The sequence below is a fragment of the Parus major genome, chromosome 4 (assembly GCF_001522545.3).
Source record: "Parus major isolate Abel chromosome 4, Parus_major1.1, whole genome shotgun sequence".
NCBI lineage: Eukaryota > Metazoa > Chordata > Aves > Passeriformes > Paridae > Parus > Parus major.
In genome coordinates this window covers 56,128,331-56,230,719 of record NC_031771.1, presented here as the reverse complement: position 1 = coordinate 56,230,719, position 102,389 = coordinate 56,128,331, and the positions used below count along the sequence as shown (strand labels likewise).

Here is a 102,389-nt window from a genome sequence, read left to right as displayed (position 1 = left end):
CTGCCCCATCCCCAGCCCTGTCCCAGCCCCAGCTCTGCCCCAGCCCCAGCCCCGCGCACTGGCCCCGGCCCCGGGAATCTGGAGAATCGAAGCTCCAAAACTGCAAAGCTTCCTGTGACCCCTAAACCGATCATTATTCACTTGAAAGGCAGGCTTGCACAAACAAATATTTTGTGTAGCTGTTATGATTATTGTCAGTATCTGTCCCCATTGTTCAGGCGCAGGAATTCCTTTGGTCTCATAAATACTGAGCCCGGCCCTCCCCTCCCCCCTTTAACTGTCAGATAATTACACAGTTGGCTTTAGAGTTTAACTTGTCAAAGGAGTTTCATTACTTTGTTCCTTTTGGGCAGCTTCCACTATTGTGCTTTCTGAACACTAAACAGAACCTATATTAACTGTCAGTTAATTACACACCGTTTTTCTTCAGTATTTACCAGTCAAAGGGGCAGGTAGGCTGCAATCCTATCATCTCAATCACTGTCTCTGCTCACAAAAGAATCAATAAAGATGAGTCACTTAGTGTCACCCAGTGTCTGATACTCAAAGCCACCCATTCCTAATTGCCTTTAGAGATGGATGATAATACAAACTTTGAAGTGATAATCAGCCTAATGAGTGGCCTTGCTGAGAGGGTAGATCATGTGTCAGAACAGTTTGCAGATGCTTACAGGCAAACAAAGCCAGCTTTCCTTTTAGACCTGAGAGGACCACGGCAAGTCTGGTACCCAGAGCCCCGCACAATGGCAGAGACTGGAGCGCAGCAGGACGCTGCAGCCTGCTGATCACAACTGACTCCATCCATCTTGCTCTTTGCCTTTAATCAGCACAGTCAGAACAAGTCCTCCAGATCTCTGCGTGTTTATGCTGGATGTTTAGGCAATAACTGTGTAAAAGATAAATTCTCTGATTCTGAGTCATTGGACTTAAATAATAGCTATTGGACTTGATAGGTAATGGCCGGGGATCCCGGCTAAAACTACTGAGTAAATGTAATTAAATACAATCGGGTGCAGTCAGCCAGGCAGAGTCAGAGACCATAAAAGGCTCATTCAGACAGCAATGAAAACAAACAACGTCAGCAACAAAAACAAAACCAGTGTTTGGTTTGCTAATAAGAGCATGATCTGAGGCCTGATCTACACTCAATTTTTGCACCCAACAATTTAACCAAATCAATAATTTGTAAAAAGACAGCAACAAACAAATAAACAAAAAGACAAATTAAACTGCTATAATCCCTTAATCTGCACGCAGTTATGTTATCACAAAAACATTTTCTTTTAAAAATAGTTAAGCTGTCATAAATTCAGTCAAGTGTGAACAAATAGTCTATGACCATGTTTGTGCTAATATGGCTGTCTCAATGTAAAAGGGTTGCGATGATTTGAAAATCCTTTACTAATTTAGCTAAATTTTGACAAGAGTTGACCATGGACATTGCTTCAAAATCAACTCACAAAGACTGGGAATCTGCAGGATTACACCAATTTGACCTCTAAATATAAATTAAATATATGTGAAAACATATGTATGAAATGTATGAAATGTAGCTAGCATGCTTAACAATTTGGATGTAACAATCTAAAATTGTTTTGGGGCAAATCTGAAGTCACTTTCGTGGTGAAAGGTGGTGAAAAGCTAAACAGTGTAAATTCTAAACAGTGTGTTCAGAATTTACACTGTTTTAATTAGAAGATTTCAAATGTTAATATTTTGTAGTCAACTATTTTGCTTGTAAAACCTGTCATGCAAATAAGGAAGTAATGCAATAAAGCAAATGAGAAACAGAAATTTTCATAAAAGTAAACCTACCCTTTGAAACTAAGAGCAAGATTATTGCTGCCATTTCAAAAACTACAGAACAAGGCCTTTTCAGATAAAACCAATCATATTTTCATATTTTACTAGCTTTATATCTGCCTGTGTCCTTTCTTCAAGTCAGTGAGAAAAGTGCAATCATTTGGATTTGAAAGTACAGAGAAAATAGCCTTTCCTTTTGTGTAGTTTGTGTATTAATATAACAGATGTACCTGTGGAAAGGCTTTAGAGTTTTCTGATTTGAGGTTTTGTTTTGAGACAGCATTCTCCAGTAAGTGATGTCTGGCAACACTTGCTTCATGCTGACATGAAAACCTATGCCTTCAATCTCTTTGCTATGACTAATATCAGCAATTAGCCCAACCTAACACTATTTGAAACTGGAAGCACCAGAAGAAGTTAATTTATTTTGCTAGAGAGTGTGAGAAAGAAAAGGCTTCACAGAATTAGTAATTAGGCTTTAGAGGCATGTGTCCATCAGCACTCATAAGCTGCCAGTGATCACACAGGTTATCTGAGGTTCCTGAATTCACAAAACTGGAAGCACACATGACTGTCTGCCAGTGCCGTGCTCTCACTCTTGTGGCAGTCAAACAAACTCAGCTCTGCTCAGCTCCCTCAGTGGCAGCTGTGAATAACACAAGAGTTTTCCATGCATTGTAGCTGTTCCCTACAGACCTAGAGCCTCTTCACCTCTGTGCACAAAGCACCCCAGAGAACCAGACTTCTCCAGCAATGCAACTTCAGAACTTTTGGAAAGTGGTTCTGAGCTGTGGAGGAACTTCATGTTCCTTCTACCTGGTGAATCAGCTGGGAAAGACCACCCTGCCCACACTAAAGTAATACCCTTCTCCAAGGAAAATTCTAATCCACAGTTACATTTCTCCTACAGGAAATATTCTTTAAAATTCTCTTAACTTACATATTTATAGTTCATATGTTTCAAGTTAATTGTTAAGCAATAAAGCTGCTAAACATGTTTTTTAAAATAGGCATATGCATTGGACTGTATACACACCATATATGGTTTCATAGCGATTTAGTTCTACACAAATGCATTCACAAGCATAGAAGTCTAAAAATACCCTTTCAAGCACAAAATGTTGCTGTCATTACATATCTTATCGCTTGTAATCACATTCAAAATCTCCATTTGGGCTCTAAAGTGTGTCGGACGAAGGGAAAACTTACCTGTAGTCAGACCTATAGAACTGAAGCTGATAATTTGTGATTAGTTAATGGAAATGTGCTGACAAATTAATTACAGTTGCAAGTTTAAGCATGTATGTTGCAAGCAATAATGAATTGGAAAGGAAAGGAGACAGTGAATTGAATAAAAGAGTTTGGTGATGCATGATGGCTGATATTCACTCAAGTAATCTTGATTCAAAGTTTGAACTATAGGCAGAGATACTAAAATTCACATGACATGAAACACTGCAAGGTGTATCTTTCTAAATTTTCTTTTCTAACTTTTCTTTTAAAACTTTCCTAACTTTTAGAAAAGTTTCTAATTTTTTTAAAAAACAAAACAAATGGGACTTTTAATGTATCTTTGAAATCCACTCATTTGATACTAACCTTAGAATATGAATTTAGTTTTATTTTGTTATATCATATTTGTATTATAGCATCTCATAAAGTAGAGGGTTTTGATACTCAGCTCCATACAGGTAACAACCAAATAATCCATGTCTGAAAGATTTCCCTAGAGATAAAGCCATAAGAAAAAAGAATTGTAGCCAAGATTTTCAGAAATTTTTTTTTGTGTGTGTGTGTGTGTGAGCTACATTTGAGAACCTTAAAGGTATCTGGTTATCAGAGGATTTTTATCTTCACATGTTCTAAAAATATCTTAAATTACATACCCAGAAACAAGGGCAGCCATAATCAGTAGTCTTTAAATTCCACAGGTATGGTTTCTCTCTCAGTTCACATCACCCTTGCACGGGGTCATTGCCGGAAAAGGGAATCCTAACCTCCCAGTCGCCTCTGCTTATGCACCCTCGCTGCACTAACCCTGCTGGCACTGGTGCTGGCGAGCAAGCCCATCTGATGGAAACACAAGCCTACAGAAAAGTCGAGGCGCTGCGCTTGGCTGGGCAGCCACACAAGCGGTAATGACAGCACAGGGGCACACGGGCTGCCAGGGCCAGCCGCAGGCAGGACGGGTCTGTCAGCACCCGCCCGAAGCTGCATCACCCCGGGAGAACGTGTAACTGCAGCCGGGCTGCGCGTCTGCTGCTCGCACTGCTGTCATCAACCTGCTGCTGCCTTGCCAGCGAGCAGACAAGGAAATAGCACAGTAAATATTCACCTTTAATAATATGGATACTTCTACTGCCGGGTAGAGTGGGGGGAAAAGTGGAAAAAGCAGCTGTGTTCTTGCTTTAATCTTTCGGTTTAGATATTGAGATTTCCAGTCATTACGAATTTAAACTAGCATCTCCAAGGTCTTTTTCAAGCAAGTAGTTCTAAGTGTTTCACAGATACCTATAAAATTCCATAAGTCCTTCCATAAGGCAGCGAAACATACCAGGAGCCAGTCACCTGTTAGTGGAAGGCAAGAACATTTTGAGGAAAATGCAGGAGAGGTAGTAAAATTTAGCACCACTATAAATAATGGAAACCACAGGAAGAAATGAAGGTAGTTAAATAGCTACTGGAGATGAAATTTAGCCAAGACATGATGGTCTAGAATCCTTTTCCCAGTCTCAATCCTGTTAAAAAGTCATGAAACTGGTAATGACAAAAAGGAATAGGAAACTCCTTTTGTCTCATCTGAGATGTATCTCTGGAGTAAGAAGCTTGCTTTTAAAATGGTTTGCTTTGTATTTATTCCCTCTGAGCCAGTGTAAACTTTACCCATTGTTTTAATTGGACCAGATCCTTAGTGTGTTACCGAATAAATTACCAAACCCACTTCCTACTTTTCTTGGAAATGTCTCCATACCCCATATTCATTCAGTTCAGCTCTTCCCTGAGCTGCAACTCTGTCCAATCTTAAAAACTACTAGGACAGGAAAGAACTGGAACTCTGGAACTCTGCAACACATTTTGAACATTTTTTTTTTTAACGCATGTTGTATGGCACTAGGATTTTGAGCAGATAAACTCTATAGCAAAAGTTATGCACAGAACACCAAATGTGGCTTTTGCAAAGTATTTTCTTATCTAAAAAAAAATAAATGAACACTATATGATAGCTATTATGCTAAAATGCAGTCTGATTCAGCACTGGGCTGTATTGCCTTCCCTCCCATTGACTTCAAAATGAATAAGCTCAGCCTGGGTATTTGAGAATTCATTGCTGCGAAGACATATTCTGGCAGGTCAACACAAGCATTATTCATAGGCCTCAATTCAGTCTGTCATCTGAAATGAAAGAGAGTCTTTCTTTAAAAAGCTAAAATCCATCTTTAATTTGTTATTCTAGTAACTGTATCAAAAACTGTTATAAAACAAATATTAAAAATGAGAGCAAGCTGATGAGCAATTGAAACACAGTAAAATAGATCTGGAAGTGCTACAGAGCCACCAAAACCTTGCTCCAGCTATTGCAGACAACCAGTTTATACACCCCTTTTCATGAATATATCAAGATCTCTCTGAAAAACGGCTAGTTTTATTTCTTCATTTACTGCTATTGCACCATTATTTGTAGTTCTTCCAGTTTGAGTTATAGATTCGTAGATTATATGCTGGAGTGGACCACTGTGATTGTCAATTTTGACCTCCATAATCTGCAGGATTGCCCTGACTTTATTTAAGAAGCCAGTGATTTTGTAACCAGGAGTCTATTAGGGAAAGGGCACAAGAGCCATGGTATCAGTGTTGACTGATGGGATTAATCAGCTCATGTTAACACACTGATTATCATATAGTAAAGGGAAATGTTTCGAAAGAATACTCCAGTCTGAAACATAAAGCAAAATCATTTGGACTTCCAGAGAGGTCATGGTTGAAATATCACAAAACTCTCTTTACTCAAAGCAGATGTTTATTAAGATTAATTTAGTGTGAAAAATGAGCCAGAATGCATATAAAAGACAATGCCTCCCCAATTATGTAATAGGACACCTCCTCATTATATTGTGTTCACTGAAGATGATGGTATTTTCCTAGGGGATGTATAACTACAGTTTGCCAAAGTCCCTCTCCCTCATTTTAGATTAAATATCAGACTGCAGAGCATGAAGCCAAGTGAACAGAAACAAGAGAACTCAAATAAACATAATTTAAATGAAAAAGAAAAGGCCTCTTAAGCATGTTTTCTGAGTAAACACGTTCAAAATAGAAAGTTACAATGATGCCAGGATACAAATACAGAGGAAAAATCACCAGAATTTAATATAAGGAAAAATACCTATTTCCTACATTTGTACATGTATTGAAATGAAATGCAATCTGTAAGTGTAAATATTCACATAACTTTTCACAGAACTGAAACAACTTCTCTTTCTTGCCACCTTTTCTCTTTTTTTCCTGTCTCTTTCTGTGAGCTCCCTCCAGTGTTCTCAAGGAAGTATTGAATCATTTCATTTTGGTATATGACATTTTTATCACGGGAATCGTCATGATAACAAAGATTATATTAAACTAATCCCCAAGGATTCCCAGACTGGGCTAAAGGTCTGATCTAAACCCATTTGTGAAAACAGGCACTGGAAGAATAAGATGCCCCTCATGCACCACAGATGTCCCTCAGAATGAAAGGCACGTATGCCAAAAGGGCTGCTGGCTGTAGAGGTGACTAGAGAATGAGCTGATACTGTGTGCCAACTTTGAGATTATTTAGAATATCTATTATTTCCTTCTTTTCCTCTAGGGACTAACAAGAAAGATTTCTACTCTAAACTGCAGGTTCATCAGTTGGAAAAGAGAAAATGACCAGGAAAACCAGGTCACTGACTCTCAGTCATCAACATGAAAAAAATGGGGTTGGCTCTAAGACCCTGTCGGGTAAGGTACATTCCATATTGCAATAATAATGCCTTTGTACAAGTCTAAGCTGAAAAGGGATATGATTACACTTTGGCAGAAACCAACAGGGCACTGAATCCAGTACGCTGTGGACATGCCAGTCTGCTTGGAGCCAGCTCAGGCATCTCTATACAGAGCTGCTATGCAGGCTACAAACCTGCCAAAAGTGCTCTAACACCTATTTACATCTAGTTCAACTCCTACTTTTACCAAGATAAACAAAAATAGAGTCAAACACTTTATTTCTATGATTCCTCCACTGGCTTTGTGGAGTTACCAAACAAATGAGGATAGAATTATTCTCTGTAAGGCTACTCTGCCTAGTTTGTTTCTGCTGGTTTGTGTTTTAGTGTTTGTTCACTGACAGAATAAACCAGCAGTACCTTCCTAGCCTTTCTTCCACAAGCTTTTTATTCCCATCCCTCCCCTTGTACCCACACTAGTGATTTGGGCAACTGACCCATGAAAAGGGTTGGGGAGCTTACTTGTAATAAAACCAAGCAAATATTGGGAGAATATACAGAAGCTTAAAGTCATAAGTAATAGAATTAAATAGAACTTAATTTTGAGTACTGTGAATGTGAATTAATTTGCTGTCTTTACTGATGCTCTTAGTTGCTGTAAAGGCAACTGTGACAAGGCACTCTCCTGCTAATCTGCATGATATCCAGCAGATAGAGAACCATTGCCCAACCTCAGAAATGTCCAAACGGAGCTATGGAATTAGTCCAGTCCTTTGTGGGTTTGGCAAAGACCTTGTAGGATTTCTAGTGACGTGTTCTGGGCCTGACTCAAATCCCAGCAATGGAAATTTCTTTGATTTGGCTTATTGTTATTTCTGACCCTATAAATGTGGGAAGCACTCAGGCATTAAGAAAGACATTGTTTCCCTGACATATCAGTTGGTCACTGCTGTTTACATCAACTGAAACATAATTAAAATTCCAATTTGATTTTTCCTCTTTTACTTTCAAAGCACTTAAAATAACAATTCAATGCCCGTCCAACCATCATGTTGGATGGTTTGTTATGTACACAGCAGGATTGGAGTTTCTTATGAGAAAATTGAAAAAAAATGGTCCAGATTTCATAACTCCCTTTCTCCTATCATTGTCTGTAAATAACTTCAGAAAAGCACTTTCCATTTTCTCCCCTCTTCTCCTTTACAATAATTCCTTAAGTAGGTTCTTTCTACATTTTAATTTTTCTACCCTTTTTGCATTTTTGTTTTACCCATCCTTTTGTAAGGGCCACCCTACCATCACTTTTGCATGTTGTCAACATGGAAATTGTTTTGCCTGTTAGCAATGGAAAATCACTCTCCTGCCAACTGAACTGGTTTCTAGCAGTCAATATTTGTGGCCATAGACAATACAAGCTGCAATTTATATCCATTCTTTCCACAAAACTTTGTTTCAATGAAGTGACCATACGTCCCTTGTTTTACTGTCTTCCAGCCCCACTTTTACACACTAAAGATTTCTCTGCACATCCACAAAGTCGTATTTACTTTGAGTGTAAGCCGGTAAGTATGCATGCTATTGGCTTAAAAGTTCAAACTGTCATCAAATGGAGTTGTCCCTTTTTGATTTGTCTTGGTTACAAACGTGCACTGTGAGAAAATTGCCTTCCTCTTGATATTCTCTTCAGTTTGCAACACTGTCATCACATAAACAGAGTTACTGAGTTTATGCCAGTAAAAAATGAAACATGTATAAAATGGACCACATGTAGTTTTCTATTGCCTGTGCCAAACTAGGACTTTTGTAACATTGGGAGGAAGCTCATGAACTTTATCCCTTTTGTTTGTCTTTCACACCAAAGGAAATCACAATTTGAGGAGTTATCTGTCTCTGAGACAACTGCACCAGCACCTCTTTAATGGGCACTTTAATGGGCAATTGATTGATAATCACAGGGAAATATGAACTTCTTTTCTCTGGCAGATTTTCCTAGGACTGCCTGTTAAGCATGTAGGTATACCGAGACCTGATGATCAACTTGCTGTCCTCACACTGCACACAGAACTGTTGTAATTTGCAATGTCCTAATTTCTTCTCTTCCAGACATGCTCCTGCTGGGGCACAACAGCGCACACAGTGCAAGCATCTCACCAATTCACCTGCATTGCTTGTGGTGGGACTGTAGCGCTTTGTGCATGTTCTTGGAATTTTACTCCAACCTTAAAATCTTAAATTTCAAGGTGAGTGTTTTTAGCAACTACAGGAAGCTCCAGCATGTACTACTGAAACCTATCTGCTCCAATGTAAGCTCTAAGCTTTTAAAAGGAGGTGGCTGTGGAAGTGCAAATGACTACTGAGGAGATGCAGTTACTGTATACAGGAAGCTTGGATCAAGTTCAAATGAAAGCTCTGGGCACCAGTTCTTAGCAACTGATTTTAAAGCAATTGTAATCTTCAAAGCTATCTCTACAGCAGAGACCCTGGGTATTATATACCTAATGAGTTAGACCATTTGAGCAACCTTCTTTCACATTAGAAAGGTACTTTAACTTTTTCTTTTGCCAGATAAACTGTTCAGTCTATTTCTGACAGATGAGACCAGCTATATGGAATTTTAATACTCTGTTTCTTCTAAAATGTGTCTCAATTTACTTCCTTGGGCTGAAATGGAAGTCTGAAGACTGCTGAGGTTCAAAATTGCTTGTGTAATATTACTGTTACTGTTTTGGGGTGTTTTTCAGTAACTATTGGTCACATGCATAAAACACAAATAAATAAGTTAAAGTAGAAATAAAGACATGATCTTGTTCCCAAAGAATTTCCAGCTAAGGTCCCAATATAGTAAAAGAGTTATATGCTTAACTGTGTGTGCCTTGTGAGGTTCCAATTGACCTCAGTGGGAGTATTCAAAGTAGTTTAATATGTGTATAAATCTTTGGAAAATTAGGAGGTAAACCTAGTACGTCTGTTAAAATTTACTCTGTTTTAATGACCTGTAGATTTCTTTTTTTGGTCAAAATATATATAGAGTATTCAAGTTATTCTAAAGAATCTAAATCTCATTAGAAAATAAACTATTATGTGACACAGGCACCAATGCATTGTTTTTTTTCTAAAAGCAGGAAGGAAAGGGGAAGTTCAAATTTTCAAAACAGCTTTCATATTTCTACAGTTTAAATGTAAAAATAGCAGCATCTAATAGGAAAAACTGTGCATTCTTATCCAACGGCCACTTAAATGAGAATAAGAGAGCGTAAAACTTTGCTTCATTCAATATTTGAACAGACCATGTAGTTGAATGTGCACAGAACCACAGGTTAATGCTATCACCTACACTTTCAGGAGCATACTACCATGGGCCAAGATGTGGCCTTCTTATTTCTACTGACAAAAACTAACCTGTGCAAGTGCCTGTGAAAGAATGTGTATGTCAAACGAGTTATTAGTTATGATAAGGATGGCAGAACCACAGCACGTGAGAATTACCTTAACAGGCAGCATTCATGAACATGTCTCAGAAGTGTCTTCAAGGAGTTTAAGACTGAGGAGGTCAGCATGATCAAGTCATTCCTGAAAGTTTTTTAATGTGACTGCTCAGGTTTTGGTAATGCAAGGAAAAGAAAATCCATCAATATTAGGAAGCATACCTGAAAGGATCTGATTTACTTTGTGCGTGCTTCATGTTTATTAAACGTGTCCTTTGCTGAAGTATCTATTCTATATGTCTATTCATATATCTATGCTATACCGAATTTCTTAACCTTAGGGGTTCAGTCAGGTACTGCTGGCATTCCTGGAATGACAACTTTAATCTCCTTCATTGATCATTTATTTAATACCTTAAATATATTCTCATGGTAAATCCAGCACCGAGGACAGAGACTTAAGACAGCTTATTCCTTTAATTTGAAATATGTGTCTGTACCACAATAAAAACACAATTTTAAATTGAACAATAATAACGAAGTATGAATGAATGCAAATTACAATATGAGGGAACCACTAATATCCAGTTGAGGCTGAATTGATAGGAATTAAACTGAAAGCAGAGTAGTAGTCAACATGAGAAGAAAGCCTGATACCCTGGAGTAGACAGGAAAAATAGCTCTGGTTGATTAAGTTTCAGTCCGCTAGGGTGAGGTAGGATTTTTAAATTGTGTTCTTTGGAGACTGTGTCAGGGAATTAATGTGTTTCTGGTCAGTGAAAGGACAGCTAAAAACTACATGGTGTCTGTTGGATGCCAGAGCATTGGATGGCACGTATATATGCACTGGCATATTTATATAAACACCACCACTAGTAACTTGATCAAAAGCTTTCCCCTCTGTGCCATGCAACCTCATGTAGGTTAGGCCACTGCACAGAATATGATAATAAAGTTGCCTCAATAACAAAGGTTATTTCACAAAGTTTATTCCGGAATCAGATTACAAACATTGTGAAACATCTTGCAGGTACTGATGTGACACTGTCCCAGCGCAGGATGGCAGCAGATCAGGGGACCTGGGAAGTCGGCTTTCTCTTCAGGAGAGAATATCATCCAGCTGTAACAAGGTTGCTCTGCCTACACAGGGGTATGGTCATGGGACATACACGGAAGCACAGAAATACAGAATATTCTGTGTTGGAAGGGACCCACAAGGATTATCGGGTCCAACTCCTGGTCCTGCACAGGACGTCCCTAAGAGTCACACCGTGTGCTGAGAGCAGTGTCCAAACTCTTCCTGAGCTCTGTCAGGCTTCATGTTGTGACTGCTTCTCTGGGGAGCCTGTGCCAGTATCCAACCACTCTGTGGGTGAAGAACCTTTTCCTAATATCCCACCTAAACCTCCCTGACACAACTTCAGGCCATTCCCTCGGGTTTGTCCCCATCATCACGGAGATCAGTGCCTGACCATACGGGAGGGCATTTCCTACGGCAGTCTCACACCAGCGCCCACCCCGGATCACAGTGCAGATCTGTTAATATGTATTAATCAACTCTAAATTAACCTGCCTTGCAACCAGCACCGCTTGGCGACACCTGGCAGCACTCCTTAGCGGGGGGTCGTTACACCATACACGTTTTATTTTCCATACAGCGTTTACACAGTGCAGGCTGCACCGGCTCCCGGCTCCCACTCTGTCCCACCCCATCCCACCCCACGGCTTCCCTCGCAGGGCTCTGTTATCCCGGGCTGGCCCCAGCCCGGCACAGCCGCTCCCGCGCCGCCGCGGCCTGCCCGCCCCTCCCCGCAGCCGGAACGTGCCGCGCGGGGCCGCGTTGCGCGGGGAAGGGCGCGCGGCGGCACCGGCGGCCGCCATGGCGGTGGACATCACCCTGCTCTTTAAGGCCAGCGTGAAAACCGTGAAGACCCGCAACAAGGCGCTGGGGGTGGCGACGACGGGGGACAGCGCAAGGGACGAGCTGCTCAAGCGGGGCACCGCCCGCTCCAAAAGCGACTTCACCAGCCGGGCGCGGGAGGTGGTGAGTGCGGCCCCGGGGGGAGGGCGAGGGGCAGCCGGGGCCGCCGGCAGCGGCTCCGCCCGGGCGGGCAGCCCGCCCCTCACCGCCGCCTCGGAGCGTCCCCGGGGGGAGCGAGCGGGCCCCGGAGTCGCCCGCAGAGAGCCCCGGGGCAGCGCTTTCCCACACGGGTGTGGGCTGGGAGCGCGGCGTGAGAGCCGGGGCCCGGCGCTGCCGCGGCGGCTGGGGCCGGCTCCGAGCCCGCCTGTCGCCCGCGTTCCCGCTTCTCCCGGGGGGCTCTGCCGGCCGCGGCCCCTCCTGCCGGGACTGCGGTTGTATCCATGCGGATCCGCCGCCGCTCCGGGCCGTGCCTGCGTGCGCACGGGGCTTTCCTCCTGCCGGCTGCCACGTAACAGAGCGCCGCCGTAGCACACGCGTTCGGCAGCGTTTGCAGTGCTGCTCCCTACGTGCTGCCTTTGGCTTGGCTGCTTCCCCTGTCACACGGTGTGGCTAACAGTTAAGTGCCAGCCCCAGGCAGATTACATGTACAAAGGTAATCGGAACGTTTTAAGAGTTGAAAAGACAAGCACTGAAAAGTTAAGGAATTACAGAGGTGAAAGCAGATCAGCATTAATAGCAGTCCTCAGCCCACAGTCGTTCTGTAAAAACAATTTTGTTGCATATTGTTTTCTTCCATGCTGAGTCAAAGACAGGTTTTGAATAACATATCTTTGATAAAGCACTGGACTGTGTTTTGAAAAACTAAGGAGTTCTGAGAAGACAGACTTACAGAATGGATATGCAAGTTTGGGACTAAATAATAATGCACAAGTGGTTTATAGTAGCAGAGGAAGCAGGAAGTCGGAGGTTTTTAGGTTCCATTCTAGATACTCATAGCCACAGATTTGTTTGCTCCCTCTGACCGAGCCTTTTGCCCCACTGCCATCAGTATTACCTCTATCTGCATTTTGATTCCTTCTTCTCAGTTTCTGTGTCTCTATTTCAAATAATTTACAGTCTCAAACTAGGTTCATACCAACCTCTTCCTCCCTTCTAGTCTTGGCTCCCCTTTACCTTCCTACTACCAGGGCTTCTTGGCTTTTGCCTCTTCCCAAGTTTGGTTTTCTTTTTTAAAGTTCTAGTCATACTCAAGCCTACCCTCACCTCCATCCTCTTCTTGCCCTGCTGTAGTCCTGTGCAGTGAGAGCATGCAATAGCCGTGTCCTTTTTTCCTGCCCTGGTTCTTTGGTTTCCCCCTGTTCACAGCTGCTGTTTCCTGGTGATCCCAGTTTTTTCTCTGGAGTCCTCACTGTTTCAGAGTTTCCTCTATGCACTGTCCAGACAACAGAAAGAAGGACAAAGGTGTGGAGAAAAGTCTCTTGTTTAATTTGTAAGAGCATCAGGTGAAGTAAACAGCTAATGCCAATGGGTATGAGCTGAACTGTCTGAGGGGGACAATGGTTTCAATTAATGGCACTTATATAAACAATGACTGTGGAGAAGAAGCAAAAGCTGAAATGGTGCGTGTTGACAGCTGGCCAGTGAGAAGGAGCAAGGTGGACTGGCCTTGCTTCATAACTCCTGCACCTTTGTGACAGCGAGCCAGCAGCCCACCAGACCACAGAACATCATTTTAGTGTGTGAATAAGACATTGAAACTGCAGCTAGAAGAATAAGCTGTATAAATAATGTAAAATAAATGATGATTATACCTGTTTGTTTCAGCTAAGTACAGTTCAGTTTGATTATGTATGTGTCAAACCCTCTTTCAAATACTTTGTTACAGCCTTGATTAAAAATTTAACTGCTTCAGCCAAGACTGTGCACCTTGGCTTGGAAATGTAATTTTTGACAGATGCATTAGTTCCTTAATGTGTTTCTTTTTTAAAAGCTCTCCAAAAGCTAGTGAATTCTTGTCACTGTACAGGTTTTTTATTTATTTTTTTAATCTGAGGAAGGTATCAAATGTTTACCTAGTGTTGTCTATAGAAGTTTTAATGAACAACACTGGTCAGAATCCGTATAGGCTAATAGTGATAATAAGCTACACTTAGTCACCACTTTCTTTATGCCTTACTTGGTTGTAGAATAGAATATTTCAGTTGGACAGGACCTACAACCATCATTTACTACAGCTGCCTGACCCCTTCAGGGCTGAGCAAAAGTTACAGCAAGTTATTAAGGGCATTGTCCAAATGCCCCTTGAACACTGATGGGCTTGGGGCACCAACTACTTCTCTGGGAAGCCTCTTCTGGTGTTTGACCACCTGCTCATTATAAAATACTTCCTAATGTCCAGTCTAAGCCTCCTCTGGCACAGCTTCGAACCATTCCCAGTCATCCTGGATACCAGAGGGAAAAGACTGGCACTTCCTTCTTCATGTCCTCTCCTCAAGAAAGTGTAGAGCAGTGAGGTTGCCCCTCAACTTCCTTTTCTCCAGACTAAAGAAGCCCAAAGTCCTTAGTGCAAGTTCTCAATCTGACATGCAAATATGGACATAGTAAAATAATAGAGTTTACACAGAGACCTACTCCTTTCACCATTATATTCTGTGTGGGTTTGCATAGCCTTGCAGGTAGAGCTGTGCTGATGCTGCCTGTGCTCCAAGCTCCAGGAATAGCAGCCAGCTGCTCACAGCTGCAGCACAGCTGGAGTGTGGGACTGGGTAGGTGTTCAGCTGTAAGATCAGAGATCTCTCTAGCCCATCCCAGAGAAGTTTTGTATCACACAGTTAATGTGCTTGAGCACTTTTCTGAAGTGTATTAAGCTATATAACTGTCATACATTGAATGTTTTCATTCTCCTTTCTGCCCCTGAAGGACTGTGAGTTTTGCTGTAGGATCCAAGGACTGTGGAGACTTTTTTGAGTTTTTACTTCTTTTTATACAGTCTCTAAGTGATGTTGAAGAGGGAAGATTGAAAGTGCTTAGTGTTTGGAGAAGAAGCTGACAAAATTGTAAGCAGTAATCCTACACAGCTTCTGTGTTTATAATAAAGGTTCATTGCACTTGGGAGATAAAGTTGTAAATTCCTATTTTACATTCTCAAACCTAACTTTTTTTTTAGGGGGATTGAAGGAGGCACAGAGAATGTAGAATGTAAGAGTTTTGACTTGAATCAATATTATTAGGGGAAGCTGGTTTAGAGATGTGTGCTCTTAGTGTTTTGTGTTAATTGCGGGAAAATACTTCAGCATTCTGTGTTAATTCGTATTTTTTGAATTGGTTATTGTATGCTCAGGTATACTGTGTTGCTGCAGTCTCTGGGGAGCTGATGAAGGTTTTTGTATTTGAGATTAAGCTCTTAACACAAGGATGTTATGAACTCATCTATATCCATGGTAATGTTAGTTGCAGAGACTGGTGTTGTTGGTGATGTTATTAAACTGTGATAAAACTGTTCCATCCATATAAATCGAAGATAAATGTTATGGCTCTGAGCTGTTGAAAGTATTTTCTTTGCCTTGGCATTGACCCACCACTGTTTATTTGGTTTGGGATTTTTTTGGTCTGTCAGCTGCCATTGTACAACCATTGGGCTCTCTGATATGTAATGTGACTTACGCTTTTTTATGGTGAACATTTTTGGCACCTCTCAATCTCTTTACCAGCTGCATATTGACTAGGACCAGGTAAGAAGTTATTGTTAAGGATCAACAGGATCCTGTAGCTACAGGAAAGCTACAGTTACAGTGACAGATTTTCCATTACTTACAATTTATAAAAGACTTATAATTCATTATGTGTATATTAATGCTTTTTAGGGAATGAAAACAAAACATTTTCTTTATCTTACACCTTACAGTGACATGGTTGTTTAAAATACAATATCCAGGAATATTAAAGTTTGCAATGCTTCATACTTTTATATAGGCTTATGTAGTTGTAGCAGTGTGATCCTGGACACCAGGTACCCACCAAAGCTGCTCTGTCACTCATCACTCTGCCCTCCTCATCTGGGCAGGGGAGAGGAAATAGAATGAAAGGCTCATGGTTCAAGGTAAGAACAGGGAGTGATCTCTCAGCAATTGGGTCATGGGCAAGACTGACTTGAATTGGGGAAAATGAGTTAAATATATTACTAATCAAATCAGAAGAGGATGATGATGAGAAATAAACCAAAGTTTTAAAAACATTTTTCCCCCACTCCTCCCATCTTCCTAGGCTGAACTTCACTCCCAGTTCTCTATTTCCTTCCCACCAGTGGAACAGGGGGACAGGGAGTGGAGGCTGCAGTCAGTTCCTCACGCGTTGTCTCCGCTGCTCATTCCCCAGCAAGGGAGGGCTGCTCACACTCTTCCTCTGATCCAGAGGGGTGTCCCTTCCACGGGAGGCAGTTCTCTGTGAACTGCTCCAGCGTGGATTGCTCGTGGGTTCCTGCCAGCAAAACTGGGCTAGTGTGGGCTTCTCTCTCCACAGGTTCTGCCAGGAGACTGTGCAAACTTCCCACAGGGTTACAGCTGCCTGTGGGCATCCACCTGCTCCACCATGGAGTCTTCATAGGCTGCAGGGGCACAGCTGCCTTGCCTGGTCTGCACCAGGAACTGCAGAGGAATCTTTGCTTCAGCACTTGGAGCACTGACCTTGGTGTCTGCAGAGCTGTTCCTCTCATTCCTCTCTCCTGCTGCAGTTACTGCTGTGCAGTAACACTTTTTCACCCCTTTCTTAACTCTGTTATCCCAGAGGCACAGCCCCTGTTGCTCTGGGCTCATCCTTGGCCAGTGGTGTGTCTGTCCTGGAGCCAGCTGGCATTGGCTCTACTGGACATGGGGGAGATTCTCACAGAAACCTCCTCTGTAGCCCCCCACTACCAAAATCTTGCCACACAAATCCAATACGTTTGTTCCTTGGTATGATGTCAGGTTTGGGATTAAGTTAAATGACTGAAGAATTTTAAAGATTAGAGCAAAAGTATTTAAGTAAAAAAATTGGGTTTGCAGTAAGTGCTCAGTGACAAACATAAGCAGTTCAGAGCCCCAGTTTATGTGGCACTGGTTCACAGCTTTACAGTGCCTTAAATCTGTTGTTTTGGATGTTTTAAAAGATTGTCTGTTTTGCAAAGTGTGTGGCGTTTGAGCTTCTGTTTTAGGACAGTTTTAGGAAATCTGACTCTTTAGGCCTTTTACTTTTTTTATGGCAAATATGAGCAATTGGGAATATCATCTGTCAAATATATTTTGTAGATATTTGAAAATACTGAAGGAACAAGAACTTTTTATGATTGCTGACTGTTCAATATGTGTTAGAAGAGTGGAATCAAGGCTGATACAGCCTATAAACAGAAATAAATATAAATTAATGGTCAAGCAGCATTTCATGGTGGATTTAATTGCAGTCATGAATAAAATCTGTTTTGCTTTGGGAAATTCTCTTTTTTAAGGCTTTGCAAAAAGCCAAAAACTGAAGAGTTGGAGCATGAATTATTCAGCAACAATATCAGGCATAGCTGAAGAAATATCCTTGAGAATGGAAAATTTGAAAAGTTAAATGCTTCTAAATCTTTAAATGAGAAATTTCAGAATGATCAAATGTCCATGTTTGAAGCTGTTGAACACATAAGGATGCCAGATTCATGAGGCTGCAACATCTGTTATTCATATAAGTTCTGTGTATGGATTCTGTAGGATGATTAAGTGATTCTTCAAAAAAAACCTGGTACAATAGGCCAATATTCACACAAAAAATATGTTCAGCTGCTCTGTACAAATGTGTAATGAGGAGGAAAAATCCCCACATAAAACTTGTCTCCAAAACTAGTTCTTGCAAGAGCCAGAACAAATGGCATTGAATATAAATTTTAAGCAAACCTTTTAATTACAAGGCCACTTGACTTTTGTAGTACATTGCTTTGGTTACCCATAGGTCACTGCTGACTTTCTAATTTTATTTTATTTTTTAATTTTACATACTCTGTGTAAAACAGCTTTTCATGTGTTCCTGTGAAAATACAACTTATTTCATTGTTGGGAATGCAGCCTTAGGGATAATTTCAAATAGCAGTGCTACTAGAAGAGATGGCGAGCTGGTGTTTTGTCTTTGGTACCAGATTTGAGATATTCCTGCACATCTTTGTATATCCTGTACAGATTGGTATTTAGAGCATTCCCCTAGGACAGAAAAATGAGTGTTTGTATATGGTGTTAACAGTTTATTCATTGCCACTGTCACTGCATTGAATAAAGCCTAAAAAAGGCACAGGTAATGTCCAAACCAGGAGCTGGTACCACAAACTGGCTATAGAGGACCACCTTGAATAGCATGATGTAATTGCTGACAAACTAAAAGGGAGTGTTTTTAAGCATATGTACTTTCTGAACCCTTTCAAAGTGTGCAGGATTGTTTGAAAAGGTACCAAGAATAAAGTTTAGCCCCTGAAATTGTGTAATGTAGACAGTGGTAATAGAGAAAGACAAGATCCTCACTGGAAAATTTCTAGGTGTTTACAAATAAAGTTTGAAAAATATTAGTAGATGAAATCTAGAGAACTAGATTTCAAACAGAAGATTCCTCATGTTTAATACAGTTCTAATATGATAAGAAAAAAGTTGATTTGCAGACTGGGAGGTCCACAGGCTTTTCCACTGCCTACTGGTTTTAGATAAAACTTCAGTGTTTGGCAGGTACCAATGTGCTGACGCAGGGAGTAACACCATCCTTGTTCTAAAAGTAAAAGGTATAGAAAAATAAAAATGCCAAATAGTAAATGTTTTACTGGCATATAGAGTAATTATTATAATGCTGGTTCTGAGTCAAATTCAGGTTGGTGACTTCAGAATGAGTCAGGTTATATATGAGCTTTTCAAAGGACTGGAAAATACCCAAAATAATGAAATAGTCAGTTTGCTGTATTATTTTTTATGGGATGGGACATGTATTCTCCAGGTCTAAAACAGAACTGAAAGAGACTTAATCCTTAAAACTTTCATATCCAAGAGTGGTACCATTGTGGTGAACACAGGCAGAGCACCAAAGACTGCATGGTCATGTAGTGAACTGCTTCTGTTGTAATTGAGTAGCTGATACTTACCAGTGCAATGAGGGGAATGGCCAAAAATGGTTTAACTTGTGTGCTTTAATGGTTTTGGTTTTATACTCAACTGAAAAATTATAACCTGATTTAATAAGGTTATTTAATACAATTTTTTGACTCTACTGATTACATAAGAATAACTCCCATGAGAGAATATTTGAATGCAGGGAAAATATATACGGTTTGTGGTGTAGCCAAATTTAGAGTCTTTATTAGAAATGAATGACTGTGCCAGATTTTGGACAGTGAGTGATATTTCAGTTCACTTAGGTTTTAATGAGAGATAAGTTCTCTTAAATTGGGCCCATTGCTGAGGTCATTAGGATTTAATTCTGACTTCTCCCATGAACAGTCATGAACAGTCACTCTTTACCTCACTGATGATGTTGCATTTTGTACTCATTTACACGTGCATGGGTTTCCCTCCCCCATGTTGTAGGCTGAAAATAAAATTTTAAATTGCACTTTTTCAAATAGGGGGCTACAACGTTCTGCTGTCTAATATCCCAGATTTATCTCTTCCCCTGTGCAAATTACAGTTAATGTTAGTTTTTTTATTATGAGCATTTATTGGTTTTACTTCTCATTTCCTTCATCCTTGTTAGAGAAGTTTAGTCTGAGAGATGGAAGGGAAAGATGATAATTTTAATTACTAGATGAGAAATGATGTAGTAGATGATTTAAAAAGCTGGTTAAGGAAATAGCAGAGGAAAGATTGGGGAAAAAAACCGAAAACAACTTGAAGAAGAATGAAATGCTATTTGGTACATTAGGACTAAATGCCAAATCACTAATGTTCCCCATGTGATGCTTCTGGTTTTAGCAAAAATCACTTCAGAAACAGTGAGGAGGGTATTGGTTGGCCTTGGGGAAAAATATGAACTCCTGCATTTTGGGAAATGTCTGTACAAATGTCATTGTTTCCTCTGCTTTGTTTGTTTGTTTTAAAGTACATTTTCAACTCCATGTGAGTTGTTTTCTGAATTTAGCAGAGCAGCAGGATTGAAAGTTGGCTTGAGAGACAACTTTCCTTAGTTGCCTGTTAATTTTGTTTTGACTAACTGGACTTCATGTGGTGCTGAGGAGTCCCAAAGTATCTAACACTGCAGTTCCCATTTTGAGGATGTTGTCTTCGTCCTCACCTCACCTCCTTCTAGGCTGGTTGTGGGAGTTTCGTTCCTGGCTTGGAGTTAGGGCAACTGTTACATCCTACAGCTGCTAACTGTGAACTCTTTCCTGGCTCTGGTATTCCCTTAAGATGACACCTTTTGCAAGTTCTTGCTTTTTCATCCTGCCACAAATAAGGGTAATGTTTGTGGAAGTTTGTTGAGCATGTGAAAGTGGAAGAAAGCTGAGATTTATCATAGGTAGCTTCCTTCTTTTCTTAAACATAGTTTACATTAGCATAACATCTGAAGGGAAAAATGGACTAGGGGGCAAGGTGGTGGGCTTTGAGGTGTCTGAAAAGCTGGAGAGACACAGTGGAAAAGATAGACAATAGAAAGTGTGCAGGCATAGCTGGAAGTAAGTGGAAGGATCGAGGTTGTAGAAGAGACAGTCTAACATTAGAGGTAGAAATATGAGTAAAAAGAATGAATATCTGGAAATTTGAGACTGTGATATAGTTCATCTAAACAGGGAAGAGAGGAAGTGGAAGAAGGGAGAAAGAAGATGGAATTTAATATTTTCAGGTTAGTGAATTTGAGTTAATGAATTGATACATTTTGCTGTTTCTCTGAGTTCTCTATCAAAGATTTTGAAGCAAGAACAGCTCATTGTTTTGAGTACTTGGTGCTCTGCCATTGCTACAAGCTTTGGGCTCCATATTTATGTATTTTGAAATACTATCTCTTGTTTGGGATGGAAATGAACATAAAAGTAAGCAAACTCAAAAGAATATCAGTGTGATTTGTTAAGAGATGTAGCTGTGGGATTTCTTTATCCAGCTATTAATACTGAGGCCAAAATAAAGCTGATTTCTCTGTAAGTTAGTAACTTTAAGGTGTCTGATTATTCTCCTCTGCTTTTATGAAAATAGAACAAGTTTGGTAGATAGCAGCCCAGAGAAGGTTTTAGCTGTGACTCTTCCCAGCATCCTGCAGTTCTTTCTGTGTGCATGGTGTATCCTGCTTCTTCATTTAGGTAGAGGGGGATGTTGGACTCACACTTGTGTTTTTGCTAATTGAGACTCATTTTGGTCATCAGGGTTAGTTACTGCTGTAATGTTGAGCTGATAACTTGTGAGTTTTTGGTAATGAGTCGTTTAAGTTTTTGTGTGTTTCACCATAGACAAAAGGATACAATTTTTCAGTGAAAGATTATGTAGTTATATGCTCTGTCTTTGAAATTTCAGTCCACTGTACTTGAAAATATTTCTCAGACTGGCAGATATTAAAACCTGGCATGATAGCTTTAGCAATGAGAGCAATTAAAGGGTGAAAATTTGAGGTATGAATCATTTCCAGTAATTCAAGGAAAATGTTCTTTAGTGTTGAAAATATTACACTGTGGTATAATTGCATAGAATGTTAAATGATGGATACTTTCTTGAAAATTAGAGTTTCCTGGCTTCAGGGTGGTGTGTCAAAACTTTGTCTGGCAAAAAAAGCACATTTTATAGTGATCAGGTGTTTGTTGTCCCTTTTTACCCTTTTTTTCTGACTCTGCCTTCTCTTTTGATGGAGGCTGGTGAGATCTGTGGAAAAGTGCATGTGCTGCATCGACTCAAATTTGCATCTATTCCATTTCTGCAGGTATTGTCCAGCATTTGAAAAGCAAAATGAAAACCAGATACAATTAAATGTGATCCAACTTCCTTTCAGTCTTTGATTTTCACTATTAATGGATTGCTTGCCATATCACACTGGATGTTTCCTTTTATTTGTAGACTTTTAAACAGTTTTGAATATGGATGTAATTTCAGCGGTTCTAAATGGAATATTTCGTTTCTGTGGAGAAATTTCCATAGATGCAACTGACTGGTGTTTCCCACCTCTTGAATTTTTCAGTTGAGTAGAAAGAGTGGATTTCAAGTGAATGTATGTGAAGGTTCTGTGGGGATGTCTATAAGTTCTCAAATGTTATATTGGTTAATGGTGGAAAATAAAGAGAAGGGATCTTGGTTTTACTCCTAAATTTATTGGACCTCTAGTATGAAGTATTACTCTAATGGCCTAACTAGAATAACTATAATTTTCATAAGGTCATTCTGTGATTTTTTAATTTTTTTTTATTTTTTATTTACGGTAAAAGAACATAAGAGTGTTTAGTCAAGGTGGAAGTTAAATCTCACTATATTTAGAAGACCAGAAATAATCTTGCTGCAGGACGGGGATTTCTGGAATAAAATACACACCTGAGGCATGTCAGGTAAAAGAGGAGGTGCAAAGGGAGCATCAGGTTGTACAGGAGCCCACCATGAGTGCGCTGGGAACTCCTCACTGGCTCTGTGGTGGCAGCGTGCCTGTGAGTGCAGAGCAGCCAGAGTCATCCACCTCCAGAAAAGGGGAGAGCTGATTAAAAGGGTAAGAAAACAGAGGAGTTTGTCAGTAATGAGTTGAAAACAAGGTGTTTTGGGGAGGAAAACAGACTTGGAGTTCTGAGTTGCTGTAAAAGTCTTATTTATCTGCTGGTTTTCAGACTGATGGGTAAAATCCAGGTGTTATTGCATGATGGATATTTTTTTCTTGACTATTTTCAGGTGATTTGGATGTTTTGAAAAACAAATTTGAATTTCCAGGGCTTCCAAAATTTCTCTCTCTTAAAAATAGCCTTCCTTTGAGAGTTTTTGGCTGAGCTATTGGTCTCACTTTTCCCCAATCTCCAATTTAACAAGTCTTTTTTCCTGCTTTCTTTCCTGAAAAAGGAAAACATTGCATGAGATGTAGAAGAATATACTGCTCTCAGGATGCTTTGTGCGTAACATACGGCATGTTATACATGGTATCTGCTTTTTGTATGACTAGTTCACTCATATTAAAATAAACACTGATAGCAAGCAGGCATGAAAGACAAACATGTAGTGGTGATGAAAACCGTTTAATGATTAGTAGAGAAATATATTTATTGAAAATAAAAACCATGTCTAATGGCTCTAATGGTGGCTTCTCGAAAAACTACCATGTTGTGGTATTTGCAGTGCTGTATGTCCTGTACAGTAGATATTGTTTAAAATTGCTTGGGAACTGGAGCTTGCAATTGTGAGCTTGGAATGTCCTGCAGATAATTAAGTTGTGGTCAGGCCTTACAAAAATAAAAAGTTCTCGAACTATGATTTTATAAACATGCTACAATAACATTTCTTTATATCTAACAGTTTCTTACAGAAAGCTGATACTCTCACAAGGAATTGACTAAAGGTAAAACATCAAGAAAGAAAAAATATTAAATTAAATCTTCACTTACAATGCTGACAGTTTGCTTGTAATATTAAACAGATGTGTGTGTTCATGGGATATTCTTCTTTCAGAACCTTGTTGCATACTAGTTTTCAAGTGACAGCTACAAATTTTTGATTAATTTAAAATTCTGCTTTCTTCAGTTGTCTTTGTTATATGTTATTTTCTTTGGGTCTATTCAGCTGGACAGTGTGATGCTGGCTTGCTGTGATATTTGAGGGAAAGTATTCCTTTGTGTAGGCTTAAATTAAATTTACTCATTCAACTATATAGAAAAATTATTACATGTATGCAACTGTACATATATGAAATATATATATGTATTTCTTGGGCATGATATTACTTTTGCATATCTAAGGGTGGCATTTACTAGTTCTGGTTGTGGGTGTGGTGGGGCATAATTTGGCCTTTTTATTTAGTAAATATTGCACATAGAAGTCAAGAACAAAAGAATGGTGCCTAATTTTTTTTTAAGATGTACATTTAAGGAATCATAGAGAGAATTATCAATTAAAAGGAAAGTGTATAGCACTATTAAAATGACAGAATGTTGTGTCCAGTTCTGATACCAACCTTTTCCAGAAGTGTGATAGTGGTGGGGTGTTGCTTTGTTGGGTTTTGGGTTTTTTTAAAATAGAAAGAGCTACAAAAATGATCTGAGGTCTGAAAAATCTACCTTGTAGTGAGAAATCCTTTAACCTTATTTTGTTACAACATATGATCATAAGTAAAAAAGTCTGATTTCTTCATGGATCCTATGAACAGCAAAATAAGATACAGTACTGGAAGTAGTACACATTATTTGAGGTGTGATTCAACTGATCCTTTGATTTAGTAAGTTCTGCATCACTTGAAATCTCTTAAGTCAAGTGCATGTATTTCAAAATACATACAGTGCTCAACAAGTAATGCAGCAGTTAATGCATAGAGATGGCTCTGGAATTCCTTTCTACATATGGGACACTGCTTCATACCAAAGCAAGGAATTGGATACTGGTTTTCCAGATGCCAGACTACTGCTCCAGTGGCCTGTGACTCTGATCAGTCTGACCTTGGACGGTGCAAATGTATGAATGTTCTCTCTTCATTTTTAATAATAAATGAACTTACAGGAAACAAATCTTGCTAGAGGATTTCTAAAATAAAATAGTTGTATTTGACTTCACAGAGTGCTTAATCTATCACAGACGTTTGTTGCTGTGAAGTAAGCAACCACTTTTTAATTTTTTTTTACAGTCATATTTCTTCTCCACAGATTTCAGTAAATGAGTGATATACAAAGATGGTTAAATTATATATATTTTTCTATAAGTTTTTTTTTAGGGCTGAAGGAATCAATATCAAGTGATTGTTGATTAAATAGTGCCACATTGCTGTAGTCTGCATACTGACTCCATTTAATATACACAAATAGGATATCTTTCTTTTTTTTTTTTTAACGATTGTGTAAAGACACAATGGTACAACATGAGTGAGACTAGCTTGTAAGAATACACTTTATTTTTCTTGATGATGTTGCTTTCACTTCCCAAATTTTTAGCTCATTGTGGAATCCATTGAAGTATAGGTGGGAAATACTTACAAGAGCCCTTGCAAGTTTCTTGTTTCTTATGGGCTTGACTATGATGTAAAGGAGTTTACAGCAAATACAGGAAAATACTTATTACAGACAGTGAAAATGTGAAGAAGAAAAAGGGAAAACTGTCAAAGAGTTTATAAGCTGTCCTAAGGTGTGGCCTAGTGTAATTTCTTATACTTATTTATTTGCTGCATACAGAATGTGTGGTGCTATGGCTTGCCTGTTTCACTAACTTGACCATTTCTTCACAATTTATTGTCTAAAAAATTAGAGTAGTTTCAAGAATAGTTTGTGGGTTCCCACAATACACTTGAAATACTTATAGTTTTATTTTTTAGGGAAAATAAAGCATGTGTATTTTTGTTGCTTACAATGAAGGAGAAGAAGCCTTGTCTATATAGCTTCTAAGTAAAGATTGGGACTTATTTTACTGAATTAAGCACATGCACCTCCTGCAAATCCTATACAAGAGTATTGTTTCAATTTTAAAGAAGTATATTTAAAAGTATCTATTAGAGATGTAGGGGAAGAAGATAATGCAAATATTGATGGATTTTATCTTTTGAGTAAAATTGCATGCTAGTTTCAAAGACAACTTTTATTTGCTTATACATGGTTGCTACTGATGCTCTTACATTTAAAAAAGAGCTACTATTGCAGAATCCCATAGTCTGCTTGCAGGCATTTTATGGATTGAACTGTCTTGAGCAAACTGATTTGTATCAATCATTTCTTAAAATGAAGCAGAAGTAGTTTTTTGTTTTGGTGAAAAAACTTGTGAGTTGTGGTGGGATTCTGTGCAGCCTGATGATCATGGACAGGATCTTGATCTTCTGTCTGAGCAGGCATACAAATAGTTTGGTCATTAGACTGTGTCTTTCTGCTGGGGTTTTGTGGTGGTTGGTTCTGCCTTCAGGTTTTGTCCCTCTTGTGGATGACTTTGAAATAATATGAATAAAATATTAATAATGGAAATTCCATGAGATAACATGCCCACTTGGAGACAGAGATTATATTAACATAGTTCAAATTATCCTTACTACCAGTGTTTAAATACTATGGCTTTGGCAGAAGAACTCTATAGATGTCTAGATTTGGATCCTACAAAAATAACTTGTTTGACTGATGCTGATACTGTTGCCAGTGAGATATTGTTGTTGATTAAACACATATGTGTTTTTAACAAAAAAATATTTTCTATTGGAATTTTATAAGTAAGACGATTGTTGTAATACAAAGAAACCGAAACTCTTGAATAGTAAGTTGTTTGGAATTAAGTTTCCTACCTCTTAAGGCTGTGAACTGAACTATTCTATTGCCTTTTGATTGCATGGTGTGTTTTCTGCTTTAAATTGCTATTACAGCAGCTGAGTCTCTAACTGAGAGCAGAGCTAGATTCCCTTTGCAGAGCGTTTGAACTGTTAACTAAGCAAGACATTGAATGATGCAAGATGAAATCGTGGTTGTACTGAAACAGAGTTATGGTTGATTTAATTGAAGAAAATGCTGTGCAAAAAATTCTTAGCTGAGTGAAAGTTTAATTCTTGCTCATTGTTGGCTCCACATTTTATCTTGACTGAGAGTGAGGATGAAGGCTCAAATTAGAGATTATGGAAAAAAAGTCTTCTCAAGTGTTCTTAAGGATTTTTTATTAAGGTATATTTCTTTCTCCCTTTTTTTTTTTTTTTTAGTTTTGTTTTGTTTTGCGAGAAATGAACGGATTTAGTTGAAACTATTCAAATATTGTTCACTTGGGTCCTAAGAGAGCATTCCCCAAATGGGAAGGCATTATGAGTAAAGACATTTCTAATTTGTGTCACTTATTTGTATTTCCAAAGATATGCTGTATCCTAAACCAAAATAATTCTGAGAATATTTATGCATAACAGTTGTTGGATAAAACTAGCAATTTTCTGAAAAAATGTAGTTTTTAAACTCTCTCTGAGTTGTAGCAATTAACCTACATGCACATTTATAATTCTAGAAAATGGACAGCATATTACATTCAAAGACTGGATCTGATAGACTCAAATTGCTTAAAACATCAGTTATTGAAGATGTCCCCCTGGGACTTTGAGAAACTATTTAACAGATGAAAGTACATTTTGAAAAGTCTGACCTTACAGGCAATCATAAAATGAATCAAAACAGTTCTTTCCTCCCCTGAAATGTACAGAGCCCATCTGTATCTAATCCAGTAATTATAGACTGAGTTCAATTACCTTTTCAAACTTGGAGCAGACTGGAGACTAGGCAGTGAACAAACATAGGGTTTTGTCTAGACCTCAATTGACCACAGTCTAAAACTTGAATTTATATGTAATTTTATTTTTAGCATCATTTGATAGTTTTTAAAGGATTTATTTTGCTACCTGGTTGCTGGAACATGAGGGTTTTTATTTGTTGACTTAGTGTTTATGGTGACATTTTTTATTCCCGTGAAGTTAATAAAATGGCACCAAGTCCTAAGAGTTTACTGTATAAATAATTTTTAAATTTTAAGAAAGTAGATTAAACAGCTCTTTTGAATTTTTAATATTGCCACAGTGAAATTATTAAATAATCTGAACAAAATTATGTCATTTAATGCTGTGCTTATATCCATATATTTAATATTCAGATTAAAACACCCGCCTTTGATGGCTTTGGCTCTTTTAGAAAAATGAACCCCGGCTACCTGACGGCAGTAGTAGCAGTAATTGACACAGATTAGAAACTGAGCTGAAAATAGATTTTCAATTATTTTATTAATTTATTTCAGTTAAAGCAAATAAACTATCTGTTCAGTCACACAGGCAATGTTAGAGAATACATACACAGCTACAAGTCATAGCAGTTGGTGTAAGTTACCACTCTGACCACCAAGGCATCTTTTGATATTATTCCACAAGCAGAACAAACCACATAATATATAATATAATAGACATCTTACTGAGAGGAATCTTGTGCTGCTTTCACTGTCTGACATAACTTTTCCAACATGGTGTTGTTATTCCTTATAGGACACCTCTGAGCAGCCTTCTCTTGGCAGACGCTCTGTGCAGCAAAGCTGTGTAGTTTCAGAACCCAGCGCTGGGGTTGTTACAGAAGAACATTTCCTATCTCTTGGGTAGCAGTGGAGGAACGATGATTAAGGACAGAATAAATGCTTTATTTTTAACTTTTAATTGTGCAGTGTGCTTTTGATAGATAGCATGGCATTTCTTGGCAAGTGAAGCCTATGATAATTAGTGCACTTAGTTGAACTTACTTATTCTTAATAATAATCAGTATTTTGTAGCAGTTGCTGTAATTAGTTAAGAATGTGGTTCATGATGACTTCCAAGTCAACACGTATTTGATGAATAAGGCACGCTGTTCCAGTAAGTAGTAAATTTGACATGACAAGCAGGAGTCTTTTGATGTTTAATTGGCTTTCCTTGTAACACTTGAGGAAAAAAATGATCTAATGCATGTTGCATTGACCATAAAGCTGAAGCCCAAGAGATTGCTTGGAATGTGTTTTGTCTCCATATTTTGTAATAATGGGAAAAGCTCTCTAATATTTCTCTTTTGGCATGTTTTTTTGGGTGGGAGGTATTTGGTTGGTTGGTTTGGTTTTTTAGTGTATAGTAGTTTGCTGGATGAATGATACTGAAGAGGTAATATGGAAATGTATAAAATTATATTAATAATCATAATTTTTAAGCAAAATTTGTAATAGTATTTTGTCAGGAAATGTAGTAGTATATAACATCAGTTGGTTTTGTTGTTTTGGTTTTTTTTCCCTCTGAAAAAAGAAGGACTGTCATGCACTCAAAAGTTAGAAAATCCAATTTGAAATTTCAGTCCTTCATCAAAATCCTATTTACATAAGCATTGGGAAGTTCTTTATTTCTCCCTGCTTTAACTCCACATCAGGAGCCAAGAAGACCTTTCAGCTGTTACTAATAGCAAATATCATTATCTGTTGCACAGTTGTATTTGTATTATTAGATTTATCATAGAAGATAAGATCATAATCTGCTTCCAGTAAGTCCCCTGGCCCTTTTTTTTTTCTTCCTCCTTACCATTATGACCATAAGAAATAAAATTCACCTAGAAATTCTATTAAAGTTTATGCTGCCATAGAATGTACCATCATACTGCAATGGAAAGTAGGGATGGTTGATGTAAGTTTTTGAATTTTTAATAGTTCTGTGTTTCAGCTTCATAGGAAAAATCTGCTATGACCAGGATGCAGAATCTGTTTCCTGTGCTCCATTTCGTTGTACACAGCTTCAGTATTGTACAGAACTTCAGAAATGAAAGCATTTAAGACCAAGAGCTGGAATGAGTATATTCTGAGAGTAAAGTAAGTCAGTACCTGTAGCCTGCAGGTTACCTGAAATGAGAAGTCTAGATTCAGCACTGTGTTTATTGGGATCTGGATAGTTTTAATTCTAAAGGGTAGTGACACTACTGACCCCAAATTCTAAGGGTACTAACAGTAACTTAAGAATTATGCTGGCTGCTATAGACAGAATTTGTGTTACAGGAAAAAAGACTATTTCGTAGTCTCAAGATTTTTCATGACCACATCAAGTGTTTTTCCCAAGTGAAGGTTGGTTGGTTCAGTTCAGTCTCTTTGCTCATTAGACAAAGGACTTTGTTTCATGGCTGTTGCAAGAAACTACTGTTAATTTTCAGTTGCATTCTGACACTGCCTGATAGATATTCTGCTGTGTGCGTTGCATATACTATATTTGTAGTGTAAGATAAAAGCGGTACTAAAAAACCAGCTGTGTTTTTAGTTTAATGGAAAGAGAAATGTTGAAAGTGAAAGCATTTATCCTTTGTGCTTCAGTGGATATTTGTGTGTCGGCTGTTTTCAAACCAGATCACTTGAGTCAGCTCCTGTAATTGTACATGTCCCCTGCCTCGGAGCAGGCGCTCCAAACCCAGCAGAGAGCATGCATCTTTTAGCTGCCTCCATTCAAGGAAATGCATTAAATTTCCCTCGTAATATAATTTTTAAAACTAAAGGGAATATTAACTTTATTATAATCCCTGGTATAAACTTTTGAAAAAAATTGTAGTTCTTTGGGAGTCACACTATTTTCTCCTGTTTCACTTATTTAAAAGAAGTACCTTTCTTTTGCCTTCATTTGTTCCTTCCAGCTCTTACATTTTTGACATGTGCTTTTCTCTCTGCTTCTGTGTATTTTTTGTCATAGGTTTCTGTTGAAATCTGTCACAGTTTTAGTGTCACTGATTTCTTGAATTTACACTCCATTTGACTCCTTTGTTACTATAGTTATTTCTTTATTTTTGGCAGGTTTTCTGTACATTACAGAATTAGTAGACATTTGTTCATTTAAGTGGGAAGAAACTGTTAAATACAAGAAGGATAATTTGGTTGCTCACAAATACCTAGTCAGTCATTTTACTTTCTGCAGTAGAAGGGAGGCTTTTTCCTCTTGTTGCTGATTTATTGTATAAGACAAAGGAATTCAAAGCTCCGCCTATGTGAAGCTTAATCTTTATAAACAATTTGTCTTTTTTTCTAGTCTTGTCCAGCTATTGCTTTATGGACCTTTTCCTTTTCTTGACTTAATTTGTGACATTAATTAGTATTAATAATGGCAACTAATCAAGCAATAAAACAATGTTTGCAGTCATTACAGTTACGCTTTTAAAAAACTTTCTAAAGTGCAAATTCTTGAAATAATTTTAAATAAAAGAAAAATCATGTTGAGTTACTTAAGCTATGTAAGGAGTCACAATACAGCTAATTTGATACAGTGCAACAAGATAGAACTGAACAAAATTATGTGAGTAAAACTTTCTATTTAGACACTGGGGTTTATTTTCCTTCTTTGTTTTTCTATCCTTACTCATTTTTGTCTCTTCCATGCTCATTGATGTTGTAGTCAGACAGACACTTGAGTTGCTTATGCAGGAACCACATCTGAGTTGCTCTGTAGGGGACTGAAGAACATTCAGGACAAAAAAGATTAAATATCTTCAAACTGGTTTAGCTATCCTGACTTTAAGGTTTCAGGCACCGCTGCATCCAACACCACTGTGTTCAACAGTATGCTTTTCCATTTGTATGACATTAGAGCTACAGGCATTTGAAATTGTTTTGTGTTTCTGTGGGGAAAATTGTAATTTTGGAATGCTCTGGTTCTAATGTTGATGTGCCAAGGAGTAGTACATGTTATTAAAACATGAGGTCAGGTTAACCCTCTCCTTGCTAGCTTATAGATAGCATTAAGTGTTTTGTTCAGGCTATTTTGAACACTTTCAAGGAGAATATTTTACATCCAAAGAGATTTAAAAATTGGTCTGGGAGTTTGTTTCTTTCCCCTTTAAGTGTGGGGTTTGGGTTTTTTTGCTTTTGTTTTGGTTTATTACCCTAAATAAGGGTCCTGTTCTTCCAATATGTGCTAGGCTCTTATGTCTCTGATATCCATCTCTCATTCGCACTGTAATTATAATTACTGTTTTAGCTCAGGTATACCTTACTTTTCATGTTTTTTCACTCTTTTCCTCAGACCATACCCTTCTGCTTCTATGACCCTTTCAATCTGCAGTTCTTCCCTTCCTGCACTTTTTAATGTTTCTCTTATTTTTCCACCCTTGTGCCACAAGGAGCTTTACCAGCTCCTGTTCCATTCATCCATACAGTCAGATATCTGCTTGACATTTGCTACTTAATCCCTACCAGTATGGTAAAGTCTCTTACTACTATTAAGTTTTCGTGTTCTAATTGTGATTCTTAGCCTTAGCATTTTCATATTAAAGTTGCTAATGAGATACATCCTCAGCAGGGAGGTACTTCATATTTATCTTTCTCTCTTCCTAAGCTCATGCCAGCGCATGAGCAGAATACTGAAATACTGATGAAATGTGTTTCAGTAATACTGAGTCATCTGGAGTGCAGAGCAGAGCTGTGGAGCAGTGGCGTGACATTTGTTAAATCAGGTGTTCATAACCCAAATAGAAACTGGAAAATGTACTATCACTTCTGTCCTTGACTTAAGAGTCTGTTCACTAATTCACCTAAGAGCTGTGAAACATTGTGGCAAATTGCAGTAGCATTTTAGTCTAACCTTGAGTGAAAATTGTACACAAACCAGTATCCATCTTAAAAGTGATACTCCAATTTCTCCCTGTGCTTGTCTGCTGAAACACAAGTATTTTTCATGCAGTTGTTCTGTTTTTGCCCAGACAATGCAATAGCATTTAGCTACTGCAACCCAACCTGGGCAATCTGGTTGTTATGGCAAAAGATGGAGGTAACATTGACTTTTTCACTGTATATGGATTGGTGAGATACAGTGAAACTGTTTGATAGACACAGAGTATTAACACAAAGCATTTTAGGAAGTTTTACAGCTTAATCTGTAAGCTCCTGGACAGTTTGTATGTGTCTACTTGTTGACATAGTGATGATTTAGTTGCTTGATAGTTCCTTCTTGCCTGACATTCTACAGCAATGGCCGTATGATATACGTATGGCAATGGCCATATGTATATCAGCAGAAAGTTGTGAAATGAAGGTCTCTATGAAAATGGTATCATCTATGAAATGTGTGTATCCCAAACTGTTGAAAGACTGTGATGTTGCCTATAAAATAAAAAGTTGGATGAAGGAAAGTAGTCAGTGTTTTATTCTCTCTACCAGAGCATATTTCAGGTAAGATAAGAACACAAATTCATTTTGCAAAGTAAGTATTCTAATAGATTTTTGTCTTCTGAAGTTCTTCTGATTCATCAGAAGATTCATCAGAGTTTGTAGAGTAAGCACAATCTTTTTATTGCACTGGTGGTTTCTGTGAACTTATCTCAGTGTACTTAAGGTGCTGGATAGCCCATTCAGCTCTTACTGCAAAGTCCTTATGAACAGGAATCTGTCAATAAATACATATCAGAGACTCTGCCACCATCTTGTTTCCTGAGATTGTCTCACAGCTGGCTGGGCACTTAGTAATTTCAGAACGGAGTCCGTGTTCCTTTCCCGAGTAGCTGTGAGGATAATGCTGTAGTTTACAGCCCTCTCTTCTTGGAAGCCCTTTGGAGTTAGTTGACTGCTGATTGGAGCCTCAGACTTAATGCAGCAGTATACAGTGGGGTTATGTCTCAGTATTGATGCTGTTTCATTTTATTACAGCCAAACATTTTACTTCCTTTTCTTGTGTGTTTTGGTTTTGCCTTAGTTGTTGTTTCTCTATCTCTCCCTATTTATGCATGGTGTGTTTTCTTTCCTGTGGACGTGTACCATCAAAAAGCCACCTATTATGCGAAGTTGTGGGTTCCTATGAATTTGAGACTTCCTAGAGATAGATAAAACACTCAGAAATTAGTAATCTGTTGCAGGCAATGGTAGCCAATTACAGGATACAGGTCAGTTAACTAGGAGACAGAAACAGATTGTTGTATTTTGAGGTGTCTTGCAAAGTTGACTTCAATGAGTGTCTTTTGGCATTTGTATTACAAGCCAGGCTTTGTTATGTCCATGTGAGCCTTGGTTTGGCTGAGTCTCCTGGATCACTCTCTCCTACAGACTTAGCTAAGAGAAGGAGACCAGAAGCTTATATCTTTTGAGGTTTTCAGAGTTTGTACTTTGGCTTGTGAACAGTTATTGTCTTACTAGAAACTTTTGGCTTTTTAGCAGCTTATTTTTTTTTTTTCTTTCTTGTTTGGTAATGTTTCTGTCATTGTATAATAGAATAATTGAGTTCACAGTTGTAAATAAAGCTCAACTTCATTATTTATTTTTATTATTTTCCTGATACAGTTTGATTATTTTGTATTGATATGGTCAAAGAAGGCTTACATGATGACTTATACAACCACCAAAAGTGTCACAGAAGTTTATTGTAAAACATACAGGAATTAGAGAAATCATCTGTTAAACTGTATTTTTGATAGTTTCCTTCTACTGTTACTTCAGTATTTTTCACAACTTTATGTAGCTATGACAGATGTTCACACAAAAAACTATTTCAGTCTATTGTGATGTGAAATTTTTTCTAGATTTTGGGCTGTGTTTTTTTTTTGATGTTACATTGTAAAGCACATCAGTGTTTCCTCATGTAAACTTTTCCTTGCTTTTTGAAACAAATGCTGTTGGTCTTTTAACTCTTACTTAACTGACCTGTAAATGCTTAATTAGTTTAACCTTGAATTTCTTTATGTAGCAAAATTTTTGCTGAGGGTCAGCATGCTGGAATGTTTCAGGCAAACTTGTAAATACTTGCACTATAGGAACCACTATTTATGAACATTTTTTTAGCTATGTTGACATATAAAATGCTTGCCAGTTTTTTCATTTTTATTCTTCTCTGTTATTCCCAAACTTTTTATATGAGAAACTCATAAAAATTTTTGTGCTGTGTTCCTGTTGGCTTTGCAATGTCAAAGAAGTTTCTCATGATTGCTCTTATCATTAAAAATGTTTCATATATTTATTGTAGCTTTTTAAATCTGAAAATCCTTAGCTTCTTTTTTTTTAGTGATTGGCATTTGTACCAAGTAAAATTAAAACTCAGATATCTGAATACTTTGTTAAAATTGGTTAAATGAGTATGATTAAGTTGTAAGAAGTAGCCCATCAAGTAAAATCTTACAATTGCATACAGAGCTGGCTGTTGAATTAAAAAAACAGAAACCCAACTTTCATTTGCAATAGCACTGTTCTGATTTTCATTAAATAAATTATGTTTTACTCTATTTTGTTTAAACTCTAGATTAATTTCTATGGTTACAGCGGATATAAATCTCTAGATTGCCTTTAAAAGGGATTGTTTATTCAAAACAGGACTGACAGTCTCTCTTCAAGAGAAGCTATTACTTAATTTTATTTTTCTAAGTTTAAATGCTTAAAAAATATTTGTAATGATACCCCAAAGGCATCATAAAAATGTAAAAATTATTATAGTCTAAAATTACCAAAATTACAGGAAGTGGACATTTAAAAAATCTTACTGAGATTCATGGCTGAGAAAAAGTAAGGAAGGAAAAGTGCCTTACTTCACAACTTGAAATCTTGTCAGGGATTTCTGCTTTCAGTGATTAAAAATAATACATTTGAATTGTCAGTATTACTCAGATGTGAGAGAATAGCATTGATTTCCCTTTTAATTACAGCTAAAACTTTCTCCTCACAAATTCTGTGAGCACTTTCTAGAGAGAAATTTTTATGTGACTATTTTTTCCAGGTAGAAATTATTCTTCCCATGGTGGAGGCATTTTTTCATAGGCAAAACAGCTGGCAAATACCCCTAGGCAGATGAAAACCAGCATGAAAAACTTTGTCATGAGCAAATCCTGGGGTTCAGAGATACTTTTTATGGACACTTCATTATGTTACCGTGGGAGTATAATGGTCATTTGGTCATGGTAGCTAATTTAATAGAAATATGGAAGGGCAGTGTGCTCTAGAGGAAGAGATTCTTCTCTTGGACTTTGGTAAGGTCAGAAGAGTCTCGAGTGGGAACAAGATAAGGTGTCACTGTTCTGGTGCTTTTAGTCCCACTTGTGCTCTGATAAATTTCTAGCCCTTTTTGTAGAGTTCAGAACCTGACATGGTTTGCCTTGATAACAATTTTTAAGACACACATTTCTCAAAAAGGGACAAGATGAGGTGAATTGGTTAATGTTTGGATTTCAGATTGACTGTTAGTATTCCTCTCTGGTCTAAGAGATATTAAAAGGATTATCCTTTTTTTTTTGTGACTATATTTTTCCTCACCTCAGTTTGCCGTTATAAGGACTAGTAGAGAAGAGTTATTTTCCCTGGGGATGGAGGAGGTATTTTTTTGTATGGTTCTATTTCCTAGGTGCTCTAACAAAGGAGTAGTGGCTTGCTCAGAAAAGGCAGTGAAGCAGAGCATTTGAAGTGGGGCAGAGGAGATGTGTGTGCCTGATGGGAAATCTCTGTCTGGGTTTCCTGAGGATTTGGGTGCCTCTCTCAATGAGTCACTCGGCATCAGGTGTAGAAGGATTTACGGGGCCCAGGAAGCTCCTACCATTTAGGGCAGAGGATCCAGCTCTTGGGATTTCTTGTTACATGAGAAGAGGGGGCAGAAGGGCCCTTTGTCTTAATTTTTATGTTGATACCATAAAGCCCTTGGATTAAAATTTTAATGTGTACAGAATTGGCTTATTTCCAGTATATTTATTTATTGCTTTTGTGCCTGATCTATACGTGTTCTTTACATAAGGATTCATAAGCATCTAATTTCTGCCTGGGTGTTGGTGCTTTAGAGGGGGAGAAACTTATTTGGTATAAATGCTAGAACAATCACTAAAGTAATATTCAGTCTATGTAATACAAATTAAGGTGATGAAACGTAATAGAAGTATTTTTGCATTATGAACATTATTGTACCAGTGATGAAAATCCAGGGAAATACTTGCCCCTCTGAATACTACTTTTGAAACAGAATAGGTGTTGTGTCGGTTCGTGCTCTACATCAGTGTGGGTGTATGAATGTAAATACATCGATAATACAGAGTTCTGAGTGGGAAGGGCCTGGCAGAGGGACTGTGGAGCCTGAGCGAGGCTCAGCTCTGCCCGCGGCTTCAGGGAGCTCGGCCGCGGCGGCGCCTCGGGCTCGGCCCCTGTCCCGGTGTCAACCCCGGCCCCAGGCTCGGCCCCTGCCCCAGGCTCGGGCTCGGCCCCGGCCCCAGCCCCAGCATCGGGCTCAGTCCCGGTCTCAGCCCGGGCCCCGGGCTCAGTCCCGGTCTCAGCCCGGGCCCCGGGCTCAGTCCCGGTCTCAAGCCCCTGCCCCAGGCTCGGCCCCGGCCCCAGGCTCAGTCCCGGTGTCCGCCCCAGCCCCAGGCTCGGCCCCTGCCCCGGGCCCAGCTCCTGCGGTGCTCTGCAATGGTTTACGCTGGAACAGATTCAGCTTGGTCCCGGAGTGAAGCACTTGTGCATGGAACTCTCTGAATTGCACCGCAAAAACCTTTCAGAAAATCAAAAGGTTTAATAATAATGGTTAGGAAGAGTAACCATTTATTATTGAGTATCTGTTAAATGAGACTGGACGTCTCTCTTTATATTATAGAACATTTTTCAGCCAAGAAAATGTACGACTAAAATGAGCTCAGACTGTGAGAACAAGGGACAAGGAAAATATCTCTTACAGAAAGACACAAGCAACGTTGAATGCATTTACTGAAAGGTTGTAAATGGAGCATTTTCAACAGCAGTGGTAAAGGCCAGTTATTGTAAATAAGTATTTTGACCAATTTCCTTGTATCTCTCAACCAAAACATCCCACACAATTGTTGTGGGGTATATATTTTAGTCAATGAGGTTTTGGATGATTGTGTAAAAATATAAATGTGAAAGAAAGTTATGATTAGAGTTTGACAATAAACAAGAAAAAGAGAAATAGTAAGTTTTATTAAAATCAGATGTTGTGCTCTTTCTTTTTTTTTAATTGCAGGTATTTGTTGCTGCTGACAGTAAATGAAAACTAATTACTAAAACCATTTAGCACGATGCTACATTGTAAGAAACCTACTGTTAACTTTTTCAGGTTAACTCATGTTTCTATTGACTGTCTACAGACCATTTTCAGAATATCTGGATGGGCTTCTGTATGTGACGGTGTCAAACCAGTGTGTTCCCACAAGAGCTAAGGAAACCATGACAACATTAATGCAGAGCTCTATCTTAGTCTATGTGTTTTGCTTTTTTCTGGTTCAGAGTTGAAATTGAGTATTTTTGAGTAATTACCCTAAAAATTACACTTTATTTCCCTTCTGTTTACAAATGCCAGAAGTACAAAGCATTAAAAACAGTTTTAAGCATATACAATATATTTGAGGATAATTTCCTAAAAAGAAAATAAAAATCAGTGTCTTCAAAGTATTTTTTCTGTACAGGTAGAGTTTGCTGTCAATATCATTACACATTTTTAAAACATTTATAAGCCCCAACTAACACTCCAGTGAAACCTAGTGATAATACTGGGTACTTTCAGTCTTTATTGTGGTCAGTGGGAAACTGGAGTTTTTGATCTCTTGGATTTTACTTTTGTTTGACTCTTATTAGAAGAGATTTGAATGACAAATGCTAGCAGTTGTGTCACAAAATTGCAAGAATAATTTTTTCTTGGTATATTTGACTGAATCTTACACTAATTCTGGATTATTTTTTGGAAAGCATAGTAAGATAGTATCAGCCTAAAAGCCTAACATTTTGAGATAGTGAGTTATTGACTACAAAATTTCCTATTGTGTGTAATTAACAATGAATAAAAAATAAAAATTACCGAATGCAGATCTAAGGTGCATGTTAGAGGCAAAGTATTTAAATGTAAACTGACAGTAACATAAATCAGTGAAATAATTTTTGAACCACAGACAGTATATATAAAAATATATTAAGTAAAGCAAGAACAAAAGAAAAATTTAAAAAAATTGTTTAGAGCCAACTGGTTTTGTTTTTTGTTTTTTTAAATATACAAAATAATGCTTTTTTACTTTTTCCTTTTTGAAAGTTTGATGTTAAGCAAAATAAAGTGTTCTCTACTCCAGACCAGGTGTCAGGAAATTGGCTTTGCTTCTTACTGCAGTTTAAAGATTTCTTAATGTGCGCCAAATGCTGCCTGTGGTATTCCACAGACAGGTTTTAACTTCCAGTATTCCACAACTGACAAATGAAATCTTCTGCAATGATTCCTTAAAATTTTGCTTTCATTTTATTTTTTAAAAAAGTGTTGTTTTAAATTAGAAAAATACTGATAATATTAAACATCTTCCAAAGAATATTTTTTAAATGTCCCATCTTTACCTTGAAGTTTCAAGTAGCCTCACTCTTCCTTTTCATGGCTTTTAATTCAATTAATTCAGTTTTGCACGTTCTTGTCCCATATACGGCACATTTTGGTAACATGAGGTCCCCCATTCTTGTTTAATTCCTTTGCATCAAATGCAAGACTTCTAATAAAATGCAATAAAAAATGTTTTTCTGCCCCTTGCTGTAACATATATGCTGATGTAAAACAGAAACTGAACAAAGTCACAATTTTCCTGAGATTAGAGGTAGCCAGGCTGGCTGTCTCCTCGCCTCCTGCTCCCCGCTTCCAGCTCCGGGCCACCCCCACGCTACAGTTTAGATATTATTTGCTCTTTTGGGTCTCAGGTTACGAGAGCAATTGATCTGCGTGACCTATTTTAGAAACTTTCACGTTTGCTGGGGAAACCTAAACCAAATGTATCCCCTCAAGAGACAAATCAGCTGCAAACTGGCCGGTTGATGTGTGGAGGCAGCCAGTGCGTCCCTCCCTCAATCCTGGGGACACAGCTCCACCTCATGGCCTGCTGCGAACTCGCCAGCAAATCCTTTAAAGAGCAGTCTTCACACGATTAAATTCAGACTTCCGGCTCCTTTAGTTTAACTTAATTTATTTAATCTGTGTTACATGTCACTGTACCAGCGAATTACATAATTTCATCTTTTGAAAGTTCCAGTTATGAAATGTAGGATCCTGGTAACAGTACTTTAAAAGCAAAAATTTTGTCAGTTCTTAGCAACATCCAGCAAGAGCCTGTGTTGATTCAATGGGCTGACAGTGTTTAAAATATAACCTAGGTAAAATATAACCAGTGTGGAACCTGGCCTGTCTTGTGTTGTATTTTTAAAAAGTTCATATATCTAGTCAAAGGTAGTTTGTACTGGAAATGGTCACTATAGGAGTGATTTCTGCATCAAAACATTTCTAACTAGGTTTTAACTGAAATAGTTCAGGTAAGAGGCAAAGCTCTTATTTTCAAATTTATTTAATATAAATTGTGCTTCCATTTATAGTATCTATACTGTTTGGGTTTTACTCCAGACTTCCGGAAGTCAAAACACTTATCTTCCTTACATGCACTAACCATGGAAAATTTCCCTTTTTCTTTTGTAATTTTTTTGTTGTAATTTTTTGTTAATATGATTTAGACACTGGAAAAACAAGTTTATGTTCTTGCACTAATTACAGTATTTCCTCCTAGGATTCCTACTTTTTTTTGGTAGAAATGTGCAGTTCCTGTTCATAAGCTGATGTCTTACTGAAACTGAGAAATTCTCTTGAAATTGGCAATGGGAATGTTCAGCTTGACTATATGTTTGGAATTGAAAACATAATTGGTGTCTAGATACTAATATTAAAACAATATTAAGTTTTCCACTTCTTGCAAAGGGGCTTGTAGAATATAGTCACCTTTTAATGAATCTGTAGATGGAATCTGTTTAGGTAAGACACTGGAGATAATGTTTTTCAAACATATTGGATAATTAAATGTAAAATTTTGTTTAGGGTTTTTTTCCCCCTTGTTTTTAGGGTTACTATGGCACTACAGTCAGCAGTGCTTGTTAGTGCTGCTGAATCAACAATAAATACCGTGTCTCTCACAACTTTTACAAAAGCCTTTCTGTTATGTTTTGGTTTTAAGTAATTCTTTTAACAAAGTACAACATTTTAAAAAATTCAGAGTGGCAATACAGCGCAAAGTGTAACAGTCAATTTTATATGGTAGAAAATAGTTGTGCATTGTTCTGATGGAAGAGTAAATTTGATTAAATGCTATATTTGTTCAATGAAAATGACTATTCAGCATGGTTGAATTCTGTCTACAATATGTCACGGGACCCTACTCCAATCATTTTAATCGTAAACAATGCTGCTGCTTCTTGCAGTGGGTTAAATGCATGCAAATTGGAACCTACTGTTTCATGAGTGATCAATTCTTTGTTGGGAGTGGAAAGAAGTGCTGTATGTATTGCCGAGAGACTGAAGGAAGTGTAGTCAGCATCTTCATTCTAAAGTCTCGGCATCTCATCAAGATGCTGCTTTGGAGGCAATGCTTTCCTGTTTCTCATCTTTTTAAACAACTTAGCCTGCTCTGAAATCATTAGAGAAATCTCTAAGCAGAGGAGCATCTACCATTTCTAGTGCAGGCCCCTAGTATAAATAGAGCTGTGCATGCCACCTGTGGTAGCAGATGGCAGCCATTCACGGCTTCCTTTTGTGTCAGACCTGCATTAGATGCAATAATTGCTTTTATGTTTTAATAAGAGTGGTTTAAAAAATCTATAGTGGCAATAAAACACAGATATATGTATTAAAGAGATAGTTTACAGTAAGGATCAAGTGCAAACTGGAACCTAAAGTAACTTAAAAAAAGTTATGTTACAGGCTTTTACGTGAATTTGTAGTGTTTTTCACTTGCATGATGTTGATGCTTTTGTTTGCCACATAGTGGCAAACTGGTGCTGCTTCACTGTAGAGAATCAGTTGGGTTTCCATCATCAGAACTACACTTGGGGGTATTTAAATAACACCTGGAGTCTCCAGATTCAGGACCTGAGCTTAGGTGGTTATCATGATTAATTTTTTAGGTTATAATTAAATATACCTTATCTATTCATGGCAGATGCATCTTGTAGGAAGTTCCCTACTGGTGCTGTTCAGCTCCTGCTCTCCCTTATGCTGATATAGGTATTTGTGAAGCTGAAATGAAAGAAACCAGTTGTTTACAGAAGAGTAATTAAAAAAAAAGTAATTTCGTTGTTTTGGGGTGTGGTATTGACCCTTAAGGGAGTGCCAGTACGAATGGGAAGAGAAGAGGGAGAGCTTGGAGTTTGCCGAGTGACCTTCATTGTTAGAAGGAACATAAGGCACCATATTCTGGTAGTGAACAGAAACCCAAGAAGATGCTGTTGCTGTAATGATATAACTCACAATATTGTGAGGAAAGCTATTTTATTCCCCTGATTCCCTTAGAAATGACAGTTACCTGGAAACTCAGGAGTGTTCTTCCCTGTAAGATAAGCTTAGTTGTGTAGTGCGAGAGTGCTACAACTACAAAGGGCTTTTCTGTAAGCTGTCCTAACTCTGGGGGGGTAAGGGGGAAGAAAGGAAACAATTTCTTTATTTCAGGGTTGAAGGAAAGGCTTATTTCTCTGCTCCAGGCTTTCAGAAAAAGTCAATTTTCAGATGCAAAGAGTGAGAACCATGACAAGAGGCAAATACTCAGATGTGTTTGTGCTTCTTCAAATTGCTCTCATCTATCCTTTTGACACCTGTGTGAACTGGTGGTATAAATGTTTTGAAAGCAGGCATGTAGAGCAAATTGGAAGTTGCAGTTATGATGGATGGGTAAATGGAGTGGAAAAATGGGTGTGCTGAAATGCAAGTAGGACTTAAAATTCCACTAGATCTACTTGAAAGATTAATTAGAGAAGATACAAAAACTTACCCTAGAGGCAGTGGAAAGCAGGATGAGAAAGATAGACTGGCCAAGAAAACTGGTGCAGAAGGGAAGACTTTTTTTACAGAGATAAAGTTAGATTTGGCCAAATTCACAATGGGTAGCTAATGGTGTTAAAACCCTCTTAAAGTTAAAACATTCTTTAGCTATCTTAATAAAAAGAAAACTAGCAAAAAGTGTGGATTTGTCATGTGATTATGTGATAGATGAGGAACGGTTTAGTCATGGACTCTAGACTAAATTAATAAGGAAAAAGCCATGGACCTGTGGCGTAAAAGCAATATATATGCTGGGATCTAGAAAAAATAGTACAAAAAAAGGTGTTTCCAGCAGAAATAGTTAAAAAGCAATCAATACCAGTAAATGCCTTTCTAGTCATTTGCATTGGAAGTGGATGCATACAAACTGGAACAAATGCAGAGGAAAGCAGTGGGTTCCACAAATTCAGAACTGCTTTGTGAGAAGGAAATAAAAGATTTGGGTTATTTTTCTGGGCTATGGTAGATAAATAGATAGATAGATAGATAGATAGATAGATAGATAGATAGATAGAATTACTAACATTAAAGTCAAACACACATGCAGGGAAGCAGGATTTTTAAGGGAAAGGACCATTCTGAAGCAAGAAGTGATGTACAGATGTTGGTAATCAGTAAAACCAGGAGTTAGACAATAACTTAACAATAATAAGAGCAATAGGATTCTAATAAAACCACTCAGTTGTAATAGGGAGAAGCCTTATTCCCTTTAGGCTGAAGCTTGATAACTTTGTAAAGAGTGTATGGTGGGTCTCTGATAACACCAGAATAATTGCATGTTGGTGACACTGAAGATACTGCTAAGAATTATGTTTGTATAATGAGGGATATTTTGTGTCTACAAAAAAGTCAAACATCATACAAAACACCAATCAATTTTTTAAAATAAAATGAAAATTTCCTCACTTTAATACTAGTGAGATCGTCTTTTTAATAACAAAAGTTAATTTTGCTCATGTGGTTATGACAAATTGAGTTCAAAGCTACGCCAGTAGTACATGGTAACAAAAGGCAAAAAAAATATCTGCAGTACAGGATTGCAGAAGATGCTGTTAGAATTTGAGGGAAACTTAAACAAGAAGTCTCACTTCTGATGCAAATCTTGGGAACTAAGAGCCTGATGTGAGTATGGGCATAACGGTGTCATTCTAAATTCATGAAAATAGCTTTACAAATGAAGGAGAGGCAAAGTGGGGTCAGTGCAATTCAAACACATGATGACAATTTTAGCCTAAATAGAATGCTCTTTGTGACTAGATGAATTAATTACTGTAAGGCAGTGCTCTTGCTTGTCATCCTGATTCTTTCTGCTTGTTAATCACTCCCAAATTGTAACTATTGCAGTAATATTAAGATTTATTGCTTACAAATCTATATTCTAGTTTAGTGTTTTCTTCTGCATTAATGTAAATGTTTTGAAATGTTTCTTATTTCACATTTGTTTTGTCCTCTGTAGTACTTTTCTGCATATTAATTATTGTTCCACTGGAACACTGTATAACTGTTTTAGATGTTTTGCTTTCATAGTCAAGCTTCATTTATCTATTCAGCAAATTTGATGACATACCAAATCTGAGTTGAGAAGGAGATTACTGTACAAATAATAAGTTAAGTGGCGATGAGAAGGAACATCTGTAGAATGGTTTAGCTTACCCTTTGTGCCTTGTTTGTCTTGTAGCAATTGCAGTATTTCCCTCCCTGTGTGTAATGGTGCTAACACATTTTGGGAAGCTCCTGAAGGTACTGACAGAACTCAGTTTGCTATGAGTGGGACGAGTTTTCCTGGGTTAACCACACAGAAAACTTCAAACGTGAAGACTGGGAAAATCCATATTCAATATGATGAATTAGAGTAAAACTGAAACAGACCAAATAATAATAATCTGGAAATGGAGGCTTATTTATTTGCACAAGGAAACACTTATCTTGAGTTGTACAATTTATTGTGGTCTTACTAAGTATGTTTTTTCCTTGCAGTTCTTCTCAAAGAGCTGCTTTTGAAAAAAAAAAAAAAAATTGGGGGAATTAATCTTCTATTTATCCAAACTATTCTATATTCTTTCTCTATAGTTTGTTTTTTGTTTGTTTGTTTGTTTGTTTAATTGCAAAGATCATTTGCATGAAAATGGGATTTTAAGACTTGAACAGTTTCTGATACTTTTTCCCAGATACATGGAGTAAACCGTATTTATTGTAAACAAAACCAACTTTTGTTTTTTGTAAAATTCCTTGCATGCTTTGCCTACACTGAATTATTAATTACTCTTTGAGAATATAGTTTTAAAAGTTGCATTGGAAAATATATACTGCTAATGTATAGAATTCTCTTCCCTTTTCCCTTTACTGATCATGTCTTCTCTTCATTTCTCTGGTGAATGAAGATACACTTCTGTAGTTCCTCCATTCTCTAAAATAAGCTGTGTCTTATGCTACACCAAATCTTTTAAATCAGACTGAAGTTTGCAGAAGTTGTTTCAGATTTTTTTTTTTTTGGCTTTCCAAAAGATCTTTGTAAATATTTCTTTAAAAAGAAAATAAAGTGATTTATAGAAAATGTTACCCAGAATGAGGTAGAAATTCAGAAGTGGAAATTTAATTGGGATGTATGATCTGACAAAGATTACTAATGATTATCAGCAGAGATACTACTTTAGTTTGGGCACAAAGTGGTCACTGTATTATGGAAAAAGTAGAAGGGAGAGGGTTAGTACCTTGCCATATGAGTTTTGATAGCTGAATTTAATGTGTATACCTGGTCAGTAAAGAATTAAAAAATTTCTTGTGTGGTCTTCCAAAATGAATTTATTTCCAAAATGTACATTAAATTCTGGATTGAGAATTTAGATAATGTTTTGTGTTACCGTATTTAATATTTTTAACATTTAGTATTGTAGTTATATTTACCATTTAGTTTATGCTTTTTGGGAAGAAGACATGTATTTTTACTGCTATTCTCCAAGATGGACTTCAATACAACAGATCTTTCTTAGATTATTTTTATGTATTGATTGCTTGGAAAATCTGAAAATTCTAGTAAAAAAGAGTAAATTTTATTATTCTATTTAATGATATATTAAGAAATTTATGAATTCATTTTGGAAGTAAAGAATACTAAACTTAAAACCTAAAATAAATCGTTATCTGAAATTTAATTATGATTTCTATTAATTTAGATTTCTCATATTGGAAAGCTGAAAGATTTTCTTCTACAACACAGAAAGGATTATATTAATGCTTACAGGTAAGTGTGCACTGTATTTAAATGGCTTTATCTATTTTTTATTTATTTATCTTAATGTTTATAAAGTGAACATCTTTAAAACCTAAAGGCATAATGACTGAAACCAAAACAGAGATTGTTATTAATTGGCTTACTGTAAACCACTATAAGATGAAAGAATAGTGCTGTCACAAGAAAACAGGGTGCCTGAATAAAATGAGACTCAGAATCTGAAGATGATTTCCGACTCTTAGGAGTGAGTTCTTAAAGAAAACAGCCTGACAGTCAAAGTCCCACACGTTTTAAGGACCTGCAGAGTAAGTTTCTGAAGGGGTTCCTGGGACAGCAGGGTGATCCAGGTTTTCCCTTTTACTCTCTGATACTAAACCTACCTGTCAGGCCAAAGTATAAAGTCCAGTAGCATCAGCAGGTCCTGGAGGACAATGATGCAAACTCTTCAGGCTCTAGAATGTGAATTCCAGATGAAGGAATTCAGTGAGAAGATGGTGCTAGAGGACAGCAGCATAAGATTAGTTTTTCTGTGGCAAAGACTGTGGTAGTTATTATTGTGTGAAAAAAGTTTTGATTCTCTTCAGCCACTAGGAAGCATTCAAAACTACTGTTATCTGTTTACCTGTAGGTAACTTTAGTAGTAGGACTTTTAGAAGATGAAAACATGAATTTACAGAATTCGTTTGTAAGAAAAAAATAGTATCTTCTGGTCTGCAGATACTAAGTCAAGTTATCATAAGATCTGAATGTTAGTGCAGCTTGTATTTTGGTGAACTGAGTACAAACCATTGTAGCATTTAAGAACTGTAAGATTTGTTCTGTAGTGAAACTTGGTTACATGCAAACTGGTGAATCAGCCCTGTCTGCATTCCAGTTCTGACACAACCCTGACTAAAGCTGAGCTGTTGCTTCAATCAGGGTAGATAAAATGCAGCCTAAAATCATTTTGTGTTAAAAGCTTCTTAGATACCAAATATAAGTGGTATCCAGATACTCTTTTCCCAGAAAAGAGAGATGAGCCATCTGCTATTCCTTAGGCTCAGTCCATATTGGAGGAGCAGTTTTTCTGAGAAACATCTCTGATCTTGAAAGGGTCTGTCACAGTGACAGCAATACTGCCTCATCAGTGGAATCAAAGTGTGTTCTGAGTAAGTTATCAGAAGACTTCTGGCTCCCTTTTTTGTCTCCACAAGAGTTAAGGAAGGTGGCTTCTTTTGGCTAAGTGAGAGGCCGTGGGAGCTCTTCAGTCAGTGCTGGTGAAAATGCTGCTCTGGGTGTGCACAGTTCTGTGAGGTGGATGAGGGATGTTTTTCCAAGGAGCAAGCAGTAGTGCACAGCTCTGTGTTATGCCTGGCTCTCTGCTTTTCAGTGCCTATTGGAATAGGGCATGAACAACACTAGGTGGAGCCAGCAATTTAATACTGGCAAAACTGGGTGTACAGTATGAAAACTTCGTGTGTGCAGAGGTTGTGAAACTGCAAATAATTCCAGTAAGAGCAGTCAGCAGCGATTAAATTTTGGGTAGTATTTGTATTTTATTAACACTACTGTGCATACAATGGAAGTGGTTAGAGTAAAAGTGTGTCTAGGTTATTTTGATTTCCATAAATTTTTAATGTTCTTTTTGTAAATAAGTTGCAACGAGTTATCATGGTAATTCCCAGTACTTTTCACCTTCCTCTCCCCCTACCCAAGTCTTAACTAAGGACAGCAAAGAAGTGTAATTTCCTTTATTAAACCATAAAATAATTCTGCATATCTCATCTATGATTGCAGTTGATTCTGTTCTTAATGGTCAAACTTAAATTGTTTGTTTAATTTGACATAAAAATGTCAAATTCCATATTGGATTATTTGTGCTGTTCTGCTTCATGGATGCAAAGAACATCACAGCATGTGTGCTGTCAGTCTTGCAGTCTTAGTAAATGTCTCACTCAAGACAGCAGTTTTAACAACTATTCAATACTTAAGTAATGGGGACAGCTTTTGAACAATTTAATACTAAAAGGCTGTGCTGAAATTTATATAGGAGATGTCAAATTTCATTAACAGAATTACTACTCTGTATTTTGTCAGTCCTGCTGTTTATTCTCCCAGCTATTGTATTGTATATTGTATATTGTATATCAACCAATGTATTGGTGAAATTGAGCTTTTGAGTTACCCAGTTGTTTTATTGTGTGCCTTTTGAAACTTCTTCATAATGTGTTACAACCAGGTTCTTGATTGCTTCTTTGACCTTACCTTTGAAGACTATGGATTCTTTAATAATGGAGTTTTTATTTTTGGCATACATGGAATATCCTTCTGCAGAGGAGATGTCTTTAATTCATTTTTAGAGGAAAATTTTTAGCAGTGAGAAAGTCAGTTGGAAGAGTGGGTATTTGAAACCAAGGCCCTGACCTATTTTATCAAACTTCAGCTACTTAATGAAAATACTTAAACTGACTTAGTAGTTGTTTATTCACCTTCTTCTTGATTTGACTATTACCTATAAAATACCTAAGTGGCAAAACACGTGAAATTCATGATGTAGTGATCTAAGCTTGCTGGTGTACAGGCCACTGCACCTTTATCCTCTCCTGTTTATTAGGATTTATTTCCTTTCTCTTACAGGTAGGGTTTTGCCTTCCGTGATAAGGAAGTTATTAGTGAGCGAGTGGCTCTGTAGACTTAATGCCCCTATAGTGGGATGGGGGAGAAAATCAGAAGAGTAAAAGTGAGAAAAATCATGGGTTGAGATAAAGGGAGTTTAATAAGGAAAGAAAAAGCCACATACCAAGCAAAGCAAGGAAATTATTCACCGTGGGCAGGCAGATGTTCAGCCATCCCCAGGAAAGCAGGGCTCCATCACATGTAACAGTGACTTGGGAAGGCAAATGCCATCATTCCAAATGCTCCCCTTTTCCTCTTTTCTTTCCCCAGCTGTATGTGCTGAGCATGAAGCCATATGATCTGGAATATCCATGTGGTCACTTGGGGTCAGCTGCCCTGGATGCGTCCCCTCTTAGTTCCTTCTGCACCTGCAGCCTCCTCACTGGTGGGGTGGGATGCAGAGCAGGAAAGGCCTTGGTTCTGTGTAAGCCCTGCCCAGCAATAACAAAAACATCCCTGAGTTATCAGCACTGTTTCTAACATGAATCCAAAACACAAACCCCATTCTCGCTGCTGGGAAGAAAATTAATTCTATCCCAAGCAAAACCAGTGCACATGAGTTAATCACTTTTCCTGGAAAGGAGAAGACAGGGACTCTTGAGTCCTGAAGTTGTTAACAAGATGTGGGTACTTTTTAATTTTTTCTTATTAAGCAATAACTCCTTTCAGATGAGGATTTCAGATGAGGTCCCATTCTTAATTATATTGTCTGCTACACATTCTGTATTCTTCTTCTCAGTCCATTTTCTGTAGTGCTTTCCTACACTGCCTTTCACAGTGTGTTAGGAGAAGATCCCATCTTCAGTCTTTGCTAACTTGTCTCATGTCTCATCTGTGAACAACTTGTGCCTTTGCTTTTCATCATCAACTTCTTCATGATTTTGATCACTGAATCACCAAGGTAATTCATATGTTTGTGTTAAATATACTTCAAGGAACTAGTTGTAGTACCCTAACACCTGGAAATTTGAAATGATCCTCTTGGGATTCCTTCACAGCCTTCAGTTTCTCTGAAGAAAGGTTTAGGTATTTTAATTCCAGTCATTATTCCTACTGTTCTAATGAGAATGTTTAATTGGAAAGGAATTGTGAGAATTCTAGATTTTTATCACAGAACACCTCATACTTAAAAGAAAAATACTTGAGAGAAGAGCTTTCCATCTGGAATTATTAGACATCCAATTAATTGTGTTTTGCAACTGCAGAGATACTTATGTAGTTGATCAGTGTAGTGTAGATGACTTGTGAATAGAAATGTCCCTTTTTCCACCAGAAAGGCTGCTTTTGTTGGGGGTGGCTTTTGATGTATCTTCATTACATGCTTCTGTGGTCCTCCTGTACAGTTAAGTGCTTGAACATTTGTTGTTAATTACAAATAACATACCTTGAAAAAATTATTAACAAATTATCTTTCAGTCTTGAAAAGTAATGTTAATGCCCAGTAATTATGCCTCTTGCCCTAGCATTTATCTATCTCTGTCTCAAGGCAATAAATCAGTTACAGCATTTGCCACTTAATAGAAAATAATGGAATGCATACACAGCGTTTTGTGGAGAGTGTTTCTTTGTATTTAACAATAAAAGAAGTAGCCATTAAAGGACTCTGAAAATAGTGTTTTACTGACTCCTGTACTCCAGGCTGCATTCTTTTTTGACTTAGTCACATTTTTACAAGAAGTAAGGCCTGCTTTGTTGTATTGAGATAGTAAAACATGTAGGTGATCTATAAAGACTTCATTCCTGGAGGAGTGTATTTTATCCAGGGAATTATTTTCGAATTATGTATGTATGTAATTATTTATTTATTTATTTTTAAATTACACTGAATTAGTATCTCATACTTCAAAAATAATATTTTTTTATAGTAGCACTCTGGAATAACTCACCAATATTTTACAAAACGGAAAATGCTAATTCGAGTTTGCCTGTATTGCCTATTCTAGTGGCTGAGGCTTTCACACCAAAGGTCTAAAATTAAAAAAATAAAAAAGCACGTAGAAGTTGTTATGGGATATTTTCTCATTTGAATTGAGGACCTTTTAGCTTGGATTTATGTCAGACAGCATTTGTATGGAAAAGACAGTAAATGAAAAGGCATAAAACTTAGTTAAGTAAGAAATTAAACAATTTAAAATATACTAGATGCTCAAAGGGAAAGATGTGACTGCTGTATTTGTGGCTAAGGTTATACATATTTGTATGTTCTCTTAACACATGGGAGCATTTCTGAATGGATTTGCAAGGCAGGATCTACAGGTGGTAAGTTGGGAAAATATTATTTTACAACTGATTTATTTCTGCTTATTGCTTCTAACTTTTTTTGTAATACATTGTTGGAGGAAAATCATTTTTTTCTTCTAGATTTGTTACCTTCATTGGATTAGTAAGCAGAAGATATTTTATGAAACAGCATAATTACTAATTCCAAAAGCTTGTGTAACACTGGCTTTGCTTCCTTGCGCTTTGCCAGCAAAATAGGATCATAGAAATGTTAGGCTGGAAGGACCATGGCTGCAACATCCAAAAAGAGAATCACTAGTGTTTTCCTTGCTTTTAAATACTTCTTTCTGTGAAGATTTCATATTCTCATTCTGCTTTTTCCTGTTCCCCTATCCATGTTACTAGAATAAAGTATCCCATTGTAATGATGATTTTTTATGCAACAACATGTTGTTGTTGTGTTTAGCTTATGATACAATATGATCCCAGATGACTTTCTGAAGAACTGTTCCCTAATCAGTTGTTCCCCAGTCTCTGTGGGTTCAGATAATTGTTCTTGCTGCAGCAAACAGCTTCTGACCATTCCCTATTGAAATTCTTTGTGTCATTTCTCCAAGCAATATTGTTTTGAATTGAAGTCTTGTTCTCTTGATATGGTTTTAATTTGCTTAACTTTATACATCTGAAAGCTTAGTAAGTATATAGTCCATTCTGCTGAATTATTAATGAAAATATTAAATAGCATCAGATTTGGGACAAAATCCTGTGAAACACAACTCAGTGTTTCCTTCTGTTTTGGTATATAATTACCCCTAAGTTCAACTTTGCAGTTTCACATTCATATGGTGCTTATTTCTTTTAACTCATTTATTCATTGGTAGCTTATGAAAATGTTGTGTAGGATGATAACAACAGCCATACCAAAACACAGGAGTGATTGCTTTTCATCTATCCAACAGTAAAGATCTGTTACTGCATCCCAGCAGTAAATTACGCTGCCCATGATGTACTGCTGATACATCTTGGGTACTGGTAATCTTTCTGTTCTTTCCCAAGTGCTTAAATATTGCTTATTTATTCCTGTATTTTTTCTAGAGTGAGTGGTCTACAAGTGTTCTGTGCTTTTTTTGTCCCTTTAACCCTATTTTGAAAGACAGTTGCTAACCTTTTTCTTTTTATCAATCTGTCATTTGCTTATTCTCTCCTTGTTCTTGGCAGTGAGGACATCTTGTCATTTGATGCATTTCCCATTTTATTCCAGGGCTTGGTCTGCTGTCTCTGCCCACTGTATGAATGTGCATACGCCTTGGGCTTTTTTGGAAGTCGGTTAGTTCCATTCAAGAGCACAGCTTTGTCACACAGATAGGAGGGATATGCACTTCACCAAGTTTACCTTCAGTGTTGTCCCAGGAGCCACTGCACCTTCAGGTACACTTGTGCTATGACCTGGTTCACGTAGCTCTCTCTCACACACTGTTCACTCAGCAGCCTGATGGTAATATCAACAAAGAATTACGATCTTTTTAAAATGACAGAGATATTCAATTTGGCCCAGGTGATTTAAAAGCAGTAAGCTAAAAGGAATAGTAACTGCAGTTTTCAAGTGACATTAATGATGAAAGTTAGTGCAATAAAGACTAAAACAAAGCAATAAACATCTAGAATTAATTCATACAATGCATATAATTTTACTTCTCTGTTTAGCAACAGGTCAAGACCACATTCTTAAGTGTTTCTTACAGTAATGTTTGCAGAGCAATCTCTTGCTATCACTGGCATCCCTTCCCAGTTGTGTCTTATCCTGTGCTTGATCCTTTTTTGTGTCCCTGCATGCTGTGTTCCTTTAGACTTTTCAATAGAAATCAGAACTAATTTGCACTTTGTATTTTGATCTTTCTGTTTGAGCTCAGCAAAGTTCAGTTCATCTCTCACTGTGTTGCCTATTCTTCCTTTTCATTAAGGGCAGAATTGCAGATTATCATAATGTAATTTCTATATGAAAACTATTAGTTCATCTGAATTCTTGTCTATTCCTTTTTAGGTTTACATTTTCTTTGCAATTTCACCTACTCATTTTTCTAGACTGGTGAAATCTTCCCACTTGATGGTCACTGTCTTCATTGTACTCTTCACCCACTGTTAAAAGTGACAAATAAACCAAGTTGCCTTCTAGCCCAAGCTTCTTATGAATTGCTCTCATATTGGCAAGGATGAAAGTTCAGAGTAATTTATTTTCTTCCTTTCTCCATTCTTTATCTGTGTATATCTTGGCTAATTATCCTGATTGCTTCTGAAAAACCTGATTTTCTTAGCCCTTCTTGATTTAGTGATGAACAGTCCACTGCTGTGATACTGCCACTGCACTTCTGAGCATGCATTTGTATCTCTGACATACAAGACACAGCTGGATTTTTTTTTTCTGTTGTGTTGGTTTTTGTTTGATGTTTTTATGTGGTTTTGGTTTTCTTTGGCCTGTTTTATTTTAATTAATGGTTTCTCTTCTGGTAGAGGATGATGATTAAATGGATTTTCAGTATAATCTTCATGAGCAGATTTACTGGGGAGTGCAGTGGGGACTTCAGTACCCTGTTAGTACTAGTGGATGCCATATGTGTTCTGACATAATGGGATGTGATTGTATGACTCCATTCTTGCCTTCCCAAGGAGGTTGGGTTTCAGGTATCCTTCCCTCTGAGTGGCTTGACCAGCTCAAGTTCAAAAGCACTGGTACCAGACACTATGTAAGCTGTAAGCAGTTATAAAAGGAAAAGTATTCTGTTTCTTGTTTACTGAATTAAGCTGCATTTTGCTAGCTTTGAAGCTGTGAAACTCCTATTTAAGAATTTGATCTACCCTGTTTTTCTATAAGCAACTAGGAAAAGTAACTTAACAACTTGGTTCCCAATGTTAAAAAGCTGTTGCAATTATCCTCAGTGTATCACTAGACTACCACTAGTTAAACTGTTAATGAAAAAATGAAGTGTTCCTGAGGCAAGTTTTTTCATATTTATTTCTAAGTCTGATTTCAAAGAATATTCTGGTTTGCGTTTTGTAATCTTTGTTTTGCCTTCTTATGTTTAAAAGTGCACAGAAAGTGTAGGGCTCTGCAAATACTGCAAAGCTGGGAAGGGTACAAGAAGCTAGACTTACAACTACAAGAACTTTATATCCTGTTCAGTAGCAGACCAGCCAGAATTTATTATCGTAATCTGAAATAGAAGAGTGGAATTTTTTTTGTCAAGGAGCCATCATACAGCTGTTACCCCATTCTTATTTCCCACCTAAATCTATGTGCCCCGAAATGCTGAAGTAACTCTCTAGGCTGAGCTCACTGTATGATGTTATGAATTACACCATACCAGATAGTCTTAATGGTCCCCTTCTGTCTTGGCCTGTGTGGAGATGGATGTAGGAATGGATTTCCTGGCTTTACATGTGCTTAGAACTTGCTTATCCAACAGACTAGCAACAAAAATACCTATACAAGCTGTGCAGAGGAACTAGGGGAGAGATCTGACCCAGTATATTTAACAATATGAGTTATCTTACCTTGGATTTGTGACTGTCATTGTGTCAGCCAAGTTGGGGAAATCCTCTCTTATCACCTATTTCTAAAATCAGGCAGTTTCATCATTCAGAAGCTGCTTTCTCACAAAGTGTGATTTAGAGTTACAGCTTAGAAAAACACTGATTATGGCTGTGATAGGGATTTTGCCACAAATTTATGAAACCTGTCTGTGCTGAACAAAGGAGAGCAATGCAGCTGCTAAAAGATAAATGGAAACACTACATATGGCTGATTTTCTGTAATGAATAAAGAATAACTTTATGACATTTGGAGTAGTTTTAACCAGAGTGGGGAAAAAGCTCTGATATTTAGATGTCAAATACATGGCAGTTTTAGAAACAAACATGTAAAATATAGAATATTACTTCTATTAAGAAAAATTAGTTTGTCTTACTGTTTGCTTGCTAATCTGTGCTTGTGTACTAACTGACCAATAAGCAGAAACTAATTTTCAAGTCACATGAACTATATGCTGTTTTTTTAATGTAAAACCAGTTATATGAGATGGGAATGCAGAGATTTTGGTATAATACTTGAAGACTTTAGAGTATGCTTAAAGCTTTGTGGAGATGTGGACCTGTGCTTGCAGTACATTGATGATGAAGGAAGGAGCTGCTGGGTTTGTGTAGGATGAATTGATGAGATGGGATTGTGGGCATTCCTGCATTGGGATTGCAGCAGACACAGGGGAGCTTTGGCATTATTGCAGTGAAGTGTGTAAGAGATCTCTAAGGGTATCAGGCTAAATATTGAAGATCCTCTCTTTTTACTTGTGTTACTACATTAATGTAGTTGCATTACACATGAGGAAATTCTCACATATGAAAGTGATAATTTCAAATGTAGGTATGAGTTAAGGTTTTCTTTCCTTTTTTAAAAAGCAGATATAATAGGCTGTGATCACTACATCATCAGGAAACCCAAGATGGACTTTTTTGCTGTAGCAGTTTTATCATCCTGTCACCTGTGCCTGTGGAAACATTGTTAAATAACTTTATACATTATGCTTTTCTGCTGGTTGCCTACAGTGAATTAATATTTTAAAGACAGGCCTCCATTTATATTAATTTAGCAAATAAATGATATATTAGCATTAGAAAATATTAAATGTGTAATGTATAATCTAAAATAGAAATAAACAGTGGGAACAGGTTTTGATAAATATTGCAATTAATTTGATACTAAAATTGTGCATTATTTTCCAGTATTCTTCCTCTAGTTTGAATTCACAGTTTAATAGTACAGTTACTTTAAAAATGAAGCACTGTTATTAGGATAATGAAAACATATTTAAGTAAAATAAGTTCCTTTTTTTGTACTTCTTTCAGTTTTGGAGCTATTCCATTGTCTTAATTGTTTTTGTGTTTTTAGGACTTTTTTGGAAGAAGTACCAAGGGAAATGATATATTTTCTAGTTGTATTTTCTCCTTATCTGCTCTGTGTTTGGTTATGTACAAGATGATAGGAGATACTGATTTTTCTACCTACTTTTCTAGTAAAAGTGTTCTAAAAAAAGCCTCCCAACTTTATAGGAGTGGCATTTTATCAGCGGTAGTTACTGTACTTCTTATTACTTTTTCTGTGAAAATCAGTGTTGCAGAAATGTTCTCACAAAGATGGTGAGTCGGCAGAAGATCTAAGGTGTGGATTTTATGTTGGGGATTTTTTAAGTAACAAGTTTGTCTTGTTTCTCAGCCATATTATGTCTGAATTTGTGAGAATGACGGATACAGAGCGTGACCAGATAGATCAAGATGCCCAGGTGTTTATGAGAACGTGTGCAGATGCCATTCATCAGCTCAGAACAGAAGGTAAACTGAGCAGCTCTTACATGATTTTTCTAGTTGTTGATAAAGGGTAAGGTAGTGCTGAATATTGGTAAATAATGGTGAATCTTAAATGCTTTAGGAAAAAGATTGGGGAAGTCTCGTTGCCTTTTTGTTTGCTTTGGTGTAATCCCATTGACTGATTAGTTCAGTAATTCCAGTACATTAATTCCATTTTCTTTAATGATAGTGGAAAGAGAAGCCAGAACACAGACTTTTGTTTATGTGTTCAAATGCACCAGTTAATAAGTGTAAAAAATAGTCGTAAATATTTGCTACTTGAGTGGTAATTCAGCACTGTGGCACAGAGACCTAAATCAAAGCCCTCTGTATTTGATGCTTGTCTTTTGCTAGCTTGTCTACCTTTAAGGTATTTACAGGTATAATACTTCCAAGTTTGAGATAATTAAATAACTTTAACATAGTCCTGGTAAGTGTTTTTGACAACTTGAATGTGGGATCATACCTTTACTATACTATCTTGTGAAAGTGGTGAGGGAGAATTTCTGTGTTGCTGTTTTCAAGCTGACTTGCTGCATCTCAATTTTATTGATATACAGAAGGTTTTCATCAGCTTTAAAATGCCATCTAAACATGGTTGTAGCGTTATTCAGTATCATTAAATGTCAGTCATGCATGGGAACTGCATAGTATAAAACTGAAAAATATCTATATATGTGAATTAAAAGGATGTTTGACACAATAAATCCCCAAAATTTCCACATAGTCTGTACACTGGAAAATTTGAACAAGTTCAGTAATTTAAGCATGTTAAATCTCTAGATCTGTTTGCTGTTCTTAGCTAGATGTTGCCATTCCTGTTTAGAGTTTAAATTACATAATAGAATTCTGGCATATATAAAAATACTATAGGACACTAGTTATTTTCAGTTTTTGGTTTGTTGTAATGACTTGCTGTTTATATATTTAAATATAGCTATGTTTAAAATAAATACTAATATATAACATATATAAAATGTAACCAGGCTTTTGAATATAACTTGCATATCAACTGAAAGTGCAAACTGTTGTGGAATTCAGTAAAAAAGTTAAAAGATGGTTTTATATTTTTCTTTTGTATTTCAGCACACAAGGGTGTCCAGTCTGCTCAGGTGAAGGAGCACAGAACAGCTGTCTTGGACTTCATTGAAGATTACTTAAAAAGTACTTAGTGTTTACTGAATAGTTACAAATGGATGGTTGCATTTTCCAAGAAAGGAATCTTGCTCTTTTAACCTGAAATTTTGTTTACTGCTGCCTTGAACAGGAGTGTGCAAGCTGTATTCTGAACAAAGAGCCATCCGAGTAAAGCAAGTGATAGACAAGAAGAGACTGTGAGTAGCTTAAAAAAATAGTTTAACTGTGCCTTTCACTTGTAGGACATTCAGCAAAACTATTGTTCATGTTTAGATTCTGAGGATATTGTTTTAATGGAAGTTTGTGGTTGGGTGAGCAACTTCTGCTGTCAACAGGTGCATTCCAGGGCTCTTTACTCTTCAGGCTTGTGAAGTCAAGCCTGAAAGTGGCAGAGTGCCATTATACTGTTGTAGTTCTCGTTTAGGTAAAGGATAAAAGCACCAAATCATTAAAATGTGGATTTAAAAACCTATTTGACTTCTACAAATTCACCAAAATATTTTTTTTTCTTTTTTTTAAAGGTTCTATCTTACTGCTAAACAAGTGACTGTGTTTTTAATAAATACTATTTGAGATGGCAGGTGTTCATGGCAAGCAGAAACATGATGAACGTAAAAAACTAGAATCTAATTCTGAACTGAAACAAGAGTTTCCACTTCCTGTAGTGGCACTTGTTAAGGCTGCTACTGTAGAGCTGAAAATGTCTAAGAGACATTAAAGATGATGTGCTTGCTGCCTTTTTGGTCTGATGGGATTTTTTTTTTTCAGTCAAGTTTCAAACTCTGTACTTCTTCTCTTTCTTTCTCTGCATACTCCCAGTTGTGAGAATGATAGGGAAAGTGAGCAGGTTTGCAATTTGTTTAATACCTGAGAGGCTTTCCATGTCTTCTCACTCTGCAGTATTTGAATAGGAACTTCAAGGTCCATTATCTATATTTTAATTTAAAAAAATATAGTTCTAGAATCTAGTATCATTGATTTGTAATTTTCCTGAGGATTTCAGCAGATGCTTTATGTGATAAGAACATGTACCCTCTATTAAAAGAACTAGGCATCCTTTAAACAGTGCATCACAGACACTTTGTTAATTTTAAATTGAAAGTTTCCTGTATGCCTATAAGGTGCACAGTAAGGACAATACAATTAAGGAATACATTTCTTTAGAAATAAATTAATCCTAGTGCAGCTCTTCTTTCCTGCAATTTAGTCAATTTAAAATATGTGGATATCACACAATACTGAAAACTTGGCCATAGAAATGTATTTCATCATGTTTCCTTTTATACTGATAATTACCCTAAGCTCTTCAACAAATTGCCTGAGTGTTACGATTTTCTTACAGAGGTTGCCTTTATGTATTCACTCACATTTTTTGATTAAAAGGTTCTGCTGGTTAGGACTAGTTTTGCAGGAAGAAAAGCTGAGAAATAGAAACACAAGCATTTTTTTCTGTAAAGGTACTTTGCTGTGATTTTCAATTTTAATGTTTATTGGTATTCAAGGTTATATTTAATTTCAATTTTAAACTTCTTTTTCCATGAGAAGATTTTGTGTGTTATGTATGCCATTATTCAAATCAAGCTGATATTTTTGTTACTTGGGGAATTGGTGTTTTATTAGTATTAATACTACCACTTGAACTATACAGATATGTAGATAAGTTTTGTTTTTTATTATTATTATTAGGCAAATTTGAGAGGGAGGAGATGAGAGAATTCTTCTCTGTAAAATTACCAAGAGCCCAGTACTTGGAGAGGGTTTTTAACTAGGAAATGTTCCCTGCTACTGTTTTTTCTTGTTAAATAGTGATCACTCAGTGATGACAATTGCATTATATTCTGTTTTTCACAGGATTTTCTAATTGTGGGTTAGAATTTAGACATAATGCAAAGAAGGTGTTACAAAAAGCAACACCTTCTGTTAGGCACAGGGGAGAATTGAAAATCATAATGAGATTAACTGTTGATTATATTTGAGAGGGTAGGAAGTGGTGATTTCAGAGGGTAGGGTGGTTTGGATTTTGGGTTCTTTACCATTGGGTTTTAGATTTTTGGTTCTTTACCTTCTCCAACAGCATTACTAAACATTTAACTGCTTGCTGTGTAACAGTTACAGAATTCATTGCAGACAACAATAAACCACAGAAATTTACTGGAAAAAAATACATTAGCAATAATTTTCAACCTGAAACATACTTGACAAGTACTTAATATATAATCATTGAATAAGCTTCTCACGTTTTGCATTGCCTTTGTATTAAAATTACCTAATAGGGACTTAGAAGTAATATAAGAAAGATAATTCTATTCTATTTCCTTTATGATAACTGAAAATATAAAGTAAAGCTATCATTATTATTTGAAAATAATAAAGAAATAGGCTTGGCCATTGCTACTAAAATTTTTTCAGTATGACCTAAATGATGGCTTTAAAAAAAAAAAAAATTAATACACTGGATTTTTGAAAGGAAATTTAAAGTATCAGTATTTTTATTCTGTAGCCTTCAATGTTCTCAACTCTGAGCATGTGGTGCAGGAATACTATTCATGCTTTCTTTGCCTTTGTAATAATATTTCAGTGACAGTTGCTAAGTACATTTTGTATCTTGCCTGGAAAATCTTTAATACTAAGTTTGCAAGAGTTAAAGTATTGAATTTAGTAATCCGTGGTTGTTTCTATTTTAGAGAAATACATCTGTGTAATATCAGTTACATCATAGGCTCTTGTACTTCTAGGTCCAAACTTGAACCTGAGCAGAGCAATGTGTCCAAAGCACCTCTTTCCACTGAAAAATTTTCACAGAGTCCTTTAGAGGATTCTGAAGAAAAACTTTCTGCTGAGGAAAGCAAAGGTAAGAATAAAATGTAGTTACGTTTTGCTTTTTTTGGCAAGGCCCATCTGGTTGATAGTACTTCCTTCACTTTAGAAGGGCAAATTTCTGTGACTGGTATGTTTTCCATTTTCATGTTCCTTGAGCTGATCAGGCTTCTGTGAAGGATATTGTGAGACTGAGGAAGCAGAATCTTAAACTTTTTGACATGCCAAGTAAACAAGTCATATGCTATGCTGAATTCTTCATCCTCTTAATAACCTCTTTATGAGCTTTTTTCATTTATTTTTATCAATATCATATCTTCTGAAATTTGTCTGATTTTTCCATATTCCTTCCACTGAATGCAAGGAATTAGAAAGTAGGTCAGCAATTCTCTGGGAACATTCTGTAGTTTTTAAGCAGAGACCTTGGTTGGACACTGCTACAGTAGGAACTCTAAGGTGGAACATGCTCACACAGAGGAGGTTATTGGCTGGTCAGATCCAGTAGTTTTGAGGCTTTCTTCTTGACAGCATTAAGTTGCCCTGCTGGGAGGGTTTCATCTCATCTTTCAGTGGGCAGGAGATAGCCAGAAGTCCAAAGCAGTATCTCTGACCTTGGGGTCGTTTCAGATGGTGCAGATCTTGATGGGATTTGTGGGCATTGGTTCTCATTCCTGGTTGCCTGCTTCTCAGGGTGAGGGATAGAGGCCAATTCAATTCTCTTAGCCATTTCAGCCTGTTCTGGGATGTGTATGCTGGCAGAGCTTTGGAGCAGAGTGCCTTTTGGAGTACCACCACTATGCAGATAATTTCAAGTTTCATGCATAAAGAGAAATCTTGTTTCGGTGATTCTGAGGTTGCTTTCTGTAGCTTAAGATCTCCCACTTGTGTTGTTTAAAGGAGACCAAGGTACCCTGTGATTTACAGCAGGATTTTTTTTCCTTCTAATTACATTACATTGGGATAATACTTCATCAGGATAGAACAAATGCAGTGGTTGGCCATATTATTCTAATGAAGTTGTTTCTTCAGTGATTTTTGCTAAGAGTATAGTGCCACTGTTAGGTGACTCCAGGGCCATACAGAGGGTGGATTCATGTGAAGTGGGTGCTCCACTTCTGGATGAATTCTCTAACACTGAATTACCTCACAATATGTGAATGACTTCATTTCCTGATAATGGCTTTGCATATCTTCCTAACCAGTTTGTACTTCTGCAGCCCTATCAGTCTGCCTCTTTTTTTCCCCTGACACTGAATTTATCGAAGTACAGGTTTTGATTATGTGCTGTTTCTAGTGCTTACCTCTTCTTAGTGTGGCATAAGTGATGCAGCACACAAGCACATAGATGAGCTTCACCTTAACCTGTTATCAGTGTTTCACAGCTGTGAGCTGGTGCCACTGGAGAAGCAGCAGCATAGTAGCATCTTCATTGCCCCGTGCTCTTCCCTTGTTACCAAATATCCCTGCAATCTCTGGAAGTGTACACTCCCACCACATAGTGTCATTACAATTTTTAGCTCCAAAAACCTGTGCCACAGCATGGAAAATACTGTTCCTTGGTTACCTTGGACACAGCAAACCACCGCAGTAAATAGAAATGCAGCTATTTTATTGCACATTAATTTTGATTACTCCAGTTCTCACTTTCATGAGTTTTTGCTTTAATTTTTATGAGAAAGTAGGGCTCCTGCCACACAAGTTGTGTTGCTGCAGTGCTTACAAGGGGTTGCTGACTAGACTTCAAGAAAACTATGGAACTTGTATATCAAAATAAATCTGTCTGGAACAGTATGCAAATTCACACAGCCTGTGATTTCTCACATAAGGATAAGTGCTGGTTGCTGCTGCTTGCAGAAATCAGCCTTGTGACTTTGCTGGTAGGTGGTTGTCAAAGTGTGAAAATAACATGAACAAGATGACTAGGAAACAAGAAACACAGTTTAAATCTTGCAGCCTTTGATTTATACTTTTTTTTTCCAAGTAACTTTCAAATTTTTAGGAAGCCAGAGAAGTCTTTGCATTTTGAAATAAGCTGTTTCATCCTCAGGATATCCATGGCTTAGAGAATGGTGATAATTTGTTTTAATGAATTAGCCATCAGCAGCATGCCTGGGTCTCTTGGGTTAAATCTCATCTATAAAGATACTTTTGAGGGCAGCTTGTGGTCATGTCCTTAATTTGAACACTGTGATGAACAGCTGAATGTTCTACTTAGTGTGCTGAAGCACAACTTGGGTTTTGTCTGTTTTTTTGGCAGAAACCAAAGCAAAATGTGTTTACCTTTGTTTTGAGGCAAAGCACCCGTTTACATTAGAATTGTAGTAGACATGCCTCATGGTAGGAAAATGGTCTCTCTGAAGAGTGCTTCTATATACTGGCAGTATTTATTTGCTTGTTACAAATTTGACATTTAGTTTATGGAAATAAATATAAAGAATGAGTAGCTTTTTAACCGGTCCACAAGCTTAGCAGCTGTCTCAGTGTGGAAAAAGGTTCAGAGGATTTGATCATTATTTTATATCTCTCTCATGAGTTAACTACTTCTTCTGAACTAGAAATGTAGTTTGGCTTTTGCTGGTTGAATTGCAGAAAAGCATTAATGTCAGCTCCGTGAAAGCTGCAGAAAGCCCAAAACATACCACAGTGACAGGAGGAACCCTGGGGAGATACATGTTTCTTGCTTACCTCTTACCATAAGTATATTTGCTTATTAGCCATCACATTGGATACAGATTTTGTATTTTAACAGTGCTGGTAGGGCTTGAAACTAATTGGTTCCTGTGGGATAAAATAGGGTTTTTCTTTTTTTTTTTTTTTTCTTTTCCTTAACTAGTTATTTTATTTGAATATAGTAAATAATTTATTGTAATTTTGATATAACGTAAATATATTGATTACCTAAACAAGTAAGTTTTGCATTTCCTTAAAGTAGATTTGAAATACTGATAATATCCCATGGAAAAAAATAGATGGATGCTTTCTAAACAATCTTTAAAGAGATTCTTTGGTTTATATTTTACGACTCATAGGAAAGAACTAATCTGTTTTTTGGTTTGGGTTTGGTTTTTTTAAAATTTATTGTATACCTAATCCACATCCCTCATTTTTAACATTGTCATTGTTTATGCATCCTGGTTAGGTTGTTGGGAGGCCAAAAAAAAGTTTATAAAGGATACACACAATACTCTTTTACAATATTAATGTTTTCAAGAGTTTGCACAAATACTATCATCAAAGATAAAAGGGAAGATTTCTCCTTCTATCTCTTTTCATGTATGTGTTTATAAATAGGACTACTCCTTTCAGAGGCTTCCCAAGACAAGTCGATTTCTGAATGATGATGCATCAGTGCTGCTAAAGCAATTGAAAAAAAATGATGTCTAGAAAGTTCTAACAAAACAAATTAAAATACATATGAATGCTTAAAAGATTGACTGGAATAAATAGGAAGCCTGAAATGTATGAAAAGGTAAAAACTAAATCTTTCTGTGTTTTAATTTGCAACCTGCATCTGATCAGAGCAGGGTTGATCCGCTGTGGGGTGGTACAGATCTCTCTTGGATTTTGTAAGATTGTTACAGCCAGTGGGGAGAAGAGGGGTTCTCTCAAGGCTGCACTCTTACAAGGTTTTTAAATGCTGATGCTAGAACAGCTTCAGAAACAGTAGATTCCTGTAGCATGTTTTTTTTCTCTCCCATTCTAACTTCCTCTATATTCAGAAGTATATAATTAAGCCTAAAATTAAATCTTCCAGAAGGGAATATCCCAGAAATAGCCCTTCAAGATCTTTTATGTCCGACTCATACAAAGATTTATGCAGATGAGTAGCTTTAATCAAAGGGGAAATACTACTGAAATGAATGAAGCAGCTTTGATGTGTTATGTGTTAATTTGTGGGGTTGGAGCTGATTCCTGTTATATGCAGGAAGACCTCTTGCACAGTGTGGTGTGGGATTTGCATTGTAATAAGAAGTTTAAACAGCATGACAAAATCGAGTTTGTCTGTGAGCTTTGCTCAAAACATCTTTGAGATTCTCTCTTAGTTCCTGGAAGGAGGAGCTGGTGGTTCTGTCAAGTCTCACCAGAAGATAATACTTTACATTTAGACTGTCATTTTGAAAATTGCATGTTCTTATCTGTTAAAAGACAACTGCTACAGTACTTTGTGCCCTAAAAATTCTTAGTGCATTATGAGTTGTTTTACATCCTTCTCTGTCAGTACGTTAATGCAACTCTCTTTAGTTCCCAAAATTAAACCTACAAGAAGACTTCTGGTCCAGTTTGGAAATTAAAGGTTATTGATGTAATTTTGTGCTGTAAATACAGGGTGAATCTCAGTAACTGACAAAGGAGATACCACAATTTCATCATCAGTCTAACATGGATGAAAAATTATTTTGACTGTACTATTCTGTGCCCTGTACTATTCAGTATCTCAAATGTTTGGTGGTTCTTTTACAGACAGGAATCTGCCCGATGCCCAAAGTAACCTTGGATTATGGGGGGATGGCAGAGGTGAAGATGAGCTGTCACCTGAAGAAATACAAATGGTATGTTTATCCTGTGTCTAATTGTCTATTTTATTGTATTTTCTGCTGTATTCTTGTGTGTGTGGCTAAAAAAAAAGTACAGATTCACCTAAATTAACTATTAACATTTTGTGAAGAATAATGCTGCAATAAGATACCCTTTTTGCTTGTTATGTCATGGTTCTTCTGGTAGCAGCTAATATTTAAAAATGCTACAAAATATTTACTTGGAGACATGAAATTAATAAAAACTATCTTTCAACAATTGAAATTAAAATTGTTTTCTACCATTACAGTTACTAATTGCTTTGCTTAGTCAGGAAACAACAGAAGTCAAGGCAACTTCAGAGGAATCATTATGAAACTTCTGAAAGAATAAATTGTTTACCGTTTTTTCTTGGACAGTTTCTAGAACACAAATAGTTGTACTATTTAACTATTACTGTGAAGTTATATTTAATTTTATTTCTTTTTATTTTTTTATCAAAATCAGATTGGTTTCCTGGAAGGAATAGTTACAAGGTATCTGTCACAACAGTATTTCATGAATTTTAACATTTTTGCATTTCCCTGCTATCAGCACGTTTATAGATTGATCCAATTCTGCTTACATTTGAATAGGAAATTTCTGACATAGGCGTGATTGCTGACAGCCTGTCAGATTTTTTGATATTCCTAAAATTTATCCTTTTGAACATAGCTCAAAATTCTTAAAAAACCTCTACATTAGCACATGCTGCCTTGGGTTTATATAAAGAAAGAAAAAGCGATTTCAATCAGTAGCTGTGCAGATATCAGAACAGTGAGCTTTGCAGGGCAAAGGGCAGCAGTGACTTTGTGAAGCTTCCTTGGCAGTGATTTTGAGGTGTTCCCAGACACAGTGCACATCATTCTTCCAGTCAGAGATGAGTAAGTTGCACATAATTCTGGTATGGCTTGTTAAAGAGAAAATGTTCTTCAGAGACTGTTTTGTATGTTCTCATATTGTTCTTGAGTGCCTTGGATTTTTAGTCATATATTAAGCAGTTTGTCACTTTATGCCATACTTTGCTAACAGAATATTTCACTGTCACAAAAGAGGCTCCTTCAATAAGCCATAAATCGCTGAGCTACACTGATTGCTAGAGCTTGGTTTTATGTTCCCATCATGTAAATCCCTTTGTGATGCACTGGTATATGATGTGTTCAGTGCTCAAACCCTTTGTTCAGTTGCCTGTTTTAGCATATTTTAACTGCTGTCTGTGCAAGCGCTTCATCAGCCATGATTTCAAGTTGCAAAGATCGTTTAGCAGTTTAAAAGGCAATCTGTGCCAATGGAAGGTTTTAAATATCATAGGGACTTCTTAAAGAATACTTTCTTAAGTGGATTTGTGCTACTTGTGAAGGATTAAAGTTATTCACTGTTTCTTCACTGAAAATTCATGTCAATTAGTTACCTTCTCAGTTTTTTAAGGCAGCAAAATAAGGAATTTCTAATGTTGAATATTTGTACAGATATCCTTGGAGAAATCAGAAAAAACAATTGAAGCATGGTGGCCCCAGTTAGTCACTCAAGGACCAACCAATAATCACAGCACTAAATCTCGTGGCTCTATTTCATTGCTCTGTGCCTTGGCTGTGTTGTGAGTTGACTCCACCAGAACCAGACATACAACAGTCATGAATGTAAAGCAGTGCAGTGATGAAGCACCTTTAGTCATCTGCTGCTGAGAAGTAAATATCACTGTATTTTAGGCGATTATATTTTCAAAAATGCTCTACTCTGTAGGTGGCGTCACTACAGACAGCAGTGACAATGACACTTGAACATATTGCAACACTGGTATTATTTTATTTGACTAAAGCATTGGATCTTTAGAGTGGAAATCAATGGGACTTCATGGAACTGTGCAGTATGTTGCTTTCTGTTCCTCTTCAATTCATGAAGCTGGACACCTTCCCTGAGACCTCTACCCCAAAGTGAAGGTGGCAGTGCCCAGTAACCTTCCTCTAACCCAAAGGAAGTAACCTTCCTTTAACCCAAGAGAAAATGCTGTTCTTACCAATGAAGTAGACAGTGAGCCTCTAGTACAAAATGAATCTCAATGTTAAAGGAAATCTGGATATTAAAAGAAAAAAACTTTTCTTCATTCTTTATAATAGAAATTGCCTATATCAGAAGACTAAACCTTTCTCTGTGAGATTTAATGGTAATCCTTCTTCAAACACATACATGTCATTTTAGGTAGACTGAAATCCCCAGACTCACTTCTGGGAAATTAAATCTATAAATTCTGTGTGCCATTTCCTTCTTTCCTTTTTCCAGTTTGAACAGGAGAATCAGAGACTTGTTGGTGAAATGAACAATCTCTTCGATGAAGTCAGGTACAATTTTCTGTTACTTGACAAACAATGGCCAGTGCTGGTCCCATGCCCCAGTCAGCCCCTTGTGCAGGGCATTGGCTGCAGGACACCTGCCTGCTCCTGCTCGTGGTGTGGGAGGAGCTGGGACAAAACACCAGTGCCCAGGAAAGGAACTATGTGCTGTCCCACAGTGTAAGAATGGTAGCACTTAGTTACATTTCTCCCTTATCCATGTTTTGAAATTTTCTATTTCTGTCGTGTTGTCTGCTGGATGTTCAGATAGCAGTAGGGGAAGTATCATTGCTGACCCCATGCAGAGACAGGAAGTGGTGCCATTCACTCTCCCCAGCTCTGCAGAACACCCAAACAGCTACTCAAGCTAGAAATCGACTTTTGGATATCAGTTCTAGGCAAGGTGAACTGCACACATCAGACTAGCATATGAAAAGGGTGTGTCAAAATCAACTGCTTAAGGCCCTGCTTGGATGTTACTATATGAAATGAAAGAAGGGAGACTGGTGAAACTTGGCAGTGAAAGCTGCTCACTGAGCACTTCTGGGGTGCCTTTCCCAGGGCTTCACTGTGTTCTAGTTGTCTTCCATTCAGGCACGGTCCAAGCCCTAGTCCCAGGCTATTGCTGCCTCACAGACAACTGACAGAGCAGGGGTCTCCTGAGCAGCCACTGACTGGGCTGGAGGGTCGGCATCTGCAGCAGCAAGACATGTTTGCACTAGTTTCTAATGGAGTATTTCTGTTCTTTGCCAAGACAAATTGAAGGAAAAGTGGTGGAAATCTCCAGATTACAAGAGATATTCACTGAGAAAGTCTTGCAACAGGTTAGTATAACTTAATACTACAGCAGCAAATACCACTTGAAGATTTTCTTGGGGGTATTTTAGTCTTGACAGCCAACTTGTGAACATAAAATTAACGAACCTTCAGTAGAAATGTGAACGAGAGTATTTTTGTTTGTTTTTCAAATTCAAAATCATGATATTTACTGTTGTTACTTACTAGTATGTACCAGGAATGGAAAATGAGAGATATGTGTTAGAATGATCCCTCTGCCTCAGAACTGGTGTCCTGTAAAATGCTGTTATTTAACAGCATCCTTTCTGGAAATGTTGGCACCTCTTCCAGAAGAGCTGGGAAAAATCACATAGGTTAGATTTGACTCTAGATAAATGGGAGACTTCTTACTGGTCTTGGTGGTTCCCATTCAGGTTTGTAAAATCACTTATAAAGAAATTACAACTTAAATGTCTTACTCTCTGCCTTTGCATCAATGAAACAAAGATGTTGATAATACCAGATTTTATTTTACTTTTGAGTTCTGCTTGTTCCCCACGTCCTTGGAAGTGTTTTTTCATAACATTCATTACTATTTCTCAATTTTATTTATTTTTTTAAACAGGAAACTGATATTGACAATATCCACCAATTAGTTGTGGGTGCAACAGAGAATATAAAAGAAGGCAATGAAGACATAAGAGAGGTAATATCTTGAAGTTGTGTTTTAGACTCATTTCTCTTAACTTTCGGTTTTTTCCAGGTGTTGCTTTAAACAGCACGTGCGAGCTCACCCACGGGACCGAGGCAGCAGGTGTTGGGTGTCAGGTTAGGGGTTTGGGGAAACTTCAAAGGTAGCTCAGCTTCTCAGCAGTTCACACTTGCTAAGCATGATCTGAATACCAACACAGGACTGCAGAAATCTACTTGGCCTCAGCAGATTTTTAAACATGAAGGTCACCTGGCTTGCATTTAAGCACCTGTGAAGTTTTCTGAAAAAAGGAAGGGAGGGGGTAGAAATCGCAGACTACCAATATAGGACAGTGCTGAAATGGTTGAAAGAGATTGCTGAGTGTTAGAAGAGACTTTACCTGAACACCTTTGCATGCTCCTAGTAGACAAATCTTTCCAGTCTTTTACTAATTAGAAGGAAAGAATATTTTCTTTTGGGAACTTAGATTTCAAAAAAAATTGAGTTCCTAAATTAGGCTACTAAGTCAGTGGCTCACTTCCTTCTCCCTCCTGAAAGCACACAGAAAAGTTATCTCAAGGATGAGTTATCCACTGCTCTGCTCTTCTGAAAAGTGCACCATACATGGCAAGAACCGAAGCTGTATTTTGCTTCACTTTTCACATTTTTAGGTAGAATTAAGTTTCCTAAACCATCCTGAGAAACAGTTGTGATAGGTGGTAAAATAAAACACTTTGTTACATTAATGTTTGTATCACGTAAAAAAAAATTTCCACGTGTAACTCTAAAAGATGAGAACAAAAAACAAGTGCCCTGCTGGTCTCAGTTTAGGAAAGGAGAAGCCAAGAAAAATACTTGCTCTGAGACTGAAATAAGTGACTGAGTTATCTCCACAGGTGTCGGGGATTTTTCTTATTTGTTTATTTGTTGTTTGATTTTACTGTTTTTTAATTTGTTTCAAGTCAGATCTTTATTAGAAAGAAGGCCTGATTACTTTTAATCAAGGAATTTCACTTTTGGAACTCACTTTGAAGCACGTACTTTCTGACATAGTTCCTAGTGTTTGACTGTATGAGATCTTGGGATTTCAATGTTTTTTACTTTTTTTTCCAAATGTGCAATTATAAGATTTTGATTGTGACTCAGTGTGATAAATCTAAAGAGGTACAGCCAACCTGACCTGTACTCACCTGAAATTAAGGGCAAATTCTGTTGTTTCTCTTGTGGGAGGGAAGGGTGATGCCATAGACATTTTGGGTTGCCACTGTTAAAACTGTATTTACTGTTATGGTAACAGGGATAACTTTTCCCTCACAGGCCATCAAAAACAATGCTGGATTTAGAGTATGGATCCTCTTCTTCCTTGTGATGTGTTCATTCTCCTTGCTTTTCCTGGACTGGTATGACAATTAATTAAACATATTATTGGCTCCATGCTCTGTTTGTAAATGTTCTGACTTTTTTTAGTGGAGGGAGGTACAACAGCATACCTACGCATTTTATGGATTTTTCTCATACCTCTATGATGGAAATATTTTCCAAAAAAGAAGTGTGTGCACATATTCATTAGTACATTCATTTTAAATCCCTGTATCAAACATAAAACTGTGCTTATCCTCTGAAGAACATAAAAAAGCCTGTGAAGAAAGCTACAAACTGGAGCAGAGCTAACAAAATTCAAAACAACAATACTGGTTTTGCCACAGCCACCAACCTGTCCTGTGGAAAGTCCAGCTCCCATCCCAGAGCAAGAGAAAACTGTTACTGTGCAAAAGCATCTACACTGTCTCAGGCGTTTATTTCATCACACCACTTCAGTACACACAGTGATCACTTTGCACATAAATGACCTTTACTTCTAATCCTGTGAAACTACTTAACTCAGAAATCAGCTTGATCTAATGGTAGTAATAATAATAATGAATCAACGAAAGAGCTTTACTTGTAAATGAAAAGAGAGAATACAACACAGATTGTGCAATGAAACAGATGTTCTGGGATGCTGGAACAAAGCCAAAGGATAGACAATTAAACTCTTCAAACTACCAAAACTGGGAGCAATTTGTTAACTAAAAAAAGTCTCAAAATCAAGTGTAAGTAAGACTCAATAAACTCCCTCCTGATAAATTAGAGGGAAAATGATTTTGACTTCAAGAAGCATAAACAATCTGTTTCTCCTAGATTGTAAGGCTTACTAATTTTATTGTTTATTGTTACGAGGAGAAAAAGAAGTTGTTTCTCATCAGTATTTACTTATGCATTAAAGTTTTTATTGTCCTAAATTCAAGGGGAGGATTTGTATCGTGAATCATTTCTATTTAGGACAGTCTTGGGAAACAGACCTTTCCATCTTGTAAAATCTGAATGTTCCCTACAAGTACATAGATATGAAATGCGTGTGTTTTCCCATCTCTCTTCTGAATGTATCCTTCTATACATTTTATGCAATAGGCATCATTCTTACTCTTTACTCTGCAGAGTGAAAATGTCAAAAGTTTCATGTGAATTAATTATATTCAATAAAGCAGATGCCTGTTAGGAAATGCAAACAAGGTATGGTTTAAAGATCTTAACATAAACTTGATATTTTTAAATGCAAAAAATTTGGCACATAGTTTATTGCTTCTTAGGCATTCCACATACCATGATGACTTAATAAAAAGCCTTTTACAGCTGCAATGTGTAATGCACATTTCCTATCGAATTTAGAGCATTGAGTCATAATGGTTATTTTTGCTGTACTGGGATGACAGGCTTCTGCTGGAGAAAAACAGACATAGAGCTGACCACATTTGTTCTATTACAAAGCTTGAGAAACAGCCTATAATGATGTTTTCCCTTAATTTTTGTACAGACTCTACCAAAAAAAAAGGAACTTTTGACATGTCCACTCTCCCTTGTCCTATTCAAGTTACATGAAAAAAAAGGCAACTTGCTCAGATGCTTCACACACTTTTGTATGTTAAATTAATAAGATGTCTTTATATAATGTATATTTAAGATTTATAATAAAAATGAAAACATGATTTCACACAAAGAATAGGTAAGTTTGTAATTACAATGGAACTTTAACGTGCACCCACAATACTATGTTCCTCTACGTCTTTTCCCCTCCCAAGCCATACACAAACAGTTCTACTCTGCACTCCCTTTCTCATGGAGCTCTAACAGCCAGTTGTGGTATCTAATAGGCTACTGTTTCACTTGCGATGCTCCATGTTTTAAAAAGTATCAACTGCAAGCCATACATAAACAGAAAGTTCTTTCCAACTAACAAAAAGGGGAAATGTGAATGTCAAAATACAGGAGGAAATTTAGACATTACTCCTTCAGCTGTGTCCAACAAATGACATAGTGGACTACATGTACTGTGAATACGCTTTCTGCCTCTTTAGTATGATCAAAAGATGTAATTTCTCATTAGAACATCCTGAACTGTGTATTTTTTACACTATCCTCAACACCCACCACTAAAACTGCCTGTGTTTTTCCATAATATCTAGTTTGTGTTTCAGTGCACATCCTTACCAAGATGCTAAAGCCACAGTGGAAATGCAGTTAAATCCTGTTGACAGCAATAAGAAAACATTGAGCATGCCTTGTTGCAGAGAACTTCATTATCACAAAAAACAGTAAAGGAAATGTAAGGAAAAATGTGACCTGACAGATTCTTTCTCCATACAAGTCATTACATTACATCCCAATGTCAGTGCTGACTATCATTCTTGCTCGAGCCCAACCTAAACATCACTTACAGCTTTCAGCTAAACAAGAGATCACTCTAGTTATGGCTGGGGTGTTTCGGTTTGCAAAATGACAAAGAATTCAAAAACTTAATAAATTCAGTATCTGTTCAGACAACAGAACACATGATTTATCTAAGGTCCAAGTCCTGAAAATCCAGTGACAAAATCTATCAGTATCCAATAAACTGCAAGAACATATCTAACACTGGATTTTTTTTTTAACATTGAAAATGGTGTCAAAGCTCTATAGCAATGCTGATATGCACCTGGGGTTATGCCCATGAATGTTCTGCAGCAAATTTTTGTTTTCAGTTTTTTTCTTTTTTTTTTTTTTGCAAAGCAGTATCAGCAAACAGAAGCAGTTACACCATAAACATGAGTAACCTCTAAATTATCCATAATTATATTTAATGAAAAGTTCCTTGAAGTCCCTTAGTTACCTTCAAATGACATAGTTTTAATAATTAGCTTATCATACTAAGCTGATTTCTCAGCAGCTTCAGTCTCCTGTTCAGACAGTTTCTCTTCTGACAGTACTGTCATCCATGGGGACACGGAGCGCGTGATGGTTTGTTTGGCCAGGTTGTAGTGGTTTATGACTGTGTAAAATTTCCCTCGAGCGCTGGAGTCTTGTTCAGAGTAGTAGTTTTCCAACCCAGCTGGAATGCACTGATTATTCTGAAAAGAAAATCCATTGCTTAGATTTCAGATACAGCACCCCCCACCCCACATGAAGCAGGTTAGGAGTTTTTTATCCTTTTCCGTTTAGTCAAAGCCAATAGTCACTTTGTGACTAAAGATGCAACGTACAGTAATTAACTACAGTATTGTCCTACTGTGTTCAAAATGTTCTTCCCTGCAATCCTTAAACTACTTGTGCATTTGCCAGGGAAGACCAATCTGGGTATATATGCCAGAATAATTAACATATGAGAAATGTGCTAGCCTAAAATTATTTTTAAAAGTATTCAATCTCCAGTTCCAGCCACAATTTGCTGTTTATTCCAGCCCACCAAATTCCAACTGTTTGGTTGACAATTACAGCTGTCCATATCCTACTGTTAGATTAACTTCAGGCAATTTACCCTGGCGTTTGCAGTCTGAGGGACAGGAATTAATACATATCTATTGGTGCCAAGGTATGAACAGTTTTACAGCCCAGCAGCTCACATTATAGGGAAAACTCCGTGGGTGGCCAAGCGTATGTGCAAGTGTGTATACACATACAAAATACTTCACTCCCAATTGTCAGAAAGATGTAGCCAACAGCAGGCTTTTAAAAAGCTGTCTGGAGCTGTGAGACTACATTATATCATTTCCGAGACTTCAAGAGCACTAAATAGAACCTACTAGATGCTCAGAGCTAAGTAAAGGGAACTAGATTATTTAGAGAATAAAATAAAAGTCGAATCCATTTTGCTGTCATCTTAAAAGCCAAAGTGAATGTGCCTGTGCAGTTGCAGGTACTGTTTGTTGCAGGTATAATCCAGGAATTCTTCCAGTCACAGTGCAGGAAGAGCCTACAGAGCAGCTCGTTGCACTGAAGAAAAAAGTTACTTAGACATACACTGTGACCTCCAGGGTTTGGCCCAGAAAGTCTTGGGGTCTCTCTTGCCACACTGGCCAGTCCAGGCAGTCTTGCATTATACTTCAACATTTTAGGGCAGTCACCTGAGAAACTGAATTGACTTGTAAGCTAGAAGTAGCTGCAGCTTGAGGAAAAAGTTGTTTACTCATTTCTACTCTGGCTGTTTTAAAAAGAAATAGAATATTCAGTCTTCTTGCCTTCAGAACCAGAGGACCAAAATTTGTAATACTACAGCACAGCAGCTTTGAACTGCTACTGTTCTCCTACTCAGCAAACAAAATTTTATACTGGGAATTTCTCAGCAGAAAAACACATGCAAAATTCCATGGGTTTTAGGACCAGATTCCGCCTTAAATGTGTTTACATTTAGTTCTGAGTTTACTTTTGTCCATGTCAAAAAAAAGAAGCATAAATAAGCACAAGTAACAAGAGTTTCAAATGGTTTTACATCATAAAGCGAAAGATGAGTCAAGACCCAGCAGACAGTCTTAGCTTAATACAAATTTTGCTTCCTAAAAGGGCTAGCATGAAAATATCATCAGAAGGTATTAAAGAATAAAGAAGTACTTGCCAAAACAAGAGGCCCACAGGTAGTCTTAGAACCTGCCTGCCCCTGATGAATTCAATCACTTGGCACATGTGATGGCTCAAAGATGCCTCGCTGTCACAAGACAACAGCCCTCCCACAGTCAGCACCTCAGAGGCTCGAACCACGGGTGTGACAGAAGCCTCAAAGTGTGTCAGACTCACAGGAGTGCCCAGAGTTTCCACAGCCACCCTGGTTCCATTTATCAGTAATTTTTTGTCAAGGCAACAGCCGGGGCAAGTGTCCCTCACAGTTTTGTTATAGTAGCACCACAAAGCAGATGGGATTCAGCCCTGGCTAAACAGCACCTGTGTCTGTTCCACACTCTAAGTCAACAGAGGCTTTCCCATGCTCACAGGCAGTGTGTTTGCCAGCTGCAAGACTGGGACCTAGATCATCAAAACATAATCCAGGAATATGGAATAGAGCTATTTGATATGCATATTCATATACATCAACCATGTTGTCTTCTGAAAGTATTATCCATGTTTTATCTGGGATAACTGATACTACTTTTGATGTGATAAAATGACTAAGAAGGACACAGACACAGACATATTTGTGGTGAGTATTTCAGTCATGGGGTGTAATCACAATTCTAAATATTTAAAGTGGGGAGAGGAACACAATCCATTGAACTAATGAAATCTGCCAAGGAAATTCAAGTAAATATAATTATTACAGCTGAAGACAAGCCAAGATTACTGACAGTCTGGAAAAAAGCTACAGAATCTTGTGTTGCCTTCAGAAGCCATTTGCTTTGTAGCAGGCAAAAATTACTCAGTAAGCGTCTTGGGTTTTTTGTGGGGGGGAGGGGAGAACTTGTAGTCATAAACATGCAAAAAACATCTGAAAGAAGAGACTAAAGAAACACATCAGTTTCCCTCTTGACTGCATTTTTGCTCCTGGGATTTCATGCTTCTAGAAGAGATGGGAAAACTTCTCATTTACTCACTGTCCCTTGTGTATTGCCTAAGGACAGCCCCTTGGCTTAGTTCCCAGTCAAGGCAAGCCATGCAGCACTCAGTGACTGAGTGATGGGAACTGCTGCTGATTCTTACCCTGCCACTTCCCTGAGACTTTTCAGCTATGTAGAACATTTATTTCCATCCTTTTTATTTGTTTCCATGGTTCCCAGGTGAGAGAAGAAGAAAGGCCATGAGGAGAAACTGGGATGCTCCAGAGTGACTTTGCCAGTCTTTTTTCAATAACCCTTCTATTTTGGAAATTAGTTACAGGCTATGGCCTTTGATGCCAGAGAAAGCCCTGGTTTCCAGTCTGTTTCTGGTTGAATTAAGATGATTCCTTTTGTTCCTTTGACATGAAGACCCCAGCGGTATTCACTTATAAATAGTATCTTCTGTCACGTTAACTTTGCTGGGTCAGTAATTCGCAATTTAACAGATGATGGTGTGGTCTTCAATGCACTGAAATGACTTTGTTGTTCTGTCCACAAGTTTGTCAGAATGCAGGTGCTTTGGCAACAAAAGCTAAAGGGTAACAGATACGGTACAGAAAATACTGAAACCCTGGGGAAATTCTTCAGGATCTAAGTGCACTCAGGTTTTCTGTGGTGAGTCTCACCAGTAGGTTCTGATGAGTGCTCCAGAGAAGCAATCTGCACAGCAGCAGTACTGAGGCTGTCTCAGAAAGCTTGAGCAAGCACAGAAATAACACTGCTGTACAAAGGAAAAGGAGCACCTTTTTAAGCACACCTTCATGCCCTGGAGGCGTAGTACAGCAGAAACCTTTGGAACTGTTCCATGTATGAGAGCATCAAAGCAGAGAAGAGTGAGTCTGACTCAGAGTTGTGGTTAGCTCAGCCTTTATGCAGAGATTCCTGCAGAACCAGGCTTCCTGAGGCAGGCACACCTTTGCCCTTAACCAAGAAGTCACATCAGCATCTAAAACCTGGGAACATCCAGGCCAGAGAATGTTGCTGAGTCCACCTGAAACAAGAAGCTAGTCCACAGAGACAGAGGTCACAAGGTGACAGACTTCATGTTCCCTAGGACATCTGTGCCAAGTTATGCCATCACGTATCGTGGACTCTCCCAAAAAACGACTCAAATAAATACGAAGTCACCTTAACAGTGGGAGTTTTCAGGCCTTGTGTCATTTGCCAACATCCTGATCCTGTTGAACTCTTTCTTGAAAGAGTTACATGAGCAAAGATGCTGTGTCTCCTGGCATTATGCCATCAAGCAGCTGGAAACAAAACACCACCTCCAAGAAAACCATGAGGAGAGTAACCATGATGCAGCCTGTGTGTGTCCTGCACCTTATAAACAGAGCAGGAGCTATGGGACATTCTGCCTAACTTCTGTCCCAAAAACACAGGACACAAAAGGGAGAAACACAACCAGACTCAGGTCACAGGGCAACTGAAATATAGCTGAGAAAGTGTTCTTTCCTTAAGTATTTGTGACACTGGCAGGAAAAGCCACAAGAAGCCAGAAAACTGCAAAGGAGCTCAAAGGAGAGGACAGCTTGGTGAGAAAGGAGGCAGAAGCAGGAGGCTGTCACTAGACTCACACAGGAACATGTAACTGGATGTTCCTGTCAAGTCAGGATCACATCAAGACAGACAGTCCATATTCCAAACTGCTCAATGCAAAGAGAAAGCTTAGGGGGAAAAAAAAGGCCTGTTGTCCCCCGCCACATGAACACAGAGGGGTTTCAGTGCCTGTCTGAGACAACACAAAAAGCCAACAGCAGAATCAAAAGCTGCATCTCCTGAGTTACAGCCAAATATTCTAGCCACAGTATATTTCGCCCATGAACAAAGGGGAAGCAGTAACCAACGGAACGCTCAAACCTAAATTAATCCAGAAGGGCATCATTGATTATATTTTGGACTAGATTCTTCTAAGATATTTACATGTTTCAAGTGACAGATAAAATCCTGAACAGGATTGTTGAGGAGTGCTGAGGCAACCATCCCCTCTTAAATCCTTTTGAAATTCATACTGGGTACCCATTTGATTTATTACATGACTAAATATTAAAAAAACTAAAGGGAAGAATGCCATTATCATTTCCTACTTTTCTTACCTAATTACACCAAGTTCAACTCTGCTAAATTTACAACTTGGAAGTCAATGTTAATTTTCTGACTTTCAGCCCAGGTCATAGCAAAGGAGCCAGCACCACCATCTCACACAAATAAAAGTGAGCCCAGCCTCCCTTTTGGTTAGAATCAGTATTTTTTACAATAAATGTGTTTTCCCTTTTTTGGCATCACTTTTGGCAGTAGGGCTCGAAGGTCACTGTTCTAGAACAAGAAGTTCTACCTACAAAAATAACCCTGAAGTAACTCTACCACTCTTAATGAGAACATCACTCTGCTTTTTCTTTGACACGTATTCCAGATTTTTTCCTCCACATTTTATCATTTTCTTATTTCCTAAGACACAGTAATTTGGAGGAATGTGCAACATTAAACCATATGACCCATAAATAAGGGGTTTGTCTAGATAACTGCAGATGAAGCAAGTCTGAAAGACACCAGTGTTTAGACTTTTGCTATATTTTCAATGTTTAAAGCATTAGTAAAATAACACTATTAATACTGTGCCATAGTACAACTTCAATTATAAATTACAAAGCAAAAGCATAGCAGGAAGTACACTAACCTACCTATGTAAAGAAAAACTAAATCTGTGCAATACAGCATGCCTTAATCAAGGTTATACCTGAAACAACACAGATTATTACATACTCTACTGTTTTTCCAGAACAGATATACAATTTACCTTGAAAACAAATCCTTCTGGACAGGTATGATCATACTTGTAAACCTTGTAGACTACCAGAAATACAACACACGTTAAGAATGCGAGGGCAAAAAGGACCAGCACAGTTACCTGTAAATAAAAATAAAACATGATTATATTAGTAATGCACTGCTTATTCTATTGCTGCTTGTTACTGCAGGCAGCAGAAGTCAGCTGTGAATGCGCTTTACAGTAAAATCAAGCAAAAGGATAAAACCAGCTGCTTAATTATTGAGGGAGAACAGAGAAGCAGCATGTAAGTGCTTCTCCCCTTCCCTTCTCAGAGAGGAAAGTGGATCATCTGGGCAGTGGCCCGTGGCCTGTGTACTGCAGGGCTTTTTTTGACTGCATTCCTGTTGAAGGCACATGAGGCCAGGACACACCAAGGTAGCTTGTGTCCGCTGTTTTTTCACTATGTGGATGATGTAAGTCTAAGTCTTGTCTATGTCAGCTGATAAGCATGTTTGCTTTCCCTGTGCCTGCCCAGAGTCAGGTGATAATAAGTTAGCACAGGTGTCATGCAGAGGTGACTTTCAGGGCATGGAGAAAGTAATGTCTGTGCTCTCTTGCTAGGATTAGAGTTTGTTGCACTTGCTCTGAACTTAGGGATAATTACAACAGTAGTCTGCATTCTTGGTTGCTCAATACTCGTTAATTTATAGGCTGAAACAGTACTACTTCATCACACAGAGCTTGTCCAGGAGTAGTTCACTGCCAGATCCGTAAGGAAATACACCACATTCAACACTGGGCTGGCCTCCAGGAGTTGTGTGGCACCTCTTTCCACAGTGCTCACACAGCCTTGTGTGGCTTTTCACCATGTCCTTCAGCACCTCTCTGCCCCTGAACCTGGGCTGTAGAGAAGGCCAAGACACATCTTAAGACAAACCTGAAATCAGGGTCAGTATCAAGCTAACCTTTCCCAGGTACAAACTCTGAGCAGCTGGACACAAGCAGCCTTCTGGTGTGTCACGAGACAGAATTACCTTTAGAATTACGTCACCCATTGACAAGAAAAAGCACAAAATTTTGTCCAGCAGTTACAATACAAAGTTCTCTAATTCAGACCCATTTTTGTGGAAGGTGTGAACTGAGCAAATAGCATTCATTACCTGGGAGAGTATCCCAGATGTGTGTTTTTATTATTCTAAAACTGCTACTGATAGACAAATTAGTAGGTCACAGAGATTACACAGTAAGAGAGATAGAGATGAATTTTCTTTTTGGCAAGTTGGAAAGAAGTAGGCATGTGCTACAGCATAAGAAACATTAATAAACAGAAACAAGCAAGATTATATGATTCATTTTTAAAAAACTACGATAATTTGATCTAAATTTTACATCAAATATGATCTAAATTTTAAAGTAAGATAAGTAAACCAGCTACATACACCACCTGAAAAGAGAATTTAGGCATATCAGGGTCAATTACTTGGAACAAGAATAATCTGATATTTGAAAAAGCAAAAACAACACAAATTGTAGCTTTGCCTTTTGGTAAAAACAAACACCATACACCCCCCTTTTGATAAACCTCTGAACTAACAGAGTTTGCAACACTGCAAACTGTGTATGGCAGTAGTATTAGGACATTTCAGGACAACAATAAACTTAAGGGACTTCTCATCCTGTGAAAGCAAATCTCATCATGGGCAGACAACAGAAAGTGCTATATTTCCTGGCTGAAATAAGGTTTCAATTTTTTATTGTGTGTTGCTAAAGCCAAGGATTTAGTCAAGCCAAGGATTTTTGATATAAAGAAAATAAGCAAAAAAAGGGAAGGGTGGAGTAGAGGCAAGGAAAATGTCAGATCAAAAGTAATTTAGCAGGAAAAATGTAGATATTAATGTAACAATAACAAGTGAAATGAGACATGGAGCAAAGGATCTTTCTGGTTATAGCAACATGTTCAGTTTCTCAACAGTCACTAATTACAAAAAAAAAATATTCTTAACCTCTGAAAACTTCACATTGACAACAATTTTCGTATCTACTTAGTCTTTCTCCAAGTTTATTACTTGTTTGGGTACACAAAAAAATAAGGATAACTTACTCTATCTTGCCAACCTTGTATGTTCTCCTTACATCTCCCATGCCTCAGTACGTTCTGCATGAATCCAAGAGATAAAGTATATTTTCACCTTCCTTTCTGGTCATTTTCTGTGGCCCTGTTTAATAACAACCAGCGTAACACACACACGTCCCCATTCCTGACCCCCTTACACCCTAGCTCAGCCCTTCACTTCGGGTTTTTATCAGGCTTCTGACTCCTCACAGCCTTCAGCAAGGGCTGCTCCCTTTAGGAACACAGGCCTGTGACACAGAACACGGGCATCAGGCAGAACTGCTGTGGCACAGATCCCCTCAGCTCCTATCTGTCTCCACCACAGATAGGAGCTAAGAGTTTGAAATGTTTTGAACAACATCCTCAAGTCCCAAAGTATTTTAACTGTACTTCCTGACCCTTCTACCAGCAGCCAGTAGTAGAACTGTAATGTTATTTCCCAGCTGTATCCATTCTGATATATAGGTAAGGTCCCAGGAACATACTGAGACAACATGAGACAAGCTGTTTTGTAACTGAGACTAAATGTTAAGACAGTAATAAAAAACTGTATTTCCACAATTACTGCAGGATCATTCTTCAAAGCTTCAAAACTGCTCTGAGAAGTAACTGTTTTTTTAAAAGAAGATAAAAGGCCCGTGTTGTGTTGATTGCTGGGGCCTGGCAAGTTGCAGAGCCATGGCCTCAGGGGTGATTTGCTGAGACCTGTTTTCAGTGACAGTGTAGAGCTGTGAGTTCTCACTGCTTTTACAAGTTCTTCCATTGCCATACAGTAAGCCATGGGAAGAGTTCTCAAGGGTTCTGCTTCAAAAATCTCACAGAATTTTTCTCGCTCACTTACTGTATTTTCTAATGTGACTAATTTTGGTATTAACATGTAAATTTTTACTCTCATTATCTCCAATGATTTGCAATCACACTCCATTTGCAAATTCCTAATCAAGTAAGCTCTTGTCTCCTTCCTATTAGGAGAGAAGCTCCCTTCTCATACCATCCTTCAGGATACCAGTAAGTTCTATTTAAGGACAGTTACAGATAAAAATGGCACAGATGGAATCTAGCAATGGACTTCTTTCCAAGGTGATTGCCAGCACCTGTTAATCCAACCCACTACTCCCTTTTAAATTGAAAATCCATTTCTTTCTTCTAATAGCTGTTTTTCTTTACTCTCATAATAAGCCACCACTGATGGTCCACAATGGTCAGATCCCTATGTTCATTTCTGAACCTGAGGCAGTCAGCTTCTCTCCCTGCACTAGCACAGTGCAACCCTGCCTCTGTGCCTCACCTTCTGAGCCCTCTCCACACAGATTCTTTTCAGAAATAAAAGCATGAAAAAAGAGAAGGAAACAAGCAGCTCTTCAGACCACAAGCAACCAACACCCAAAGTTGTCATTTTATTGCTTTCTTCCAAAGCAGCTTTGTACACTCAATATAAACTACAGTTATTCTCTTCTTACCAACTATTTACAACTTGCCCTCTTCCTCAGGCAAGAGCAGCTGCAATGCATGCATGAGCACCACTCCCCTTCTTCTGGAAAGAAATCTTGAATCTCCTTTCTTGTGGTAGCCAGCTGGCAATGCAAGACCCCACACAGTACAAGCAGAAGTCTTGTGAATTACTGTGATCATTCACTGCCACATACATCCTGCAGAACTCTAAGGTGACTGTCACACCTCAAGAGCAATGGGCTTTTAAAATACTTTTCTTGAAGTAACTATAAGATAGGAAAAACAACCGTTTCTTTTAACTAGGAATTCAAAGTGTGATTTTGCTTTCATCTTGAGTGTGGCATTTAAAGTTAGTTTTAAGGGGATCTGGCAGCAAAATGAAGCGAACAGAGATGACAAGATATTATGTATGTGGCAGATTTTTGAATAGATTCTAAGTGAAGAGCAGAAGAAGGACAATGTCTAGCCAGAAGCCATTAGAGTAATCGAAATGAGAGATGACTAATGAATGAACTAAGCATACCCACAGCAAAAAAAAAACTGTCTTCAGACTCTGTAAGCAGTTAGCTGAACAAATGAAGCTCACCATATCTGACAACTACACTACCATGTAAACAGCTTGTGCAAAGGCCTTTACCATAAGATCTAGCAGATCTTCCCCATCAGTCCATGCTACTTTGCCTCAACTGTGAAAGACTGCAAGCCATATTTTCTCTGTCTGGCTACTGCAGTCTCCTCCTTCCTCACTCCACTAAAGTTTATTTGGACCCTCCTTTTTAATCAAGCTGGAATACTACAGCAAAATTCATCAACTGCACCAACACCACCTGCTTCTCTTCACACCCTTTCCTGGTCGTATTTCAAGGCATGCACAAGTCTACCCTTTTTGCTCCTCTCAGCTCTAACCATTTTGCTGTTTATTTTATCAAACTGTCCCACTAAAGCCTGGGTGCCATCCATTTCTTCTCTGCCTTCATTTCTACTAGTCTAATGCCTCCTCTTGCCTGAGATTCTTCCATTAAGCCACTCATACTGTGATGTTCTGCACCACACTTTCCTTCATGCTTTTTCTTCCATCAGCACACAAACCCATGTAGAAGCATTCCTGTTATTAAAAGAACTAATAACAAGATATACAGTGATTTTCATTGCTCAGTCACTGGCTCTTGGTCACATGTCATCTCTGCTCTACATCTATGCATTATCTATTTGAACTGCAGCCTCTTGGGAACACAATTTTCATTTCTGATTGGTTTGTGAAGTGTGAGGCACAGACTTGCTGCCAGCATTGAACAAGAAGTGTGAAAACATACATTTACAGAACACCTTTCATAGGAAACGATTTATAGCCAACTAATGTTTTGCTCACCAGTAAAATGCAGTGGGTGAAATGCTCTGGGGTGGAATACAGAAACTCTGTACAACCACTTAGGACAGGAAATTAAGATTATTGCTATGCAATTTAAACTACAAGAGTATTTTAGGCAGACAGCCTGTAATTACAATAGTTTGTGTCTGGCTACATCCCACAGACAAAAATTCATAAAACACTGCATTGACTTTCTTGCTAATGGCCATGACCTCCAATTCACCTCTCTCCACTAAAATCCTGCATCTCCACCTACACAACACCATTTACCAGCACACTGGAGAACACAAAAATCAGCTTTCCCCTTATCACTGCTTTTGCAAAATTATGTCCTTGTTTGCTATTACCTCAGACTGACTCTGGAAGTTTAAATGAAAAACATGTTTGAAATAACACACTCAAGGATTAAGAAATGTTCATCTTGTGGGAAATGGCAATGTGAAAGAGCAAAAAGGAACATTCACATCTCTACATGCAACATTTGACTCTTATTCATTTACAGAGCAATGCAAATTACACAGAACACCCTGGTGCAGTGCCCTGTACTTGCTATGGGAATATACAGAATGACCAGAGACTCCAAAAGACAACCAGGTGCCTTGTTTCAGAAGAGTATTTCTAACATTACATGTCATGTTTAGCTGTATGACTGGTATCCATCTACTAAACTCAACTTCTTCACCACAACATTCCCATCAAAACTTGTGCTCAAAGAGGACAATCGTTTGGGGGCCAATTGTACAGAAAAAGCAGCTGAAATCATAACACTGTCCTTCTCAAATAGAAATGACAAAGAGGCGAGAACTGTCTTAGATGCTTACCTGGTGATGAGTGGGAGCAGCAGCAAAAAAGGCAAGCAGATTCATGAGGACAGGAACAGAAGAGAAGCTACAGAACCAGAGCTTATTAATAGCAACAGTAAAAGACAACAGGACCAGTCTACAAGGGAATTGATTAATGAAACCTGAGGGACACACACAAAAACAGGTTAACAAGGCACTGGCCTTGAGATCCTAGAACTGCAGCTTGGATCAGCTGTTCACAGCAATGTTCCTGCCATCTTCTATCACACAGCATCCTATATTCTGCTCAACAGCAGGGATCTGAGGAAGCAGTTCAAGAAACTCTGAACCTTACTACCATACAAATCCAGAAGATATTACTGAGACCAGGAAAAAGGCTGCATAATGTTATTACAGGAGAGGAAAGGTTATTTAAGTGATGCATGTGGAGAGATCCAAAACTTCATCTTCTGTGAACAATCTCTTTTTCAAAGAGAAAATATTCTCTTTTCCATTCCAAAAATTCATCTTCTGTGTCATCCATGTGACTGGTTCTGTTCCAGTAAAAGGATTTCTAATGGAGATAGTGGCAGAGGACACCTGTCTTATAGCAAGGAAGCTGTGTTAAGCATCCACTCTACTTAAATCTTCCAGCTCTGACTATAAAAATTCCTTTCAACCAAAAGTTTAACAGGAGAACTGTCAATGTCATATCAGAGAATATAAAATATTAAAAAAAGAAAAAGTGACAGTTGCCAGGCAGTGCCTTTACTTACATCATCGTTACATTGGAAGAACAACCTCCTTTATTTTTTCTTATTTGAAGTAGTAATGACAAAATTTTAAAGCCTGCCAAACACACTTGTGAGCAACTTTAATCCTGTGAGTACTTTCACTGGAGAAACAGAACTACTAATGACAGTAAGTACCTGTCACTCTTCCAGCACTAAGTGACAGACACAGAAACTACTGAAGGAAGTGATACCTGTACAGGAATCAGCTGAGATCTCCTGCTCTTAACAGACTTTTAAAGTGTGAGCAAAGAGCTACTCAACACACAAAGTAATCACACAGCAGCAAAGAGAGAACCGTTTTCCTTTTCTCTGATTATTTTTGCAGCAATAATAATCACTAGCATTACTAAGAAGAGGTACAAAAGTGTTGAGGCAGAAACATAATTTGAAGAATGCCCCTTTCAAGACAGGAAAAAGCCCAGAACAGTTAGATATATGTTGCATACATTTTTGCAGTCTTAAAGTGACCAGGTAAAAACTGCAAGAACTGATCTTGAAGTTTCAATTCCTCTTCCATACCCTCATACAGATATTTCAACAGCTGCTTGCTACTTGATAGTTCACAGTTTTCATGGTCTTAGCACAGAGATAAGCCTGAGGCTTTGGCTCTGCAGTTAGATGTATGTAGAGATGTCAAGGCTAAAGTCAGAAGTGAACTGCCTTTGAACAGAAACCAAAGGCTGAAGATGTATCACAGCTTGGGTTGATTAAAAGGCTTGAAATTTATTATGAAAAAACAGTTTTTGCTTTCAAAATACCTCTAAATATTCTTTATTGAGGTTTTCTCAAAGCTAGAAACAGAAGTCATGCTTTGCTACAACAGATTTTTTTTTAAATTGGTCTGTTTGTACACAACTGCCAGCTGTAGCCCAATCAGGGGGTGCCAGAATAGACATCCCACTACAGAATCCAACTGGAGGTTGTACAAACATTGCTCTGTCACAATGTGGGAGGCAAAGGCTTGGCCTTGGGTAACTCAGACCATCAGTTTTCTTCTGCCCTAACTCCCTCCTGTGTCCTAATTTAAAAGGCCCCTTTGTTACTCTGTAGAGTGGATACTTTACAAGAGAGAAAAATCTGCCTTGTTCAAAGTTGCTTTCCAGATGTGAAGAACCAACTCCCCACACCAGCCTACATCAAGACTTCTGTTTCTCAGTGGGATATAATCTTAAGTGAAAAAAATCACATCTTCCTTGGTGTGGTTAGTGCCATAAAAATAAATTAAGACAACAGGATTCTCAGAATCAGGAAATCTTCACATTCTTTTAAGAGATTCTGATTTAAATTCAGAATGTGGCTTCATAAAGGAAAATTATACCTGCAGTTTTCTTTGAAAACATTCTCAGCTCTATTATAATAACTGTGGTAATGTGAATTGAATGCAGAAAAATACATTTTATAGTTGATTATTCACCAGGTGCTAAAACACCAAATTATCTACATGACATATGCACATGCTGGAGTGACTTCATTTGTTATAATGTGTAATTTCTCAAGAAGAACAGCTTTAGATGATCTGCACTGCTGAATCCCAGAAATGCAATCTGCTTTGTCATTATTTAAGAAGTACATCCAAGAATACACATGTGAATTATTTGTAAATATGCCTCACTGACTTGCTTTATTTTTAGCACAACACTTGGGCTGTGTCTTGTGGAAAGCTTGTGCAGTGGTGATGTACCATACTGAAGTCATTAAAATGGCATCTGAAAGTTTTTTCATGAACACAAGCCAAAGTCAATATCTCACCAGCTAAATAATTCATTTCATAATTATAGCAAATATTTAATTTTCAAACAAATATTTTTTTGCTCTCTCAAAATAAACAGCACAAGTTAACATGATGGTTCACAATTAATAAGGACCCAGGAGAAAACCTCACACAATCAGTATTTTTCATCTACATATTTATGAAATGTTATCAAGTATTCATGTAATATTTACTACTGGGAGTGGTGAATACAACAATCATCCCTGCTGGAGAACTAGTCAGTTTTTTTTAAAATGTTGCAAGCAGCATAATTCAATTCCAAAACTGTTATATAGATATTAAAGGACATTTTTAGGACGTGAATGTTCTGCATGAACATTGTTTTCAATTAACTGAATCAAAATTTTCCTAACTGATCAATCCCCATACTCTTCTTTGGAAACCTAGACTTAGAGCCACAATGTGAATCACCCTGAAATTCCCAAGAGAAACCACATCTTACAGAAACCTCTCTGATGCAATAGTTACCTAGCAGCAAAACCTAGCAACCCTGTAGTATGAGATTAATCCCAGAGTGATCGTCATGAAGCAATATCTAAAGGATATTTTATTTAAGTATGCCATCCACAGGTATATAAAAATGCAATGCAGAAATCCTCAGGCTTTTAGCTGTTCAGCTGTACAAATTAGAAAAGACTACCTAACAGCACAACAAGCTATTTGTTTTCAGCAAGGTCTCATTTGCTCAGCTCTCCCAAAAAAAGACAGATAAAACTGCCCAGATTTACAAAAGGATGCACAAGCCTTTTAGATGTAACTAAGATAGGCAAAACCCTTCTTTAGCTACAATTTAATGTTTCAGCAATGAAATCCCTTAGTCCCTACTGCTAAACCATAAGTGCAAAGTTTAGGTATAGGCTCTGCTCAGCTGCTTGGAACCAAAGTCCTATAAGGGCACTCAAACTAAAAACTGCCTCTCCTTTCTCTTTTACAACATAGCAAGCATTTCCCAATCTCTTTAGTGTGACCAGGACACACACAAAGACAGCCAGACATAAGCTCTCCTTGTTGTGAGCTGTCCATTTGCATTTACCCTACCCTCACCTGAGAGGAAGGAGATTACTCTCAAGGACTGGTAGTAGAGTGCCAGAAGAATAAAGAGAGAATGTGAGTTAGAATGTGGCATTTTCCCTGACAAATGGGATGTCTTTGCCCCAAAACAGGGAACAGGAAAAGCTGGAACTAGGTTTCTTACCTCCTCAGTAAAACCCTACTGCACCCCATGACATCTCTTCTGCCTGGGGTGGTTCCCCACACAGCTGACTGGGAACCTACATGCTTCAATGTATGGCTGAAGACTCCACCAGGTGAATGGCACTTAAAACATTTGTCGCAGCAACACTCTGCAAAGTTCCTTTCCAAATATAGTCTAATCCCTCCCTGAGCCTTCACTTTGTTTGTTTAGCATGCTCTGATTCCACTGAGAGCTGCATACACACTTCTGAAGGTCAGCATGGGCCTGGGCAGCATTTAGAGCACTGCTCAGGCACAACAGTACCAAAATCTCTGTGCGTGCCCTAAAACTCCTATTGTGCCAAGTTTAGAACTGTGCAATAGAAAGAGAATCAATCCACATCTTTACTGAAACTCTGTATTTTCCCCTCAAACTAAATGTTAGACTTTCCAAAAGTATTTGTGCTTGTGCATTGAAGAGTGTGGTTGCCTATTGCATAAAAATGCTTTGGTATCCTTGGGTAAGATGCTAAATTAAAAGCACCAAAAACCTGCAGTCTTACTGTTAAAAGAATAGAGGAGCATTGAGCTGAAGTGCCAACCATCCTGCTTTGCTTTAATTACATAGAACAGGAAAAACCATCCTCTAGTGGGAAAGGGAGAAAGGATACTCAAACCTTGCACCACTTAAGCTCTCACTTATGGGACTAATGAAGGGAGTAATAAGGGTGTGGACAGAATCTGAGTCAGATTCTTGCTGAACTGCCATGTGACAGTAACAGGCGTCACCAAACCATAAGATTAAATTGGACTGGGAAAACTGGCAGGAAGGAGCTCTGCTATATATCCCTGGGTTGCCAAGTCATATATATAACTATAAAAAATACATAATGGAGTATGACAGTGCTTTTAAGAGAATGGTTTGACCACAGTGATAAATAAGAAGCCAGAAAGAAAATAAATGTTCTGGTGGCTCTTGTCCTTCAACACAAACAGGAGCTTTATCCATGCCATGAGCACTCCCGGTGTGCAGCCCACACACACCCTGGCAAGCCACATTCTGAAACCCCCACACTGCCAGAAATGCCTTTGGAATTCATCTGCCAGTGAGGGATTACAACCAATAATGCTGCAAGATTTGATTTTGCTTCTAATTGTTAAATACTGAACTATTATAACACTGAATTAATTTTTCTCATGTCCACCTATATCCACAACAGGCACTCTGTTATAGCCAGTTCTGACTACAATCAGCAATTGATTCTAAGCACTTCCTGTAAACACAACTGAGTCATTAACATCTGCTTACCTTAAATCTTTCTGAAACCCCTTCAGTGATGCTGATTGTGAATTCAGCTATTTTAGGAGTACGGAACTTTCCCTTCTTGCGATCAGGTTCATATTCTGTTTTTGTTTTGACCACAACCTTTAAGGAAAAGAATCAATCACAAAACTGTTAACAGTTTAGCTGGCCACAAAAACCCTAATTATTCTTTAACTCTTTTTTTATCTGCTTAGAAGTATATCTAGCACCATCCTTCCCCTCCCCGCTTTCCAATTCTTCTTTGAGAGCTCTAAATTATTAAATTAAATTGTATCAATCATCAGCTTACCTCTCAAAATGGTTTTGATGGACCTACAGCAAGACTGGTTATGCAACAGTTTCACAAAGGTTCAATTTTTTCATCTGTGGTGATACTGTGCTCTTATACTAGGCAAGGATAGGTCAAATCCAAATCATGGACCTTCCTACTTTGTACAGTTTGAAAATAGCCACCTCCATTTGCTTCAGGAAATTCCATTAATGGGACCTCAAACTAGACACCAACAGAAGATTATTGAAGAGTACCCATAAAATTCTTGCAGATGATGATGCCATGTTCTTTGATGGCAGGATTTTGAATTTAAAAAAAAAAGTGAAATAACCCATGTAGTCTAGTTGCTATTCGCTGTGTGATAGACTATGGCCCTTAGCACTTGTGTTTTTAACATCCAATTTCTGAATTATCAGCTACAAGCAGCAAGATGCAAACAAACCCTTGTGTTAATGAGATTGCTTCAAACACCCAAGGTTCTTCAGTTTATTCCTTGCTATGAACTATTGCTCCCAGCTACACAATTTAGCACCTTGCCTGTATTCCCAAAATATTCATTACGTCAGTCATATCTCTAGTGTTCTCCAAGGCATTCTAATCATACAAAATTTTCACATCCCTAACCTATTTGCCTCATTTTTGTCTTCTGCATTTTTCAGGAACTTTTCCCAAGTATTGTTCTCAAGCTAGAGTACAGTTTATTGTAGTGATGGTGCTATTACAATTTGCTCCATTTCCTCTGTTTTTCCAAGGAAGAAACATCTACTCTTTTAGATTTTTAAGAATCAAATTCTATCTTTAGCACAGCCCACAGTATTAATAGCAAATACATTAATCACAAAAAGGCCTGGGTTGGAAGGTACCTTAAATATTATCTTGTTCCAACCCCATGCCATAGGTAGGGAACCCTTCCACTAGACCAGGCTGCTCAGAGCCCCATCCAACCTGGCCTTGAACACCTCCAGGGATGGGGCAGCCTCAGCTTCTCTGGGGCCTGTGCCATGGCCTCAGCACCCTCACACTAAACCAATAAAGTTTAAAGCCATTTGTCCTGTCACTACATCCCCTTGTAAATAGTCTCCATCTTTCTGAAATTGAAGATGGTGACACTTCAGGTAGCCAGACAGTGAAATGACAGACTTTGGGTTCCCTTCTTCTCACTTTCCTGAATGGTACCTAGAATGTGTAACTGTACCTAGATTCAGTACCATAAAGTTTATTAGACACTTTCACAGCATTACACATTTTTGTTCCAGACATAGGCTTAAAAATTACTTACTTATTTTCAGCTATAATTAGTAAGATAGTAGTTATTACCTATTTAATGTTATAGCTGCCCAACAACATCATGGAAGTTAACTGCCCGGTGATTTCTGGAATGCTTTTTAACATTTTAGCTCCCTTCCTCCCCCTTTGTGTTGCATAATCTCAGGCAACTCAAATCACATTCAGCTGACACTGAATGTACAGTTCTAACTGCTTGGTTATGTAATGTCTTCTTTTGTTTAACATATCTAAATATGAATTTAAATCACTTCATCCCTTTAATTTAGAAACTGTCAAAATCATCAAATCCTTAGCGCTGTAGTCACTACTGTTCAAGAAGTTATGCTTCACTGCCATGCTGGAGCCTTGCAAGGGAATAATAAGCATAGCTATATGAAGCATGTACTCCTATTCATTATACATGAGTCGCTGCATACTTGAGAATTTGATCTGTGTGTCAATCTTTTCTTAATAGTGGTGTTTTTTTTCACATCAGATGCTCTGCTCCTGCCTTTGAGTCTCTAGCAACCAGTAAAGAGACACTGACACGACTAACCGGTTACAGAAGGACACCAGCAGGACCAATAAATTTAATATTCCCCCTCTATGTTTGCAAAAGGAAAAGAAAGCTAATATACAATTGGACAGTGGAGAGTAGAAGAACCAATCAAATATTCCTTTATTTAAGTTTCTAGCTTAGCTGGACATTTGCTTTCATTCAAGGCAAATGCCATCCGGATGGGAGGAGTTCTGCCCCACTCTAGTAGGAGCAGAGGTGCTGGCACAGAAGTACAGCCTCTGTACTTGGGTTCAGTACAGAGGCTCTGCTCAAGTTAAAGCTATTACCATGCAGATCTCTCGTTCAGCCTTGTGCTTAACAGTGCAGGAACAGAACAAATTCCTTTGGTCACTGCTCCTTGGTAATCGGTTACATCCTGTCACCAGCTGGCAGATGTATCAGACACGGTAAGACTTAACTTGTTCTAAAGCCTTAGGGTGTGATTTTGTCCTCAGCTATGAGATTTACACCCATGTAACTGAGGGCATAAAATGGACCCTCAGGCTCCTGAACAGCTGTTATGGCTTATTGCATTTATGCCTGCCAACTGGTCACCCCACACAACAAAGAATGGTGTTGATAGCAATTAAAATGGAGGTCACACATTTATTTGTATTGCCTACAACACTGTACTGAGGAAAATTTTACAAGCTAAAATTCTTTACCCTAAGTTAAGATAATGTGATTTTTTTTGAGGTTTGAGGAATGTATAGTTATCAGTTTAACCAGAAGTAGAATTCAGCTTCTGGAAGACACAAAGTCAAAAATAAAAACTGTATGAAGACCACAAAGCTTTTTATTACCAGATGCATGTGGGAAATTACAAGTAAGAATCCTATTAAAACAGGATACTGAAAACCCTGAAAAACCCTACTTCTGTGTGCCTCACGTGTAGTAGCACCTACTGAATTCTTTATTGTGAGGACAATAAACATATTTACAGGCTCTCAAATCACCTTTCCAAATCTTTAAAATTAAATCCCTAATAATCAAAGCACTTAATGAGGAATGCAGGAAGCACATTTCCCTTCCAACCTGTAAGCAGCTCCCTGGACTGACCCCTTCCAGCTACAGAGAATATCTGAATCACCTATTTGGAGGTTTTTGAACAAAATAAATTGCCAAGGAGAAAACTCAATGGCCTGTTCTCATCTCATTGTTTCAGCTTGTCTGGGGTTAGCATTAGTTTCTTACTGAAGCACAGAAGGAAAATGGAAGTGCCCTCCGTTGCTAGTATGCCCATGCCTATCTTATAGAGAAATAAGGCTCTATTCCCCCAGCAGGGGGGCATTTTCTGGACAGAGAAAATTAGTATTATTCACAGAGACTACACAGGACCTTCCAGATACAAGAAAGAAAGATACAGAATAGGAAGGGTTATGACAATACAGCATAGATAAACTTGCATTTGTATAGTATATGTTTCATATAGCAACACTGAAACCTCTACATGCTTATTGCTAACATTTCACACTGATTTTTAATGCAAACCACCATTAATGGATTTTCATGAGCTTAGCTGTTTGGGTTTCTCCCTAGAGGAAACAAGCATGCCTTGAAACAGCCCATATTTTTTGTTGTTTCTAAGCTGCTCTTTACCCATAACCTATTCTTTTGTTGTTTGCCTGAGATTTGGGTGTGATTCTCTAGGGTGGAAACTAAAGCCTACTGTACCTTATCAGGAGGTGGGAACTGGAGCTGATTGACATCCAGGGGTGTGATCAGGGGGATGGTGTCAAATCCATCCTCCAAAAGGGGCTGCTTTGTGCTCTTCTCGCTGAAATTATTCCCCAGTTTCACCATTCTTCCAGGATAGAGGGATTTTCTGCTGGCACACACAGGCACACACGCACAGAAATGCAAAATATCAGAAACCAGATTTTTTTCCCAGCCCTCGGGGGACCCGAAATACCTTCTGGAAAAAAAAAAAAAAATTAAAAAAAATAATTATGTGTTGGTCACTACGACTCGGTTAGAGTATTAGCATTCTGGGAAGTTCGAACGATGACCACCAGAGCTTCTACTATCAAAATGAAAAAAACCCCAAACCACGGCGCACGCAAAGCAGCACCCCAAACCTCGACACGTCAGCCCGGTGCGGCATCACCCGCGGCATGCGGAGGGCTCGGCATGCGGAGCCCCATCCCCGGCCCCCTCCCGTCCCCGGGGCTGCCGGCAGGGCAGGGCCGCGCTCGCCACTCACCGCCGCGGCTGCCGGCCCTGCCTCAGGGCGCGTCGTTCGGCCGCGGCCGCGCGGCGATGGCGGAGCGGGGGGCGAGGCGGCGGCTCTCCCTCCGCGGGTGGCTCTGGGCGGCCGCAGCGCCGGGGCCGTGACGCAGCCGCCGCCGGGCTGAGGCAGCTCTGGAGCAGCAGCACAAAGGGGCCCCGCGGGGACGAGCGGGCGCGGCTCCCCCAGCCGGCGATGGCGCAGCGGCAGCAGGTGGAGGGGGCGGTGCGTCCCGCCCGGCCCCCCCGGCCCGGCCCGGCCCGGCCCCCCGCGCCCCTCCCCGGGCGGGGCCCCGCCGTGCCCGGCGCTAACCGGGCCGGGAGTCGCCGCCGTGCCCCGCTCGGCGCCGCTTGTCCCGGCACGGCCGGCCTCGGCAGCCCCGGCGAGGGCAGCGGCGGTAGCTCGGGCGGAGAAGCTGCGCCAAACGGGCTGTGGCCGCCCGAGCCGCCGGCTCCGCTCCCTGCGGTCCTTCCCGCGGGGAAGGGACGAGATGCGGTCAGCGCGGTGAGAGCCCGGCCCCTGGCAGCGCTGCAAAGCGGGGGGATGCGAGCCATGTCACTCCAGGGCAAAGGGGTATTGCGGCGCCTTGCAGCCGAGAGAGGGGGAGAGGACATCTTACAGCTCGGCTGGCTCGGGGCGGAAAAAACCCAGTGATTCATGTTCACTGCGCTGTCTCCTATAACCCAAGGCAACCGGCACGCTCCTGTGGTAGGCTTGCAGGTGCACTGCTCCCCGGCCAGGGGAGGGAAAGCGCTGCGGGCGATGCAACAAGTGCCGGGGATGGTAGGCAGCTCTGAGGGAGAAGAGGCAGACAGGTGCTCAGCCTAGAGCCAGTTTCATGCTTCAAAACCAACCAACCTCTTCTCGCAGATGCCAGCATGAGCAGCCTCTCTGCGGGGTTTGTTCCAGTTGCCCAATCCAACATCCCCGTTTTCCTGACTGAGATCCATGGTCTGTAATGCTGAAGGCCCCTTCTGGCTGTGGCACAAAGCAAGTCCTGTCGCCAGCTGTGGATCATCATGTCTGTCTCATTTATTTCTCTCATCAGTGTTCTGTCCTGAGTAAATAAAGTGTAAAATAAGCTTGTCTTACGCGAGTAACATTTCATAAATCATACTTACGGGTGTTAAGTAAAAAGGGTTTTGTGTTATATAGAAAATTGCACCTGTAACTGGAAATGAAGGGGTTTCTCAGAAAACAAGAAACACTTGAATTATTTAATTTTGGCAAAGCCCTTGTCTTGTAAGTGTTCTTGAACAGAATAGATGAATAACCCACAGATGGATGAATGTAATCCATTCATTAGTATGTGAAACCAAAGTCATACAGGATCCAAATGACATCAAAAGTCCAAGCAATGATCAGAAGTGTATTTGACAGTATACTACAGGGAGCCAAATAACACAGCAAATGGTTTAACAAATTGAATGACTAGGTTATTTCATCTCTAGCTTTTGTGATTTTATATTTGATTTTATATTTGAGCCCTTCTGGCTGAAGATGGTCAAAATCTTAGGGCAATTGTGTATTAAGTGTGTGCCTGAGGAAGTATCAGTATTGGATTAAGATGAATGGATGTAAATTCCTCAGTTGGCTGGTAAGGTATTTTATTTAGTTATGTGAGCATGTGCACAGGTTACTCTGTTGTAGAGAAAAGGAGAAATTTGGATAGCCTGTTTACAGAGTGAATTATTCTCTTTGCCACTGTGCATTTCTTTAATGGTATCTGCCTTTTGGGAACTTATGCCAACTAGTTTTACCTGCTTCTCTAGTTTTTCAGAATAAACCCTTTTATTAAGCAACTGGACACTACACTTGTTGCCACTCAGTGCTTACACTCAGTGGCTAACATACCTTTTCCTTTTAAGTGCATGTCACTCTATGTACTGTGTCATAAAAGAAAAAAAGCTCGGTGTTTTTGTGTGCATGTACATGCACACACAAATGTCTATGACTAAGAAGTGTCTTTATTTGCCAGCTATGTAAAATGAGCAGTTAAAAGGCTTTAATTCCTGATATCAAATAGCCAACTATAGCTTGCTACTGATGGTTTTAAAAGAAAAAAATAAGTAACTTATTTACAAAATGAATATGTTTCCTAGTGAGAAGTTGATGCCTTAACAAGGCAAAAAGGTGTATATTAGCATAGGCATTATTTGAAAATAAATTGATTAGAAAACTAGCTTTTCACCAGCGCTCCTACTGTAAGTCCTTTTGTTATGGTTATTCGGGGGATTTTAAAGTTGGGGAAGGAATTGTCCTGTATATTCTACAAAGTAATTTGGGTTCCAGGTGCTTAACAAATAACTCACATCCTTGCTGAGCCACTGAAGTATTATGGCCGGCAATCTTTATCTCCTGCTAGTTATCTCTGAGGAAACATGATAGCTCCTTGTGGGTATGTGGGCAACAGGAAAAGCAGCCAACACACAGAATTGATGACTTAGTGGCTACCCTCATTAAGTCAGGTTGTACCCTGATTTACTTACTCTGAAACCTTAATTGTGTCAGTGAGAATTCACCCTGTGTGCCATCAGCCTGACTATGAAAGCAGAAAATTTGCACTACACCCTCACGAAGGTGTAGCACTTCCCAATGAAGTAACTACTGGAGATGAAAAAACAAAAAAGGAAGTAATGTGTTTGCTGGCACTTGGTCTAGGAAATGATACAGAAGTCTTTTTTAAAATAAGAGTAGGCCCATGTCTCACAAAAGCTGGAGAAAGATCAATAGCATGGGCCAACCTACATTTTCACCACTTGCCAAGCCCTCATTTTGAAGCAGAAACGTCACACAGTCTCTACATATGGAAATTAAGGAAATGTAAACTGTAAACTGCTATGTTCTGGACTTGTGATTCATCATGAGCAAAACATCTAGAAATTACAGGATTTTTTTTCCTGGGGAATAGTTTTTCTAAAAATGAGGCTGAAATTGTGACAATTAATCTATTATTTGTGATTTGATGATGCTTTATTCAGGTTGGCCACATGTCTTTTTCTCTGTGGGCTGTAGTTTACTGACACAATCAACTGAAATGGCTCTTCTGGAGCCATTACAATTTGTTGTGTGAGTGCAGCTGAAAACACTTCAGTGTGCCATGTGTCACGCTTTGTCAAGTTAACAGTTGATGTTTCCAAATCAGGATTAGGAACAGTGCTGATGCTGTGCAATGCTGCAATTGCTTGTGCAACATAAGCATTCATGAAAGGGAACAAACTCTGCTGAAGGAAAGCAGCACTACCTATTGCTGTTTGCCAGGTGTCCCAGCAGTTTATTTTCCCTAAAACATCCAGACCCTTTGGTACCTGAGGTTACTTTAAAATACCAAAGAAGAGGAGCATTCTCACCAATCCATTTTACGAAGCAAATAAACTTCAGAAATTATATTAAACTCTTTGTCAGCAATCAGGAAACTTGGATTAAGTGATGTACCAAAGGAGGTGCAGGACGTGCGTGGTGAAGTCAGCCAGGTAGAGCCAGCTGCATGGCTACATGCATGATACAGCCAGGAGTTCATCTCACCAGGCAGTGCTTAAGTCCCACAGCCCCTTCAGTCTCCCCCTCTGCCCAGCAAATCCAGACTGGGAGAGCAGGGAAGCTAAAACTTAACTTTGTCATTAGGATTTTATTCTTGGATTTCTATATATGAGAAGCTTATGTGTGAGCAACCCTAGAATTGTGGCATTTGTACTGAAGTGGGTAATGGATAAATGATTAGTGAACCTGTGCATGAACAAAAGTGATACCTTGATCACAGAAAATAGCAATATGAAAAATAGTGGTTTTCACTTACTGTCAAATTTGTAGAACTGTCAAATAAAAATAAAGTATTGATACTGAAAAATGCACATCTGTTATTTCTAAAATTACTGAAAATAATGAGTTTGAATTCTTCTTTGGGGATAATTGAGAAATGGTCACTGGAAAGTTGTGAAATTCTTTAAAACATCGAACCATTTTTCAAGTCTGGCATCCTTAGGTTAATCATATTGAATTCATACATATGTATCTAAATAAGATTTTTCAGAAAGAACATAGTCCACACATTGGAATAATGCTGAGACAGAACAAGTTCTAAGCACTCAGATTCTCAAGAGCAGCATTCCTCCAATGGTGACAAAACCATCAGTGATTCACCCACATAAAATACAGGGCAGTAAAGCCAGAAGGATTGCTCTGAGAATCAGTGCTCTGAGCCTGCCGGTGCAGCAGGATGGATAAATTGTGCTGCAAGGCAGATTATGTCCTGTGCCTCCTCACACCATCTGTAAGGCCTGCAGGTTCATCTCTTGCTGAAGGGAAGGTGCCAAAGTACAGCAGGGAGATGAGTGCCCTGAGTCTGGGGGGAAGGGAGGGGAGAATCACTACAGGCAGATGAATTGTTCTCCAGGCCTCCTGTTATTCCCAAATATCAGACTCACCTCTTTGCTAAACTGGGGCAGAAAAGTGACAGTCCTATGATGGAGAGGCAAAGCTCTGTCTGGCAGAGGGATTTGGGGAGACAACAGTGATGGGATATACTTAAACACAAGGAAGCACAGCTTTAGGGGTAAAGTGAGGTTGATCTTTTACTGATCTCTTCCCAGGTTAATCCTGCTTATGATTTAAACAGTCATTTAAATGGCTAAAGTTACCTGATTTAGAGAAGCACAGTAATTTTTTGGCTATTATACAAATGGATTTCAAACAGGATCTAAGTAACACAAGGTCATGTAGTCCAAAATGATCCTCTGTTAATTTAGAGTATTACATGAATTTGAAGGATAAGATCAATTCCAACAGAAGCTGGACTTAACCACTAAACCATTTATTCTTTTTTTCAAAAAAGTGCATAAACAAACCTTTTACCAGGAATGCTAGAATGTGATCCTAGACTTCTCTTTGGCCTTGAACCACTTCAAATTAATTGGTTTGCAGCCAAAGGAGGTGCATAATATAACATCACAATTTATATTTAGGAAACCTCATTAGAAATGAAAAAGTTATGTAACTCCTCAGAGAAAGCAAAAGAAATATAGGACAAATTATACTCAAATACTGCAGTTAAATTATTTTAACAGCAGGGTAGCTTTTAAAAAAAAACTTAGGACAAAATCCTACATAGGATGAGGAAAAAAGCTCTTATATCTTACTGTAATTAGAAACTCATCAGGTTAATGGGACAATTTTTCAAAAGCTGCCATTTAAGTTTTTTCACATGGCATTGATCTTGCTTTATTTCAGCTTGCAAATAGAACTTGGCCAGAGGAGGGAAAAAAGCAATCAGACATTTTCTAATGTACATATAAATTCAGAGCTCTGTATCTTTTGTGTCTGTGCTCTTTCATTCAATTTGTACTTGTGATGGAGTTCTAAGATCTCTCTTTCACTTCAATATTCACTGACTGAAATTGCTCAAAGCACCAAGTGATTTTGGAGTATCTCAGTCTTTAGTGGTGAATCTCACAGGGTTCAAGGGAAGAAAGCCAGCTCATTAAGATTCTCTCTTTATTTGGGCACTTAAAATCTGAGGCATAGGAAATTAAAGATCACTTTTGATAAATAAAGTCAGCACTTTAAAAAGACATTTGGTATTTAAAGATGTGACAAGAAGAAATTCTGAAAAGGATGGAAAAGGGTGTAGCATTATGGGAAAAGTTTTCCAAAACAGCCAAATGACAGAGAAACCTAAATCTCTAGGCAATTCTGTTATTGACTATGGCAGTTTTGTTGGGATTCCTAAATATGCTTATTTACACAGATATCTAAATGTCAAAAGACAAAAGGGAGTGGATGTGCAAAACATCTGCTCACTCCAGATGACTAACAAGTGAAAAATAAGAGGGAGCCTGCAAAGCAGCTCATGAATGAGCCAGCCACCTTTACTGCAAGGATGAATTATTCCTTTTAGAAAGCAATGTATTATTAGAATTAGGTTCCTAGACTGCAGCAGCTGTCCACTGAAGTATTTCTCTTTTTTTAGAAAGCTTTCATTATGGTACATTGAAAAACAAAACTGCAAACAGAGATGTTACTAGAAAACAAGGTAGTGTGCTTATTATTATATTCATATTTTTCAGGATGGGTGGAGCAAGGTAATTATGGGAATGGAATAATGGTATAGGACAGTATTGAATAGTGTCTTTCAGCTGAAATGGACCTAAACTGATCTTCTGGTTTTACTGACCTGTTCAGGGCTAAGCAAAAGTTAAAGCAAGTTATTAAGGGCAGTGTCCAAATGCCTCTTAAACACTGTCAGGCTTGGGGCACCAGCCACCTCTCTGGGAAGCTTCTTCTGGTGTTTGGCCACTCTCTTGGCAGAGAAATGCCTCCTAATTTCCAGTTGAAACTTCTCCCGGTGCACCTTTGAACCATTCCCATGTGAAATAAAGTAACTCGATGGCAGAAGTAGAACAGTGTAGCTAGTTAACTAATATCAGAAGGGTACTCTTGGATTAAAAACATACTGCAATTTACATATAATATCATTAGTTCTTTATTCTGAATGGAAAAAGGTTTTACAGCTGCCTGTTATTAAAAGCTGTAAAACTGAAAAGCTGTGATATGCAGTGCAGCTTTTTTACACTGCATATCACACTCATCTGTAAGATTAGAGCTTTAAAACAGCAGAGTTTTTCCTATCCTGGTAACCCATTTTGCATTCTTTTAAACTGACAATCCATGCAACAGGAGATACTTTGAAAACAACAACAAAATGATGTAGCAAGCAATTTCAGTAGCAACTTCAAAGAAATAGTAGGATCTGGTTGCCACAGGAATAATTCTTTCCCTGCTAGCTGAAAAAAAACTAAACCCAAGACCAACTACATCCAGACAGGACAGATGTTGACTACCACAGGATTACTGGTACTTCACAGCAAGAGATCTAAGAGCTTAAACCCTCCTATTTGTGTTCTGTAAAATGCACAACATCATCACTGCTGTATTTGAATTTCTTATGTTACTTTAGGAAACTGCAACTGAGGGCATTAAGCACCCTACTTGCTAAAAAATCTAAATCCAGTACTTATGAATTTTAAATCAATAAACTCTCTAAACATGGTGCACATTTGAAAAATAATTAATCGAAATGAAAACACTCTGAAAATCAGAAAATAAGAATGACAAATGAGGAATAATTCCAGAAAGACAGGATTCCTGCTAAACATTAAAGTACATCAGCTGAAGAAATCTACCAAGTACATTCAAGACTCCACATAAACTGGGTTCTTGAATCTGTATCTTCAACCAGAACTGGCAGTAAAGGCATCCAGTTGCCTTCTGTGGACACAAGGGATGAGAGATCTTGAATACTCCTCTAACAACTGTGGAGAGCAAATGTTATGTTAGCTTCTCTGAGGAGAATATGAGCAATTGTACCAAGCAGCTCCCAAAAATATTTTACATCCTCAAAGCACTGGACAAAGACGAAATAACAATTCCCTGTTCCATTTCCCATTACAGACAAAAATGAATTCCAAAAGAAAAGCAACTCAGGCCTCAGGCTTGAGAGAGGGAAAAGGACAATTCTTCAAGAGTGTTGGGATGGCCAAGCTAATTAATAGTAGTAGTTTAGTGAGAATCTCCGGGTGATAATTCCTACAGAAAAGTCCAAAGTGTTATATTTTAATAAATTCCCAGCTGTCTAACTGCATTTTGCTTGGCTGAACTCAATCCAACTGGCTTATACAAGCAAAAGAATTTGCAGATAGTTGTAGGATCATAAAGCAACAGCTCAGTGGAGGAGCAGGTGGATATTTTTGTTGTTTCCCAGTAGTCTGTTCTTGTTTTCTGTCTCAAATTATGATACATAAAATCAAAAAGGAGTGTAAGGGAATATTTGGCAGTGACAAGGCAGAACAGATCTGTATTATAAAACTGCCTACTAATAAAGCAATTAATAGTTCTGGGAGAGCTGAGTACTTACAATATGATAAGCAAACAGTACTTGTGGATCAGCTGCTGTGCACTCTGAAAACTTTTGAATATTGTTACTGTGTGAAAGCACAATGCTTTCAGAGTAACAATGTGAAAATAAACAGTTAAAACACATTTACTTAAGGCTCCCTTGGAAAAATACAACTAAACAGAGCTGAAAATGTTACAGCAGCCAAATCCCTGTTGGATCAAGAAGGAGGGGCACATCCTGTATCACTTTTGGCAATCTGCTGTTCTGCTGTGGCACAGGCACTAACAGCAGGGAACTCCAGTTACAGCCAGCACTCACCACAAGTGGTACAGCAATGAAATGTGCCTGTGCTATTGACAAAGTCATCCTGTTTGACTCAAAGCACCTTACAGATACCTTTATTTCTGCCAGATGTGTAAGTAGATGTAAAACTAATGATAGTGTTTGATCTGTATTTATTACCAAGCTGTACAGCCAAAATCACAAAGCCAAATATTGAAACTCCATATCAGGACATCCTTAGAAATTACATGTAGGGACCAAAATACATACTTTTCAGTTTGATATTAGAGTTCCAATTTTGTAAATTTTTGAAGAGGATTTCTGCTTACTCTTACATGGAATAGTTTCAGCTATTATTATTATTATTATTATTATTATTATTATTATTATTATTATTAGCCTATTCTTCTCGTGTTCTGGAGAAGACATAGCTGAACAATTTGAATTTTACATTTCCCACTCATACTCTAATTATTCTGAACGCAGACTTCTCACTGCTTATGCTTTGTCTGGCTTCTGCGACCCCTGCCCTTTCAGCCTGAGCACATGCAGCTGTAGAATATTTTCAGATCCTTGCCAGAAGTAGATGCTGAACACGTATTCTGCAGGGAGAGTTAATGAGGAGTGAGTTGGGAGGCGGGCATCATACAGTCAAAGAATGGCAGAAGGGGGCTACCAGCAAGATCAAAATAGTGCAGCGTTGTTGTGCTGAGCATTTTCACGGCATGTGAAGGAAACGGTTAAGGATTTGTGTAAAAAAAAGATTATCAGGCAATGTAAGAGGTCCCGAGAGCCCACGGAGCTGTGCCGAGGGTCAGTGTTTCCCAAGGCTTGCTCTGTGTGACGGCCCGCAGCAAGGGAACATCTGGGAAGGGCCGGGGCACGGGGCGGGAGCGGTGCCAGAGCACAAACACATCCCAGAGCTGGGGATGTTCGTGTCACACGGCAATCTCCAGCTCTGCTCGGCAGGACCGCCCGAGGGCAAGAAATTACGTCCTTGCAGTTCATTAAAGATGCGGATTACAAACCAGTTAACGCAATATCGCTTCCTAGCCAAACGGAAGGAGGTTTATCCCTGCTGATAACGCCGCAGCCCGATCGCCGCGGATGTGCGGGAGGCAGGCACGGCCCGGCGGGGCAGAGAGGAGCAGAGCCGAGCAGTCCAG

The 102,389-nt window shown here is 38.3% G+C and overlaps 2 protein-coding genes across 4 annotated transcripts; one reads left to right on the top strand and one right to left on the bottom strand.

Annotated features, from left to right (window-relative positions):
* The first annotated feature begins 12,033 nt into the window (after positions 1–12,033).
* On the top strand, positions 12,034–69,738 carry STX18 (syntaxin 18). Of its 2 annotated transcripts, none has more exons than XM_015624668.3 (11): positions 12,034–12,236; positions 45,668–45,735; positions 55,865–55,980; positions 57,082–57,159; positions 57,263–57,329; positions 59,868–59,983; positions 64,411–64,499; positions 66,784–66,842; positions 67,588–67,657; positions 68,236–68,316; positions 69,619–69,738. In XM_015624668.3, exons 1-11 carry the CDS (start codon positions 12,072–12,074, stop codon positions 69,712–69,714), a joined length of 1,005 nt encoding a protein of 334 aa, XP_015480154.1. In that variant the 5' UTR covers positions 12,034–12,071; the 3' UTR covers positions 69,715–69,738. The 2 variants fall into 2 exon arrangements, with proteins under 2 accessions (XP_015480154.1, XP_018861945.1); XM_019006400.2 differs by lacking the exon at positions 12,034–12,236 and adding an exon at positions 51,863–52,029.
* An 811-nt stretch (positions 69,739–70,549) lies between these two features.
* NSG1 (neuronal vesicle trafficking associated 1) lies at positions 70,550–93,224 on the bottom strand. Of its 2 annotated transcripts, none has more exons than XM_015624670.2 (5): positions 93,027–93,224; positions 92,498–92,738; positions 88,713–88,829; positions 77,977–78,087; positions 70,550–72,725 (listed from the first exon to the last, which is right to left on the bottom strand). In XM_015624670.2, exons 2-5 carry the CDS (start codon positions 92,624–92,626, stop codon positions 72,525–72,527), a joined length of 558 nt encoding a protein of 185 aa, XP_015480156.1. In that variant the 5' UTR covers positions 92,627–92,738; positions 93,027–93,224; the 3' UTR covers positions 70,550–72,524. The 2 variants fall into 2 exon arrangements, with proteins under 2 accessions (XP_015480156.1, XP_015480157.1); XM_015624671.2 differs by having other exon boundaries at positions 92,498–92,648.
* Positions 93,225–102,389: the final 9,165 nt, after the last annotated feature.

What these genes read in the sequence shown, in the direction of transcription:
- STX18 (XM_015624668.3), top strand. Translation starts at nt 12,072, where the DNA reads ATGGCGGTGGACATCACCCTGCTCTTTAAGGCCAGCGTGAAAACCGTG. An exon ending in GATTATATTAATGCTTACAG is followed by an intron (nt 45,736 to 55,864) that starts GTAAGTGTGCAC and finishes CTTGTTTCTCAG; the next exon opens with CCATATTATGTCTGAATTTG. An exon ending in GTGATAGACAAGAAGAGACT is followed by an intron (nt 57,330 to 59,867) that starts GTGAGTAGCTTA and finishes TTGTACTTCTAG; the next exon opens with GTCCAAACTTGAACCTGAGC.
- NSG1 (XM_015624670.2), bottom strand. Translation starts at nt 92,626, where the DNA reads ATGGTGAAACTGGGGAATAATTTCAGCGAGAAGAGCACAAAGCAGCCC. An exon ending in AGTTCCCACCTCCTGATAAG is followed by an intron (nt 88,830 to 92,497) that starts GTACAGTAGGCT and finishes TTTTCCTTAAAG; the next exon opens with GTTGTGGTCAAAACAAAAAC. An exon ending in GGGTTTCAGAAAGATTTAAG is followed by an intron (nt 78,088 to 88,712) that starts GTAAGCAGATGT and finishes TTTTATTTACAG; the next exon opens with GTAACTGTGCTGGTCCTTTT.